The 144,179-nt window shown below is 36.4% G+C and overlaps 5 protein-coding genes, 1 non-coding gene and 1 pseudogene across 6 annotated transcripts; 6 read left to right on the top strand and 1 right to left on the bottom strand.

Moving 5' to 3' along the window:
* The first annotated feature begins 28,546 nt into the window (after window positions 1–28,546).
* LOC145766423 (uncharacterized) lies at window positions 28,547–33,378 on the top strand. The gene is made up of 7 exons (XM_082578134.1): window positions 28,547–28,586; window positions 29,661–29,770; window positions 30,307–30,423; window positions 30,776–30,947; window positions 31,518–31,676; window positions 32,021–32,098; window positions 32,694–33,378. The coding sequence occupies exons 1-7, from the start codon at window positions 28,547–28,549 to the stop codon at window positions 32,777–32,779; spliced, it is 762 nt and encodes a 253-aa protein (XP_082434260.1). The 3' UTR covers window positions 32,780–33,378.
* A 468-nt stretch (window positions 33,379–33,846) lies between these two features.
* On the top strand, window positions 33,847–35,245 carry LOC145766415 (protein FAM200A-like; annotated as a pseudogene).
* Window positions 35,246–38,793: 3,548 nt separating this feature from the next.
* LOC145781287 (alpha-amylase B-like) lies at window positions 38,794–54,972 on the top strand. The gene is made up of 14 exons (XM_082593065.1): window positions 38,794–38,974; window positions 39,721–39,830; window positions 40,317–40,402; window positions 41,491–41,627; window positions 42,208–42,268; window positions 45,293–45,481; window positions 46,823–46,917; window positions 47,472–47,601; window positions 47,781–47,856; window positions 49,274–49,404; window positions 49,661–49,840; window positions 50,033–50,182; window positions 50,420–50,604; window positions 54,783–54,972. The coding sequence occupies exons 1-14, from the start codon at window positions 38,807–38,809 to the stop codon at window positions 54,900–54,902; spliced, it is 1,818 nt and encodes a 605-aa protein (XP_082449191.1). The 5' UTR covers window positions 38,794–38,806; the 3' UTR covers window positions 54,903–54,972.
* Window positions 54,973–57,314: 2,342 nt separating this feature from the next.
* LOC145781296 (alpha-amylase B-like) lies at window positions 57,315–79,575 on the top strand. The gene is made up of 14 exons (XM_082593076.1): window positions 57,315–57,488; window positions 57,859–57,968; window positions 58,457–58,542; window positions 62,259–62,395; window positions 64,135–64,195; window positions 64,341–64,529; window positions 70,214–70,308; window positions 71,055–71,184; window positions 72,473–72,548; window positions 74,629–74,759; window positions 75,599–75,781; window positions 76,749–76,898; window positions 77,053–77,234; window positions 77,779–79,575. The coding sequence occupies exons 1-14, from the start codon at window positions 57,321–57,323 to the stop codon at window positions 77,896–77,898; spliced, it is 1,818 nt and encodes a 605-aa protein (XP_082449202.1). The 5' UTR covers window positions 57,315–57,320; the 3' UTR covers window positions 77,899–79,575.
* On the bottom strand, window positions 69,091–69,194 carry LOC145785307 (U6 spliceosomal RNA). The gene has a single exon (XR_014291156.1). It is a non-coding gene; the product is annotated as a U6 spliceosomal RNA (small nuclear RNA).
* A 6,895-nt stretch (window positions 79,576–86,470) lies between the features above and the next one.
* On the top strand, window positions 86,471–104,451 carry LOC145781316 (alpha-amylase B-like). Its single transcript, XM_082593095.1, has 14 exons — window positions 86,471–86,654; window positions 86,980–87,089; window positions 87,604–87,683; window positions 88,242–88,378; window positions 88,710–88,770; window positions 88,923–89,111; window positions 91,173–91,267; window positions 92,238–92,367; window positions 92,699–92,774; window positions 95,301–95,431; window positions 96,218–96,397; window positions 98,542–98,667; window positions 103,367–103,542; window positions 104,082–104,451. The coding sequence occupies exons 1-14, from the start codon at window positions 86,487–86,489 to the stop codon at window positions 104,199–104,201; spliced, it is 1,779 nt and encodes a 592-aa protein (XP_082449221.1). The 5' UTR covers window positions 86,471–86,486; the 3' UTR covers window positions 104,202–104,451.
* Window positions 104,452–110,788: 6,337 nt separating this feature from the next.
* Window positions 110,789–127,663, top strand: LOC145781305 (alpha-amylase A-like). Its single transcript, XM_082593086.1, has 14 exons — window positions 110,789–110,973; window positions 111,296–111,405; window positions 111,917–111,999; window positions 113,542–113,678; window positions 114,042–114,102; window positions 114,276–114,464; window positions 118,316–118,410; window positions 118,640–118,769; window positions 119,131–119,206; window positions 121,756–121,886; window positions 123,229–123,411; window positions 124,436–124,561; window positions 125,457–125,638; window positions 126,687–127,663. Exons 1-14 carry the CDS (start codon window positions 110,806–110,808, stop codon window positions 126,804–126,806), a joined length of 1,791 nt encoding a protein of 596 aa, XP_082449212.1. The 5' UTR covers window positions 110,789–110,805; the 3' UTR covers window positions 126,807–127,663.
* Window positions 127,664–144,179: the final 16,516 nt, after the last annotated feature.

Genomic DNA, 144,179 nt, shown 5'->3' with positions numbered 1-144,179 from the left:
GCTGGATATTGTTGTGATACCGCTAGTAAAAAATGAAATATGAGGAATGCAAAGAACGCATGACTTGTGCAATGTCGAATGTAAATGGTACAAGTATTAGTGCAATCACTAGAGGAGGATTATTATACCTTGATGATAAGATTATAAAGATTGTTCAAATAAATTATCTTATTGTGGAGCAACTATCTGCAACTAAATAATTTCTATTCTCAAAGAACCAACAGCAGGTGGTTTTACAAACAACGTTATGTGCTATTTTGGATTGCGATGTTGATTACTTGTCAACAAACACTTGTGAAAATGGTCACAGCGTGTCAACAATAACAAACATGACTTGCTGGGCATTCACAAATTCTTTACTCAATAATTTTTGTCGCAAGGAAAATGATGTAATTGTTCAACAAAGACTGGCAAAGAAACGTGAACTGCAAACTGTTAATTCGTAATCTGCTGTCATTTATATGGCATTTAGTGATTGTGCAATTTATGTAGGCCTACTCTGGTCTGTTTACAATGCTGCCTTTGAATAGGTTAAATATTTTATGTTGTTATTTGAATTTCAAAATCACTTACAATAGCACTAATCATGTGCATGATGTTGATCGCCAACTGTGATAGAATTGTATATAAGTACAACATTTAATGTGTGATAATGCTCTTTTCTCAAATAATAGTTTATAAGAAAATTGTAATGTTTATCAATTGTGCGTATCAATTTTTATTACAGTATTGTGGCATTTGGTGTTTGAATACAACAATTATTTGTTTATTGTTGCATGATTTTTGACAGCATGTTGATTAATCATTAAATTTTAAATGAGATCTGACTTTCATTTGTAATTGTGATTCATGTTTCAATACAATAGCATTGTGTATGCTATCACTTGATCTAGTGTATTTGTTTGCGTGCGTGGAACTATGGTCATGAATATTTAAAATAAAAAAAAGTGTTGATTTGTGGTACCTACAGTTGCTTACAGACACAGGGGTCACAATGATTTCTTACATTCGTGTGACATTAAGACACAGATTGCTGGTTTACTACAATAAAACACAGTGAAGCAAGCTTAAAAGCCATTGCAGAACTCTATTCACCATACGCGCTTCGCTGACAATCTGAACTACTCGTGATGACGTCACAAGTTTTGCCTTTTTCATGAAAGGGCCTTCTTACTCGAGAAGGTATTGATATGAGTCGATAAAAGAGAGAGCATAAGTAAAAAGCAAGGTTTGGTTTCTAATTTGAAAATAACTCTCTGTTTGAACATCAACAATCATGCAGCAACCTAACTGATCGAACTCATGAAATTATTCTTCATAGAACTGCTACCGAAATTTAAAATTTGTTCTATGAAATGTGCTGCTGAAAGCTACTATCCTCTTCAAAGGGAAAACTTTGCTTGTGAAAAGCAAAAGGCATAATGTAACATCAACTGGAAACAAGATATGCAATTTTTTTTACAAAAAAAACGCATTGGAATAAACCTACAACAAACTATTGTTTAAACATATTGAAATAAACCTACAACTTCCTTAATAATTCGCAGTTTTCAAAATATTATACATTACGGGACTGGTACTTCAAGTCTATTGTTACTGAGCTGCAATAAGTCAGATCTTTTTTTATAAATCAATAAACCTTGTTCAAGATTGCCAACAAAACAATGTCTCCGTCACAAACACAAATAGTAAAATTAAGAAAACTTCAGCACAAAGCAGACTATATGAAGCACTATAAAAGCCCAAAGAAAATATTTTTTTTTATAAAAATAAACACAAAAAATAATATGGAATTTGTTAATAAAAACCATCTAATTTATTCAATGTGATGCCATAAAAACTTGAAACCATCTTGAACTTAACAGTATGTGACCGCAGAAGTCAAACCCATCGCAACGAGTTTGGATCGAGTTTGTAACTTAATTTCAGAGATAGAATGCAAAACTGTTCAAGCTATTTATCAAGAGTGTGTGAAACGAAAATTGTTAAGAATATTCAGACAAGTAAAAAAGCTGTTATGCACTTTTTTATTCTCCTTATTTTATTGCTTTGTGGTGATGTGAGACTGTTTGATTGACCGACGAATTTAATCCTCCATTCACTGCGTTGACATTAACTGACATTGATTAAACGACATTCACTGCGTTGTATTTAGTTACGATAAGTCCTACACCATTATGCAAGGGTTTTCACTGTCGGTCTTCACGGCGTTCGGTCAACGTTACGCTACGCAAGTACAACCAAGCTAAAGGGTGCACAAAATGATGCGCGACAAGCTGACATGTGGGCCCACAAATAGTGCATTACAACTGTTTAGGCTGAAAATCAATTACATCAAAAAGTTGCTTTCAGAATCAGTGGGGAATTCTCGCTCCCCCCTGAAATCAGCTTAGGTCAGTGAAAAATCAATGCCAATGCAAGTGAGTGTGTCATCATGTTAATTCTAAACCGTATATTTGAAAAATCACAAAGTGACAACAGCCATTAAAGCGTAAAAGTACTGTATTCAAATTTTATTACATACGCATTACGCATGATCAACTAACACCAATCAAAATGGCAAATTACAACGATGTTGTTGTTATATGTATATGAGTGATAGCCATATACCATTCCATTAACAAATTTAGACATTTATTATTTAACGGTACGGTATACACAAGAAAAGTCTAAATACATGCACCCAACAAACATGAAATAAAATAAAGTTAACGTTTTGCATATAATATAATATAGTCATTCATATAAGCTGGAAATGATTGAAGACAATCAAAAGAGTAAAAACAATAAATTGCCAACAATTGATTCATGGTGTTTTAAAATAACACATCCATTCATGTCATAAGACAAGGGAATTTATTCTGAAACAGGAACATCATATCTATTCGTGATAATTACATAAAGCGTTTGCTTGAAAGGTATGGCACTTACCATTTTGTGGTACAGTAAGTCTTTAATGTTCAAGCAGCATCAACTATCTTAGCTGAATTTTCTTCAAAAACTTGACTCTTCAACAAGATTAAACAAACAAATAAATCTAAACAGCTCAGCAAGTTCAGTTGACTATAACTTTTTATGTGTTAAGCTAAAGAATCTAGCATAAAACAAATTACAAATAGTCAAAGGTTAGCAATGAGGCCTATATTTAAACATAAAGACTTTTATACAGAAATTATTTTTGTCATTATCATCAATGATGCACTTTGCACAGTGCGTGTTTACAGAACTTTGCAAAACTGTTAGGCTGCTTGGCAACCCAGTGCTCTTGCACAAGACGCCCTGTTGGTCAACCGGAAAAAATGATGACGTCACACATATTGGAATAGACTATTATGAAAGAGGAAGAGCGGGGTGGAAATGCACTGAAACACACCGGAAAGAAATTGTCTCCCATTTATTGATTTGTTGTTCAATTTCAACAAATTTGCTATCGTAGGAAAGCACAAGCATAGATCTAACCAACTAAGTTAATACCAAGTCCCAAAATACTACTAGCTCCATCTAGTGGTCACCTAAACTTGACCATCAAAACTTCAACCAAAACTTCACCAAAATTTCATTTTAAATGATAAACAATCTAAATCAAATCCAATTAAAAGAACATGTTACTGTGTATTGAAGTACTAACTTTCATTTTGATATCTTATTTAATATGCGAGCAATCGTTGTTCGAAGACAGCCCCCCAACGAAGCTTTTGCCCAATGCATTTCAATGACGAATCGATCGTCTTTCAGTTCACGCCCTATGTGATCACGATAATTAATTGTCTCCCATTTATTCATTTCTTGCTCAATTTCAACAGATTTGCTATCGTTGAAAAGCACAAGCATAGATCTAACCAACTAAGTTAATATCAAGTCCCAAAATACTTCTAGCTTCATCTAGTGGCCACCTAAACTTGACCAAATTCAAACCATTATCAAAAGTTTATTTGCAATGATAAAAACATTTTAACGACAACCAATTAAAAGAACATATTACTGTTTATTGAAGGGCTAACTTTCATTTTTATATCTTATTCAATATGCGAGCAATCGTTGTTCGAAGACAGCCCCCCAACGAAGCTTTTGCCCAATGCATTTCAATGGCGAATCGATCGTCTTTCAGTTCACGCCCTGCGTGTTCACGATAATTAATTGTCTCCCATTTATTCATTTCTTGCTCAATTGCAACAGATTTGCTATCGTTGAAAAGCACAGGCATAGATCTAACCAACTAAGTTAATATCAAGTCCCAAAATACTACTAGCTCCATCTAGTGGCCACCTAAACTTGACCAAATGCAAACCATCACCAAAACTTCATTTTAAATGATAAACAATCTAAATCAAATCCAATTAAAAGAACATGTCACTGTTTATTGAAGGGCTAACCTTCATTTTTATATCTTATTTAATATAGGAGCAATCGTTGTTCGAAGACAGCCCCCCAACGAAGCTTTTTCCCAATGCATTTCAATGGCGAATCGATCGTCTTTCAGTTCACGCCCTGCGTGTTCACGATAATTAATTGTCTCCCATTTGTTCATTTCTTGCTCAATTTCAACAGATTTGCTATCGTTGAAAAGCACAAGCATATATCTAACTAACTAAGTTAATATCAAGTCCCAAAATACTACTAGCTCCATCTAGTGGCCACCTAAACTTGACCAAATTCAAACCATTATCAAAAGTTTATTTGCAATGATAAAAACATTTAACGACAACCAATTAAAAGAACATATTACTGTTTATTGAAGTGTTAACTTTCATTTTTATATCTTATTTAATATGCGAGCAATCGTTGTTCGAAGACAGCCCCCCAACGAAGCTTTTGCCCAATGCATTTCAATGGCGAATCGATCGTCTTTCAGTTCACGCCCTGCGTGTTCACGATAATTAATTGTCTCCCATTTATTCATTTCTTGCTCAATTTCAACAGATTTGCTATCGTTGAAAAGCACAAGCATATATCTAACTAACTAAGTTAATATCAAGTCCCAAAATACTACTAGCTCCATCTAGTGGCCACCTAAACTTGACCAAATTCAAACCATTATCAAAAGTTTATTTGCAATGATAAAAACATTTAACGACAACCAATTAAAAGAACATATTACTGTTTATTGAAGTGTTAACTTTCATTTTTATATCTTATTTAATATGCGAGCAATCGTTGTTCGAAGACAGCCCCCCAACGAAGCTTTTGCCCAATGCATTTCAATGGCGAATCGATCGTCTTTCAGTTCACGCCCTGCGTGATCACGATAATTAATTGTCTCCCATTTATTCATTTCTTGCTCAATTTCAACAGATTTGCTATCGTTGAAAAGCACAAGCATAGATCTAACCAACTAAGTTAATATCAAGTCCCAAAATACTACTAGCTCCATCTAGTGGCCACCTAAACTTGACCAAATGCAAACCATCACCAAAACTTCATTTTAAATGATAAACAATCTAAATCAAATCCAATTAAAAGAACATGTCACTGTTTATTGAGGGGCTAACTTTCATTTTTATATCTTATTTAATTCTTATTTAATATGCGAGCAATCGTTGTTCGAAGACAGCCCCCCAACGAAGCTTTTTCCCAATGCATTTCAATGGCGAATCGATCGTCTTTCAGTTCACGCCCTGCGTGTTCACGATAATTAATTGTCTCCCATTTATTCATTTCTTGCTCAATTTCAACAGATTTGCTATCGTTGAAAAGCACAAGCATAGATCTAACCAACTAAGTTAATATCAAGTCCCAAAATACTACTAGCTCCATCTAGTGGCCACCTAAACTTGACCAAATGCAAACCATCACCAAAACTTCATTTTAAATGATAAACAATCTAAATCAAATCCAATTGAAAGAACATGTCACTGTTTATTGAAGGGCTAACCTTCATTTTTATATCTTATTTAATATAGGAGCAATAAAAACATTTAACGACAACCAATTAAAAGAACATATTACTGTTTATTGAAGGGCTAACTTTCATTTTTATATCTTATTTAATATGCGAGCAATCGTTGTTCGAAGACAGCCCCCCAACGAAGCTTTTGCCCAATGCATTTCAATGGCGAATCGATCGTCTTTCAGTTCACGCCCTGCGTGTTCACGATAATTAATTGTCTCCCATTTATTCATTTCTTGCTCAATTTCAACAGATTTGCTATCGTTGAAAAGCACAAGCATATATCTAACTAACTAAGTTAATATCAAGTCCCAAAATACTACTAGCTCCATCTAGTGGCCACCTAAACTTGACCAAATTCAAACCATTATCAAAAGTTTATTTGCAATGATAAAAACATTTAACGACAACCAATTAAAAGAACATATTACTGTTTATTGAAGTGTTAACTTTCATTTTTATATCTTATTTAATATGCGAGCAATCGTTGTTCGAAGACAGCCCCCCAACGAAGCTTTTGCCCAATGCATTTCAATGGCGAATCGATCGTCTTTCAGTTCACGCCCTGCGTGATCACGATAATTAATTGTCTCCCATTTATTCATTTCTTGCTCAATTTCAACAGATTTGCTATCGTTGAAAAGCACAAGCATAGATCTAACCAACTAAGTTAATATCAAGTCCCAAAATACTACTAGCTCCATCTAGTGGTCACCTAAACTTGACCAAATGCAAACCATCACCAAAACTTCATTTTAAATGATAAACAATCTAAATCAAATCCAATTAAAAGAACATGTCACTGTTTATTGAGGGGCTAACTTTCATTTTTATATCTTATTTAATTCTTATTTAATATGCGAGCAATCGTTGTTCGAAGACAGCCCCCCAACGAAGCTTTTTCCCAATGCATTTCAATGGCGAATCGATCGTCTTTCAGTTCACGCCCTGCGTGTTCACGATAATTAATTGTCTCCCATTTATTCATTTCTTGCTCAATTTCAACAGATTTGCTATCGTTGAAAAGCACAAGCATAGATCTAACCAACTAAGTTAATATCAAGTCCCAAAATACTACTAGCTCCATCTAGTGGCCACCTAAACTTGACCAAATGCAAACCATCACCAAAACTTCATTTTAAATGATAAACAATCTAAATCAAATCCAATTGAAAGAACATGTCACTGTTTATTGAAGGGCTAACCTTCATTTTTATATCTTATTTAATATAGGAGCAATAAAAACATTTAACGACAACCAATTAAAAGAACATATTACTGTTTATTGGAGGGCTAACTTTCATTTTTATATCTTATTTAATATGCGAGCAATCGTTGTTCGAAGACAGCCCCCCCACGAAGCTTTTGCCCAATGCATTTCAATGGCGAATCGATCGTCTTTCAGTTCACGCCCTGCTTGTTCACGATAATTAATTGTCTCCCATTTATTCATTTCTTGCTCAATTTCAACAGATTTGCTATCGTTGAAAAGCACAAGCATATATCTAACCAACTAAGTTAATATCAAGTCCCAAAATACTACTAGCTCCATCTAGTGGCCACCTAAACTTGACCAAATTCAAACCATTATCAAAAGTTTATTTGCAATGATAAAAACATTTAACGACAACCAATTAAAAGAACATATTACTGTTAATTGAAGGGCTAACTTTCATTTTTATATCTTATTTAATATGCGAGCAATCGTTGTTCGAAGACAGCCCCCCAACGAAGCTTTTGCCCAATGCATTTCAATGGCGAATCGATCGTCTTTCAGTTCACGCCCTGCGTGTTCACGATAATTAATTGTCTCCCATTTATTCATTTCTTGCTCAATTTCAACAGATTTGCTATCGTTGAAAAGCACAAGCATATATCTAACCAACTAAGTTAATATCAAGTCCCAAAATACTACTAGCTCCATCTAGTGGCTACCTAAACTTGACCAAATGCAAACCATCACCAAAACTTCATTTTAAATGATAAACAATCTAAATCAAATCCAATTAAAAGAACATGTTACTGTTTATTGAAGTGCTAACTTTCATTTTTATATCTTATTGAATATGCGCGCAATCGTTGTTCGAAGACAGCCCCCCCCAACGAAGCTTTTGCCCAATGCATTTCAATGGCGAATCGATCGTCTTTCAGTTCACGCCCTGCGTGATCACGATAATTAATTGTCTCCCATTTATTCATTTCTTGCTTAATTTCAACAGATTTGCTATCGTTGAAAAGCACAAGCATATATATAACCAACTAAGTTAATATCAAGTCCCAAAAAGCTACTAGCTCCATCTAGTGGCCACCTAAACTTGACCAAATTCAAACCATCACCAAAACTTCATTTTAAATGATAAACAATCTAAATCAAATCCAATTAAAAGAACATGTCACTGTTTATTGAAGGGCTAACCTTCATTTTTATATCTTATTTAATATATGAGCAATCGTTGTTCGGAGACAGCCCCCCAACGAAGCTTTTTCCCAATGCATTTCAATGGCGAATCGATCGTCTTTCAGTTCACGCCCTGCTTGTTCACGATAATTAATTGTCTCCCATTTATTCATTTCTTGCTCAATTTCAACAGATTTGCTATCGTTGAAAAGCACAAGTATAGATCTAACCAACTAAGTTAATATCAAATCCCAAAATATTAATAGCTCCATCTAGTGGCCAAACAAACTTGACCAAATTCAAACCATTATCAAAAGTTTATTTGCAATGATAAAAACATTTAACGACAACCAATTAAAAGAACATATTACTGTTTATTGAAGGGTTAACTTTCATTTTTATATCTTATTTAATATGCGAGCAATCGTTGTTCGAAGACAGCCCCCCAACGAAGCTTTTTCCCAATGCATTTCAATGGCGAATCGATCGTCTTTCAGTTCACGCCCTGCTTGTTCACGATAATTAATTGTCTCCCATTTATTCATTTCTTGCTCAATTTCAACAGATTTGCTATCGTTGAAAAGCACAAGTATAGATCTAACCAACTAAGTTAATATCAAGTCCCAAAATACTACTAGCTCCATCTAGTGGCCACCTAAACTTGACCAAATTCAAACCATTATCAAAAGTTTATTTGCAATGATAAAAACATTTAACGACAACCAATTAAAAGAACATGTTACTGTTTATTGAAGTGCTAACTTTCATTTTTATATCTTATTGAGTATGCGCGCAATCGTTGTTCGAAGACAGCCCCCCAACGAAGCTTTTGCCCAATGCATTTCAATGGCGAATCGATCGTCTTTCAGTTCACGCCCTGCGTGATCACGATAATTAATTGTCTCCCATTTATTCATTTCTTGCTTAATTTCAACAGATTTGCTATCGTTGAAAAGCACAAGCATATATCTAACCAACTAAGTTAATATCAAGTCCCAAAATACTACTAGCTCCATCTAGTGGCCACCTAAACTTGACCAAATGCAAACCATCACCAAAACTTCATTTTAAATGATAAACAATCTAAATCAAATCCAATTAAAAGAACATGTCACTGTTTATTGAAGGGCTAACCTTCATTTTTATATCTTATTTAATATATGAGCAATCGTTGTTCGAAGACAGCCCCCCAACGAAGCTTTTTCCCAATGCATTTCAATGGCTAATCGATCGTCTTTCAGTTCACGCCCTGCTTGTTCACGATAATTAATTGTCTCCCATTTATTCATTTCTTGCTCAATTTCAACAGATTTGCTATCGTTGAAAAGCACAAGTATAGATCTAACCAACTAAGTTAATATCAAGTCCCAAAATATTACTAGCTCCATCTAGTGGCCACCTAAACTTGACCAAATTTAAACCATTATCAAAAGTTTATTTGCAATGATAAAAACATTTAACGACAACCAATTAAAAGAACATATTACTGTTTATTGAAGGGCTAACTTTCATTTTTATATCTTATTTAATATGCGAGCAATCGTTGTTCGAAGACAGCCCCCCAACGAAGCTTTTTCCCAATGCATTTCAATGGCGAATCGATCGTCTTTCAGTTCACGCCCTGCGTGTTCACGATAATTAATTGTCTCCCATTTATTCATTTCTTGCTCAATTTCAACAGATTTGCTATCGTTGAAAAGCACAAGTATAGATCTAACCAACTAAGTTAATATCAAATCCCAAAATATTACTAGCTCCATCTAGTGGCCACCTAAACTTGACCAAATTCAAACCATTATCAAAAATTTATTTGCAATGATAAAAACATTAAACGACAACCATTTAAAAGAATATGTTACTGTTTATTGAAGCGCAAAATTTTATTTTTATACCTCATTGAATATATGAGCAATCGTTGTTCGAAGACAGCCTCCCAACGAAGCTTTTGCACAATGCATTTCAATGACGAATCGATCGTCTTTTTGGATTCGCATTGCCTGTTCACGATAATTAATTGTCTCCCATTTATATTGAAAAAATGCTAAAGTCATAGAAAGGATTAGGATCAGGCACACAAATAGCCTAATTGGTGGTGTAATGGCTTGTCCAAATCAAGTAATGTAACAAACACTGATAAATAGGAAAGCGATGTGTGCTCTAGAGCGGTGTAGAACTTTGATCTTTTGTGAGGTCGTGGAAGAATTCTTGTCACTCGGCCCGCAGTCGACATCAACTGGAAAAGTTCGGTTGAGGAAGCAAGTGATGTCAGCTCCAAGTGCAGGAACCAGAAAATTGTTCCAATTTGGATGGAGAAACTTCTGCAAATATTAAAAAGAAACAACAACCAGCGATACAGTGGGTGCGGATACTTATGTTTTGTTCAATGCTTAGCCAAATAATTTTTTCACAACACATAGGCTAAGCCGAATAAACCTAGGCTTAAATATGGATCAAAGGTAAGTAACGAAACCGTAATGAAATGACTTGGGCTTGCATTCTCGTGTTCTTTCATAACCACATGAAGTCATTTTCCCAAAGGCATCCGTGTGTGTAAACAAAATGATTCATAGGTCCAAACCTTAAACGTTGACACACAAAAATCATGTTACAAACGTAACTTTTATTAAGTTAAAAAAATAATTTTGTTTCATGCGACATTGCACTTTTGTTAGCCTAGTTTGTTTGTAATAGAATAAACATCACAAAGTATGTGGGCAGCAACTCTTTTTTATCATTAGGTAGCCCTGAAAAGGGCTGTTTTTTGGCAAATGGACGATGTGGCGGCTACAGTAATGGGTAGGACTCCCTTATGGCGCGGAGAACTTCCGGAAAATGTCGTCCCCGTGGAAACTGATGTCGCCACATAAATTCATCAAGATACCCAGGTATCATGTGTCTTGTGGTGCCACCCATTCTTTTAAATTTCCGTTTACAATTCAACCACAGGTTTTCAATGTGGTTCGTATGAACCCCTGTGGCCGAAACATAATGATGGTGATGGTTGACCGTTTGGTGGCGATATCCAAGATCTAAAAACATACGAAAGCAACTTTAAATAAATTTCAGCGTAAAATGCTTGCTGCAATGGTTTCCAAATAGAAATAACAAAAACATGTTAAATTGGTAAATTTATTTTTAATGGATGCATAATTTTTTTGACATGAGCCATCGTGCTTTTTGAAAAGGAGCTGTGCAATTAAGTGGCGAGGTCAGTTGATTGTTTTTTCTGCTCCCAAAGTAACTTTAAATCAGTGTTTCTCAACCTTTTTTGGCCCAAAGCCCCCTTTATGAACTGGCAAAATTTTACCGCCTCCCAACAAAAACGATTAATTATGAAAAGCGAATATAAAACAATAAATATTATTTATTCTACAAAAAGTGCTCAATGCCAAGCAAAAAGACAAGCAGAGCGATATAATTATATCAAATATAGTTACCAGTCTCTAAAACCCTTACAGCCTGTTTTACCCTAAAAAGGGGATCATCAGAAGGTCCTTATTCAAATAGAATTATATTTCTATTAGAATAAGGACCTTTTGATGATCCCCTTTTAGGGTGAAACAGGCTGTAAGGGTTTTAGAGACTAGTAACTATATTTGATGAAAAGCAATATATGTTTGCGAGCATGAAAATAGTATAGGCCTACTGGTAGTCAGTGTGAACCTTGGGCTTGGTGAGAAAGTGTCAGTTTCTTTACATCCGGTGTAAAGCCAGTGAGAAACATTCGAAGATCACCTCTTATGGATATGTCAAGTGGGATTCGCTGTTTGGTATGTAGCAGAACAACATGAATCCCTTTTCCACCAGGTATGAGGTAGGAAATGCTACCACGTAGATACGTGCTCTTTGACAAAATCGTTACGCTGGGCGGTAGATGGGTTAAACCAAAATGCACCCTAGTAATCAAAACGCCCCCTTAATCCGAAGTGATCATACCGCCCCCCTGCAAAATCAAAAACGCCCCCTGGGGGGCGGTACCGCCCACGTTGAGAACCACTGCTTTAAATGGTTAACTGTTGTTAACAGTTTCTACACTATGAATAAGTTGTATCAAGTGGGACTTGGCATGACAGTTTAAGCCATATGGTTGGGTCTGATGCTATCACAACAGAAAAGTACACATTGTACTGTGATATGTCTTCAGACAAGCTAAACACAAACTGGTGGTTGAATGACCAATGGGACTGTGCAAGCAATCAATTTTGGGACATATTCTTAGGTTATTTTAAGGCTGAAAGGAATTTTTTTCACTTAAAAAGTATTTTTCGCTAGGGATGTAGATAAGAGCTACTGCTTTATTTTTGTACAATCTTGAAAAGCCTTATTACACTAGACTTTGCTATAGATCATGGCAAAAGTATATACCTTTTTAGATTTCAATTCATTGAACCTTTAAAGTGTCTTATTTTATCATGTCTGAAAAGAAAAGCGGGTCTATTTATTGATGAAAACCATGAAACAAATTCTGCTTCTTCTCTTGAGTCTCTTTCATTCCATCATACCCTTGACAATCAATTGATGTATTTAGCAAAGTGTCCCCTGGCACATAGACCCTTGTCCCATTGATCATGTATGTAAGCAACCTATGGGACAGTTGTCTGACACTTTTGAATGATGAAAAAAAAACGATAAAGAATATTAGCCTACAGTCATCACTGTTTTGATTTCATGTTATGAAACAATGACTAAACTTTGCAATAAAATTGCTTTAGTTCATGATTTGCTTTAAAATAACGTTTTATTAGAAATAATGTCATATTCGTCCCATAGGTGCCACATCTCCCCTACATATTTTTACTCTCAGTACACCTAGTCTACACAAATGTTTAATCTACATGCATTTTATGTACTTCAGTTGCTTTGTTTGCTTTGTAATCCAAGCTCAAGCATATTACGACGAAAAATGCTGCATTGGTAACAGTTCAAGTTTAGGTGGCCACTAGATGAAGCTAGTAGTATTTTGGGATTTGGTATTAACTTAGTTGGTTAGATCTATGCTTGTGCTTTTCAACGGTAACAAATCTGTTGAAATTGAGCAAGAAATGAATAAATGGGAGACAATTAATTATCGTGAACAAGCAGGGCGTGAACTGAAAGACGATCGATTCGCCATTGAAATGCATTGGGAAAAAGCTTCGTTGGGGGGCTGTCTTCGAACAACGATTGCTCATATATTCAATAAGATATAAAAATGAAGGTTAGCCCTTCAATAAACAGTAATATGTTCTTTTAATTGGTTGTCGTTAAATGTTTTTATCATTGCAAATAAACTTTTGATAATGGTTTGAATTTGGTCAAGTTTAGGTGGCCACTAGATGAAGCTAGTAGTATTTTGGGACTTGATATTAACTTAGTTGGTTAGATCTATACTTGTGCTTTTCAACGATAGCAAATCTGTTGAAATTGAGCAAGAAATGAATAAATGGGAGACAATTAATTATCGTGAACACGCAGGGCGTGAACTGAAAGACGATCGATTCGCCATTGAAATGCATTGGGAAAAAGCTTCGTTGGGGGGCTGTCTTCGAACAACGATTGCTCATATATTCGATAAGATATAAAAATAAAGGTTAGCCCTTCAATAAGCAGTGACATGGTCTTTTAATTGGATTTGATTGAGATTGTTTATCATTTAAAATGAAGTTTTGGTGATGGTTTGCATTTGGTCAAGTTTAGGTGGCCACTAGATGGAGTTAGTAGTTTTTTGGGACTTGATATTAACTTAGTTGGTTAGATCTATGCTTGTGCTTTTCAACGGTAGCAAATCTGTTGAAATTGAGCAAGAAATGAATAAATGGGAGACAATTAATTATCGTGAACACGCAGGGCGTGAACTGAAAGACGATCGATTCGCCATTGAAATGCATAGGGAAAAAGCTTCGTTGGGAGGCTGTTTTCGAACAACGATTACTCCTATATTAAATAAGATATAAAAATGAAGGTTAGCCCTTCAATAAACAGTGACATGTTCTTTCAATTGGATTTGATTTAGATTGTTTATCATTTAAAATGAAGTTTTGGTGATGGTTTGCATTTGGTCAAGTTTAGGTGGCCACTAGATGGAGCTAGTAGTATTTTGGGACTTGATATTAACTTAGTTGGTTAGATATATGCTTGTGCTTTTCAACGATAGCAAATCTGTTGAAATTGAGCAAGAAATGAATAAATGGGAGACAATTAATTATCGTGAACACGCAGGGCGTGAACTGAAAGACGATCGATTCGCCATTGAAATGCATTGGGAAAAAGCTTCGTTGGGGGGCTGTCTTCGAACAACGATTGCTCCTATATTAAATAAGATATAAAAATGAAGGTTAGCCCTTCAATAAACAGTGACATGTTCTTTTAATTGGATTTGATTTAGATTGTTTATCATTTAAAATGAAGTTTTGGTGATGGTTTGCATTTGGTCAAGTTTAGGTGGCCACTAGATGGAGCTAGTAGTATTTTGGGACTTGATATTAACTTAGTTGGTTAGATCTATGCCTGTGCTTTTCAACGATAGCAAATCTGTTGCAATTGAGCAAGAAATAAATAAATGGGAGACAATTAATTATCGTGAACACGCAGGGCGTGAACTGAAAGACGATCGATTCGCCATTGAAATGCATTGGGCAAAAGCTTCGTTGGGGGGCTGTCTTCGAACAACGATTGCTCGCATATTGAATAAGATATAAAAATGAAAGTTAGCCCTTCAATAAACAGTAATATGTTCTTTTAATTGGTTGTCGTTAAAATGTTTTTATCATTGCAAATAAACTTTTGATAATGGTTTGAATTTGGTCAAGTTTAGGTGGCCACTAGATGAAGCTAGAAGTATTTTGGGACTTGGTATTAACTTAGTTAGTTAGATCTATGCTTCTGCTTTTCAACGATAGCAAATCTGTTGAAATTGAGCAAGAAATGAATAAATGGGAGACAATTAATTATCGTGATTGGGCAAAAGCTTCGTTGGGGGGCTGTCTTCGAACAACGATTGCTCGCATATTAAATAAGATATAAAAATGAAAGTTAATACTTCAATACACAGTAACATGTTCTTTTAATTGGATTTGATTTAGATTGTTTATGATTTAAAATGAAGTTTTGGTGAAGTTTTGGTTGAAGTTTTGATGGTCAAGTTTAGGTGACCACTAGATGGAGCTAGTAGTATTTTGGGACTTGGTATTAACTTAGTTGGTTAGATCTATGCTTGTGCTTTCCAACGATAGCAAATTTGTTGAAATTGAACAACAAATCAATAAATGGGAGACAATTTCTTTCCGGTGTGTTTCAGTGCATTTCCACCCCGCTCTTCCTCTTTCATAATAGTCTATTCCAATATGTGTGACGTCATCATTTTTTCCGGTTGACCAACAGGGCGTCTTGTGCAAGAGCACCGGCAACCCCATGTCATTTCAGATGCTAAACTTACGACTATATTTATGGCAATGAGTGCTATTGTTGTGATCAAAAAGCATTGTTTCATAGTAGGTGTTGCCAAGGGTTTCTGCTCTCTGACCAGGACTGCAAAAATTTCCCCAATCACAAGTTTTTGTCTTCAACATTTTCTCAAACTAGGGTAGAATTCCTCATCAGGCAACACTAGTGCTGTAAATATAACTTAATGTTAACCCACACCAACAACCCATAGCCTACTCCCTAGTACAAACTTCTATTTACACTGCTGATACAAGTATATCTAAAGGGGACACAAAGGCTTTAATTACATCTGACATTGGCACCGATAATAGTATAAGAAATTTTGTTATCATGGTTACTAGTTAATTCAAGTACCCGTAGGGGAGCTGGTTTACAAGCTCCCCTCTTGGTTAAAAAGGCGAAACGTCACGGAGGAGGTATCCACCAAAAAAATAGTAGAAAAGTGGGGTGAAATCAGTCAATCATGACGATAAAAAACATTTAAGTGTCCGCATTCAGTAAATTAGTTGTGATTTGCTTGTTTCTGCTTCAATTGAACCAGCCCTGCAAAGCAGAAGATCTCACCTATGCAAAGCAATGTAACACAGGCCCGAAAAACACCACATATCTCCTTAGAAAAAAGTTAAACTTGACCAAGTTTAACTATTTATCCGAAGAATAGGATAAATGTACTTCTAAAGATACCAGCATTTAATCAAGAACATATCTCTGTCGTTTCTGCTTCGATTTTTACAATTGAACCATTGCTGGAAAGCACAATCTAGCACAATCTAAAGAACATATCTCTGTCTATTTACAAGCAAAAGTTGAGGTTGATAGCTTTTTCCTCCATCCCCGGGTTTGATCCACATACGAAGTGAAGTTTCTGCTCGTCATTGAAGACTTTACCTGCGTAGGCTACTATTCCATCCACTGGGTTCATCTGAACACAATTATAGCCTCTCTTGCATTTCCGTCCTCTTAAACCAAATCTTTGTCATCTGGCATAGCCTAAGCCAGAGGTCATTTAATCATAATCTTGGTGTAGGCTATATTGAAGTGCCGCACGTAGCTTCGATTTCGGAATTAAACGTAAATTTCAAAGTGAAATGATTTGTATATTGTAAAAAAAGGTGTAAGAAAACAACACAGTGAAATAAAACAAGCACGCAAAATGGAAGGATACAAAATAGAATCCAACAATAAATACAAGAACAGGCAGAGACCATCATGAAACACATTTCGTATAGGTTTGCGACAATATTGCATCAAGCATAAAAAATAACCTTACATTACATGTTATCTCGCCAAGAAAACAGAGAACAACCTTATATGATGCAGCTGCTATACTTCGCTGCACTTTCCCAAACAAATTTCGAAAAAGCACACCCACTTGCCCGGCGTTTTTGCAAACGATACAAAAACGAAAATTGTTTTAACAAAGTTGTTGCACTCAATAGACCGATCCATCGCCTAGCAACGTTCAGCCAATCAGAGCGCATGAGAGCAAGCTATCTTCGCTTGCCAACTATGCAGCATTGATTTTATGCAGTTTCTGTCACATTTATGCTGTGATTTCTTAGTAGAAGTAGAATTTTCTTCTGCGGTACTTGCAGGTTTGACAGCAAATACCTATTTGAGATGTCTTAAAAAACTTAAAACCGGAAACCTGCTGCAAATAGTGCTTTGTAAGACACGATTTAACTGGGTTATTAGAGCCATAGCCATGCAGTGTTATCAATGTTTTTAATAGCTGATCATATTTTTATAGAAGAAGTTACATAGCCTGGATGGTATGCTGTGCTCTGATTCCATCAGCTGGAATTGGGTCTGGATGAATGTCAGAAGGTTTTCCATCCACAAAATGCTAAAATTGGTAACACTTCATGTATTTATTGTATTTTAATACATTGCAAAACCACCACCACAAATAAACATTAAAATCAGTTTATCAGTAGGCCTACTCCCCAGCAGAGCTAATAGATTGTTTAGGCAATTGATGCAATGCAGCATTGTAAGACGGTTTCTGTTTTGATAAGATCGCAAACAATTTCAGATTCTAGATAGTATAGTTACCACCTACCTTTGAACAAACGTATGAATGAAGTTTAATTCTTGACACGTTTAGCTGTAGCCAGTGGCGTACGCAGAGGGGGGCCATTGGGCCATGCCCCCCCCCCCTTAAAAATGTTTTAGTAGTTAACGACGTAGATTAAGGCATTTAATATGTTTTGCATTGCTCTGTCAAAGCAATTACTGTAACAATGTTGTTTTATAGACTAAGCCAATACGAAATACATGGCCCAATCCACCTACCCCACTCCAGGTATGCCAATGTAGCATAGTGTTCTGTAAGCCTATTGCAGTGATCAGTGAGAGAGAAATGGATATAGTCTAAACTAAAACCATACTGGGATATCATGAAGACGTCTGGGATATCAATGGCCAGTGGCATAGCCAAGGGGGGGGGGGGGGTACAACCCCACTTGGCACGCGTGTGACGTCACGATATTGAGAATGATGCTTTCAGTCTCTTTATGCTTGGGAATGATGCTTTCAGTCTAAAAAAAAATAGCCTAATTTTAAACAAAACTGCATTAAAAGAGCGAGTTTTGCCAATACCAAACATCTCAGCCAGGAATTAACAACAAGAAAACATAGAGACTTAGCTTTATTTCCGAAAAATGCCGAAGAAAACATGATCTTATCCTTTTGCTATGCCACCTGACAGCACCATTTTACAGGAATATTCATACCCACATTTTTGTTGAAAATGCTCTCAAAATGCACCAAATTCAAAGTAATTTTTCAAAATTTTCTGGGAGAGGCCCCCCAGACTCCCGCCGCTGGGTGTCGTCTTGAGCGAAAGCGCCGTCGGGCTTCGCCCGCCGGTCGTCAAAACCCCCCTTTCAAAATTCCTGGCTACGCTACTCTCAATGGCCCCTCCCTTGAGAAAATCCTGCGTACGCCACTGGCTGTAGCCTACATGAAGCCGACCACATGCTTTGATCCAACATAAACAGTCTTCCAATCTTATTTTTGGTTTAGGAAAGCAAATGAAAGTGATATCTTTGAATTTCTCTGGATATTTGTCATCAAAATTGCAAGTGCCATAACTAAATCTCTTATTTACCACCACGAAAACAGCATAAATGTGACAGAAACTGCACAGAACAAATGCTACATAGTTGGCAAGCGAAGATAGCTTGCTCTCATGCGCTCTGATTGGCTCAACGTTGCTAGGCGATGGATCGGTCTATTCGTTGCACTCAAACTAATGCAAGATTTTTAGTTAATATTACAAAATACTTATAATTGTTATTCTGACCTTTTGAGAGGTTAAAAATTTAATTGTTTTTCAAAACAAAATGAAATAAAATTTAAATGACATATTGGCAACCCTTGTCACAACTGGCACGCAGTAACTTTTGGACTGCTACATCGTATACAAAGTTTCGCGCTAAACAAGTGGATAGGCTTCCGCGATCGCTCGTAAGATTTGTGGGAAATATTGATAGCGGGTCCACTGGCGCCGCCATATGAACTCATCTAAGTATCCTGGGATCACCTCCCTTTTAGTTCCATTCATGCGTTTGAATTTTCGCTTACAGTTCAGCCACAGGTTTTCTACGTGGTTCGTGTGAACACCTGTGGCTGAAACATACTCCAGACTGTGGTTTACGGCCCTATGGATGAACCCAAGATCTGAAAAAAACGAAAGCGAAATCAATCATCTCAAAAGTAAAGTACGAGGAATATAGTTACCGGTACCCTTAGTGGTTTCTTCCAGGGCTGTGGAGTCTGGCGAGATATGAACCACTCCGACTCCTCAGTTTATAACCGCCGACTCCGACTCCACGGCCCTGGATTTTTCTACCAATTCATTCTTATATCTGCAACGTGTTAGGCTATGCTCTTTTGTTGAATTGCTTCTTTACACAATTTTGGTCATAAATTGAAATAGCTAGGCTACATCATGCACTCACTTGATAAATTGCTGTACGCCCTCCATTCATCAGAATGGATTTCCGTCCCCGGAGCGATGCGACGCAAAATATCGGCTTCTAATGTGGCGCGATCTCGCCGTGGCACCCAGGATATGAAACATTCCCTAATTATAATAAAGTAATACAAATGAAGCCACTTTAGTCAGATTATTCGCTTTTTCATTCGTGAACGTGTCGGTCTGTCGGAGACAAAAAGAAAGGTTGCTTACATGTTATGCCACATAGCCTACCATTATCGACTCGCAATCAGCGGCAAAACTGTAACTTAGCAACTTACAACTAATTTAATAAAGACATATAATGATCGCAGACCGGGGGAGACTTGTATATACTTGCTTCGATTCGGAAATGCAACGAGTCATCGGGCGCTATTTTCTTGTGTTTGAAGCCCGGTTGCTCGCTTTGTGAAAAAGCTATCAACCTCAACTTTTGCATGTAAATAAACAGAGATATGTTCTTTAGATTAGCGTTGATTAAATGCTGGTATCTTTAAAAATAGTTGTGGGATAAATGGTTAAAGTCGGTCAAGTTCAACTCTTTACCTAAGAAATATTTTTTACTTTTAGAGTCTGGCTCACCTTCATTTGGATAAACAATAGCTTCTGCTTTCCAGCAATGGTTCAATTGTTAAAATCGAAGCAGAAACAAGCAACTTACAACTAATTTAATAAAGACAGAATAATGATTGCAGACCGAGGGAGACTTGTATACTTGCTTCGATTCGGAAATGCAACGAGTCATCGGGCGCTATTTGCTTGTGTTTGAAGCCCGGTTGCTCGCTTTGTGAAAAAGCTATCAACCTCAACTTTTGCTTGTAAATAGACAGAGATATGTTCTTTAAATTAGCGTTGATTAAATGCTGGCATCTTTGAAGGTATTTTTCGTATAAATAGTTAAAGTCGGTCAAGTTCAACTTTTTACCTAGGAAATATTTTTAACTTTTAGGGTCTGGCTTAGCTTTATTTTGGTAGACGATAGCTTCTGCTTTCCAGCAATGGTTCAATTGTAAAAATCAAAGCAGAAACAAGCAACTTACAACTAATTTAATAAAGCCATATAATGATCGCAGACCGGGGGAGACTTGTATACTTGCTTCGATTCGGAAATGCAACGAGTCATCGGGCGCTATTTGCTTGTGTTTGAAGCCCGGTTGCTCGCTTTGTGAAAAAGCTATCAAGCTTCGGATAAATAGTTAAACTTTTGCTTAAAATAGACAGAGATATGTTCTTTAAATTAGCGTTTATTAAATGCTGGTATCTTTGAAGAAATTTTTAGTATAGTTAAACTCGGTCAAGTTATTCTTCGGATAAATAGTTAAACTTGGTCAAGTTTAACTCTTTTCTAAGGAGATATGTGGTGTTTTTCGGGCCTGTGTTACATTGCTTTACATAGGTGAGATCTTCTGCTTTGCAGGGCTGGTTCAATTGTAAAAATTGAAGCAGAAACAAGCAAATCACAACTAATTTACTAAAGGCGGACACTTGCATGCTTTTTATCGTCATGATTGACTGATTTCACCCCACTTTTCTACTATTTTTTTTGTGGATACCTCCTCCGTGACGTGTCGCCTTTTTAACCAAGGGGGGAGCTTCAATCAATCATCAATCATTTTATTTTTCGTCATTAACGCGTCCGGGACGAAAACGATACTAACTACAAAAATCGATATAAACCTACCAGCACGTTAACGAACGGGAAAAGATGGCGAAACCTTGAAAGGTTTAAAACGTGCCTGAATGAAAAATTATTTAGTAGGCTATATATCAGTAGTTAGCACGGCCACAAAACCCAAAAAAAACAAACACCAAAGAATAAAACAAAAACAGAGAAGCACACATGTAGTATTGAATGACAGCCTATATGTATAAGCTTGTAAACCAACTCCCCCGTAGGTATACTTGCTTTACATCGAGCCTACTGCAAAGCTTTTGTTAAGAAAAACAGCTTACTGGTAAATTTTTAACTGTCTTTATAAACAAGTAGGCTATTCTTTAAACATGCTCTACATAACATTTGCAAACTGTTTTCTTTAGCTGACTGTACAAGCTGCGCTGCAAAACTTCCTGCAATCTAAAAAGAACTGCATGTTTAACGCGCTACAAAGTACAAACTACCGCCCTGGCAGTGTCGTGAAAATGAGACAATCACTGAGAGCCTTCCTATTAGATATTCCTGTGCTGATCACTGAACAGGGATGGTGCTGATATTACACAAAGTATATCATACGCCCATCAAAAGATAGATCTGTCAACAAGTAAACCGCAAATTCCAAAAAAAAGTTAAAAGTTCTCATGGGATATATCTCAGTTTAATCAACTTTGCTCTGTTGACACAAGCATATTGGCTAAATTAAGCTGAACGCTGGAGCATCCGAGCAATTCAGGGTTGCCAGACTGAAATTTGAAAAAAAGGCCAAACTCACCAAAAAAAAGGCCAAATTGAAGCCAAATAGGTAGAAAAAAGGCCAAAAATAATCCAAACTCAAACAAGATAAAATAAGCATTGTAAGTCGTGTTTCAATGTGCCAGAATTCGAGCTTGGATTTGTTCTTGTTGAATATCAGCATTTAGAAGTAGAGATGCCAGACTATGAAAAGGTCTTAAAGCCAAAATAATACAAAAAGTTTGGTTTTTGGTTTTGAATCTTTATCCTCGGACTGACAAAGCTTTGACAGGTTATTTCTGGTAGTTTCGCATACTTGTAGAAGCTTTTGACGCAGGGTCGGTTACCGAGATTGACAGAGTTAAATTTCCGATTGTTGAAGTGTTGTTGCTGGGGAATTATTCCATCCATGGGGAAGGGAAGGTAATTTGATACACTTTTAATATTTTTGCCTGTTAACTGAAAATTACGCGACACAAACTATTGATTTTAAGCTGAAATGAAAGTCTGATCCCTTACACACTTTTTAAAAACATTTTCACTTTTCTATTTTTGTTACTTTTTTTTTAATTGAAATTTTAAAAACGTCACTCAAATGTATCAATTTACCTTCCACGGAAGGTAAATTGATACACCCGGAAGGTAATTTGATACAGTAAAACTAATACAGAAATCCCCTTTGACAGCAAAGCAATAAATGAAAATTTAAAATGTGGTTGGCGTGCTTGGGTGCAAGGATGACTATTGAGGCCTATGTGTGCGGCGAAGCTTCTGCAGCGGAATGGACATGGGAAGGATCATTGGCTGGAGTTCTTATTCAAGGGGGGTGCTTCGCGCTTTTCTCATTTTTTGAAAGCATATAGCGTGTAGACCTACGAAAGCCCATATAATAGTTGTTTCCCAAAGTAGCAGGTCTTGTTAATGAAGAATAACTTATTTAAATCAACTAGATCTATAACAGCATTTATTACAGTCACAAAAAGAATTTAATATACTGTATCAATTTACCTTCTCTACATGTATCAATTTACCTTTTTCAAAAAAATTTATAAAATTCTGATTTTTGTATGCTTGGATGCACATTGCAGAAAAAACGTGACATGCCCTTGAAGCCTTATCAATGAACTGTCAAATGAGTTAGGTTTCATCTTTCAGGAACTTTTCTTTAATTTTCCAGACGAAAATAATCATGAGTTAAAAATTTTACAAAAATACTCAAAAAACACACTTTTACAATTTTATGCCATAAAAGCACGAGTTAGCTGCATGGTGCAATTTTTGTAGGCATTATTTTCACAGATCTTCCACCTAATGACAATGTTTTTGACTAATATTTTTTGTACATTTCTGTAGGGGGGGTGTATCAAATTACCTTCCGTATCAAATTACCTTCCCTTCCCCTAGGTACCGCTGAATGCAGAGCAGTCCTTAAAATGCGTTGCTCAAGCGCACACCCCAAGAGTCGAATCGGCGCCGCTTGATCTTGAAGATTCTTCGTTCACGAAGTGACGCGCTAACCAACTGAGCTATCGGGGCAAACTTTAATAAAAAGCCAAACAAGGAAAATATTAGATAAAAATAGCCAAATGGATATTTACCTGTTTCTATCAAAGTAATGTCTATAATATTCATATTTCCTGATATCTTATGACTTGTAGCGGATTTTGATAAATTGTAGCAAAAATATTTCTGAAATTAGCCCGAAAAATAACAAGTACAAAAGATCTGTAGCGGATGAGTTTAAATCCGCTACAATGGAGAGATCTGGCACCACTGGGTGGCTTAGAAGTGGATGCAGTCTGCTGACTCGGCGCCAGCGTCACATTACGAGTATCAAACAAGTGTAGAACATGTCTTGAACAATGGTGAATATGGTTTTCATCTGGTAAGGTTACAATATATGAGAAATATTGATTATTATGCATTTTGAAGAATAAATTTGAAAAAGGCCAAATTTAAAGCCAAATCTAGAAAAAGGCCAAATGTATAATTTTTAAGGCCAACAGATTTTAAAAAAGGCCAAATTCGAGAAATGAGCATGGATGATGGTAACAACTAGAACATCACACAATTAAGGCGAAAGAGAAAATTGAAAAAAGAAAACTAATCGGGAAAAAATAATGGTTTGCGAAAATGTTTTTTTGGAGCTAAAAGTAACTACTTTCAATTCTCTCATTTTCGCAAACCATCATTTTTTCCCGATTAGTTTTCTTTTTTCAATTTTCCCTTTCGCCTTAGTTGTGTGATGTTCTAGTCGTTCCCATGGATGATGGAGAATCTGTTGCCAAAAAAAAAGATCGCAAAGCAGCAGGTTGCCAGGTTATTTTGTAAAACCAAACTTTTAAGGTTTAAAACGTGCCTGAATAGTAACTCATGTAGCTATGTCCGTTGCTATGTCTGTAGTTAGCAAGGCCACAAACCCCAAAAAACAAACAGCAAAAACCAAAACAAAGAGAAGCACACATGTGTAGTAAGAAATGACAGCCTAATGAAAAATGTTGTGCATTGAATTTACCAGTTCCAATATTGATGGAGATCCAGAGATGTACGTATACGCCGCAAATTCTACGCCGTAGACTTGTGGCGTAGACTTTTTGTTTACGCTAACGCTTACGGCCTAACTCAATCCAGGTCGGGCCTGCGTGAGTGGTTCAAAGCCTCTATAAGTAGGCTATGCTAAACTTCTAGACTTAGGCCTAAGCTTTCAATGAAGCTTGCTTTCTCAGTCCGAGGATAAAATTTCCCACAAATAATCTATAACAACTGAGCAACTGCTCAATTAAAAATCTTTACGTAAGATTCTAAGGTAGACCTACTGTGAGAAGTCAGAAGAAACTTTGAGAAGAAGAATTCCACATTGAGAAATTGCAAAACATCTTAATTTTTCAAGATTTTAGCCTAGTGTGACAAATGAGGTCTTTGGAAATTTATGAATCATGGTTGTTCATCATGTTTCCAATAGACTATAGCCTACAGTCTATGGTTCAACCTTCTTTGAAGCATCCGCTCAACACAAAGCGAAATACTTTTTCCACCTATTTAGCTTGTGACAATCCTATTTCATTTCATGAATTAATCTAATGAGGATCTTCGAGTCTGAGAAACTTTTTTAAAAGTAAATACAGTCGGCCTAGTAACCTAACTGGTAACCGAATAGCATAAATTAAGTGCTAATTAAATTAATATTTAGGCTATGATAGCCCTCTTAGTATCTTATATTCTTAGGCTAGCTCATGGCCACCTAAAGATACGGCCTGATTTGTCACATTTTGCAGAAATTTCCAGGTTTTTCTAACTTTGGGCAAACGTTTAAATAAATTTTTCTAAAATTTAGATTTTTACGCTTTCTCTATTCTTTTCCCCAGATGACACAATAGGTTTTAACATCTTCACATGTTGAAAAACAAAGAAAATTTGATTTCGAAGATTTTAATCAGACTGTTAATTTTCCAATAACAGTCTCATTTTGTGTTTTTCAACTTACTTTTTCTTATTTGCTACTGCTTCCCCATTGCAACAAAAAAGTTTTATGTCATTAGGAAACCGCAAAAAGTAAAAACATCTCAAAAAATGTCAGTCAAGCACTAGCAGTAGCTGTAATCAAAATCTGCAAAATGTGACAAATCAGGCCACATCTCCAGGTGGCCATGGCTAGCTACAAAAACAAGATAGAGTCTAGCTAGATTCAAGCATGAAAGTAAAAATTTTTACGCTAACATATATTTCCGAATCGCATTTATTCAGTCTCGGCGGGTGCCGAAGCAGAAGTGCTGATTTCATCCTTTGCTGCGACCAACGTTAGTGTTTCATAGGTTGTTGGGCTGTAGTGTAGGCTAGAGATACGTTGTGTTATCGGTTAGGCTAAACCATTTTGTGAAAAAAGTTACTACTTAGCTTTATGCAGTTGTACTGTAGGTATATGTGAAAATGAATTATCCAAATATTTTATTATTTATATTAGTATGTTCGTGTTCCGTTTTATATGGTAAGTTTTTGTTCATTTGTTTATTTATTTGTAGATGCTAACGAAGCCTACATTTACTTGTACATAACGGTTAAGTTTTAAACTGAAATCAGGAATTCAATGAAAGAAAAACATGTTTCCAGGTCAACGTTTGTGTGTGTTGGCTAATGGTTTTACACTGCAGAGCTTACTACTAATTATGTATAAATAGTAAGTTTGTAGCCTATAGTCAGTCATAGCCTACTTGAACTGCTTTGACAGTAATCAAAGGGGCCTCCGGAAAAAACAAGGTTGAGAACCATTGCTCTATATTATAGTCTGTGGTACACTCATTGCTCAAGAAACTTGCATTTGCATTGAAGACAATGCGTTGTTGAATTAAAATAACTTGACCTACCCCTATAGTTTATCAAGACTTTAATGATCACTTGGCGTAGGCTACGGTAGAACGAAGAAGAGGAAATTGTAGCCTAACTACTGTAAAAAGCAGCATTTAAACGTGTATGGTTATGAAGAGAATATAGCTTAGCAACTACAGTGTAACCTACAGTAATCCCAAGGAAAATGCGATATGTATAACGTATAGTGCAAAGCAGGCTATGCAAGTCATCAATTATGTAAGCACAAACCACTTCAAGAGGAAATTGAAAATCGTTTTTGTGGTTTACGTTTCATTTAAAAACGACAAATCTACGTAAAGCAATTACATTTAGGTTTGTTAGCCATCTGAAGTAGGCTGTAGATGTAGATCTACCAGCAGTTGGATAGGCCTACGAAACCGAAATAAACAGTGTAGCCTACTTGACTTTGCAATTTTAAGCAACTTGGGTACCGTACAATTGATGTTGGCCATGTTGCTTTTGGCTACATATTTATGGAAAGCTACGGTAGCTCAGAAGTTCTGCGTTTGACTCAAGATCAAGCAGCGCTGGTTCGGCTCTCGGGATGTGCGCTTGAGCAACGCATTTTCAGGACTGCTTACCATTCAGCGACACCTTATGGATGAAAAAATTCACCGGAAAATAATACTTCAACAACATGCGGAAACTTCACCCTGTTAATCTCGGTGACCAGGCCTGCGTCTGTGGTCCGAAGCCTTTATACGTATGCGAAACTGCAGGATTAAGCTCTCCAAAAAGCTTTCCCAGACCCCAGTCCAAGGATAAAGATCAAATCAATCAAATCAAAAGGAAGTGGAGAACGCAAAGCTGGTCATTCCACAAGGCTTTGAAATGATGTAAAAATTGCAACATTTTTGACTGGGTTAAAACTTAAATACACAAACAAGTTTAATCACTGCTGTAAGATCTATCTCACCAAAACGATTTTTCAGTTTCCATGTTGATCTGACATTCATTCAACATCATCGACTGATTTAGTATATTGCACACAATTTAGAAGCAATCTAGAATTGGAAGAATGCTCAATGCCGTTAAGCATTTGGGAACATACAATAATTTCAAATTAAAGAACTGGACACCAATTTGAAATTCAGTGCAATGACAATATTGCAAAAATATAAGCAAATGAAAATCATTTGTTTCTGATACATGCAAAGACATATGTAGGCCTTTATCAAAAAATTTGCACACATGTTTCTGTTTCAATAACAAAATATTGAGAAGGCTTACGCCATGCTGTAGGCCTAAATACAACAGATTTTCAGTAGCGATCCAGGGAGCACTTGCTCATTTGTCTCCTCACGGCCTACTAGAACACGGCCAAATATGTTGCTATTTGAGGAAATTTCTAAGAGTCTGAATTGTTGCAATCATAGCTATGACAAACCTATCATCTTCCCATTTCCAAAGTAAGTAAAATGAGCAATATTTGCATCTAGACATATTTTTGGCTTGTTTTTCCAGAGATTAGATATGTATGTTAAGCACAACTTATGCAATAATAATGTAAAATATGTAAAATTTTCCAACTAGTCTCATCATACAGTCGTTAGGTTCTTTGTATAGCAGGATTTTTTGCCAATAGCCACATTTTACTTGCAAAATTAAACTTGGTGGAAAACAAAACGAACTAAAATTTAAATTAGCACATCAAATGAACCGCTTACAACATAGAAATCACAAAAAATCCTTCATATTTTGAATGGAACATGCAATTTCACCAAAAGCGACACACCAAACGATACTACCTCCAGGTTGCAGTTGGAAAATCTTAAATATTTTACATTGTTATTGCATAGGTTGTGCTTAACATACATACCTAATCTCCGGTTAAACAAGCCAAACATATGTCTAGGTACAAATAATGCTTATTTTACTTACTTCTGGAAATAGGAAGTTCACAGGTTTGTCATAGCTATAATTGTAACAATTCAGACTCTTAGAAATTTCCTCAAATAGCAACATATTTGGCCGTGTTCTAGTAGGCCGTGGTCTCCTTAAAAACAAATTCGGAAAGGAAGCAATATTTATTTTGCATTCAGCAAATCACAATCGTCTGCGCTTTGTTGCCCCAGAAAATGTTTTTCCAGAATCATTACTGAAACTATGACTCTTTTTAACGTCATCAGGTTGCAAGAGAAAGCTGGTAAATGTATATGTGACCAACTTTTAGAACAAAAAACTAATATACGTTAAAAATCCTTGATAAATGTTAACATCGATTTGTCGTGCTAGGCTCAAAATCAAAGCATCTGTTACATTTTCAGAGAAGGAAACATTTTACTCAACTTTTTACAAAAATTCGCAATATTGATGCAATTTTTCATTAAATTCAAGACCACAAAAGTTAATCAAAAGAAATGCAAAAACAAACCTTTTACAGTAGCCTAAATAAGAGATCATTTTCAAGCAAAGGGCAAACATTGTAAGTGATTAAAAGTGGAAACAGTGAAAATAATATTTTTCTATTGTACTTGCTCGATTGTGTGTAAATAGGTGCGGTAAATGAATTAAAAGATGTTTTTATTTAGGTGTAACAAACCACAGTAGTTGTCTTGCAGTATGAATATTGAAAAGTTTGGGTTTCCATCAGGAATATTATCCTTTTTAACAGTGGTTTCAACGTTTATCTGATAAATGCGAAAGTAAAAGCAGAAACATCAAAATTGTTTTTGTTGCTTCACTGACATTTCGCACGCGAAACTCTTGTATGTTTCTGTTTTAACTATCGCATTCATCAAATGAACGTTGCAGCTATTGCTAAAAAAGTCTTACATGCAGGTTTTTATGTTTACATTAATTTTTTAAAGCTTCTAGCCTATAACTTACGTAAATGCAATATAACCATCTCACAATTAAAAGTGAAACTTAGCACACGTTAATTTTGTTAATTAATAAAGTAAAGAAAGTGCGTGCAGTTGCATGGTAGTAGGAAACTTAAATATTACAGTATGGGTAGAGAGGTAACTTTTTCAAGCCATAAACAGACACAACTCAGCAACAACACTACATTTAACCCTAACCCTCACATTTAACCCTAACCCAGAACTTAAATATTGGTAGCTGAAGACAACATACATTACAAAATATAACACAATATAAAAAAGTCCTGCAAAGTAATTTTTGTCCCGAATTCCTATTTCGTGTTCTACAAGTGTTAAATATGTAAATACATGGCGATATTACGCTCAAGGTCTTCTTTATTCTTGTCAATATCCAGGTCGACGACACGGAAGCGACATTATGCAACGTCCTAATGACGTCATTGGAACAGCTTGTGGCGAAGAAGTCAAAATGACGTGCGTGGCAAAAGCGCGTAGCAATACAAAGGTAAGAGTTACTCAGACAACTAATGTAGTCAATCGTTTTTTACATTGATTTAACGTCTGGTCACTGATGATGTTTGTATATTTATTGAGTCACTTGTGTTTTCTGCAAGTAAGTGCATAGCACAAGAAACTTTTAGGTCTTCTTTCGAGCAGTAAAGAAACATCGCTTATGATGTAATGTCAACTACCTGTTAGGCTCAACTCAACATACAAACGTAATGCACCCAACAAGAGCTCTACCCCACTTTTTGTTTAAGCTACACTGATAATTTTTACTTACCTTGATTACTTATTTATATTTTATAAGGTTACAGTCAAGCAATCTTATATAATGCGGTATATAAAAAGTTTACATCCAAAGCGAATTTTGCAAGTTTTATTAAAAAAAAAAGATAGCTTTGGATCACAGCAGAAACATTGTTTAATAATGTTATAAAAAAAAAACATGGTCAATGTATAGTAGTAATAAAGTTGTTGTAAATCTTTATTCAAACCTAATTCTACCAAAATACAATCACCATACGCTCTATATTTCAGGATAAGCAAACTCCTCCTGACGTAGAATGGTGGTGGCGAAGTCCAGGATCCGTTACGACATCTTCTGAAAAGATAATTGAGCTGGAGAGAGAAGGAAGAATTTCCATACATGTTGAGGTAGTTTATAAACTGTAGATAAAATGAAGATGTGAAAGTACCAGACACAAGAGCAAAATGTCTGCTAAAAAGCAAAAAAATTATTAGTTTTATGGAGAAAATTTCGTAAAAATATCGAGTGTTAAAATTCGAAGTATTTAATTCTTTTCAACATTTAGGTAAATTTGTAAATCTACGACTTGTATTTAAAGCCAGAACTTTCAACTATGTAACTCAAACGCTTTTACATAAGCAATGTTTTTTTTAAATGTTTTTTCTTAACATATATTTTGATGTTATTTGGGCTCATTTGCGTAGCTTCAGCCCTGCCATCAGCCCTGCCAATTCTTTATAAAATTATCACTTTGCACAGGAATTTGTCGTTGTTCGAAGCACCCTCGTAGTGAAAGATCTCCAGCCTGATGACGAAGGAATTTATCAGTGCAGGGCCAGTAAAAGTCCTCAGAGATTCAAGCCAGGAGTGAACGTATATCAGCACTGGAAAATAGAAGAGGCTCCCATCAGTGATTTGCAATGCAGCAAAGGTGGTGTGCTAAAGTACACTAATGCTGATTAAGTCGTTTTTGGAAACTGTTGAAATAAAACTTAAAGCTTTTGTTGTTGTACTATCCAAAAGTAATGCTCATTGTTTATTGCAAATAATTTAGAAAAAATAATGGTAGCAGTAAACGACAACTATTATTTTAATTTTTAACTATGCGCATTGTGAAAGCAGGCTACCGTACCTTCAAAATGCATAGTGTTACATTAAATTGATGTGTATTATTCTTCACCACAGGAAATTTAAATTTCCAGAGAAAACCGTCTGGCCATTTGATCAATTTTTTTAGATATGCCCACTTGCTTTTAATGACGTTGAATTATTTATTTATGTGTCACATTCTTTCAGTCAATTCATGTTTTAAGTGACTCAATCAGCAAATAACTTTACTCTAAAGGACTTTGTGAGGTAATCAGCAAATATTTTTCAGATATTTTCTGTCTTAATAATAACCAGTATTCATTATAGGTTACGTACTCATTAGAAACAAATACAGATCGTCAATAACCAAACTTTGTTGCATTTACCAGTTATGTAGTCGATGTCTTTACAGATTTGACTGGTTCATCAATTACTCACGTCATTCCGACAGAGACCAACAATACCACCAAGCTAGAAGATATTATTTTATCAACGATACTATCGTCACGTATGACTTTGTCAAAATCGATACCAGTAAAAGCCTTCACACGAGAAAACTCACCGAGTGGATGTAAGATGAACTGCAAGAACAGTAAATTATGAAAGTTTTTTTTGAAGACCATTTTTGTGCTTACCAGATAAATTTCATGAAACAAAACTACAACATCTTTGAATCCTGCTGAACACCGTATTAATGCTGAGAATTAACCTATTTCAAACTTTACAAGACAAAAGAAAACTGTTCCATTTTGTTTTATGCTCGTTTCGAAATTGTTGAGATGAGGCAATTTTTGTGGTAAAGCAACCTATTGCAGTCTACAGAATGTTTAGAATAAAAAAATTAGTAGTTCGTTTTTCTTGTTTTTGGTGAATTTGTTATCACTTTCATTATTTCTGATTTTAATTTTTGCTCAGCAACGTCATCTCGCGGAACACAAAATAGGTTACCTCGCTCTGCTACAGTCTCATTTTCAACTTTCACCAAAGCATCAGGTAAGGTAGAATAATAATCAATGCATAAAAACTAATCTTGAAAGTTAATGTAAGTACTAGGTGTGTCAATAGATCCACCAACAACTTGGTATTATTGTATACGATTGATTGAAATATAATCGCCACTTAGCTATTTTGAAACAAAAGTTTTGCACAAAGTCATTTGCTTCGGTAATATGAACTTTCTCTTGTCGGTTGCATACCCTAGTAGTAAGAGCTCTGGCTCAGCCCCCAAAGGACATCAGTTCAACACGTACAAGAGCATGTTGCTATGTTTTTGGCAGTACACTTAAAAGCATACCTGAAGATGGACACGAAGATATGCTTCCATAACTTTTCATCTACGGTCCACTTAAGTTAATCCACATCTTCAACTACCGGGAATAAGCCTAGATATGAAAAAAAACTCTTTTAAAAGTTTCTAATCTGCTTGGAAAAATTTCTAAGCCTTAAGTATTTAGTCTTTCCCTTTGTTTGCTATGCAATTTTAATTACAATTCGTTGTTAAACTTGGTTATCCTACTTGTTCCATTAACGTATCTATAGTTATTTCACATACTTGTGACAGTAGCTGTTTTGAGATATTTACGTTTAGGTATATCAACGCATCAAAACAGTTGTACTGCTGGTGTATGGTTCGCAACAGTTCTATGTATATTGCTTTGTCTGGTGACTGGATGAGATGCTGCTTCACCAGACTGAATCGCCCAGGAGAAAAGCATCGATGAATGTAGACTATTGTGATCTCGTCATTTTGATTACCACGATACTCATGTTTTCTACAACCGATTCAATGATGAAAGTTGGCGTAAACTGTTTTATTTAGACGTTTTACATGTGATTGTTGTTTATCGCATTTGGTTAACCCACTTTGTCATCGCAAAATATTGTTAATCCTAAAGAATATTTTGTCACTAAGTGTGATTTACCATTCCTACATGAAATTTATATCGTGAAGATTTTCTCGTTGTTATGTATTAAAACGTTTATGACAAAAGCAAGAAGGAGGCTAAAATAAAAGAAACTATTACCCTAAATCAGTGGTTCCCAAACTGTGGGCCATGGCCCACTAGTGGGCCACGAAGACGGTTTCAGTGAGCCACAGAGTTATTTGTAATTGAACTTATACTGTTCCTGTATTGTTAACAATTTCTAGATTTTTTACCGAAAAATTTTAACTGCCATTCTTAAAACTGTCTGCCACGGGGAGGAATTGTTACGTAACAATGAGTTTTTAAGCTTGCATGTGCCAGAAATCGTACTTAAAAACAAGCGTTCTTTATGTCGTGGACTGATAGCTGTGAGGTGCAGAGCGAAGAAGAGATTGAATAAAAATTTGCAAATCGAGACATGCTAAACTAAATTACTAAATACTAAATTATTCAATGGCAAACAAGAGAAAGTATGATGATAGTTACGTTAAATTTGGATTTACTTCGTTAAATGATCATGGAGTCGAAAAGGGACTGTGCGTACTATGCTACCGCGTCTTAAGCAATGAGTCATTGAGACCGAGTAAATTGAGAAATCACCTGGAAAAAAATCATCCTGAGTTGAAGAATAAGAGCATTGAGTATTTTAAACGACTAGAATCTAGCTGTAAACGTCAACGACTTGACAAAACTGGAAACTTTCAACAAACTGATCAGAAACTTACAGAAGCATCTTTCGTTGTTAGCCAAATTATAGCTAAGCAGAAAAAAGCTCATAATATCGCTGAAACTGTTGTTAAACCGTCTGCACTGGCCATGACGAGAATTGTCCTGGGTGATAAACATGAGAAAAGTCTCAAAGCTATTCCTTTATCCAATAACACAGTAAAGAGACGAATTGCAGCAATGTCAGAAGACATTAAGAAACAAGTAATAACTGAAATAAATAAATCTGCTTTTGGTCTATTCGCCATCCAGCTGGATGAGTCTGTCGATGTATCTTCAGTTTCTCAACTTATGGTTTTCGTTCGCTATGCAGTTGACACCTCTGTAAAGGAAGAATTACTCTTCTGCTGTGCTTTGAACACCAGCACAAAAGCATCAGATGTAATGGAAAAAAGTCAACCATTTTTTTAATGAAAACGGAATATCCTGGGACAATCTGTGTGGCGTGTGCACTGACGGTGCACCTGCGATGCTTGGTTCCAAAAGTGGATTTAAGGCACTTGTGCAAAGAAAGGCTACTGGCGTTATGTTTACTCATTGCTTCATTCACCGGGAAGCTCTGGCTTCTAAAACTTTACCAAGTGGTCTCCAAGGTGTGCTTAACGTTACTATTAAAATAGTAAATTTTGTGAAGAGCAGCGCTTTGCACACTCGTCTATTCAGAAAACTTTGTGAAGACATGGAATCTGATAATAAAAACCTTTTGTTTTACACAAAAGTTCGGTGGCTCTCTAAAGGGAACGTTTTATGCAGAGTGTTTGAGCTCCGCGATGAGTTGGAAATCTATTTAACTGATGTAAAACCTGAGTTAGCATTTCACTTTACCAATGTAAAATTTATTGCTTGTTTGGCATACTTGGTAGATATTTTTCATTCTTTAAACACCCTTAACCTGAAAATGCAAGGAAAAGAAAAAAACATTATTCAGAACATGGACTTGATCAATGCGTTTGTTGAAAAATTGGCAAACTGGAGACGAAAAGCTCAAAACGGCAATTTTGCCTGGTTTAATAACCTGTCTGATATTTACGAGTTAAACGATGAACTAAAGACCAATATTGTTCAACATCTGAAAGAGCTGGAAAGCGAATTCAAGTCATATTTTCCTGAAGTTAGTGCTGATGACCTATCACTTGCAAGAAATCCGTTTCGACTTTCCCCTGAAAATGTGGAAGATGAATTACAAGACCAATTGATTGAATTGAAAAACGACTCCAGTTGCCGAGATCTATTCGAAACTTTGCCACTCACGGAATTCTGGCTAAGCATGGCATCATCATATCCAGAAATAAGCAAAACCGTACTTAAACAGTTATTGCCTTTCACTTCTACATGGTTATGTGAATCTGCCTTTTCAGCGCTAGTATGTATGAAGTCCAAGCAACGCAACCGCCTTGAAGTTGAACATGACATTCGCTGTGCTCTTTCGACAACTGAGCCAAGAATTTCTAAGCTTGTTGCTAAAGCGCAAGAGCACCCTTCCCATTAAAAAATAAATTGCAAAAAGCTATTTTGTTTGTTTTTGTGTTACATGTCATATAGTACAGTAATTAGGTAGTAGAACTTGGCCGATTAGCGTAGTGGTAAGAAACATCGCTATCTGTGCTGGAGGTCTGGGCTTCGATCCTCGGGCCAGTCAAATCAGGCACAGCGTCGCCACTTAGAAAATTGCTAGAGCCTACAGTGCTCGCCCATATACAAGTGTATAAAATATTTTGGGTGGGCCACGAACTTTTTTTAAATCAAAATTTAGGCCACGGAGTAAAAAAGTTTGGGAACCACTGCCCTAAATTAATCAATTCAATATGAAAGTATTGCCATACATGGCATGAACAGTATATTTTCTTATTCTAATAGAATGAATTCGAATGGATTTATTTCAATAAAAAAAGTTTGAACACTGGTGAAGCCATGCCACCACACACGTGAGACGAAAGCTCTATGCATAAATTGAGTTCAGTAATTTAGTGTGCTATATTTTTTTTGATTCATTTATATCACGTTATGCGTGATCATGGAATTCGAAAGATATTGTGTGTGAAAAATGTTTGACAAAATTTTTTTGGACAAGCACAAGAAAGCTTATTAAAGTTGTATTTAGTGGTTTTTGTCGCTATCAGCCATTTAAAAAAATAACTGTTTAACACAAATTTTCGTTTTAGCTCTAGCAAATAGGAATGTGGAATGAAATCGAAAATATCCAACACTTAAAAAATACACAATATCCCACATTGTTAAAAACCTCATTAGGACATACTAATAATCTTTTAACTCCCCAACTTTTGTTGATTTCATGAGAAGGTCCAGCTGTTCCGCTTATGCAACATCTCGTTTACATTGGACGTGGAGTCAGTTGGATGTTTGTTCATATTGATGTTTAACTAGTTTTGCTCAATGCAGCCTGCACCCAATTCTTATTTCACTTAACAATTATTAAGGGATTTGTAGTTGCACTGGGTGTATGCAACTTGCAACCTTTCTGCTGCAAAATACAGTAGCCATCGTGACAAATACTTCACAGGTACAACGTACAGTATTTGCATGAAAATTTGCGGAAATAAACTTTTTAAGAAAAGCTGCAAATATATTTAGTTATTATTGATTGAATAAACAATGATTTTATTATGTTAATATGATCTTATGTTATACGAAGATCATCATGTCCTTATCATCTTAGCTGACAACACATGCTCGTTTTCCCATCTCTATAAATAGTCGAAGCGAATTATATATATTTGCAAGGTTAAGATTAATTCCTTGTTTTTGCGTTTATCAAATTTGACTGCAAAGAGACCGCTGTATGTAGCAAAAAAGAAAATGTTACTTCACAAGAGGTAGAGTATTAGGCTATCATAGATACGGTGTCGTTGGACTTGGGAATTGGTTCAATTCCAAACTGAAGGCAAAAATCAGTCACCTGCCAAATTGTTTAAGTGGGCCATAGTCACGCTAAGGCCAAGCACACACACTCGGTCAGCTACATATATGGTCCACTGCGGTCCAGCAAGGGTGCAGCTTCAATGAAGCCAATTGCACCGAGCTGTTTAGTGCTTTCTATAGGCTATCACAGCGGCCATGTAGGTCTCCTGGCTTGAAAATAAAGTTCGTTGCAGGAAACTTTACGTGTAATGACTTTGTAAACGAAAGTACGAAACCGTCTAGCAGAGACGGTTTATTTCTTGATTGACATATTTGAGGCTTGCAATCAGATTTTTATTCAATGGCATGCTCTCTATGAAATACAAGATGGAAAGCAGATTTGGACATGGCATAAAAGTTCGAACAAAAAGGTTGCTTGTGCAGAATAAAAGGATCCGGCCCTTTTCTTCTAAATTGTTGCGCAAATACACGCTGCACAGTCTTATTTGACTGTGTTCTAGCATACTCTAGTACAAAAAATGTTTTTTTACGCTATTGTATGGAATTTTTACATAACGAAAACATAAACGCCTGAAAAGATAACGCCTTACAATGAAAAGATAAAATTTTATGTCGTATCTGCAGATAGCCTACTGTTAAAATTTGAGATCGTATAAACGATAATTGGCAAAGTTGCAAGACTGTACAATGATGTCAAACTTTTTAAACACCCTATACTATTTACTGTACATAGGCCTAATGGCAAAAGCAAACTAAAAGACACCAAATTTACATACAACTGCAACCTTCAAAACTGTCTGTGGTTAGCCTTTGCTACTTTTCATCTAGCCTACTACTCGACATCTTCGTTTTACAAACGAAACAATTTCATGCATACTGCTGTTTGTTTGTTGAGCTTTGGGCTCTTTTCCTGAACTAACGGTTAAAGACGTTTTGAATCGCAATCAACTGTCGAATTTTTGAAGGGTTTCTCCTTGCTGTTCGAACGCAATTTTCTCAGCCGCAGAGAGCTGGTGGTTTTTCTCACGATACTGTAGCCAGAATGTTGAGCGGTTGCGAACGACGACCGAGAAGTAGTCTACCCTAAATCAACTCCTCTGCTGAGTGCCAAGAAGAAATGAGGTTTTTTACCGTTTTTAAAAGTCTTTGATATGACCCGAGGGGAAATCAAACTCACGTCTACCGACGCAGAGGTCGGCACTCAAACTACTAGGCCATTGAGCCTTTTGCGTGGTGCTGTTGATAGAAGTGGTTATGATATATTTACAGATCTCAAGTTTGGGAAATCCAAGAAATTCTTTTGCTTCAGAAAGAAAGTTAGTCCTTCCAAAACTACACGTTTGGTTTCACATTTAGGCCTAAGATTTTTCATTTATTGCCATATAAATTATATCACCAGCCCGAAAGGTAGGTAGAGCATTTTGTCCGGGAAAGAGAACGTACTCGTAGTTGCGTTGTACAGCAGAGTTCACTTTTTAGTGCAACAGTGCCATGAGGGTTTACTTTTTACCGCCATTGAAGTAGGTTGCTGTACTTGTTGTTTGTCATTCATCTTTGCACAGTGAAGCTTTCTGGTACTCACCAAGAAGTGATTAACAAAACGAATCTTGTCACGACCTTGCTTCAGCAGACGCTTTCTCGGTCCAGGAGTCAGCACTTCTTTAGTCAACATTTAACCATTCATTCAACGACACCAACCTCATAAATACTTCTCATAAATACGCCTTTCACGTTGATTTCTACCCGACGCTAATTAAACCACACTTTTGTCTTACTCATCAGAACACATTAACAAGAAAAATAAGGCAAAGAAAGACAGTTCCATAAAAGTGAGGGAGAAAAGATGTGATCAAGCTTGAAAGCGATTCTAATTTGTAAACGATAATGCATTGCTTTTATGCTTAAGGATCTCCGAATAGTCAACCCCACCGAATTGGTCTACCCAAACAATATCATTGTCGCTTGCTTGAATTTTGTCTCATCAAATATTTTCATCATAATTATATGCAATACAGTATATTCTATTGCTGAAGACTTGCAGTTTTTGCAATAGAGATAATTTGCTATAGATTAATATGAAATAATTTCTAAATGCACAAAGCAATATAAAATAATATTTGCATTTCACTAATAACAATATTTCTTTTCAAGGTAGGATATTTTTTACAACATGCACGTGGTTATTTTTTTAGCGTTGTTTGGTTCAGCGCTTGCACAGTGGGAACCTAATTTTGCTTCAGGAAGAGCAGGCATTGTTCATCTCTTTGAATGGCACTGGGACACCATTGCGGATGAATGTGAAACGTTTCTCGGACCGAATATGTTTGCAGGTGTTCAGGTGTGTAACTTTAAAAAAAAACTCACTGGACCTATGTCGATATTAGGTTACTATTTATCAGTGCCTAAAACATTTCATTTTTGTTTCTATTTTTTAAACTACGTTTCTTATCATTTACGTCAAAGCTAAAATATCATTGTTTGTTTGGGCTCTTCTACAGTTTAGAGTCTTTAGACTGCTTAACATCAACGTAAATTTGGTGTACGCTACTTAAAATCCCCTGTTACGTTATCTTGTATAAACAGTAACAAATAATATGATTGGAGTTGGTTGGTTTTTGAATCTTCATCCTCGGACTGACACAGCCTTGATAGGTTATTACTGGTAGTTTCGCATACTTGTAGAGGCTTTTGACTCAGGGCCGGTTACCGAGATTAGCAGAGTGAAGTTTTCTGATTGTTTTTGCCGGGGAATTATTCCATTCACTAGGTGTCGCTGAATGGAGAGCAGTCCTGAAATGCGTTGCTCAAACACACATCCGGAAAGTCGAATCAACTCCGCATGATCTTGAGCCGGGCGCGTAACAAAAATGCTCCCTAAACATACTTTTTTGTGTATTTGAAACGAAATTAAATACGCAATTTTAAAATGATTTTGAAAGATTGCTCGTTTCAAATAGCTACACAACGCTGACAAACAAATCTATCTATTCTATATCCATACCTTATGTCAGGCAAAGTGTTCACATCAAAGTGTGCATAATCGTGGTTTTCTCACAATTAAATCATATTTTACAACTCCGCTAGGTGTCACCACCCAATGAAAATCGCATCATTGACGGTCGACCTTGGTGGGAAAGATACCAACCGATCTCGTACATCGTTGGAACTCGATCGGGAGACAGATCTTCATTCGAGTAAATCACTTTCGATCGGCTTGGTGGCTTGTTTCGTTGTCATACATCCAAAGCAGATTCACAATAGTTTGCAAAGAGACTCGTAATTGACAAGGAAATTGTTTCAATACAAAATTAATAAATGAAATCCAAAAATTAGTAAACTAAGGCTACGGTAATGGACATTTTTTTTAATAAGTTTTACAATGAAAAAAGTAAAAAATAGCTAGAACTTAGTCGGAGCTTTGAACGTGACTGCAATTTTTAATCAATTTTTAATTTTTAATCCAAAGCTTAGTTTAATATCAAGCTTTAAAAAAATATTTGACTTTATGAAAAGATATATTTTTTATGAAGTTGTATAGATTATAACTGTCATAATTTCATTTGAGTGACCCTTTTTTGTCAACCCTGTAGTAAGAATACGTTTAAAATGTTATTTGCATTGGACGACACACGCAATATGGAGATTCTTGATTCACTACTTTATTATGAAAATCATTTTAGGAACATGGTGGACAGGTGCAATGCTGTAGGAGTCCGTATCTACGTGGATGCTGTCATCAATCACATGTGTGGAGATGGTGGTTCAGGTAAAGAAAGTGTATGTGCATTTAATTAAAAAGGGCCGTCAAAAATTAGGATTAAACTTGTTGTCATTTGAAATGCCAATTGTACTCGGCCTAAATTAGTTTCTCAATGGCCCGGCGGATTGTTAGGAACACCCCAGTACCCCAAAGTTTTACAAAAGTTTATAAAGGCTTACATATATTACTGTAATATCTGTATTAATATGTCTTTTGAAATGGGAAGAAGGCTGCCAGTGCTTTAAAAATTAGATTTTAGTATCATTATAAAAAAAATTGTCTGAAACGTATAAAACAGAGCAAACACTTCCTTTGAAAAGACAATAACCTGTAAAATCTTTGAAACACTAAAATAATGAAATCTTGTTTTGTCAGAATACAGTTTGATCAAGTTTTAGCTAAGTGTAAATAAGGGCTCTTGTCCAAAGTTATTTGAAAAATAAGTTCTTTGATTGAGTAATTTGAACATCAATTTCAACATCTAATTGTAAAAGGTTGCCAACTGCTATATTACAATTTTAAGTATGCTAAGTAGAAAACTTTGTGTACTGAATACTTTTTTGTAAAAACCAGCAGAAGTACTATTAGTGCTCTCTCATAAACTGAAATGCAATAAGCCAATAACCAATCAAAGTTGATTCCAAAGAAATGCAACAGGCTTAACATAAATGTATGATATAAGTTACTTACAACAACAGACATATTTAGCCTACAGCATTTGTATAGATGTTAAACAATAAGTGCTATTAATACTACAAAAAATGCTCAATGCCAAGCAAAAAGCCAAGCAGAGCGAATCACATCAAACAAAGTTATTCTTTTCTACACCTCTACAGCCTGTGTCACCCTAAAAGGGAGATCATCAAAATGTCCTTATTTAAAAAGAATATATTCTATTTGAATAAGAAATTATAGAATCTATTCTATTTAAATAATTCTATTGGAATAGGGACCTTCTGATGATCTCCCTTTTAGGGTGAAACAGGCTGTGTAGAGGTGTAGAGAATAATAACTAGGCCTACTGTATATTTGATGTACAGTATAAATTTTGACATATTCCAGCCAGTTTCATAATTTCTTACTTATTGTTGTAGGCACTGGAACTGCTGGCAGCTATTTTGATACAAACTCACGAGACTTTGCCGGTGTTCCGTATTCAGGCCTTGACTTTAACGACGGAAATTGTAATAGTGCATCTGGAAATATTGAAAACTATCAAGATGCCAATCAGGTGAATTTTTAAGCTACAGCTTAGTCTCAAAATCAGATCTATTTTACATTGATTTAACATCAGAAAACGTTTAATCAATGCAAAAATGGACACGTGTTAGCTGTGATTCGGCCGATACCAATTTCTTTCTTTAAACTGGTTATATGAGTAACAATCGTTTGATGTAAGGTAGCCATTTTGAAGAATATCCGGCTTTAGTGACATTAATTAATTTATTGCTGAAAAAACTAAACTTATATATCTTCTAATTGTGAATGTTTATTCGAAAAACAATTTTTTTGTATTTATGCATACTTATAAATGCTTGGGCTACTGACAAAAAGACCAAGCCTTGAAAATGAAGCTACGCGGTTGTTATTCCCTCAAGCAATTTTATTCATGAGTGCCGCAAATGAGCAGGTTGCTCATGCAGAAAATGAAACCTTCACCGCTGGATCTTGTCGTTTTCTAATTTGAAAAAGTTGAAGTCCCATCTGTTGAAGATATCTAAATGGAATAGGTTTAACTTTATTGTGGATTAAATACTGTTTTTGAAAGATTGTTCACAATTTATCAAGTAGAATATATATACCGCTAACAGGTGCGTAATTGCAAATTGGTCGGGTTGCTGGATCTCAATCAAGGATCGGATTATGTTCGAGGTGGGATATATTTTTGTCGTATTATGCCTTTGGTTTAAGATTTACACTAAATAAATAAGAGAGCGAGATATAAAGAAAACCAATCTTTAAGCTCACACCTTAGTTATTCCAGTGTCCTGCCAAAGACACATGCTCATGAGTTGTGACAAACCGGCGCCTTTCGAGCGCGTGTTTGGGCTCTCACCACCATTCAACTGACGTAAACCTACGTTACTTTAAATGATGATGAACAGCAGTCTAGTCATCTTTAAATCATATACTGTAGTGTGAGTGTCGTCAAAATAAAGTTATTAGTTGATGTTTGTAAAACGAGTATTAACATGTCTCAACAAAACGTCCAGGCAAAAGTAAATGCGTTTAAATCCTGTTTGTTGCTTAGTTTCATATACTTTGAAAGTTTTAGCTTCAAACATTTGAGGAGATATTGGCAAACAGCCATAATTTTCTTTTAGGAATTTGTTTTCGTTGAGAGTTTGTTTAATTCACAGCTATTTTTTATTATTATAAATCTTATTGTTTCTCGCAGTAGTTGCAACGTTCATCTGATGAAATTGAAAGTAAAAGCAATAACAAACAGGTTGATATATTGCTTCACTGACGTTCGCGCAACATGACAATGCGCATCCTCAGACCGAATAACATACAAAATACAAATTTACAAAGGTATATACTGCAGTGAGGTTGAAGGCAAAGTAACCGCTCACACATCTTTGGCTGACTTTTAAAATAATGTGTGTTTCATTTTTCTTGCCCTCAACCGCACTGCAGCATACGAGTATAACTTTGCAAATTTTATATGTTATTCGCTCTGAGGATGCGCATTGTCATGGTGCGCAAAACGTCAGTGAAGCAATACATCAACCTGTTTGTTGCTGCTTTTACTTCCACTTTCATCAGATGAAAGTTGCAACTAGTGCTAGAAACGATAATTGTTCTGATGAACACCCGAACTTCTCAGCATTCATAAATCTTGTTGTTTAGCAGAATTTTTGGTCTTTGTTTCAACGAAAGCAGGTTTAGTAGTAGTAGTTCAGTTTTAATCCGGTGATGACCCCGTTACCAAGGGTGGCCGGATTCACCTCTAAGTGCCGCAATCGTCTTCACACCCTGCCTCCACATCGATCTGTCTAACGCGTTCTCTCTTGTCAAGCTCACCTTGCTGCTTTCCTCTTCAACTTGCCTTTTCCACATTTTCTTGAGTCTTCCTTGTTTTCTACGACCTTCCACTGGTAACTCCAGCGCTCTTCTCAAAACATCATCTTCATCCCTTCTCAAAACATGCCCATCCCACCTTACTCCATTCGCTTTCGCCAACTTATCAACATTCTCATTCAACCCAAAAAAGTTCATTAGTTCTTCCGTATTTTTTTTGTCCATCAGCTTCACACCACATATTGCTCTCACCATCGCTCTCTCAGTTCGTCTTAAAATCGCCAATTCGTTTTCCTGTAAGCACCATGTCTCACTTCCGTATAGCATTGCAGATCTCACACAACTAGTATAAATTCTTCCTCTCATTTTCAACGGAAATCTTCTACCACATAACAACTCTCGACAATCTCTGAATTTCACCCAACTAAACCTTACTCTTGCAGTCACTGCCGCTTCACAACCACCACTGGCATTCAATCTATCTCCTACCATTCCTTTTTCAATCTTCTTGCATCTTTCACATTCAAAATCATCTCCGGATCTGCATGCCACTCTCTTCATCTTTGCACATCTTCCATGCACCCACTTCCTGCATTTGGTACCCTTAACAGAATTTGCCATCACTCTTCTTCCACATACACCACATGGGTCAATTTTGTTCATTGTGATTTCCCCTTCCGTTCCACTTATTACGACTTTTGTCTTTTTGATATTTACACGCATATCTTTACATTGAGGCGACTCCTTCCACTTTTCAAATTTCTTTCTCAGATCTTTCATTGTGTCACTCAACAAAACCAAATCATCCGCGTATAGTATCTCCATCAATGAATTTTCTCTTACACATTCGGTAATCACATCAATCACAATGGCAAAAATTAGAGGAGAGAGGACAGAACCCTGGTGTACAGTACACCCACCTTTACCGAAAACTCGTCTGAGAGGGCAGATCCAACTCGAACTCTTGTCCTTGCACCATCATAAAGACTCATTGTTGCTTGCACGAGTGCCTCTGGTATTTCTTTTTTTCTTATTGCCCATTCCATCACTCTTCTTAGAACTCTATCAAATGCCTTTTCCATGTCCACGAAGCACATGTACAAGTTCTTTCCCTTGTCCCGATATTCCTCTTGCAACCTCCTCAAAATAAAAATAGCATCTGTGGTTCCTTTCCCAGGCATAAATCCACACTGCATCTCGTCCAGCTTCACCACAGATTTTATTCTATTCTCCAACATCCTTTTCCACTACCTTCATTGCATGCTCCAACAGTTTTATTTCTCTATATGACCCACAATCTATTACATCACCTTTTCCCTTGAAGATGGGTATCACCACACTCGTTTTCCATTCATTTGGCATTCCTTTTAATATTTATCTTTTTGCTTGGAAGCAAGTGACGGAGACAATGTAGGCGACTTTAGATCAATACGCTTTAGATGTGTTTAAAATTTGGATTATGGCCTTAAACCAGTGTTTTAACAGTTAAAATTAGTCAACATGACTGACTAAACTGATTAGAAATTATGCGTAACAATACTGTATACGCCAAATTAACTTAAACTGTATATATGCTGATTTGCATCAAAATTGTCAGCAGCGACCCCATCTGATGCTACATTTATCTCACTGTTTAATTTCTTGACCATGTCATGCTACTTCTAATAAGCATTTACTACAATACCTCTATTTTTCTCGGTGAGATTTCGAACAACAATTTAACCATATGTCTGGTTAAAAATGTTTTTTTCGAATTGTTTTGTTGGATATCAATATCTTTAGCAAATTTTTTTTTTGAATTATGCTAAATTTCAGCTAACGTAAAACCGATAGCGGATCAAATTCATTTATTTATATTTATTTTTGCTTTAGGAAAAATTATCGCTTTCATGAATGATATGATTTCGATGGGAGTGGCCGGATTTAGAGTGGATGCTTGCAAGCACATGTGGCCAGGCGATTTGGACGCCATTTTCTCATCTTTAAGCGATCTTTCTACTTCCAAAGGATTTTCAGGCGGAAGCAGGCCATTTATATTCCAGGAAGTTATTGATCAAGGAGGTAAATATACAACATAAATCACCTTTTGTTACGCTGGAATGTAATGCTGCTGTAGACAGCTTATGTCGTTGACCTCGTGGTCTTTCGCTGTCATCCTGGTACTATCACCACATTCAAGTATTCATTTATGTATCTACTATTAACTTATTTATACGTGCTGTATAGTACTAAACCAAATAAAAAAGAATCTGGATCTTAATGCTATTTTATGAAACAGTAAACTTTTATTCAATCATACAAATTCAAACGTTTTGTCTGTATCATCATTAGTCCTACTTCGTTTTTTCTTCTTGGAGAGAGTTGGAAGTAATGCACCATTCTATATACCGTCAAGCAGTTTTGGCAGCATTTTTATAATTTAAGTTTGTCTATTTTGCGTAGTGTTTGATGTTCAAGTCATGTTGAGTCCGCATCTCCTTCATCCATTTATCTTCCCTTTTAGTGTATTATTGATCTTGTAACGAATTTTTATGTATTCTGTGTCTAAAATATGTCAATGTTTTTTTTTTAGTATTATTTTGTAACCGTATTTTGTTGGAATTGAATTAGAATATTTCTTTATCATTAATGACCGTTTACTTTTAAGGAAGTTTTTTAGCATTCTTCTGTAGACGATAAGTCCAAGACTCAAAAGCAAATTTTTATTTTTCCACCGATAACAATATTGTCCCTTTTGTAGCAGATGTAATCCTTAAAATTTCTAACTGTCTTGGAATTTTCGTGATCACAACTTCAATACATATCGGGTTTTATGAAATCAACACGAAGGCTAAAAGTGAAAGGTCCTAATGCACACACCTAGGCACTCAATCATTGTCACAAAACAAAATTATTTTTTTACTATCACTCACAGTCTCACACTGCGCAATGATACTGCTGTAGTGGTTCAAAAGAGACAATCGTAGCTAAGTTGTGTTGGATATTGTAAGAAGGCAAAGTTGCTTGCATATGGTGGGGCATAAAGTCTGAAGATCCGTAGCTATATGATTTTTTGGCAGGCCGTTGGCTTTTGACCTCTGACTTATAGGCAGTGATGTTAATTTCACTTGTTAATTAAACCCAGTTTTTCGTTAATAATGGTCTATTTGTCTACCATTTCCATGTTCTGTTTCCTAAACGGATAAGTTTTATCACATGCCTTGCCTATCTTCTAACTTAGTAGATAACCTGGGAAATAATCAATTTGTTTAATACCATTGAAGCGGTAGCCTGTTAGTGTAGATGCTGTAGTTGCATTTAAATACGGTAGGCCTAGTAGTTAAAAAACACACAATTTAATTCATACTGCTTTTATTTAATAATTGCAGTACAGTAGATCAAGTACATTTTTTTTTCCTTTAGGAGAACCAGTTAAAGCTAGTCAATACTACTACATTGGTCGTGTAACTGAGTTTAACTATGGAATCAACTTGGGGAACAACAAAAATAGCCTTCAAGTAAGATTGTAAAACTATTAAGGGTAAGAATTAATGCTTCGATTTGCAACCAAAGAATAAAAATATGTAGCTTACCGTATGGCTAGTAGGCTACTTTGTGAATCAATATGACGTGTGATATTCTCTGTTTTTTTTTTAATGTTTACTTCAGATTTTTGCGTTTGTTTTACTGCCAGCAGTCACATTTCCTTTAGACATGCGGGCTAATACAAATCGATATTTCAGTTGGAGGGCCACGGGACTAGCCTAATGCACACTAATTAACTACCCAGACCAGTTTTGGCCACACGCATGTGAAGTTTTTTAAATTTGAATGAAGTTCTTTTGTCACTTTGAGAAGCTTTCTGTTTGTCTAAAACTCTGCATTATGTGTGATTGCTATACGCATAATAACGCATGATTTTAATACGCGTGATTTAATAGAGCTGCACAACAGAAATAATAGCTACCTGAAGGTGATCTCTTGGTTAGTATATCGTGTTTGTGCAGTTGGTTATAGTTCAGCTTTTTCAACTTTGAAAAGTAATTATAACTGTGTAACCTTGCATGCGTAGAATTTGGGAAATTTTGGAGAAGCTTGGGGAATGATGCCGGATGGCAACGCTCTTGTCTTCATCAACAACCATGACAATCAGAGAGGACACGGTGGAGGAGGAAACATCGTCACCTTTGATGATCCTTACGGTACAAACAATTATTTGCTTTATGAAAGCATTGTGTTGTGAATTTTGTTTAGCTTATATTATCATATATTACTAAAAGATCTAAAAACTTAAAAGTATAACAAATAGTCATCGAATGACTTTAATAAACAGTTTGATGGCACAAGAAACTATAGGTTTTTAGCTCTTCTCTGTTTGCAGACCTAAAAATCTTGACGGCTTACATGATGGCTTGGCCATATGGTGTTCCTAGAGTAATGTCCAGTTATTACTTCAGGTAAGCAAACTATAGCTCGCTATCAAAAAACGACACTAAAATTCAAAGCTCACTGTTTGAAATAGTAAATTCTTTAAATAAAATAATTGATTACATTTCACCAATTTCACGATGGTTCCACCTTTAATAAACAACGATCTTTAAACTTCGATTCATTTGCAAAAAAGTGGCCTACAACTTCGTAGCCAAGTCGTGTCTGCAAAACCTTCTCCAGCAGCGAACCATTCAACGGTTTCAAAAAACAACAAGACTGTGCCATTTATTTTTATTTTTTAATGTGAAACGAAAAAGCACCATTGTGTTTTAAAATGAAACTGGTGGAGTTGAATGACAGTGACTAGCTTTAAAAGAAGCTTGAAGACGGAGTTAATGTTTTGAAAACTCAAAGTAAACAGTTTAATTTCAAAGATTACAAAACCTTGAAGAAAAAAATCACGTTTTTGTTTCATCGGTATACTTTCGAGTGCAAGGCAGAGTTTCGAAAAATTATGTAGGCATTTGAAGACCTAGACTAGGCTATTACTTAACTCTAAAGTTAAACAACAACCTGGATGACTCCGATTGTGACAATGAGCCATTGCTGATAAAAAGCCAAGCGATCTTCCGATCATCATCAATCGTCATCTCCGTTTGCACCAGATTTCGCATCAACATGGGCGTTTGTGCAAACTTTGCTGATACCGAATTTTGATCTTTTAGTGTGGCCGAACAGTTTTAGAACTTTTGATTTTATTGTTGCTGCAATTAGATGTAGCTTTGTCATTGTCAATGGATCTTATATTTTGATGTGGTCAAGTAGCCTTTGCTGGTCATCTTCTGATATTACAAGCTTATTTGCTTGCATTCCTAGCAGTGGGAAAAATTGAGCGATGTTCTGTAAACTGTGTTGGAAAATAAAATTACACAAGAAGTTTGCTGTTATATTAGATCCACCTATCCTTTTAGGCATTAGGAAATGGAAAGTTATCCGGCAAATAATATTATTTCAGGAAGCAAATTTTGTAGGAAATAAGTGAACTCAATAGCAACCGTTAGTAGTAAGCAAAGTATAATTACAATACACTAACAGATTAACAAAATAATAAATTCTAACGAATTTGGCAAGAACTTTTGGCCTCATCAGGATAGTTTTTTCTAATACATCCAAACGAAAAGACGTTTGATTTTATTATGTTGTTAGTCTGTTAGTGTATTGTATTTGTTTTGAATAATGCTATTCAATCCTATTAAGTTATTGTCAGACATCTGTTTATGATATTGTAAAGTTACTTTTCTCCCAAAGCTATAGTAAGTCTAATTAATATGATGAGACGACAATAACAAAACCTTGTGTAGCCTACTCTTGAATTAACAACTCTGGAAAAAACTGGTTGTTCAAATGTATTTCTGAAGTTTACCCATTTTATTTGTGTTGAAGCAATTCCGATGAAGGACCACCGCCAAATCAACGAAGCGTGAATGCTGATGGAAGTTGTGGAAATGGATGGGTCTGCGAACATCGCTGGAGACAAATCAAGAACATGGCAGCCTTTGCAGCAGCAGCGGCAGGTCTAGAGCTCTCATGCAAATTTAACAAAGGGCAATGTTTTGTTGCTTGTAATACAAATTGTATCAGGAATGTGATCTGAATAGACATAAACAAGAAAAAAAAGCCTATTTTGTAAATTCGCCTCTTTGCTGAGATCTAGTTATTGTAGTAAGCTATAAAGTGTATGTGTTAAAACTAAGTGTAAGCCAAACTTGGAGTTTAGGTTATCACTAAGAAGAGTTTACAAAAATAATATTTCATTCTTTGTTTGTACAGGTCAACCAGTGTCTAATTGGAGAGGAGAGAATAACCAAATAGCTTTCTCTCGCGGAAATAAAGCTTTCCTCGCCATAAACAATGCCGGCTATACCATGAGTGGCTCCTTCGCCACCAGCATGCCATCGGGAGATTATTGTGATGTCATTCACGGCGACTTTGTTAACAACGCTTGCACTGGTAAGTGTGAATGACGAAAGAATAAACAAAGCTTTTTGTCTTTGCAATTTAAGAAAGCTTTTCATAATAATCTGGAATATGAGCTTTTTGTAATCACAAGAGCTTTTCGTGATGAATGACTTGCTTTCCGCTTTACTGTAAGAAAGAAAAGCCATAAATGACCAGAGCTATTTTTTTTTAATTCCTTGCCAGGTTCTTGCATCTCTGTTGATGGAAATGGAAATGCTAACATTAACATCAGTCCTAGCGAAGATCCATTCATCGCTATTCACGTGAATGCGCCATGTAATTGCCCATCTGGTGATTGCGGCCCTTCAGGAACTGTAGCTCCACCCACTGGAGGTTTGAAAATTATTGCGTTCGATAGTTTGCAACCAAACTAGGACTTAGTTAGTCTACGGGTTTGTCTTTTTTGTATGTTCTACATAAAAATGTGCATCAATTAGTAGGCAGATTTATGATTTTGTAAAGATATCACTTTTAACTGCCTTATCACATTCTCTGGGTGCTTTTCGGTTGTTGCATCACGACAACAATTATTGTAAAAGCAGATAAACAACCAGTTATTTCTTTTATTAGGAGAAGAATGTACCAGCTGCCTCAGCTGTTCAAGTAAAGTTGACTGCGGACAATTGGGAACCACTCAATCTGAATGTGAAAGTACAGGTTGTCTCTGGTGCCCAGCTAGCTCTGGTAGCAGTGATCCTTGGTGCATTTACCGAAGTAGCACAACAACTGACGGATCTCCATCCTGTACTGTTGATGTAAGCTTAAACATGATAACATAGTTACACGCTAATGACTAGTTTTTAATGGTGGTTAACAATGTTTCTTAAGTTTGTTTGGTTTCTAATTCTTTCAGCAGTTTTTTGCTTTGCCGCATTAAACTCATGATACTTAATCAATTTACTGTCATGTGCTCTTCGCATTGATTGTAGATATAGTATATCAATAACATAAGTTCTGTTAAAAGTGCTTTGCAGAATTACTACTTTTCGACGCATTAGCTTGAGAAACCGTAGCATGACTAAGGTCATTATGACCAATTGGTTTACACCCAAGTGCGACAAAGAAGCCGGATATGTGTGTAAAAAAAGTGTTAAATATATGTTACACTTTCCACTTGTTTCTTACTTTCAAAGTCGCGTTGCAAGTCATAAAGGTCGCAAATGATTTTTGTGCTGACAAAAATGTCATTTGAAGCCCCTGGATTAAATTTGATAGCCGAAGCAAAAAGAGAGACGTAAGCTAACAGATCTTTTTTGTGCATTTCAAGTTTTAAGTTGTAAAAAGTATAGACATACATTACGTGTTCACTTGAAACAGTTTTCAACACTAAGAGGATACCAAAATTAGTCAACCTCAGACAATAGTCTGTGTCGGAACTTCAAAACCTTTTCAAATCTCAAGTTTGCAAAAAGATAGAAAACGTCAGTATAAAGCTTCAAAGTTAAAATACAAAACTAATGCAATTTACTGTAAATAATAGTAATGATAAGTGACTGAACAAATAACTGCAATACGCACTGATCTAAGTACACACACAGCTGATGAACAGATACCAAAGGCGTTAACATTTTGTTATAACGTATACTAGAGTGTAATCACGACGCTGTATTTATACCTTTCCTAAGTAAAGAATCACTTGTATATGGAAAAAAATTATCGAAACTTTTAACACTAGTAGCTTTTTTTGCTAAAATATTCCGTTCCTCAGTCTCTTCGTTCTAACGGTGTCTATAAATTCACTTGTTGGTGTGAAACGAACCTGACATACATAGGTATGTCCACAAGACATATGGCTACAAGAGCAAAGGAACACCTAAATTTGGCAGATATCAGCAAACACAGTGCAATCCAACCCGATAGATCAGTTGGTTAGCGCGTGACTTCGTGAACGAGGAAGCTTCAAGATCAAGCGGCGATGGTTCGACTCTCGGGTTGTGCGCTTGAGCAACGCACGTTAAGGACTGCTTTCCAGTCAGTGGCACCTCATGGATGGAATAATTCCCCGGTAACAAGACTTAAACAATCGGAAACTTCACTTTGTCAATCTCGGTGACCGACCCTGCGTCAAAAGCAGTGGCGTAGCTAGGGAATGTGCCGAAATGTGCCGCCCGGGGCGGATTCAGATTTTGCCGCCCCTTCAAGAAAAAGCATGTGAAAATGACATAAGTTTTTTTATCAGATTATAATGAAAATCAAAATCGTAGTATGAAAGTGCCACCCCCAGACGTGCCGCCCGGGGCGGTCCGCCCCCCCCCCCCCCCCCTAGCTACGCCACTGGTCAAAAGCCTCTACAAGTATAAGAAACTACCAGGAATGACCTATCAAGGCTTTGTCAGTCCGAGGATAAAAATTCAAAACCAAATCAAACCAATTAAAGACCGCATATATGACAGCAGTATCTTTTGTGACGTCAAATTTACATCAGATTTGTTTGGAATATTTTAAAACTGTCAAACAGAATTTGAAACCAAAATTCACGATACACTTCAAATAAACCAACGCAAACCTCAACTCTAGAAGCAGTTATTCGCTGGAGGGACATCTGTTTACTGAATTTATGTTAGACTACGTTTGCTTCTAGTCGTGTGATAACACTTGAATATGCGTTTCCCGGCAGACGAGTGTAGCAAGAAATGACAGCGAGAGACACGTGTTTTGCTGAGGCTGTTCCATGAGGCTGGGCTCATCGGTGAGTCGTCAGGTTGTGCTGACGCCAGGAAGATCGCTCCTTCTCTACTCTAGTATACGTCAAAACAAAATGTTAACACCTTTGGTATCTGTTTTGCAGTTGTGTGTGTACTTAGCCCAGTGCGTATTTCAGTTATTGGTTCAGTCACTTATCATTACCATTAGGCTAATACAATTTACAAGCCCATAGGCTGATATCGTATTTAGAGAAAAATTCATCAAGGAAAAGGGTACTTTTCCCTAAATAAAGCGTTGTTCCCAATTTTCCACAAAAAGTAGTTATAAGTGGACACAAACACATTTTATCTTAAAGTAGGCTATACAGATTTGACAGCTGAATTGACCATTAAAATATACAAATCAACAAGTTTACTGGTCTCTTCTTTGCAAAGGATCAAAAACCTAATAGGCTACTACCCTTTTTAACTCTGTCCTTAGTCTAAACGTAACAAAAACCAAAAAAAAAAATCATTTTAAAAACACAAAAAGTTGATATCTATCCAATGCCTCAATCAAAATGAAAATCCGTACCAATGATCGATTAAAATTGATAAGCCGTGTAGCTTTACTCAATGTTACAAAACTTAAAAAAACAAACAATCAATTGAAGCGTAACTTCAAGTGGCACTGGTTTCAGTGTAAATTTATTCAATGTGTATTTATAATCACTAGTCAGTGATCTTCGAATGAAGAAAGTGCATGATTACTTTGATTAGCCTAAAGTGAAACATATTAATGTTTAAACTGCAGTGATTGTTTACAGAAAGTACGTTTAAATGCATGAGATGGCATAAATATCACAAAGTGGTGCATTTTTTAATTATTTGTTTGTGGAAGGCATGCGTACGTGAGACGGCACGGATGTGAAAAACTTATTGCTTCCTTTTTAAAAAAATTTCTTTATAAAAAAGGAAGTTGACTGTTTGTTTGGTATTCATTTTATTATTATTTTACCGGTTTCGTACACTTTAGCCCACTTTGAATCTAATAAAAAAAAAAATATATAGAAAAAGTAGTTGAAATGCTCAACCACTGTAAGGTTACCGAATTTGATGAGTGGTTTTTTAAGAGTTTAAGTTTTGAAATGTTAGTAGTACAAAAAATGGCTTCAAATATTCATATTGCTCCTAAATCATGTTTGTTTGTGACACGTATGCCAGTGAAAAGTTTACTTCTGCTGTTTTTTGTTTGAAAAAAAATTCTGCTATTGTTTTTAGTTTTTTATGAAAGCCGTTTTCTTAATGTTATCTCAAAATCAACCAAAGTATGACTCGGTCCTTTTTAAATTATCAAAAATTTGAAATTTGTATCAGCATATATCAAAAATGTGAAAAATGCAATGGGTTACCCCAAAGCGAAAACATCGCTCACTCAGTCATATTTAAGTTAACAATTAAATTAGACCATTTTAGTGTTAATACACGTATGATATGAACTGTAAAGTATACAGTATCTTATACATTATAAGAAAATGTGAGGACACTTCAGAAGGAATTACAAAAATCCACTGCTATCTGGGAACCATGAAACGGAATGCAAACGAAAGTTTGCGCTGATTTTGTTGCACAAATATTAAGAAAAACAGCCAGCAGAATAATTGCAGCTTTTCTCACTACTTTCAAATATCCAAATCCCCAAAAATAGACAAATAATAGTCATATTCCGAAGTATCACTTCATTTGAGCTACAACCTATCCACTTTCCTTTAATTAATATGCAAAAGCTACTCAATGCTTTGTCAAGAAATAGATCATTGACATTCCGTCGTTAGCAAAGAGTGTTTTAGACCTCCCTTAAGTTTTTTTTTACAAAATCTATTACAACCTTGGTCTTAATTTGATAAATATAGTCAAACACAAAACGCGTGTTTTACAAATTGTACTAATCCGACACAAAGAAAAGCTAAAGCGACCAAAACAGGTTAATCTTTATCAAAGATTTTAAGAGGTAATCCCCCTACACCACATCCCCTACAAGCCTGATAACTTTTTAGGATCTCAATTGTTACATTGTTTGTTTGTTCTTTCAGAGTTTTTGCTAGGAAATATGAGCTCGCCAGTTTCTTTTTCTAGTTTCCTGCTGTTAGCGCTTATTATTCTTATCTGGCCGGGTGAAGTCTCTTTTAGATTATTTCAATGTATAATTAATAAAATTAATGTGTTTGTGAGATAATACGTAAAAACAAGTAAAAAGCTTTTCTCAACCAACAACAAAAATAATGATAACAATACACATTTCCTTTCAGGATTTCTCAAAGCAAGATTGCGGCTACATGGGTATCGATCAAGCGCAATGCCAAAACGAAGGCTGTTGTTGGGCTGAATCCAACACATCTGGCACACCATGGTGTTTCTACCCAGCATAAACTTCTGACAAATAGCTGAAAATATGTAATCGTACAGTAATGCAGTAAAACTTAAAGTGACAAAATACAAATAATTTGATGAAGCAAGGATTTATGCCTTATACCTTATCAGAGCAGGTCTACAATAAAATACAAGGACGATATGAAAGAAGTTGTTTACCAGTATAGCAGGCCTGCGTAAGGAGTAATGAGTATAGTCTGTGATTGATGGAACAAATTCTTGAAAACATAAACAACTCAAGAGGACATGAATCTACCGCGTAAGCTACGTAGTGCTTCGTTTGCATTCTTATGCATTTGACAAGTTAGAGTAGTGGGCACAATGTTTTCGTGTTTAAATTAAGAGGCAAAAATCTTTGCGAGTGAAATCATCCAAGTCAATTCAATTATTTAAATTGTATTAATAAAGTGTTCACAATCGTACATGAAAATTTAAAGTTTGTAGACTAGGCCTTTTGTCGACAGTTCCACAATGCGGTAAAAAAAACTTTTATCAAAACTAACTTCTGAAATCTGCTCAATCCTATTCAGCACAGTTAAAAAATAAAATATGTAGTGTTACACGAAAGACATACAGGTTATAGTTCGGTTGTCAGGGTTCGCCAAAGTTCAGTAGCTGACACGAATGGGTGCCGAGATTTCAATCGAAAGAAGTGCTCGCTTGGAGGACCGTGGACGTTAAAGCTGAGGAGATAGTGTTACTCCAGTGTTTTTGATCCAGATCAAAAAGTGACTTTGCTATGAAATTTGTGCTTGAAATGTTCTTGTTCTTAAAAATCAAAATTTTTTCTTTGCTATGAAAATCAGCGGTCTGAACTAAAGTGTGATATTTTTTTCAAAATATAATTTATTTTTGTTTGGGGAAATAATAATACAAATTTATAATACAAATTAATTCTAAAAAAATACACTGCAAGGAGAATAGTAGACAGCTTATCAAAGTTTAAGAGCCCTACTTTTATCGTTTGTTTTTTATAGCAAGTATGGACCAACCTCTAATATGACAATAGCAAGATTGACCTGAGCTTCCATCACCTATCAAATTACTGGAGACTTGAAACCATGTTTAAAACCGTAAAATTCTCAGTGTCATGAATAATTTTTATTGGTATTGTCAAATAGCTTTAGTTTTTCAAACCTTTTAATATACTTAAAGTAGGCTACATTTGGAAATTTATACGCAAGGTGCTTTCAAAACCTGTTAACTTCTGAACTGCAATAAATAACTTTTGCCAATTAGGCCTACTTAGATCAAATGTTATGCAAAACTAAAATTTTTTCCGCGAAGGATTCTATTTACTGTAACACAACAGTCTTTCATTTGCGTGTCATCACAAGAAGCGACAACCAATAAAAAATGATCACAAAATCCTAATGAAGCCTACTATATATAACATTTGGTTCATTTCATCATTTGCTTTCAGGTTTCCTCGTTTTGAGTTATGCTTTGGTAAAAGTCAAAACAATGAGGCAGTACGACTACTGCATTTCAAACACACTTTTCGTTGGAACATGATACATGGCAGTGGTCGGCTCACAGGCCACAGTCCAATGGCTCACTAGCAAGGTAGGCCTACCAAAATTTCCGGTTAGAAAATCGGTTCCTGCCTGTATCTTACGTTAGTGTGCACATCAGTCATACTCCATAGTCCCGCTGCCAAAGAAAGCAATCAAAGTGAAACACAGATTGAGAAAAGTTTTTTTTCGTCCATGCTTTTAGTTTACTTTCAGTTAGCCACGCACACAAAAACGCGTTTGCTTCTTAAAGGTTCAGTTTGTTGAGCTTTTCAAGTAAATATGTGTCGCTAAATTAGTAAGATAAACATCAAAAGCACCAAGCAATATCATAAACCAACAAACAAAAGGAAGCGGATGCTCGGTAAGAAGTGTTTATACTTTATGTGTGTGCTTTTACACGTATCATATCAATGTTGATTTAACTCTTTTTTTTTTATTGAATTTTGCCTATATAAAGAAGTATTCAAACTTTTTTCGCTGCATGCCCCAATAAAGCAGTAGCTCATCGAGACGCGCATCTCACTGCGTTGTGTTGAAGTGTAATGAATACAACGGATAGATGGTTGTCCTTTTTCTTTCAAGATGAAATAAGGACAAAGTGACAAAGCAATGCCATCTGACACAAGACTATGTTTTGAAGTGTTTACAATGCAGTAGCGAAAGTTTTTTGTTGAAAATTAGCTTGATTGTAACCCTCGGAACAATAGCCTACGATAAAGTTTAAACTCACTTTCAAGTTAGTTCTTAAAAATTATTCTACTTGTATTTCATCTTTATCTTTAAAATAAACTTGACCTTCTATATAAAACATGCATTCTTTTGTAGTATTAATAACCACTTATCGTAAAACATACTTCTATTGATCTACATTTTAACAGAAAAAATATATTTTAATACAACATGCACGTGATTATTTTCTTAGCGTTGTTTGGTTCAGCGCTTGCACAGTGGGAACCTAATTTTGCTCCAGGAAGAGCTGGCATTGTTCATCTCTTTGAATGGCACTGGGACACCATTGCGGATGAATGTGAAACGTTTCTCGGACCGAACATGTTTGCAGGTGTTCAGGTAGGCTATGTAACTTTGAAAAAACAGACTAAATTTTAGTTGCAACTCACTGTCGGCAAAAAATGTTAATTCTATCTATAAATTAAAAACACCTGTAGAACTTAGTTACTCTTTTTCAATTTCCATATTTTCTTGCCTGTGCATGTAAATTCATACTTTCACGTCAATCCATAAGAAAATCTTCAACCCTACTTCTACCATGGGGTCTGATAGACCCCAAACGCACTTCTACCGTGTGATTACTCCTTTACTGTAGTACCGACATGGAATCCCAGCGGTAAAAACAACAAGACAACTTTTTTTGTTAAAATTAAGGTTTGAATGAGTTATAAATTAACGCCGTTTAGAATGTTTGGAAAAATTCTTGCAGATATCACCACCAAACGAAAACCGTATCGTCAATGGTCGACCTTGGTGGGAAAGATACCAACCGGTCTCGTACATTGTTGGAACTCGATCAGGAAACAGATCTTCATTCCAGTAAGTAAACATTTATCAAGGTTACCAAGGCAGTGGGTTTATCAAAAATATTGACAAAAAATGAGCTAGTTGTGCTTGTAACGTGATGTATTTTGGTTGGGGAGCACAGAAAGATAACACATGAACAAGTAACACGTGTGCATCTCAATTTGTGCATGCTTTGTAGTGAGTAGCCTAGTAGAAACTAAAACAAATTGATATTATAAATTTATGCTTATCCATACTTTGTTGGCCTATAGCCTGGTTGGTCGAAAAGAAGATATCAAAGATATTGTGAAATATCAATGTTGAATCTTTAGTTGAGTTTGTTTTAACATTCTGCTGTCGTAGCCTATAACTTATAGTCAACAGCTTAAAAGGCAACACTGTAAACCAGTTAAAAACCTATGTTTACCGTTTAAAGTCATTGTTTAAATTTCTTTAAAGCGTTTATGTTGAAGAACAAATGCCTGGCTACCGTTTTTCATTGATCACTTCTTGTATCGTAGGAACATGGTGGACAGGTGCAATGCTGTAGGAGTCCACATTTATGTGGATGCTGTCATCAATCACATGTGTGGAGACAATGGTTCAGGTAAAGACAGTGTAAATTTTATCAGCTTGTCAATTTTACACATATCTTACAAGTTGCAAATACACAAACAACAAAATAATTAACAAAAAACATTGAATATGTTATTAACTTATTACTAAAATTCGCATCCTTGAGAACGTCAACAAAAGAAAAATAAGAAACGATTTTACATTCGAACTAGTTGTTTTGTGCAGTGCAAACGCATAAACAAATGTCTACAAGCTGAAAGCGTTTTCAAATCTCTCTTACCGATGAATACCGATTACCTTACTACCAGTGACATAATAGGCTATAACCAGTACTGGTCTTAGGGCAGTGCCGGTGTTTGGGGTGTGCGAACCGTGCGATCGCACAGGGCCCGCAAATTAGGGGGCCCGCAATTTACTCAGACAATGCAGTAATTTTGTCATTTCCAATGGAAAAATTCAACAAAGGAATTAGCAACAAGAAAACATAGAGACTCAACAGGTGCAACCTATTTCGTTCCCTGAACATTTCGTACACTGAAAAGATCGAGAAAAAAAGCAACAGAGCCAAAGTCGCTAATCGGAGTTGCCGCAAACATTTCAAAATTTCTCTCGATCTTTTCAGGGGACGAAATAGGTTGAAATTTGATTTTGTTACTCCGATTTCAGGGTACGAAATAGGGCTACGAATTTTTCAGGGGACGAAATAGGTTGCATCCAGACTCAACATAGAGACATATAGCTTTATTTCCAAAAAATGCCAAAGAAAGCATGATATTATCCTTTTGCTATGCCACCGGACAGCATCACTTTACAGTAATATTCATACCCAAATTTTTGTTGAACATGCTCACAGAATGCCTCAAATCCAAAGTAATTTTTCAAAATTTTCTAGGGGAAGCCCCCCAGACTCCCCGCCGCTGGGTGTCGCTTTTGGCAATCACGCCGTCAGGCTTCGCCTGCCGACTGTCAAACCACCCCCCATCCCGTTTTAAAATACCTAGCTACGCTACTGAATTGGATCATCGTCATTGGGGCCCGCAAAGCATATTTCGCACAGGGCCCGAAATACCCTAAGACCGGCACTGCTTAGGGTGTTTCGGGCCCTGTGCAGAATATGCTTTGCGGGCCCCAATGACAATGATCCAATTCAATAGCGTAGCTAGGTATTTTGAAAGGGGAGAAGGGGAGGGTTTGACGGTCGTCGGGGGGTCTGGGAGGTCTCCCCTAAAAAATTTTGAATTTATTGAAGTTTGAATTTAGAAAATTTTCAATTACTTTGAATTTGGTGCATTCTGAGAGCATGTTCAACAAAAATTTGGGTATGAATATTAGCCTACTGTAAAATGGTGCTGTCCGGTGGCATAGCAAAAGGATAAAATCATGTTTTCTTTGGCATTTTTCGGAAATAAAGCTGAGTCTCTATGTTTTCTTGTTGCTGAGGAATAACAATGACATTTTTTAGTACTGGAAGTAACATGTATTTAAATACAGTTGCCACAACATTGAAAGTTTTGGTTTCTGTTGTTACTGAGCAATGTTAAACATTTGGCACATGGCGTTTTGAAAGAAAAAAAACTGGGCCCCTCAATATTACATTTTAAAAATTACATGCATAGGGCGTAATAATGATAGTTTAATACTGGATGTAACATGCATTTAAACTTTCACAAGCCCTTTAAATGTTCAGTTTTAAAACTACATATAGCCTATATGGCTAGGGCTACCATACGTCCTCTTTTAAGAGGATTTGTTCTCTTTTTTCAAGAAAAATGAACTGTCTACCGAGGACACTAAAAAATGCTCAAATGTCCTCTATTTTGACAGTTTGGGTTTTCTTGCTTATATTTTCAACGGGATTATATTGCTTGATGACGTTTCAGCGACAGCTTGTAGGCTATTTGTTTTCTAAACATTTTGTATAGGCTACCAATGTAACATGCTGATTTATGAAATCTAAAAGAAATTGGCGTATTTAATGGAACTGTTGTTGAACGTTCATTGCCTGGTTCACTATAAGATATTAAACGACATTTTAAAGGCCATGCTCACACTTTCACAAAAAATATTCTTTTACTTAGCCTACATACGTTTTAAGTTGATACAACGCTTGTAGACATTGTTGATTACCAACTCAGTTTGGTTCGTTTGTTACTTGAAACAAATCGAAACGAATGTCTATAAGTGCAATGTGTACAACACCTAACTTCCAGCAAAAGAAATCGTGGAATGGATAGGCCTACAGCTTTGCAAGGAAAGGAACAAATTTTTAGTTCACTTCGTTTTTTACATCTTAGCAGTTATGTGCACTGTGCAGCCTACTGTTTTGATCATATATCTTGCAGTAATTTAACAATTTCGTTAAGGCTGACTATTCCTTGTTGAAAAAAGTTAGGCTGAGGCTTGGCTACCTGGAGGTCGTGCCTGATTTGTCACATGTTGCAGATTTTTGCGATCATGGCTGTCTGACTGAAACTATTAGGTATTTTTTTCACTTTTTGCTGACTCTTAATAATATAAAATCATTTGTTTTCTTACGAAAGCACTAAAAATGAGAAAAAATAAGTTAAACGTTCAGTCAGTATGTTTTCTTGTATTTTTTCGGTAACTTTTGCTGCGTAGGCCTATAGGCTACTATAATGATCTAAAATGATGTAAACGGTTCTTCAGGCGTAAAATTCTACTTGCTGGCGAAACGTGTCCTCTTTTTTGGCGATGAAAATATGGTAGGCCTATATATGGCATAATAGCGATGGTTTTGTATTGAAAGTAACATGTGTTCTATTTTAATGCAATTGCCACAAAACAAAACTATGTTGTCAAAGTGCAATGTTAACTATTAAGCACATGGTGAAATGTCGTGGGTGGCCTAAAAGCGTATAAGCTTGTAAAGGTGACACGACAATCTCAGCACTTGCCTCACCTTAAAGCCGCAACTGACTTCAAAGATACCGGGACTTGCTTGTGAATCGAATTGAATTTTTTCCATTGGAAATGACAAAAATGACTGCATTTTCTGATTAAATTGCGGGCTCCAAATTTGCGGGCCCTGTGCGATTGCACGGTTTGAACACCCCAAAGACCGGCACTGATAACTTATAACAAAGCATATAGTCTGGAATTTAGACCTAAGTATTAGCCTAATCACATAGCTTAACAAAATGTGACAAAAATGTAAACAAGTAGGAAGTAGCCTAGATGGTTTCCGATTTCTTAGGCTTCTTCTGAAAATGCAAATATTTCAAACATCTTATGACAACATGAGAAACTTTTCAGATTTGTGACGAACTATACATTCCACTAGAGTTCGACTCTCGGGGTGTGCGCTTGAGCAACGCACGTTAAGGACTGCTCTCCATTCAGCGGCACCTAGTAAATGAAACAATTCCCCGGCAACAAGACTTCAACAATCTGAAGACTTCACTCTGCCAATCTCGATAACCGGCCTTGCGTCAAAAGCCTCTACAAGAATGCGAAACTACCAGGAATAACCAATCAAGGCTTTGTCAGACCGAGGATAAAGATTCAAAACCAAACCAATCAACCACCAGAAAAAGCGTTGGCGGCTTCGAATGGCGTTGGAAGAGTGCATAACAATTATGCAAATTTGTAAAAAAAAGTGTTACTACGTGAAACCTGACATTGTAAATGTGGAATGTAAAAAAAGTTCTAATCAGGAAATGCTTTACAGTATTTTAGCAGCAATTTCAAATTAAAGTTTTTTGCATCACGGTTATCATAATTTTACAGGCATTGGAACAGCTGGCAGTTTTTTTAACGCAACTGCAGAAGTGTTTGAAGCTGTCCCTTATTCTTCTCTTGACTTTAATGATGCCAAATGCCACAGTACGTGGGGGGGTATTGAAAATTATCACGATCCCAATCAGGTAAGGTTGTGTACTCACAATGCTTATAAGAGGGGGTACGGAGGGTACGACGTACACTTGAGGGCCCAGGCCTGTGTTTGTTGGGGGGCCCAAAATTGTGATTTTATAGTTTACGCGCAAAAATGTTTAGATAAAACCATTCTGAACGATTAAATTCAAACATAAAAGTTGTTATTCTTTAGTCCTGGGGGGCTCGTAATGTAGCAAAAGGCCCCGGAAAGGTAATTGAGTGCATTGCGAGAAAAGTAGGGGCCCAAAGTGGTGATTTAATGCTTTACATGCAAAAATATTCTGTTAAAAGAAACCTAAATTAAATCATAAAAGTTGGTTATTCTCCTGTCCAAGGGGGGAGGGGGGACATAGTGCAGCAAAAGCATGTTTGAGCAAAACCGGAGCAAAAAGCCCGGGTGTTTTTTGTGTTTTTTAAAAATTATTTGTAAAAAGTACTTTCACGCTTATTTCACTTCAAAATGAATTTCGGAGTTGGAGCAGGAGCTGGAGAATACTTTCGGAGCAGGAGCGGAGCCGGAGTCAACAAAAGTGACTTCTCTCGTTCACCTCTGCTAGGCATGAATGCAAAAGTTAATGAATAAAGGTTATTAGTCAGATGATTAATTTGATTTAAATGTTTTAACAAGATGTTATGTTTGAGCCTTGGTAGAGAGCTTGACTTGTACCAGATAGGCTACATGTAACACTCAGTAACGTTAACGGACATAACATTTTTTTTTTAAATACACAAAGAAACAAGAAAAAAAACTACTAAATCCAACGTTTTCGACACCACATAGTGTCCTCATCAGGAACATTATAGGCTACATCTAAGAGAAATAAATGAATCAATTTGAGAATTTTACAAATGTAGCGGTGGGATGGCGCAAGCGGTGGGATGGCGCAGCGGATAAGGAGCTCGCTTTCCAATCATGCAATCCTGGTTCGACTCCCGGCTTAAGCTGGTTGTTGAAAAACACCGCTCACCTCTACCCAGGGTGTAACAAATTGGGTGGGCGTAGTTGCTGAAGGAAAGGCGGCTGAGAGAAAGGAACTGGCCACCCTACTCTCGTTAATGCCGAAGGCTTAGTCTAATGAGAACCTTATCTTCTCGTTCCCCGAGGCTTGGATCAAGTATGGGACTCACCTTTACATTAAAGCTGTACAAGCGACACCTTTCAACAGCACCATCAACAATTGACACACGAATTCAATGCAGGATACACAAATTGGCGAGGGACAGATCACATGATATGCACAACACAAAATAATAGTTTTATTGCAGCCTGATACTATTATTGCGCACAGATGTCCAATTCTGCTGTAAAATGTAGTACGGTAGCCTATGGTGTGCCATACGCCTAAGCAAACGTCACGCGTTTTGCCCAAGACAAAGAGGGCCGGTAGTGAAAGGGGGGCCCGGAATGACTCTTCGTACCCCTAGTGAAAATTTCTCTCAGAAGCCCTGTGTACTCATGGTGCAGGTCAATGCAAAGGCACATTTTTAGCTGTGACTGTTCAATGGCTTGCTTATTTCAATGTGAGTCGAAATGTAATCCAAATCACACTTCATTTCTAACACGTGTTAATTTTTTTTAAGTCATTGTTATAATTAAATCTATTTTTGCAGTCAAAAACAACTTTTTTACAATTTTTAGCCTATTTTTTATCATTCAATTTACTGTTTATTTCATACAAGTGAACTGACATGTTACATAAGCTATAGGCTAATACGTTGTTTCTCACAGGTACGAAATTGCAAACTAGTATCGTTGTTGGATCTCAAGCTTGAATCAAAATATGTTCGAGGTAAAATAATTAGTTATTAAATCATGTCGAAGTTTATAGAAGAAATGTCGATCTGAGACAAAAACATAATGAACAAGCTACTTGTAAACTAAATATATTTTTTTTGCTCATTTAGGTTTAGTTTTATGGGTATTATCTATTTTAGGAAAAATTGTCGAATTCATGGATGATATGACCTCAATGGGAGTGGCCGGATTTAGAGTGGACGCTTGCAAGCATATGTGGCCAGGCGACTTGGAAGCCATTTTCTCGTCTTTAAGCGATCTCTCAACTGACAAAGGATTTTCAAATGGAAGCAGGCCATTTATATTCCAAGAAGTTATCGATCAAGGAGGTAATGTTATAGCGTAGAGCATTTACGTTTCTTATCCTGAGGTCCAAAAACTCCTTGCTGGTCTATTGTAAGTAGCAGAGAGGTTGCTGAATGCATTGTTTTAGAAAAAACTTGTTAATAAATTTCCTAACTTTACGTGAACAACCCCAATGAACAACAAAGTTAAGTTTATTTAAGCCTCACCTTGGTTTTACCAGCAGAAGCCCACCTTGGTTTACCTGTCGATACGTGAACTAAAATTCTTTGTCAAAATGTTAAAATAGTAGTGGGCGTTGTGTACTTTCGTGATTTTTTTTTTTGTGTTCAAAGTGATTTTTTGCTTAAGTTACTTTTGGAAACATTGATAGATGAAGCAAAATGGGTTTTAGTTTTTTGGCCTCCTGAGGAAGAGGCTAGGCGCCCCAATTTCAATCTGGTCTCAAATTATTTTATGGTGTATTTCGACGTCAAAATTAGGTTTGCACTCGCTGAATAAAACTTTTTATTTAATGTGAAATGTAGTTAAAACAAAAAAGGAAATTTTTAATACTTATGCAATTTTCTTAATTTCTCTCAAAAACTGTGGAAATGTACAATTATGTTGTTTGTCAATAAATATAATGAATATAGATTTTAAAATCACATTATTTTATATATATGCCATTGTTAGGAGTATTTTAGCACAAAAATATTGTTTTGTTGGGGTAGAATGAGGCAGAGAGGCCTACTAGTACACTAAGTTTTTTCACTATAGACAATATTGCTTTGCGAAACGCAAAATGCACCATATGTGTAGTCTGGGGTACTGGGGTAGTCTATAGAAAAATATAACAAGACAGCATAGAAAAGCCCTGGCAAACTACATTTGTCCAGTAAGGAGGGGGGCAAGAATTTGTAACAGAACAATCTTGGACAGAAAGTTGCAGCTGAACAAATTCACTTCCTATCATTGCCTCTGTATTACGCAAGTAGTTATTATCCATGACCAACAACGTCTTCTTCGTCGTGTGAGTCTCTGGGATCAACAAAGTAGTTTAAGCACACATTATTTGAAACAAACAAAAGCATAATCTGTGACGTAGCTAGACAGAGAATTTTACAGGGCATAAGCAACTGTTGGCGTTGGGAGGCAAACACTTTAATATTTGAAATAAAACTTGTTTGAAAATATACCTACTGAATGCAGCCAAACATTTATTAACCCTATCTGTAGCGACAGGGGCTTTATGAGGACGCCCCATTCTAGTAGTGAAATATTTCTCAGAAGGAGATATGCTAGAAATGTGAAATTTCTTGACTTTTAGTTTTTATTCTTTGCGAATTTTCTAAACCTACTCTGGTCATTTTTATACGTTCCTGTCCTTCACAATAAGCATTTCGTCTCAGGTGGCTAGACATTGCAGTCTGCAGTTATAATTTAATGTCTGCAGTTATAATTTAATGTAAGTGCATCAAACCCAAACATTCAAAAATGAAAGGAATAAAATGCCTCATGTACATCGTGAATTGAGACTGAATTAATAGCAAAAAAGTAGCTTCAATCGTCACTAGATCTCTATGTAATAATCAATCAATTGTTTCGAATTATCTTACGCTGCCTTCGCCTTGTAACGCTGTTCTTGTCCGCTGGGATCAACCTCGCTCTGCTTTCAACGCATTCATCAACACGATCCCCTGATCAACTCGATGCAGCCTCAAAATTTCCACTCCAATTTTATACTTTTTACCGGTAATGTAGCCTATCAGTGCCTCTGGTTTCGATCGCTAGCCTCCCCGACCCAGCTGGGCGAGCCTGCCTCAACGTCTGGCTAGTGCACAATCTGCACATCTGTGCTCGGCGAATCAAAGCTTAGGCCTACTCTTCTTCAGTGAGTACTTATTACACTCCCACCTATATATTTTTTGTTTACAGTATATTGATTAATCGAGCCTCTGCTCCAGATTTTTATTTGAAATTTTGTCTGCCACTAGAGCCAAATTATCCTTAAATGGTTCGACTCTCTTCCTCGTGGTAGACCCCAGTTTTATCCGCTCTGCCTACGGGCAGACCGGATATAAGAGTCAAAAGTACCTGCGCCGAGGTCGCGTGAAGGAGACGTGAGCACCACCCGGCGGTCAATTACTGCCGGTTCCAGCGTCCACACGAGGCGGGTCGCCCGGCCATTCGCAGGTCATCTTTCTGGGCTATGCAGAAAGAGCCTGTCTCCCTGGCCCGCTCCGCCATTCTAAATTTACGGACTGGTCATGTAGTGTTTTCGATCCACACTCTCCCTCCACAGGTACCTCGACTCCCCAACCTGACCCCCGCGACCTAAGCTGGTGGACTTACCTCCGGGTGCATCGTCACCCCTAAATCACGCCGCTCCCCACCGCCGCGGGGTGTGGCAGGCCGGTTTCTTAAAGTCTTCGACCTGGCTATGTTAGTTTGTGCTCTTCTCGCTGTGTCAATCTTTTGCACCCGTGCGTTGCTGATGCGAATAAAACAGTTGAACAACAATACAAATGTTAGTGCAATTACTTTGAAATGTCAAAACGGACAAAAATGCCTTATATTTATGAGCAAAAGTAATTTTTTGTTTACTTTAGCATTTCTTTATGTTCAAAAATTTCAGTTTTGAAGCTATTTTTAGGAAAGTAGAATATAAACCGACTTTCTGACATGTTTTCATCTCAAACACTTTATTCTAATAAATTTGTTGGGTAAAAGTTAAATTTTTATACGTAAAATAGGCCTACACATGGCTATTATCTTGTAAAATATTTTGGCTGTGTGATTTTCATAGCTCCCGTTATTAACGATTAATTAGCACGGGGCTAAGATAGCGCGTGACGTGATTTCCGCGTACGAAAACAGCCCGTATTAAGATAGAGTTAAACGTCATTTAACATGTAATACAATGTTATTAAAACCCACTTCGAGAGAGACCAAGATTAAATTTGAGGAGAGAAGCGATTGCTCTCTTAAGCCCCCATGGCTACGTCCCTGAAAGTTATTGCATTTCAATTTTCTAAAAAAAACAAAAAAAAAGCAGAGTAAAGTTGCACCACAGATCAGTGTTACAACTAGTCAAAATCATCTTGACCTTTTTGCGTTTCAGTTCCAAACAGATTAGGTACATTTGTATATTTAATTGTTACAATGATCTTTTAAACACCCACACATCTCAATGCAGGAAAACGTTGATAGAGAAGCAAATACATTTGCGAAGGCTCCTTTCGTGCAACCACACATCACCAAGCTTAATATTATTACTTCCAAGGTAGAGGCTTTAAGCAGTGAATATGTATTCTAATAGGAAAGGAGTTGCCAGCAATAGTCAGTCGGGGAAAGAAGAAATGTTGGACTTTCAATTAATTTTCTCCATATTATGGTCAAGGAAACAGAATGGAGATCCTATCAACCTTGTTGAAAGACTGATCGAAGCCAGCGGATGCCAAACGATTTGGCTACACTGGCGGCGGAGACAGTTACAATAATAATAATAACTGGGATCGCCAAATGTGCAATAAAAAATAATGATTTGTGGGGAAAAGGTTTTCACTTTCTGCATCACGATTAGAAACAAGAACCAGTCGACCTCTTTCACTTTTGTTTGACCCTTAGATTCATACAATGAACAGACGAAGCATTCTAACTGCACGCACATTTTTTTCTGTTAAATTTAAACAACCCAGAGCATTGAAAAATAATAATCAAGATTTTGTTTTCGCCCATTGCGACAATATACAGTACACCGCAATCACAGATGCGATACAACAAACAACAGAAAGCAGTAAAGAGACATATTAGTCTTCGAATCAGCTGCTCCCATTATTTTGGCATGCCACTAAGTGTCTTTGCGGAAGCACAGCCGCGTGTTCTGGAGTGGTGTCGAATCCACTTCTTATTGCGTAGACGTCCTCACCACTAAGCTACGCAGCCAACAGGCACGAAGATCTTTTTGTCAGAGTTCATGAATATCTCCATATGCCATCTCTTGCTTTTTTAGCTCACTTTCCTGTCATGTCACTTCCTGTAAATGCGTGAAAGCCAATCATTGCTGTTGAGCAGGGGTCACCAAATGGCGGCCGCCACGCTGTATCGCTGCGGCCCGCGGAAAGTATCAGCGTACGAGTATAACCAAAAATACTTTTCTTGAGGAGTTAAAGAGCACGAAGGCAAAAAATACTTTCCGGGAAGCATATTTTCACTTTGCATACGATTCCACCGACCGACCAATCAGATTATAGTTCTAGGTGGGGGTTGCTTTAAAGCAATTGGTTAAAGTTATTCCAATGCGATGTCCAGCCACACTGTCCCAGTGGTTGATTAAAACGCCTGATTTCTAATTTCGAAATTGTCTGTGAGTATAGGGTTGCTTATTTTAAGTTTGCAAATGTCATGTAAACACTAGTGTGCGTTTCATCGTTACTGTGTTTCACGAGCAGTGTTCTCTTTATGCAAGTTTTTGTTGGAAAATTAGGTCGGTGTGCCAACTAAATTTATAATAAATTGGCAAAATATTATATATAAATTTAAAAATTTTTTCTGATTGTTTTATGAAAATATTTAGCTTAGTACTGCAAAACGCTTTTTTTTTTAAGAAATATGGAACGCTTCACGATTTTGCGTGTCATCCTTGCGCAGGGCCATGCTAATTTTCTCTGTATCGTTCCAATTTTACAATATGTTAATTGCAAGATATCTTTTGCAAAGCGAAGTAACAACACCACTCTTGCTTGGCGATGAATATTCTGATGAAACCGCTCGCCTCGCTATAAGTGCACAAAACAAGTGACCTCGTTTATTAGGCATTGTTAAAAAAGTCAAAAGTGTTGTAAAAGGAGCTTGGCCTGGCAGTAGCGTTGTTCGATTAATTTTGTTGCTGCGGTATTGTAACATAAATATGAACAACATGTAACGCTGAATACTGGGTACGAAATGCGTTCTTTTCTAGCATAAAAGTCAACCTACCTAACATTTTATTAGTGCGGCCCGCCACAGCTCTCCTTAGTGCCAAAGTGGCCCGCGCATGCAAAAAAGGTTGGTGACCCCTGCTGTTGAGTATGGTTCACGGATCGAGTGCATGGAAAAAAGCTTAGACAGATATTTTGACATGTTGCATATGAGAAATTGTGATCTTTAATTGATCCAATGTGCAACATGTCAAAACAATGTTTCTATTAAGCAATTTGAGATTATGTCTAGGAGTAGGTCTGAGTATCAAACCAAAATTTTAGAAGCCCTGCAAATAAAACGCAATCATCTACCTTTAAGCAGACAATTGTATGCTTGCGGCTCGTCTTTTTAGCTCTGTGCATTTTAAATTAGTTTATTGCACCTTGCCTATCTGCACATACCATATCATGCGATCTGTGTAACGCCATTTAATGCCGTGACCTTTGAGATTCTCGTGTTTATTGTTGAGTGTTGAGATCGTTAGAAGCACTGTACAGTTTTTAGCTTGTTTCCTGTTGATAAATTTAATATTTAAGCTAACCATTGTATTTTGTTTAGGTGTAAATAGAATTACTTTATTATTATTCCTGAAGAGGACATCATGTGATGTCTAAAACGTTCAAAATTTGTTTCAATGTAGTTTTTTTCCATAAATTTTGTAATTAACTCAAATTTGTTAAATCTGATTAAGTTACTTGTTTTCGTATGCCTATGGTTCAATAATACAAACTCTTTACCAAGGCTCTATTTTATAATTGTGTTTTAGGAGAACCAATTACAGCTAGCGAATACTTCAAACTTGGTCGTGTAACAGAATTCAAGTATGGGCTCAACTTGGGAAATAACAAAGACAAGATTCATGTAAGATTACCGAAAAAGATAACAACATCTTGTGGAGCATAATTTTGTTATTTCTTAACAATATTTTATTTTTATGAACAAATGTCTACAAAATTAACTTAATAAGTAAACAAAATCAGTTAGGTTCGGATATTTGTAGGCTATAATTTATTGATAAAGCTTTCTCTACCGTAAAGGCGGCTTCTTCAGTATCTGGAAAATCACAAAAATTGGGCTACTTATTTGAAACTTAGATGTTTTTCTGAATTCCATTAGACGTTTCGGTTGGCATGGAAGGGTTATCAGTTACGAAGGCTAATCTTCTAGAGCGCCTATATCTCCACGTTACCGACAATTCTAATTTTTAAGGGCAAAGGTTTACAAGATCCAAATTACCCGACCATTCTGGCATTTATTTGTGCTTACGATATTACATAAACTATTTTTCGTTGTTATTTAAATTTGCTATAACAGCTAAACACTAATGTAACCTATATCAAAATAAGCTACTGCTAAAGTGTTGGTAAGTTCCATGCATTATTATAATTATCAGAACTGCTGTGACCACGAGATCCTACAAACAGTATAGGTTAGTCACCTTACATGTAACTTATAGGCTACAAACTATAAATTAAGATAGACTGCTGTAATTCTGTACTTTAATTAAATTTATTATTAAAAACAAACAAGGTATACAATTATACATACTTGAGTTTTCATTTCACTACATCGCGTCAATATAGTTACCAACCGTGTTGAATGCGCAGTACTTACAAAGCTTCGGAGAGGCTTGGGGAATGATGCCAGATGGCAATGCTCTTGTCTTTATCAACAACCATGACAATCAGAGAGGACACGGTGGAGGAGACACCATCGTTACCTTTAAAGACTTTTACAGTATAGTTACTGTTGATTTTCCAACCTATTTGATAACTTAGTATTTTTAAAATTAAGCAATGTCTTTAAAGACCAACAATTGCTGTTTTATGACGAAAGAAGAATTTTGGAAATTATCGATATGTCTTAAATAAAATGAAAACAACGTAGCACTAGACTTTCTTATGTTCATATGCGATTACATATTATCAGTTCAGTTCAGTTTGTTTTTATTTCTGACCATCACAACGAAAAAACAATATATGACAAACATAGCAGAGGTCTAGAAAAGGTAGAAGCGACAAAACGCGGACGTTATAACTAGGGCCATTTTTATTTTGACCTAAAAAAAAAAATTTGACTTTATTTTTATCAAATTTTGGCTTTATTTTGACCTAACGAAATTGCTTGTTTGTAGAGGGCACATCAGTTCTTCCTTGAATTGATACCAGTTACCCAAACATAATATTTTGTCGATTTCAGACCCAAACGTAATATTTTGCTGAAAAGTCAAGGTGTTTTTATGGATTATAAAAAGCGCGTCGTGTTTTTGGCGATGAGAAAATCTCGACAAATCTGTAACTTTTGCTGAAGACGAATTAGCTTGCTTAGGCATTTTTGTATTACAGAATGTCAGTAAGCTATTCCTAAAATCCAAACTGTTGATCTTCGAAAAAACACGTCTGTTGAAGAGGTGTGTTATAAAAATTATTCAAATAGGCTACGTAACAACGAATAAACATTAAGGGACAACTTGTGATAAATGTTATTGTTGATCTATTAGTGGGCATTGTGACATATTTCCTGCTTTTATGGATTGATATGATTTAAATGTGTCGCAGTTCCTGATTTACGATGCTTCCAGGAGGATTTTGACAAAAATTACTCTCAAGAAACACAAACAGTCTGTCAAAAGCCATAATTTGACAAATTTGACCTTATTGAAAATTTTGACTTTGTTGTGAATTTTGACTTTATTTTGACTTATAAACTTCTTAGAAACAGTCCCCTAGGTGCTGAAAACAACTTTATTCTTTGATTTGTGGATAAACGAGGTCCTTAAAAATTTTTGACTTTATTGACTTTTGCGGGTCCTAGTTATAACTCAAATGATTCCAAAGCAGGATAATCAGTTTAAAATATGGCCCGGTCGCAACACCTTACTATGAGTAACTACAGAGAGTCGCATAGTTTTCCATTTCTTACTCTTAAAATGGCGAAAGTAGTTTCTAAAACTTTTCCATTCTTGTAGAAAACATCACCTTTCAGTCAAGCTGACTTGCAATTTTGAACTTTTATTTAATTGCAGATCTGAAGATTCTGACTGCTTTTATGATGGCTTGGCCATATGGTGTTCGTAGAATTATGTCCAGCTATTATTTCAGGTAAGCTTTTCTTGTCACACAAACAAACGCTTAATCCTTGGTGTTATAGGCAGTGGCCTACGATTGAACAAGATTATGGACTTCATATAAAAAAAAGTTTTTTTTGTGAAATTATGGATTTTACAGTATTTTTCTTTCTAACTTTTCATGCCTGTTTAAGGCTTTGGCGTTCATGCGTAGTTCTTTGTGAATGTTCGGTTAAGAAACTGTGTAATTCAATATCTGGTTAACAAGTTAGTTTTATCGTTTTTAGCACTAGTTGCTACGTTCATCTGATGAAATTGAAAGTAAAATTAACAACAAACAAGATGGTTTATTGCTTCACTGACGTTTCGCGCACCATGACAATGCGCATCCTCAGAGCGAATAACATACAAAATAAAATTTCATCAGGTTATATACTGCAGTGCGATTGAAGGCAAGAAAAAACAAAACACGCAACATTTTAAAAATTGGCCAATGATGTGTGAGCGGTTACTTTCCACGTTAAGTTACGTAAAAGTTTCCAACAATAGACATAAAAATTCGAAGCGGTGACGACCAACAGAAAAAGTGCGATTGAAGGCAAGAGAAATAGATCACAATGTTTTAAAGATTGGCTAATGATGTGCGGTACTTTCGACGTTAAATTACGTAAAAACTTCCAACAATAAACATAAATTCGAAGCACTGAAGACCACTAGAAATTCGAGACACAATTAGATTGCAATAACTTGATTGCAATAATTTAGATTGAAGTTATTGTAATCTAATTTTGTCTCGAATTTCTAGTGGTCTTCAGTGCTTCGAATTTATGTCTATTGTTGGAAGTTTTTACGTAACTTAACGTGGAAAGTAACCGCTCACACATCATTGGCCAATTTTTAAAATATTGCGTGTTTTATTTTTTCTTGCCTTCAATCGCACTGCAGTATATAACCTGGTGAAATTTTATTTTGTATGTTATTCCCTCTGAGGATGCGCATTGTCATGGTGCGCGAAACGTCAGTGAAGCAATAACCCATCTTGTTTGTTGTTAATTTTACTTTCAATTTCATCAGATGAACGTAGCAACTAGTGCTAGAAACGATAATTGTCCTGATGAACACCCAAACTTTTCAGTATTCAAGTTAGTTTTATGTTTGATTAATTATGATCTTTAGCTTTCGTAAGTTAACGTCTACAAACAATTTATGCTTTAATAAAAAGCTCTTGATTTGTTTACAATGGGTCCAGTGATGTACGTATACGCCGCAAAATCTACGCCGTAGACTTGCGGCGTATTCTTTTTGTTTACGCTAACTCTTACGGCCATATTTTTTTGGATAGTGGTCGCTTGAGGCTACGCAGTAAAGTTTTCGCGGTTTTTTTAGCGTATAGCGTCAACGCATAGCCTACTTTTTAATGTCTTTTTTTCGCTACAACGCGCCAATACCTTCCAGCGCTGCAGTTGAAAGAATATTTTCAATGGGCAAAGACATATTGGAACCAAAACGCAGCAAAATGTCAGATGAACACTTTCAGATGCTTGTGTTTCTTCGTGGAAATTCAAAATAAAACTTGTTTGTTTCGAGTGGTTTATACCGTGTAAATATTTGGCACCTAACAAACAAAAATGAGTTTACGCTAGTGTATGCGCTGACGCCGCCAACTTTTTTTACAAGTCACGTTGACGCATACGGCGTATGGTTTTTCGAACGTTTGCGTTTACGCTGATGGCGTCAATATTTTTAGTATGCGTGTACATTACTGACAATGGCACTATAATAAAAGTTAGATCCTCAACTATGGTGTACCTTTGCACAAACATCGAAGCATTGTCCATACCTCAAGTAAGCTATGCTGCATTTGCATTAACCTTGTACTGTACATCCAAAGAGAACATGTCAGTTTTATTGCTATTTCATATTGCTTCTTTCCAGTGTTTTAGGAAATCATAACATTAAAACAGTGTAACTACTGCAGTAGGCTACAAATAGAAGTAGAAGCTTCTCGGTTACTGAACAGAGTGGTATTTTAGGGATAGTAACTTACAAATTCTACATCTTTAAATAATTCAAACGCATCTCTGAAGCTTATTCATTTCGTTTGTGCGTTTCAGCCACTCCGATGATGGACCACCACCAAATCAACGAAGCGTGAATGCTGACGGGAGCTGTGGAAATGGCTGGGTCTGCGAACATCGCTGGAGACAAATCAAGAACATGGCAGCCTTTGCAGCAGCAGCGACAGGTCTATATATTTCGTTGGTAAAAATTTTTATAGGATCAACATTTTAATTTTCGTAGTTTTTTCTTTTTGATGTGCAAACCATTCTTCTACAGTCCCAACGTCGCAGGACTTTGCCAACCTCAAGGCAGTGGCGGCAATTCGTGCTCCACAGATGTTGAAGCTGATGATGTGACTTGTGGACTGTTGTTGCCAATCTCCCTTGCAGTTGCTTGTAAATGATAAAAGAAACACGTGTGATATACGAGCAACGTCAATATTTACGCACAAACGTTGCTTTAGGCTTGCCTTACTAGCTGAAAGTTATTATTCGGCTGTTTTCTATCTGTAAGGTAAATTGAAATCGTTTTGTCTTGCATAAAAAACTTTTAAAGTAGAAAAGCTGCATAAAAACTGTAATGAACCAAATGTAGACAACAGAAGACAAGAAGCAACTGCAAAAACACATATTTTGACTTAGGCATAGATTTTGATTGATAGATGGAATCTTTATCCTAGGACTAGAAAAGCTTCTCTGAGAGCTTAATCCTGGCAGTTTCGCATACTTATAGATGTAGAAGCTTTGAACCAGTGACTCAGGCCTGGTCACCGAGATTGCCAAAGTGAAGTTTCTGATTGTTGAAGTGTTGTTGGCAGGAAATTATTCCATCCATTAGGTGCTGCTAAAACGAGAGCTGTTCTTAGTATGCGCTGCTTAAGCGCATACCCCGAGAGTTAAAGTTATTGAACTGATGTTATTTTACAGTAATACTGTAATAGCAATGTTGTTACTGAAGTAAACACAGAATGTCATCACCATGTATTCCACAACAATAAAGTCACACTTTGCATTACACTTTCAGGTCAGCCAGTGTCTAATTGGAGATCACCACAAAACAATCAAATAGCTTTCTCTCGCGGAAATAAAGCTTTCCTTGCCATAAACAAAGCCGGGAGCGTAATGAGAGGCGCTTACGCCACTGGCATGCCTTCGGGAGCCTACTGTGATGTCATAGAGGGCAATTTTGATGACAAAACTTGTACTGGTAAGCTTGAACAACGGATAAGCTAATCCAATTGTCTCTGGTTTTTCTGGGTTGTAGCCTACATCAAAGGTGAAATTGAAATGTATTTAAGAGTGAGATGCTAATCCCAGTAAGCAAATCAGTTTTCTGTTACATTGATTCAACGTCTGCAGACCTTGAATGAATGTAAAAGAAGACTGACTTGCTGGTTGGGAGACCGCATTTTTTTCAGCAAATGTTATATTTTTAACGCAAAACAAAAGCAAAACGAGTCCAGCTTCTAGAACTTGCTTGGCACAATGAGAGCATTTTCCTCCCTTGTATGCTATGTCCCTGACGGCATCAACTTCTACAGGGTGTTTTCATATCACTTCTGTAATCTAAGCACAATTAGGCCTACCATTGATAACGAGTAAAAAAATTGTAGGCTAGTAGGCTATGCTACAAGCTTAGCATGATGTACTTGACTGAAACTTCATTTAGGCTATCGCTAATGTTCACTTTGCATGTTTAGATCATTTTGTAACACTTGGAAAGTATTCTTCAAAAACACCAAAAAATGCCCTGCCTAAGCAAAGCATTCGTATAACAAAAATATTAATTGGAGTTGAATTGATGTTGCGCTGTGAATGTATTATACCCAAAACGGTCCAAAAGCGAGCCGAGCACATAAAAAGGATTTGATCCACATTCTTCACTGTCTTACATTACATCCGCCTAGTCTAAAGAATTTTTCACCAAAAAGACCCGAACATGCAGCAAGAGCCCAGAGATTTAAATTTACGCTTTGGTTCAAATTGGAGACTACGATGTTAACACTTTTTCATATTGCTTTTGCTAAGTCCATTGCTTTTGGTATCCTGCCTGTGTCTTTGCATTTGAAACAGACAACACCGTTATAGTCTATCACTGTTTACATGCTGTGTGCATCTTTGTATCACAAATAAAGTTACGATATCCTCGATCATTATTTTTTTTGTCTTGCCAGGTTCTTGCATCTCTGTTGATGAAAATGGATACGCTAACATTAACATCAGTCCAAGCGAAGATCCATTCATTGCTATCCATGTGAACGCGCCATGTAATTGCCCATCTGGTGATTGCAGCTCGTCAGGAATTGTAGCTTCTCAAACTGGAGGTTTAAAAATTTTATGCTTTGTGCAACAAACAACTTTGTGTTGGTGACCAGGTTGAACACCTAGTTATGTGAATTATACTTTGTTTTATTTCTTAAATTATTTTAATAAAATTTATATCTGTATGGTGGATTGATGAATCGGCATATCTTTTAGGAGAATGCAGTAGCTGTCTCAGCTGCACAAAGAAAGTTGACTGTGGACAAGTGGGGACTACTCAGTCGCAATGTGAAAGTTCAGGTTGTCTGTGGTGCCCAGATCACTCTGGTGGTGATGATCCATGGTGCATTTATAAAAGTGGCTCAACAGCTGACGGGTCTGCATCTTGTTCAGTTAATGTAAGCTAAACATGATATTATATTGTGTGACTATAGTTTTTCAAGCTTTGAAGTAACGAAACCGCATTCAACCATTTTTGCCAAAACTGCAACGAATGGGTTTTAAGCCTCCCTAAAATGAAACTATAAAATATTATTTTTAACCGAGAAGACTTTCATTTCACTTTTATGGTCAAAAATGTAATTAAATTGAACTGAGCTTGTCATTATAATCATTAATCACACTCAGCATCTTTCATGCCTTAAAAGGGGTGGAAGACTTCAGATGAGGTACTGTTCTGATTTTTACTTATTAATAGGCCATTAGCCTGTTTTTCCGACGCTATTGTGCATATGTGGTTTCATAAATTGGTAAGAATGTTCTGGCTGTAGCTTATGGAAGAAAATATTTTGAGCATGAAGAAAATTAAGTACCTGCAGTATTCAAGAAAATATCTAATCTCTACATGTTAAGGAAACAAAAGTAGCTATAGCTACTGTGTATTTGATTAAAACTTTCACACGAAGACCTACAACTGACAAGACGACTGAAATTTCTTTTCAGGATTCCTCAAAGCAAGATTGCGGCTACATTGGAAGTGACAAAGAAAGCTGCGAAAACTCGGGCTGCTGTTGGGCTGAATCGACATCGTCTGGCATACCATGGTGTTTCTATCCCGCATAATCTGCTGTCGGATGTTTGAAGTTGAAAATATGGATGTAATCTAGAGAAATAAAACTGTAGCCTGACAACGTTACAAGCATCACTAAATTACTTCACAGTGTAGATTCAAACGATCTGTTATAGCCTAATGCTGCGGGTTCTTTTTGGCAATATTAAATTACACTGGCTTTCGGAACACAGTTCCCTAGTCATGTGCTATGACGAATGGTGTTGAAGTCACTGAGTGGTTCTTTAAAGTGGCTCTTTGGTTAAGCTTGAGGCTGCCGGCTGTTGAGTTTCTGTGCTGTTAGGCGTTATTGCTGTGAGGTTTTGTTGGATCAGTTGATTAGTAGATTAGGTGACGTAGTTCTTCCCTTTCGGCGCGGTTGTTGATTTTAGGATTTTGTCTGCTTATGAATATGGCCTCTTTGAAACGTAATTGTACCGCGTCATTTTCTCTTGCAATAATTTTAAATTCAAAGTCTGCGTGGCATTGTTGTTGGTGATCAAATACCGAACTTTTATCCGAGCTGGGATGTTCTTTGAGGCGGGAGTAGAGTGGGCGGATCGTGCTGCCTATGTAGCTTTCCCTGCATTTTTTGCATATAATCTTATAGACACAGTTCTTGGTGTTGCACATGTCGTCGTTCCGTAGTTGGCAGTTTTGCAGCCGGCAGGGTTCGGGTTTTTATGGTTTTTTAAGTGCGCTTTGGAGGGTTCGGGAGCGCCGAAAGAGGCGGACTGGTAAGTCCAGGTCTTTGAAGACTTTTTTTATTTTACAGTCCGCGTCGTCGCTCATATAAGGAAATTCGAAATGTATTGGGTTGTATGGTGTCTGAGGGGATGGTTGTTTGCTTTGTCGGTGTCGTCGCCGTCTGGGTGGTTGTTTAAGGAAATCTTTGGGGTATCCGTTTTCCCTGATTGTCTTTTCGAATTCAGTCAGGTGTGGTGCTGCTTTATTGGGTGAAGAACATCTATCCCTTCTTTTCTGTATTTCGTTTAAGATTATGGTCTTTTTAGTGCTTGTGGGTAGGGCTGAGTCGAGGTGTGGGAACATTTCAAAGAACATCTTGGAACTCAAAGAACATCTCAGCTCGGATAAAAGTTCGGCATTTGATCACCAACAACAATGCCACACAGACTTTGAATTTAAAATTATTGCAAGAGAAAATGACGCGGTACAATTACGTTTCAAAGAGGCCATATTCATAAGCAGACAAAATCCTAAAATGAACAACCGCGCCGAAAGGGAAGAACTACGTCACCTAATCTACTAATCAACTGATCCAACAAAACTTCACAGCAATAACGCCTAACAGCACAGAAACTCAACAGCCGGCAGCCTCAAGCTAAATCAAAGAGCCACTTTAAAGAACCACTCACTGACTTCAACACCATTCGTCATAGCACATGACTAGGGAACTGTGTTCCGAAAGCTAGTGTAATTTGATATTGCCAAAAAGAACCCGCAGCATTAGGCTATAACAGATCGTTTGAATCTACACTGTGAAGTAAGCAACGATCATGCTGCTAAAAGCGAAGCTCATTCAACTACATCACTAAATTAATTTAAACCTAATTTTATTGTACTTTAGTTGATTAATTTCTTTATTTTTTGTCAACACGATATATATTTTGTTGTATTTCGTTTCATGCTTAGCACCAGTTTTCAATACAAAATTGTGTTTTGTGTCTCCAAAATAAGAGACGTGACGATGTGTAGGCCAGTCATAGAAAGTGTCAGCGCCAACGTTTATCTTCAAAGCAAAAACGTAACGAATGTAAACAACAAAATCTGCGAGTCCGGGGAATAAAGGCAAGGCCATCAGGGAATACGTGCTCAAGGCAGATCTTAACGGGCCTGGGGACTTGTGCACTTTCACTACACGGAGGGTGGTGGTAAACTGCTCTGGAATGAAGTTTCCTACATACCCTTGAGCGTAATTAGAGACCAGAGGGTTGTGTTATCTAGATCACAGAAAACTGTCAAGACAACAGTTCAAATATTTACTTTTATGTTATATAGTGTACAGTAGATTGTTCTTCATGTAATAACAAAGGATAGAACTACTGCATACAATGATCACAATAATAAAAATTCCGATCAGAAATGACAGCATAAACCCATTCTTACGCACGATATCCAATCCACATAATTGCACTCACCACAAACAATGCATTGGTAGCCTATGCAAAAGCAGATCTTACTTTTGCAAATATTCTTTTTGTTTTCTTCCTTATGCGGGTAACTTAGTAGCTGCCTGTTTTTGCATGAAAACGGTGAAGCTTGTGGCGAATTGATTAAAACTGTTGAACTGCTTGATTTCTTTTTTTTTTCGTAAAAAAACTTTAGTAGAAGACTTATTTCTTGCACAGTGACTAAATATTTGTCTTAGTCTCCATTGCTCTTTGGCAGATCTGTATTGTTACAGACAGTATTGCCATGAGAGCAAACCTCAGATGATAATTCATTTCATTAAAAAAGCATGATTTGGATGGGCAAGCTTATGAGTAGGATGCTTTTTCAATGACAGAGTCTGGTAGTGGCTGATTTGCATCATTAAACTAGGCTACAATGGTGATGATTGTAACAAAATATCAATATCGCCGGTGTTTTAATTATCAAAAGGCCTTTCTGTGACTGCAGCAGGAGCAAATTTTTAATGCAGGGCACAAAAAAAACTGGTCCAATACACATTGCTGTTTGGTCTACATTACATTACACATTCCTACATATACATAGGCTTATTATTTTTTTTAACTATGATAGTCCGTCCGTTAACTCAGTGGTTAAGCGCCCGAATCAAGATCACGGGGCGCTGGTTCGGTATTCGGGGTGTACGCTTGAGCAACGCATTTCAAGTATGCTCTACATTCAGCGGCACCTAGTGGATGGAATAATTACCCGACAGCAACACTTTAACAACAGTCGCAAAACTTCACTCTGTCAATCTTGGTAACCTGCCTTGCGTAAAAGTCTCTACAAGTATGCAAAACTACCACGTATAACTTATCAAAGGCTTTGTCAGTCAGAGGATAAAGACTCAAAACCAAACCAACCAATCAACTATGAAACTAAGTTAGAATCTTTTTTATATTGCTCCACTTCATCCTTCGTCACATAGCAGTCCACCAGCACAATGTAAGACTGTAGACTATTGGTTGAAGCTGGCATACAATCGCTTATCTCAATTCGTCACAAAACTAGATAAACTTAAAAGAGGTAGCACGTTTCTCAATCAATTAAATTTTCCCTAGGCTATCAATTATGCCATATGCCGAAATCCTCACGTTATTCGAGCTATAGCTTGTACCCACCTTCCTTTAATTGATGTACAAGCTACTCAAAACTTTGTCAAAAAGTAAATCATTGACATCCCGTTATCAAAAAATGCTTTTAAACCAACCTACTGTATAACTAAATTTATATTCCGCTTGTCTGGAAGTCTGGCCTTTATTGGATAAATATGGTCAAAGTCCGCTCCTATAGCTCAGGTTGTTAAGCGCCCGACTTCATGAACGTAGAAACTTCAAGATTAATCGGCGCTGGTAGGTGAGCGCTTGAGCAACGCATTCCAATGACTGCTCTCAATTTAGCTGCACTTAGTGGAGGGAATAATTCACAGACGACAATCGGTAACTTCACTCTGTCAATCTCGGTGACTGGCCTACGTGAGTGGTTCAAAGTCTCGATAAGTTTGCAAAACCGCCAGAATTAAGCTGTCAAAGAAGTTTTCTCGGTCCAAGAATAAAAATTCAATTAGTCAATCAAACACAAAGTTTTCGTCATAAACAAACAGCATCAATTGGCCACAAAATAAGTAAAAGCGACTAAAAGAGGTTAAATTATACGCCACATACAAGCTTCTTTGATTTTTCCGATTCGGATTAAAATTTGCTACGTCTCAGGGACCCCAAAGTTGATTTATACTATAAATTCCTGATGTGTATATGGTTATAATTCTTGTCTGGCTGGATGAAGTAGCCTCGGTTTCTAACCGAACAGTTCTTCCCCGCGGAGGAATTTATGAATTCATGCGAAAAATTTTAACTGCAAAAGCATGTTTGTTTTCAAATTTACATTGGCTGTATGAAATAATTGCTTCACTTTATAGTATTCAACAAAGTTTGTGCAGTATACTGTGGAGTGAAGTAATAAATTGATGAAACAAGAAGTGATAATATGAGAATTAGTTGAAAATTGTCAATTGCGTACATTTTTCATCGATGCTATTTTGTGCCCGACTTGTGTAAAACAGACTCCTATTATGATGACCTTGTACATTGACATTTCTGAATTTATTTTGTTGTATCCCAATTTATGTGCGACAGTGGAAGATTCTTATTTACCGTATGTAGTCTAGACAGGAAGGAAATCTTTGCATCCAACTTGAAGAAAGGCACTAAGTGTCCTGTGTCATACAACATGCCGATAATGGGCGTTAAATTGACTTACTGATGTAGCCTAGAGACGCTCTTTATTCTCAGATGCTCGACAGAACAGTCAACTTAACAATCGCTTTTCTGCTGATATTTTTGTCCAGGCTTGCTTTTTTGATAAGGAGGATGATGACTGATGAAGTGTTTCATACTAACAACATATTTTTATCGCAAACAAGGAAAATTTTCTCTCCGAAAAAGACAAATATTAAAGATTTCTTTTACAATGCTATGTTCATTTAATACACGCTATACTGAAAAGTTAAGATTTTTATCCGAAAAATTACCTTTTCTAGCAATAGTTGCAACGTTCATGTGATGAAAGTGAAAGAAAAAAATGAACAAGATAATTATTGCTTCACAGACATTTCGCGCATCATGACAATGTACAACTTCAGAGCTAATAACATACAAATGCGCTCTGAGGAAGCGCATTGTCATAGTGCGCGAAACGTCAGTGAAGTAATAAATCTACTTGTTTGTCTTTGCTGTTACTTTCGCTTTCAATACAGTGGCGTAGCCAGAAAATATTTTTGGGGGAGGCCAAATATTTGATGAATTGAAGAGAACAACAAAGTGTTTGATTTAAGCCATCGCCACTTGATGTGCAGTGGCGTATTCTGGTGGGTTGAGCAAGGGAAGCAATGAAAGTGGTGGGGGGTTAGAGCGTGCCGAAGGCACGCGTATTCTAGGGGGTTCCGGGGGCATGCTCCCCCGGACAATTTTTGAAAAATTACACTCAAATAATGGATTATAGCGCTTTCTGGAAACACTTTTAGGGTAATATTTGTATGAAGTTTATTAGCAGATAAACAGCTATTAACTTATTAAAGGTAGCTCTTACACACGAACGGGCAAAAACTGCGGCTAAAATTAGAGAACACCAAAAACTCAGCTACACAAAAACTCAATAACTACACAAAAACCCAACAGAGTAAGCCATTCTGAAATTGCTTCCACAAATTAGTTCAAAGAAACATAAATCGCGTAAACTTTGCGCAATTTACGATTTGCAAATTTATTGGTGTCTTCTGTGTTTAAAACAAGTCCTGGGGGGTGTTAATAGCCAGATGTATTGGAAAACGTTATAAATTTTTACAAATGTTATTACATTTTCAACAAAGGGCTAAACAAAAAATGAACATTGAACACAGTCATTTTGTTTCAAGAAAATATGTGTCGTTAATATCACAGGTTACACATAGAAGCAGCATCGATAAAACAACACACAAAAGGGAAGCGGCTGCTCAACAAGAAGAGTTTATACTTTAATGCAGGGGTTCCAAACCTGGGGGCCATGGCCCCCTAGTGGGCCATGAGCCTTTTTCAAGGTAGCCATGGAAAAATTTAAAAAATAATAATTTTTTTAATTTATCATCTCTAAGTCCACTCCAACGCTATATAACAAAAGAAATAAATTAAAATGTAATAAAAATACTAGTACACTTTGCCCAAATCTTCATGAAATGGTCTTTAACTCCCGGTTGTTTCAAAAATAATAATATAAGATTTCTATGTAAAGTTGTAAACAGTTGCGTCTGCTGTGAGACTAATAAAAACAAGTTCAATCATCACATTAACTGCATATGTATTAACTAATTAATGTACCATCATGTTTATTGTGTGTTGTATTTACAGCATTTTATCGTTCTAACTACCGGTTACTGTATAAACAAGTTTTTTAATTAAAATGACGCTTCTTAATTTTTTCAAAAGGTTGAAAAAAATAGGGGGGGGGGCATTGATTTTTCAAAAATTTCAAAAAGGGTCACGGTGTAAAAAAGGTTGAGAACCCCTGCTTTAATGTGTGCTTTTTTTCACGTATCCTAACAATGTTAGTTTAACTCTTTTTTTTAATTGGTCTATATAACTAAGATGTTTAGTAGCTTCTTCGCAATATGCTCTGATGAAGCGCATCAGTAGCCCATCTAACTGTGTGTGCATCTCAATGCGTAATGTGGAAGTGCATTGAATACAACCGATAGATAGTTGTCATTTCTTTCTCAAGACAAGATAAGGATAAAGTTTCAAAAAATGTCATCTGACACAAAACTATATATTTAAGTGTTTACAATTTAGTAACGAAAGTTTTGTAAAAACAATAGCTTCATTGTATTCACTTTTAGGTCAATCCTTAAAAACTTGATTGTACTTGTGTTTCATTTTTATATTTAAAATCGTCTTGAATTTTTATATGAAATATGTAATAAATAAATAAATACTATATATTATTTATATACACCTACCCAGTGGCGTAGCTAGGGAATGTGCCGCCCGGGGCAGATTCAGATTTTGCCGCCCCTTCAAGAAAAAGCATGTGAAAATGAAATGCGTTTTTTTTATCAGCACTACTTTGAATTTGCTGCATTCTGAGCGCATTTTTAACAAAAATGTGGGTATGAATATTCCTGTAAAATGGTGCTGTCCGGTGGCATAGCACAAGAATAAGATCATGTTTTCTTCGGCATTTTTCGAAAATAAAGCTGAAGTCTTTATGTTTTCTTGTTGCTAATTCCTGACTGAGATATTTGAATGTTTGGTATAGGCAAAACTAGCTCTTTTAATGCAGTTTCGTTTAAAATTAGGCAAACTTTTTTTTAGAGACATATAGGTTGATTGCTTTTTTTTGCGAGATTATTACAGTTTTATTATTTATTAATTTTCTCCTTAGTTGATCCAAAAAACGATCTTATTCCGGTAAGTCACTAACTTTTATGTTTTAAAGTTAACCCGAAGTTTAAAAAATGTAACGTCATAGACGTCATATATCTTAATGAGTGTCAAACAAAAAGCTTTGAGACAAAGAAGTTACTTTATTTCTGATATATCAAGTTTTGTATAACGAATCACTAGAATCGGGCATAGTCTATAAAAGGTTAGTGCAATTTTTCACAGCTGTAGATATTGCGGTGTTTCCATCGACTGCACGAGTTAGCTCCCTGGAGTTAGCTGCATACTGAACAGTTGTAGAGCGGTCACACCCTGCTATATGAAAGGTCATTCGAATTATAAAGCATTTGACACACAAGTTCTTACTCATTTTAAAAGATAAAGCACCAGAATTGCTTTAACATGTCGAGTTAGTAAAATCATGCTTACAGCTAACAGCTATGAAGAATTCATCACACAAGCAATAAGAATACAAAAAATCATTGATACTGATCAAACTAAAGGGAAAAAGGAAGTCGACGAACCTTTTCACACATCTTGTTAAATGACATCCTCAACAGTTGGGACCAATTTTCTATACAGATTAAGCAAAGATTCCATTTAATCGGTTTTCAGAGGTTGAATTTCTTAAATAAGTTTAAGTCTTCGAAGAGCAGAAAAAGATCTTCCATTGGTGCAAGTGGTAGGCTAACTGGAAGAGTAGCCAGAATGCGGAGTAAAATATTAATGTTTGGAAACGTTGACTGCGGGCAAAATGGCAATGCACTTACAGCACTTTTTGGCAAGCTGGTTTGGGAAGAATTGAAAAGACATCAATACCACATATACGCAGTTCAGATATAATAGCAAGGGCGTTTATACAAGGCAGATCTGCTTCGTAAAATTCAAAGAGTGATTCAGTTTTCTCCATTTAGTTTTTCTCAAAAGGGGGGGTTGAAACCCCCAACCCTCTCTCCCCCTTGGCTACGCCACTGACCACTATAATTTAGTAATATACTGAATGCAAAAGCACAAAAACTGCTGCAGAATTAAAATAATCAATTTTAACCTTTTACAAGGCTACCCAAATTTGAAGAGCATGTTTCCGCCTCTGCTTAATAAAGGCTATAGTAGGAATTTTGTAACGTATTAAAAACATAACGGCAGAAAAATTCATGAAAATTTGAAATGTTTTTAGATGTTTTAAGATGTTTTGAAGGTTGCCATTCTGTTTGCTTTTATTTTTCGTGTACTTTTGCATTATCAAAAAAAAAAAACGTCCTGTCTGAAAGTGCCGCCCCCCAGACGTGCCGCCCGGGGCGGTCCGCCCCCCCCCCCCCTCCCCTAGCTACGCCACTGCACCTACCCTTCATCGAACTGAGAAATAGATTAGCTTACCGTGAAATCAAAAGAGGCGGGAGTTGTAAATGCATAATTTGCATAAAATAAAACATTTGTGGATAAGCATTTTTTCTTTTAATTAACTACTTTTAAAAAGGAAAATTATATTTTAATACAACATGCATATGATTATTTTCGTGGCGCTGATTGGTTCAGCGCTTGCACAGTGGGAACCTAATTTTGCTTCAGGAAGAGCAGGCATTGTTCATCTCTTTGAATGGCACTGGGACACCATTGCGAATGAATGTGAAACGTTTCTCGGACCGAATATGTTTGCAGGTGTTCAGGTGTGTAACTTTGAAAAAACAGACGAACGTATAAAGAGAGACTTATTGTCGGCAGAAAACGTTTATTTTTTTTAAATCATAGACAATGTTATACTTTAATCTCATTTTCAACTTTTTAAATTTTCTTGCCTGTGCAAGTGGGCTAAAATTCAAGCACTTATGCAAAATAAACAAATCAACAAACAAGAAAATATTTAACCGTCTCGAAAAAAAAACGCTCAGCCGTAAAAACAAAAAATGAAACTTTTACTTGATGTGTTTAATTTAAAGTTTAGAGAAGTTATTTCGTTAACACAGTTTAGATTGTTTTGAACATTATTTTCAGATATCACCACCAAACGAAAACCGTATCGTCAACGGTCGTCCTTGGTATGAAAGATACCAACCGGTCTCGTACATTGTTGGGACGCGATCAGGAGACAGATCTTCATTCCAGTAAGTAAACATTTATTAAGGTTGCCAAGCCAGTGGGTTTATCGAAAATATTGACTAAAAATGAGCTAATTCTGCTTGTAATGTGATGCATTTTGACTGGGAGCATAGAAAAATAACACATGAACAAGTAAAACGCGTGCATCTCAATTTGTGGATGCTTTTATAGTGAGTAGCAGAATTTATAAAACATTGACACCGGTAATATAATAATTTATGCCTGTCCGTGCTTTGTAGGCCTATAGCCTGGTTGGTCGAAAAGAAGAAAATAAAAGCATAGAAAATCAACTGGATTGATTGTGAAATATCAGTGTTGAATGCTTAGTTATGTTGGTTTTAACTTTCTGCTGTCGTAGCCTGTATACAGTCAACAGCTTAGAAGGCAACACTGTAAATCTGTTGAAAACCTATTAATATGTTTACCGTTCAAAGTCATTGTTTAAGTTTCTTTAAAGCGTTTATGTTGAAGAACAAATGCCTGGCTACCGTTTTTCATTGATCACTTCTTGTATCGTAGGAACATGGTGGATAGGTGCAATGCTGTAGGAGTCCACATTTATGTGGATGCTGTCATCAATCACATGTGTGGAGATAGTGGTTCAGGTAAAAACAATGTAAATTTTATCAGCTTGTCAATCTTACTTATATCTTACAAGTTGCAAATACACAAACAACAAAATAACTAACAAAAAACATTGAATAAGTGATATGTTATTATTAAAATTCGCATCCTTGAGAACGTCAACATAAGAGAAATAAGAAACGATTTTACATTCGAACTAGTTGTTTTGTGCAGTGCAAACGCATAAACAAATGTTTACTAGCTGAAAGCGTTTTCAAATCTCTCTTACCGATGAATACCGATTACCTTACTACCAGTGACATAATATAACACAGCCTATAGTCTGGAATTTAGAACTAAGTAGGCTATTAGCCTAAATACATAGCTTTAAAAAAAATGTGACAAAAATGTAAACAAGCAGATGGTTTCCAATTTCTTGGATTTTTTCTGAAAATGTAAATATTAAGTATTCATCTTATGACAATCTAAAAAAAAAACAGTCAAAAAAGTCCTAATCAGGAAAATGCTTCACAGTATTTCAGCAGCAAGTGCAAAATAAAGTTTTTTGCATCACGGTTCTCATAATTTTACAGGCATTGGAACAGCTGGCAGTTTTTTTAACGCAACTGCAGAAGTGTTTGAAGCTGTCCCTTATTCTTCTCTTGACTTTAATGATGCCAAATGCCATACTGGGTCTGGAGGTATTGAAAATTATCAAGATCCCAATCAGGTATTGTTGTGTAGGTCATTTCAAAGGCATGTTTTTAGCTGGTTGTGATAATAAACCCAAACGATAAGAGCAACACTAACTGTTCAATGGCTTGCTTATTTCAGTGTGAATCGAAATGTAATCTCAATCACACTTTATTTCAAACTCGTGCTAATTTTTTAAAGTTATTGTTATAATTAAATCTGATTTATTCTATTTTTGCAGTCAAGAACAACTTTTACAATTTTTAGCCAATTTTTTTTCTTGTTTCGTTCACTCAAATTACTGTTTATTTCATACAAGTGAACTGACATGTTACATAAGCTATAGGCTAATACGTTGTTTCTCACAGGTACGAAATTGCAAACTAGTATCGCTATTGGATCTCAAGCTTGAATCAAAGTATGTTCGAGGTAAAATAATAATTAATTATCAAATCAAATCATGTTGAAGTTTTTAGAAGAAATGCCCATCGGAGACAAAAAACATATGGACAAGTGACTTGAAAACTAAATATATTTTTTATCTCATTTAGGTTTAGTTTTGTGGCTATTATGTATTTTAGGAAAAATTATCGCTTTCATGAATGATATGACCTCAATGGGAGTGGCCGGATTTAGAGTGGACGCTTGCAAGCACATGTGGCCAGGCGACTTGGACGCCATTTTCTCGTCTTTAAGCGATCTCTCAACTGACAAAGGATTTTCAAATGGAAGCAGGCCATTTATATTCCAAGAAGTTATCGATCAAGGAGGTATTTTATACTATAGAGCATTTATGTTTCTTATCCTGAGGTCCATAAACTCCTTGCTGGTCTATTGTAGCCTAAGTAGCAGAGAAGTTACTGAATGCATTGTTTTAGTAAAACTTGTTAATAAATTTCCCAAGTTTACGTCGAACCCTAATGAACAACTTGCATTGATTTTTTTTAATATGCAAAGTTGTTTCTACAATAACTGATCACCAAGTACAAAGCTAAGTTTATTTAAGTGCCACCTTGGTTTTACCAATAGCAGCCCACCTTGGTTTAACTGTCAATACGTGAACTAAAATTCTTTATCGAAATGTCAAAATAGTAGTGGGCGTTGGGTACTGTCGTGTTTTTTTGTGTTAAAAGTGATTTTTTGCCGTAATTACCTAAACAAGGATAGATGAAAAAAATGTGCTTTAGATTTTTGGCTCCCTGAGGAAGAGGTCAGGGGCCCGAATTTCAGTCTGGTTTCAAATTATTTTATGACGTACTTCGACTCTAAAATTATTTTGCATTTGTTGAATGAAACTTTTTGCTTCATGTGAAATGTAGTTAAAACAAACAATTTTTTTTTAAATATTATTGCAATTTTTTTAATTTTACCTAATAACAGATGAAGATGTAAAAGCATATTTGTCTGTCGATAAATACACACTGAAAATAGATTTTGAAATCACATTGTTTTATATATATGCCATTATTAGGAGTATTTTAGTACAAAAATATTGTTTTGTTGAGGTAAAATGAGGCAGAGAGTCCTACCGGTACTTTAAGTTTTTTCGCTACATTGACAATATTGCTTTGCGAAACGCAAAATGCACCATATGTGTAGTCTGGGGTTATGAAAAAATATAACAAGACAGCATATAAGAAAGGCCCTGGTAAACTACATTTTTCCAGTAAGGAGGAAGGGCAAGAATTTTGTAACAGAACAATCTTGTACAGAAGATTGCAGCTGAACAAATTCACTATCATTGCCCCTGCACTACGCAAGTAGTTATTACCGATGTCCAACAAATTCTTCTTCGTCGTGTGAGCCTCGGGGATGACCAAAGTAGTTTAATTACACATTATTTGAAGCAAACAACGGCATTAAAACCCATTTCGAGAAAGAGGCCAAGATTAAATTGGGGTGGGGGGGGGTTTGCTGTCCTAACCCCCATGGCTACGTCCCTGGAAATAATTGCATTACAATTTTGTAAAAAAGAAAGAAAAAAAGCTGCATCACGCAGTAGCACTGATTAATTATTATTATCATTTACAACTAATCAAAATCATCTTGCGTTTCAGTTTCAAACAGATTAGGTACATGTATCTGTTTAATTGATACAATGATCTTATAAACACTCACACATCTCAATGCAGGAAACGTTGTTAGAAAAGTAAATACACTTGCGAAGGCTCCTTTCTTGCAACCGCACTTTACCAAGTTTAATATTATTACTTCCAAGGTATAGAGGCTTTAAGCAGTGAATATGTATTCTAGTAGGAAAGGAGCTGCCAGCTATAGTCAGTCGGGGAAGGAAGAAATGTTTGACTGTCAATTAATTTTCCCCATATTATGGTCAAGGAAATGGGACCGCCAAATGTGCATAACAAATAATGAGTTGTGGGGAGAAGGTTTTCACTTTCTGCATCACGATTAAAAACAAGAACCAGTGTGCTTAGAACATGTGCCATCTCTTGCTTTTTAGCTCACTTTCCTGTCATGTCACTTCCTGTAAATGCGTGAAAGCCAATCAATGCTGTTGAGTGTGGTTCACGGATCGAGTGCATGGAAAAAGCTAAAACAGATATTTTGACATGTTGCATATGAGAAATTGTGATCTTTAACTGATCCAATGTGCAACATGTCAAAACAATGTTTCTATTAATCAATTTGAGATTATGTCCAGGAGTAGGTCTGAGTATCAAACCAAGATTTTAGAAGCCCTGCGAATAAAACGCAATCATCCACCTTTAAGTAGACAATTGTATGCTTGCGGCTTGTCTTTACTTGGCATCGTATGCCTATGGCTCAACAATACAAACTCTCTACCAAAGCTCTATTTTATTGTGCTTTAGGAGAAGCGATAACAGCTAGCGAATACTTCAAGCTTGGTCGTGTAACAGAATTCAAGTATGGACTCAACTTGGGAAATAACAAAGATAATATTCATGTAAGATTACCAAAAAAGATAACAACATCTTGTGGAACACATTTTTTATTAAGCTACTTAACAATATTTTATTTTTATGATCAAATGTCTACAATGTAAGTAAATATTAATCATCATCATCATTTTCAGCCTGTGAGAGCCCACTGCAGAGCGTAAGCCTTCCCCTTTTCATGCCAATTTATATGATCCTGTGCTAGTTGGTACCAATTGGTTGTATTGCATTGTTTGTCAATGTCGTCCCTCCATCTCACTTTTGGTTTTCCTTTCTTTCTTTTGGTTTCTCGTGGTGTCTATGTTGTTAATTTTTTAGTCCATCTATTGTATTAGTCCAAATATTAATAAGTAAATAAAATCAGTCAGGTTCGGATATTTGTATAATTTATTGATAAAGCTTTCACTACCGTAAAGGCGGCTTTCTCAGTATCTGGAAAAGCACAAAAATTAGGCTACTTATTTGAAAGTTAGATGTTTTTCTGAATTCAGACTTTTCTGTTGGCATGGAAAGGTTATCAGTTACAAAAGCTAATCTTCTAGACTCTAGAGCGCCTGTATCTCCACGTTACCGACGATTCTAATTTTTAAGGGCAAGAGTTTACAAGAACCGAATTACCCGACCATTCTGTCATTTATTTTTGCTTACGATATTACATAAACTATTTTTCGTTGTAATTCAAGTTTGCTATAATAACTAAACACTAATGTATATCAAAATAAGCTACTGCTAATAAAGTGTTGGTAAGTTTCATGCATTATTATAATTATAAGAACTGCTGTGACCACGAGATCCTACAAACAGTAGGCTGGTCACCTTACATGTAGGCTATGACCTATAAATTAAGATAGCCTGCTGTAATTATGTACTTTAAATAAATTTATTATTAAAAACAAACAAGGTATACAATTATACATACTTGAGTTTTCATTTCACTTCATCGCGTCAATATAGTTACCAACCGTGTTGAATGCGCAGTCTTTACAAAGCTTTGGAGAGGCTTGGGGAATGATGCCAGATGGCAATGCTCTAGTCTTCATCAACAACCATGACAATCAGAGAGGACACGGTGGAGGAGGAAACATCGTTACCTTTAAAGACTTTTACAGTATTGTTGCTGTTTATTTTCCAACCTATTAGACAACTGAGTATTTTTAAAATTAAGCAATGTCTTTAAAGACCAACAATTGCTGTTTTATGACGAAAGAAGAATTTTGGAAATTATCTATATGTCTTAAATAAAATGAAACCATCGTAGCACTAGGCTTTCTTATGTTCATATGCGATTACATATTATTAGTAACTACAGAGAGTCGCATAGTTTTCCATTTCTTACTCTTAAAATGACGAAAGTAGTATCTAAAACTTTTCCATTGTTGTAGAAAACATCACTATTTAGTCAAGCTGACTTGCAATTTTCAACTTCTATTTCATTGCAGATCTGAAGATTCTGACTGCTTTTATGATGGCTTGGCCATATGGTGTTCCTAGAATTATGTCCAGCTATTATTTCAGGTAAGTTTTTCTTGTCACACAAACAAACGCTTAATCCCTGGTGCTGTAGGCAGTAGCCTACGGTTAACAGGGCCAGGGGAAGTCCAGGGAGTATTTTTGACTGGTACCTGGGATGGTACAAATGGGCCCGTAACCTTTCCAAATGGTTCATGAACTCAAAGAAACCTCCAAGTATTTTTTGGATATAACAGCTTTTTCTTAGAAATGTCCAGAGCTGTTTTCGAGGGTATACGGCGGTATAAGCAGTATACTCTCTGCTTTTTCAAGCAACTATAGTACATATATCCTCTGGTTTTCTAAAGAGAGTGCCTATGCTGTTCTTTCTGATTCTTGACAACTACTAACTAACTACTTAACCGTTTGAGGACCAATAGTACACGGGTGTACCATGAACTTAATTCCGTCGTCCAATTTTTATAATTCATGTTGTGGTAGAATCATGGTAGAATAAAGATTAGTATTTTGCAAGTTGTGTATTATTTATCATGTTGGCAAATCTGACAGTATACCCTGTACTTTTTTACGAATGCAGCACAGGAAATGTCTTTGAAGTTGATTTGGGGCCTTCGGATTTCATTGATACCGGGCCAAAGTTACTATCTTAACGGCCCTGGTTTTAGACCAATTGATGGAAAATCAAAACATGATGACATCATTTTGAGTAATCTTATTTTCTTTCAACACTTAAATCATACAAATCAACAAGATCATGGACTTCAAACAAAACAAAAAAATTGTGAAATTTTAGATTTTACAGTATTTTTTTTTCTAACTTATCATACCTGTTCAAGGTTTTGGCGTTCATGCACAGTTCTTTGTGAATGTTCGGTTAAGAAATTGTGTAATTCAATATCTCGTTAACAAGTTAGTTTTATGTTTGATTAATTATGATCTTTAGTTTTCGTAAGTTTACTTTTACAAACAATTTATGCTTTAATAAAAAGCTCTTGATTTGTTTTCAATGGCACTATAATAAAAGTTAGATCCTTAACCCTATCTGTAGCGACACGGGGTTTTATGAAGACGCCCCACTCCAGTAGTGAAATATTTCACAGAAGGAAGTATACTAGAAATGTAAAATTTCTTGACTTTTAGTTTTTATTCTTTGCAAATTTTCTAAACCTAAACTGGTAATTTTTCTACCTTCCTCCCCTTCACAATAAGCATTTCGTCTCAGGTGGCTAGACATTTTCGTGCAATGCTAGATATATATAATTATGTTAATGCAATATAAATGTTAGTGCAATTACTTTAAAAGGTAAAAACGCCCAAAAATGGCTTATATTTATGAGCAAAAGTATTTTTTTGTTTAGTTTAGTATTACTTTATGTTATAATTCAAAAAATTCAATTTTGAAGCTATTTTCGGAAAATTAGATTAAAAACCGACTATCTGACGTTTGTTCATCTCAAACAATTTATTTCAATAAATTTATTGGGTAAAAATTTAATTTCTATACTCACAATACACAGGGCTATTATCTTGTAAAATATTTTGGCTCTTTGATTTTCATAGCTTCCATTATTAGCGGTTAATTAGAACGGGGCTAAGATAGCGCGTGACGTGCTCTCCACGTACGAAAACAACTCGTATTAAGATAAGGTTGACTAATGATTATGGTGTACCTTTGTGCAAACGTCGAAGCATTGTCCATACCTCAAGTCGGCTATGCTGCATTGGCATTAACCTTGTACTGCATATCCATACATCCAAAGAGAACTTGTCAGTTTTATTGCTAATTTTCATATTGCTTCTTTCCAGCGCTTTAACCCTATCTTAATACGACACGGGGTTTTATGAGGACGCCCCACTCTATTAGTGAAATATTTCACAGAAGGAATAATGCTAGAAATGTGAAATTTCTTGACTTTTAATTTTTATTATTTGCGAATTTTGTAAACCTGAACTGGTCATTTTTCTACCTTCCTGCCCTTCACAATAAGCATTTCGTCTCAGGTGACTAGACATTTTCGTTCAATGGTAGTTCTATAAATGTTAATGTTAGTGCAATATAAATGTTAGTGCAATTACTTTGAAGTATAGAAACGTCCAAAACTGCCTTGTATTAATGAGCAAAAGTAATTTTTGGTTTAGTTTAGATATATTTCAAAAATTCAATTTTGAAGCTATTTTCGAGAAATTAGCATAAAAACCGACTTTCTGACGTTTTTTCATCTCAAACACTTTATTTCAATAAATTTGTTGGGTAAAAATTTAATTTCTATACGCACAATGCATATGGCTATTACCTTGTAAAATATTTTGGCTCTGTGATTTTCATAGCTCCCGTTATTAGCGATTAATTAGCACGGGGCTAAGATAGCCCATGTCGTGCTTTCCGCGTACGAAAACAGCTCGTATCAAGATAGGGTTAAGAAACTACGACAAGTCGACTGCTACAAGTAGAAGCAAAAACCTTTCGGCTACTGAACAGTGTGGTATTTTAGGGATAGCAACTTACAAATTCTACATCTTTAAATAATTCAAACGCATCTCTGAAGATTGAATTTCATTTGTGCGTTTCAGCCACTCTGATGAAGGACCACCACCAAATCAACGAAGCGTGAATGCTGACGGAAGTTGTGGAAATGGATGGGTCTGCGAACATCGCTGGAGACAAATCAAGAACATGGCAGCCTTTGCAGCAGCAGCGACAGGTCTACATATTTCGTTTGATACAAAGTTTAACGGATCTTTTTAATTGTTTGTATTTTTTTCTTTTTGATGTGCAAACCATTCTTCTACAGTCCCAACGTCGCAGAACTTTGCCAACCTCGAGGCAGTGGCGGCAATTCGTGCGCCACAGGTGTTGAAGCTGATAATGTGATTTGTGGTCTGTTGTTGCCAATCTGTTCCCTTGCAGTTGCTTGTAAATGATAAAAAAACACGTGTGATTAACAAGCAACGTCAATGTTTACGCACAATCGTTGCTTTAGGCTCACCTTACTAGCTGAAAGTTCTTATTCGGCTGTTTTCTATCTGTAAGGTAAATTGAAATCTGTAAAGGATGTTGATGAACCAAATGTAGACAACAGAAGCAACTACAAGAACTCATCTAGTTTGGACTTAATTAGACATGGAGTTTGATTGATAGATGGAATCTTTATCCTAGGACTAGAAAAGCTTCTCTGAGAGCTTAATCCTGACAGTTTCGCATACTTATAGATGTAGAAGCTTTGAACCAGTGACTCAAGCCTGGTCACCGTGATTGACAAAGTGAAGTTTCTGATTAATTATAGAAGTGTTGTTGGCGGGAAATTATTCCATCCATTAGGTGCTGCTAAAACGAGAGCTGTTCTAAGTAGGCCTATGCATTGCTCAGGCGCACACCCCGAGAGTCAAAGTTATTGAAGTGATGTTGTTTTAATAGCAATGTTGTTACTGCAGTGTAAGAACAAAATGTTATCACCATGTATCCCACAACAATTAAATCACATTTTCAGGTCAGCCAGTGTCTAACTGGAGATCACATTACAATCAAATAGCTTTCTCTCGCGGAAATAAAGCTTTCCTTGCCATAAATAAAGCCGGGAGCGTAATGAGAGGCGCTTACGCCACTGGCATGCCTTCGGGAGCCTACTGTGATGTCATTCAAGGCAATTTTGATGACAACATGTGTACTGGTAAGCTTGAACAACGGATAAGCTAATCCAATTGTCTCTGGTTTTATTGGGTTGTAGCCTACATCAAAGATGAAATGTATTTAAGAGTGAGATGCTAATCCCAGTAAGCAAATCAGTTTTCTGTTACATTGATTCAACGTCTGCAGACCTTGAATAAATGTAAAAGAAGACTGACTTGCTGGTTGGAAGACCGCATTTTTTTCAACAAATGTCATATTTTTAACACAAAACAAAAGCAAAACGAGTCCAGTTTCTAGAACTTGCTTGGCACAGTGGGAGCATTTTCCTCCCTTGTATGCTACGTCCCTGAAGACATCAACTTCTACAGTATGTCCTCATATCACTTCTGTAAGCTAAGCATAATTAGGCCTACCATTGATAACGTGTAAAAAAAGTGTAGGCTAGTATGCTACAAGCTTTGCATGATGTACTTTACTAAAACTTCATTTAGGCTATCGCTGATTTTCATTTTGTATGTTTAGACCATTTTGTAACATTTGGAAAGATTCTTCAAAAACACCAAAAAATGGCCTGCCTAAGAAAAGCATTCGATATAACAAAAATATTAATTGGAGTTGAATTGATGTTGCGCTCAGGCCCGGATTTAGAAGGGGCAGGGGGTGCAGGTTCCCCGGGCCCCCCTTTTGAAGGGCCCCACGACTTGGAAAAATGTGATTTTGTGTTATTGTTTTTTTTTCTTTCAGCCTTAGACGTTTCTGCAAACTGCTGTGCAGTGAAGTGCTGGATTAATGCTACTGTAGACGTAGAGGTGGTTTTTCGCGCGAAAATTTTTTGCTCGGGAGCCCCCCGGTCTAATAGTGCCCCGGGCCCCCCATAAGCTAAATCTGGCCCTGGTTGCGCTGTCAATGTATTATACGCAAAACGGTCCAAAAGCGAGCCGAGCACTCATAAAAAGGATTTGATCCATGTTCTTCAATGTCTTATATTACATCCGCCTAGTCTAAAGAATTTTTACCAGAAAGACCAGAACATGGAGTCAGAGGTTTAAATTTACACTTTGGTTCAAATTGGAGACTACGATGTTAACACTTTTTCATATTGCTTTTGCTAAGTCCATTGCGTTTGGTATCCTGCCTGCGTCATTGCATTTGAAACAGACAACACCGTTATAGTCTATCACTGTATCACTTTTATAAACTTTGGATGAGCGGTTGACATGGGATAGTCATATTATTAATCTTAGAAAGCAGCTTGCAAAGGTCTGCGGCATAGCATTTAAGTTGAGGTACATTGCCCCTTTAGCCTAACAATATTACAAACTTTATATTATGCTTTGTTTCAATCCAAGATCCAATACTCGATTATAAATTGGGGAAGAGCAAACTCTACATTGCTTGCTCCACTACAAGTGTTACAAAACAAGTTCATTCGATCCTGCTTATTTTTGCCGAGGTCAACAAGTACAACTGTTTTTTATCACCAATTTAACGTGCTCAGAATTGACGATATTATTAAATTAGAGACTGCAAAATTTATGTACAAATATGTGCACAAAATGCTGCCCCGGGCCTTTGCTGATTGCTTTATTTTTGTAAACGAAATTCACCATCATAAAACCCGTCAGAACCAAAAGAATGATTTATATTTGCCTTCTACAACGTCAAACTCTGGTAAGAAGATGTTATGTTTTAATAGAGTGAAACTATGGAATCAAGTACCAAAAGAAATAAAAGAAAAGTCTTATAATGTTTTTAAATTTAAATTGAAATGTTTATTAAAGAATTTGTACAATGATCACTCCTGAAACGTATCATCTGCTTATTTCTCTACACAGTTTTTTTTTATGTTGCCCTGTGTTATTCCATTGTTAATGTATTATGTAAAGTGCTGGTATTGTGCTATATATTAGGCTATATATGTGTTAATGTTCTTAATTTTGGGTCTTTTGTTTAAATGTTTGGGTGGCAGCTGACTTTGGTGACCCTTTGGTCTTTCGCTGCCATCCTTGTTGTGCAAATTATTTTGTGTTCATTGTGTTTTTGCTTTTTGTGTCGTTCTTTTTCGCCAACAAAACAAAAAATAAACTGAACTGAACTTTACAGCATTTAAATCTCGTGCATCTTTGTATCACAAATAAAGTTACGATATCATCCATCATTAATTCTTTTTTCTGCCTTTAACAGGTTCTTGCATCACAGTTGATGAAAATGGATACGCTAACATTAACATCAGTCCAAGCGATGATCCATTCGTCGCTATTCACGTGAACGCGCCATGCAATTGCCCATCTGGTGATTGCAGCACTTCAGGTAACATTGCTCCTTCAAACGATTAAGCTTTCAAAATTTTCATGCAAAAACCACGCAAGGAACGGCGTCTTGCCGCTCAACTATCAGCTCAGTGGCCGAGGGATAATCACCTTTGGCTCTTCGGTTATTGCCCATCTGGTGAATGCGGCCCTTCAGGAACTGTAGCTCCACCAACTGGAGGTTTAAAATTTTTATGCTTTAGCTGTCGCTTTATAAAATATCGATGAGTTTGATTCACAGCAATAAGTCTGTTTTGGCCTTGGACCAAGTCTCGTCTGACAGAAAATGGAATGGCATGAATTGGGTAGAAATGGAAAGCAGATTTTGGGATAAAAGATGGAAAATGTCAAAGATGAAATGGGATAGAAGATTTAAGTGATGGGGTAAAAAGACAGTCTTCCATCATTCCATACCACTTCCATCATGAACTTGCGAACACGTTCTTGATACATACAAATATGTAAAAGTTGGTTTTCGGTTCGTACTGAACCACCAAAGCGTTGTTGTCGGGACGGTTGTTTGAGAACAACAAGTTGACACCATTTACATCTCGTAAGTAATATAGCTTGACTTCAGTGCACTACATCGCTCTTGAATGACCTCATTTGATTACCATCTGAACAATCAATCAAGCAGTCTGGAAAACAATATGCAGAACGCTTTGAAAACCAAAGCTACACCGTGGAGGCACTGAAAAAACAACAACATGCGATTATCTGCATAATCGATAGAAGAGAAAGTAAACTTGCCCCACAATGAACTCCAAACGCATTCAGGCCGGAAATTACCGCAAAAATTGAACACACGGAAACAGCTGCTTCCACAAGTCCACAAACAAATGTAGTCTATACTTGGAGCATGACTTGGAGGCATCGAAAAAAAAAACAGTTACTGAGTCAGATACAGGGATACCAGACTTGTTTAGAAATCCCTGGCCGGATGCCTCTGATATTTTACAAAAATTGACAAAGTACGAAAAAGAGCTACTCTTTTACATTCCATTTCGCTACATTTCCTCCACAACAAGTGTTGAAGTGGCACCGACACAAAACCACATATAGGTTTACAGTAGATCTTCTTGTTTTAACTTCTAATACCAAACGGTGAGCCTACTTAATCCATAAAAAATAGCTCTGTTAAATTTTTAGCTTAAATTTAGCCTATAGCCCGTGGGCTTACTTGTGCCTTATACAATGAAAAAGTCACAAAATCGCAGATGGAAGATGGAATGGAAGATTAGTGTGATGGAATGGAAATGGGATCAATAAAAATTTCAGGATGGAAAGTGAAAAAAAAACGTTTTTCATTCCATATACCCGTCGCTAGGAACGGTTTCTTGCCGCTCAATTTCGTGCTGGTGACCAGGTTGAACTCCTCGTTATGTGAATTATATTTTGTTTTGTTTCTTAACCCTTTGCTTTTCAACGTTTTTTTGGAAGTTAACTGCTCAAGGGGGGGCCGTTTTTGGATCAAATTCAATCAGCTGTTACGTGTTATCCACTGATGCTATTTCAACAGAAGTTGCACTGGTGTGAAAGCAAATCATTTGTCTATAAGTTTGAAAAGTCATTATTTTAAAATTTTATATGTTAAACTTGATATTTCAATTTTTGCAAAGGTACCCAAAAACGACAATTTTGATTTAACTTGCCGCTACTTAATTACCGTGCTAATCCGATTTCATACAAACTTCTAAATAACAAAGAGCTCGATCGAACGCACGAAGTGTGTGTGCGGTGTGCCGAATCATTGTATTGATTAGAATTTACGACTTGCGAGCAAATCTTATTGTAAGCTACTCACTGATTCTAAAATAGTTACAATCAGAGTAACATTGTTACACGAATTTGAAAAAAAAAAAAATTGCGTTTGTTGTCTTACATTTTTATCCTAAATTAATGCATTCCGAAACTCATGGCTAGCTTCTAGTTTTATGGAACCAAATTTCTCATAAGTAACACCTTAGCCTGCTTGAATAGCTGTTTACATTTTCGTTTGTGTATTTTAGGTCTACAATTGAGTTTGTAGTATGAATATTTTTAGTAGAGATAAGACAATTGAACAAGTTGTTGAAATTATCTGAAATTTCTAAGTTCAAATTAGGTGCTTTTGAAATTGTGGATTTGTGTCAAGTCGCATCACAAATATCATGCAGGCCACATCATAAGTCATTTCGCTTACGGGTGTATATAAACATGACTCATAAATTATATCAACAAAAAATACAGCATTTACATCAACAAAGCTAAGTTCGAAGCTCACTTTTTATTGAAGATTGTGTCAATCAATTTGAAAATACATTTTTAGTCCGCCATAGCGTCGAAATAATGCAACAGCGAATTGAGGAACATGCGTGAACAAAGGAAATGTGAAATAACCCACAGTCAGCAAATCTACATAAATTTAACGTTTACAAATGTTGAATCAATGTAAAAGGACTGGATTGCTGACTGGGTTCTTATTGTTTGAAGCACTAAAAATACGCGTAAAGGCGACAACATCAGCAAGGCAGTGATTATGTTTCTGGCCAAAAAAAAAATAACTTTTGACTTCAAAGATAAAAATAATTATAACGAAGCTTCAAAGTTTGTCGTAAAACATTTTACAGAGATACAATAAACATAATCATTTTGTGCCAGATTGTGAGAAGACTTCCTAGATTCTTTCCAACCATTTGCATGATTGCAAATTATTTTCTATAACTTTATATTGCTAAAAGATGGCTTCTTTGTTGAAACAACGTGGCTACAATTCTATAAAAAATTCTTAGGCCTACTACATTGAAGTAATGAAATTTTTTTTGTGATTTTGCTGATGACGTTTTGCAATATCCGAGAAGAAAAAATAATAATGATGATTTATTTTACAAGACCGTGGTTTGCAAGTGATTCACAAAAAATTGTTGGGGGAAAATTTACTATTAGACGTAAAACGTTTGTAAAAGAAAATTGTCGGTTTACGTATTTATAATGTTTATTGCGCTGTTATCGAATTATAAACTGCCTGTAGGCTATTGTCTACCTTTGTGGTTGCCGGCCAGCTTAGAGCAGCATGCAAACTAAGCGTTTATGGTATTTGCATCGTGTTATGATTCTCGAAAATTTCCCACAAGGTCTTTATTTTTATCGTGATGTTTTGTGCCTCTTCTGTCCTAAACTTGAAGTTATTGTGCAGCACAATCCACATCGGTTTTTAGACTCAGTCTTCATTGAAAATCTTTTGTGTGGTGCATCATTTCAAGTAGTGTCTTCCCCTAAACTGTTACACAAATCGCCCAGAACCAGGTTGATTATTATGTATCTTACAGCAGTTGAGAGCCCGTTATTGTATGTGTGGAATTATTACTGTAGATGTCTGACTAAATTCATGCCAAAGTCGAGCAAATTCTGCTTTCGGGATCCTTGCCGTTATTTACGGTATTTTTTGTTGATAAGTTTAGGCAGCATTTTTCCAAGATAAATGAAGACATCGGTGTTGTTCGTCACTTAGATTTAGTTTTCTCAGCATTGTTTATTCATTCTTTGATCCACTAGTTTGTCCCACTTTTGGTATAATCGGATCGTTTATAAATGGCGGGTCTTCACAATAGCCGGCCTCTTATACATTGGCGCAACGTATTCAGATGTTGAATCAATGATGAAGAAAGCTGATTTGTTGTTTGTCTTATGTGACGCCAAACTTTATGCCTCGTCTACAGTACAAAATATTTTGTAATGTACATTGTGTACATTGTACATTTTGTTTGTAGGCCTACATTACAAAATATTTTGTAATGTAGATGAGGCATTATCATCTTTATTTTGCGCTCTTTGGAACAAAACACAGTGCACTGTGAAACAAAAATACAGGACATAACAACAAGTAGGCGACATAAAGCAGTGAAGGGACGCCATCGAGTTAGCTGCTACGTATAAATGGAGCCTATCTCATAATTTTGAGTGTATCTCACAATTACTGTTTGCATAAACGCTATTTCTCCGGCTTCTCCCAATATCATTTGCAGTGATACATTTCCTCAATTGCAAGTTTTGTCAATGAGAGCATTTCCATAGAAAGTTTATTTCGAAACCAGGTTTTCGTGTCTTTATCCAAGAGAAGATTTCTTATTGTAACGTTTTTTATTCGTCAATGAATATTATCTGCTTGAAACAACTGTTTTGAATAGTTTGTGGCCTACATAGCCTACTATTTTGATCGTGGATTGCTATTCTTCTTTGTAGAGCTGATAACGCAAAAACGTTTGCTATTATTGTTTCTAATTAGCTTTGCGATCACTGGCTTTTCTTTGTAGCATAAGAAATAACGCGCTTTGTATTATTGAGGTCAAACCAAACAAAAGAAAGCAAGAGGATGCTTCTCTCTGCTCGCGCATATCGATGCACGAAGCAATTATGAGCTTATGGCTTGTCATCGCAATGTAATCCATTTCACGCTTTGCTGGAAGTTAGCTAGAAATAGCAAAAATTCACCAAAATCTTTAATTTACAAGAAAACTACACAACTTTTAGCATCAAATTTAATATCATCAGATCCGCCTGGCAATTTTAGGAAAAGTCAAGAAAAACCAAGTGCATGGCGTTACTGTGCTTTAAATAATTAAAGGAAATATGAGGGGGGGGCCAAATCTGGCCTCCCTTTGAGGAGCAAAGTGTTAAATTGTTTTATTAAAATTTATTGCTGAATTATCTTACCTTTCTAGAAGAATGCAGTAGCTGTCTCAGCTGCACAAAAAAAGTTGACTGTGGACAATTGGGGACTACTCAGTCGCAATGTGAAAGTTCAGGTTGTCTCTGGTGCCCAGATCACTCTGGTGGTAATGATCCGTGGTGCATTTATAAAAGTGACTCAACAGCTGACGGATCTTGTTCAGTTAATGTAAGCTAAAGTTAAACATGATATTATATTGTGTGACTGTAGTTTTTGAAGCTTTGAAGTAACTAAACTGAATTCAAGCCGTATCCACTTTTGCCAAAACAGCAACGAATGGGTTTTAAGCCTCCCTAAAATGAAACTATAAAATATTATTTTCAACCGAAAAGACTTTCATTTTACTTTTATGGTCAAAAATGTAATTAAATTTAACTGAGCTCGTCATTATAATCACACTCAGCATCTTTCATGCCTTGAAAGGGGTGGAAGACTTCATAGTAGCCTACTGTTTTGATTTTTACTTAACAATAGGCCATTAACCTGTTTTCCCGACGCTATTGTACAATGTGCACATGGGGTTTCATAAATTGGTAAGAATGTTCTGGCTGTAACAAAGATTTTGAGCATGAAGAAAATTAAGTGCCTGCAGTATTCAAGAAAATAGCAAGTCAAGTCAAGGAAACAAAAATAGCTATACTGTGTATTTCATTAAAATTTTCACACGAAGACCTACAACTGACAAGACGACCGGAATTTCTTTTTAGGATTCCTCAAAGCAAGATTGCGGCTACATTGGAAGTGACAAAGAAAGCTGCGAAAACTCGGGCTGCTGTTGGGCTGAATCGACATCGTCTGGCATACCATGGTGTTTCTATCCCGCATAATCTGCTGTCGGATGTTTGAAGTTGAAAATATGGATGTAACCTAGAGAAATAAAACTGTAGCCTGACAACGTTGCAAGCATCACTAAATTAATATAAACCTAATTTTATGATACTTTAGTTAATTAATTTCTTTATTTTTTCTCAACACGATATATATTTTGTTGTATTTCGTTTCATGCTTCGTAGCCTACCAATTTTCAATACAAAATTGTGTTTTGTGTTTCCAAAATAAGAGACGTGACGATATGAAGGCCAGTCATCGATTATTATAGAAAGTGTCAACGTCAACGTTTATCTTCAAAGCAAAAATGTAACGAATGTAAACCGCAAAATCTACGAGTCCAGTTTTCAAGGGCAAAAAGGCAATGCCAGCAGGGAATATCGGCTCAAGGCAGATCTTAACGGGCCTTGGGGACTTGTGCGCTATCACTAGACGGAGTCGGAGGGTGGTGGTAAACTGCTCTGGAAAGAAGTTTCCAGAGATTCCTTGGTGTTGTGGTGTTTTCACTCACCACAAAGCAAATACTTCCTTTGCGACAAGGCGGGATGCCTTGATGCGGTCCTTCATCTTGTAGGCTCCGTTCTGCATTAGCTGCGAAGCGACCGGCACTATCAGAAACGGGACACAGACGAGAGGGTTTGCTGAATGCCCTGTGAGGCTGGTGATGATGATTCATGCTTTGCTACTTTAGTGTGAGAAGTCGATGATTTTGAGAGTTTCGTTGCTTCCAGCCATTCAAGTAACCTGGTGGCAGCGGTGCTAGAAGCAGTAGCCCACCAGGTGTCATAGCATTTCAATAGAAGCGATAGAAATGTCTTACATTTGTAGCCTTAGAACGGTATACAGCTTGTTTGGATTTGTGGATTAATGTGAAATCTGTGCCGACTGCCAGTTTTTGTGCCCATCAATGTCAGTCTAGCACAGGGTTGTGTGATGCATCTAGTGAAAGGGAAAAATGCTGATGGAGAAATTGTTGCTGGAAGAAGCCAACTACTCAAGTGCATAAAGACAAGCAAAATTTCAACATGCAATATCTACACCACAAAATACGACACTTTAGATGAAATATATGAAACTGTCCGTGCATAAAAACTGTATCTTGGTGTGGTCACTATATTCAAGAACACCGTATTTTCCACGCTGGCATTAGAATATGCTACATTTAGTGCGATATATAATAATTTATTTGCATCAGACAAAGCTGTCCATATCCAAAACAAAACAACAAAATAATACACAAACTGCAAATGCACAAATAACGAACAACAACAACGAAATAACATCAAAAAATAACAAAATAATACACAAACTGCAAATGCACAAAATCTCAATAAATAGGCTATCTACTGTTACAAGTTTACAGACAATGGTACGGTAGCGTTACAAGTTAGAAGAACTGAAAGTATTGAGAACGATAAAAACAATCAGATGACATGGCAGCCATCAAAACTAGTTAATAGCATACATAGAATTATTATAATGAAGACGGTAATTTGATATACGATGGCAATCAGACCTCATCAGGGAGGCAACAATAGAGTTAGACGATACTTCGCATCTTCCAACAAAAGAAAAAACATATTTACGAAGTAATGCATCAAATGTTATGATGTTACACAAGACTTGATGTTCACGTACGCTATACGTACGTAATATAAACTGTCAATCTTACCACATCATCTTCCCAAATAATTAGAATTTCCATTGATCATATCACAGTCTAAATAAGATTGAATTAAATTCAAATTCTATGAACACGCATGAAAAATAAAATGGTACCAGTAACGGCACCGGTCAAGCATTGTTTAGTGAATATATACTTGCACTTTGCAGTAAAGTGATTCTAGCCTTCTAGGACTAGGTATACTTACGATTTTTTGGAGGTTTTTAAATGCAAAAAGTTATCTTCATAAAGCGGTTGGTTCATAACCTAACTTGAAGATTAGTCGTAATATCGGCCGAATATATGCTCATTTGGGGAAAATGTTGCAAAAAAAACAAAAACAAATGCACTTCCGGTCAATTGACTGGTATGATAGTTCCAGGGTTAACCAATGCTCAGAAAGTCGAAAAAGTTAACAAATTTATGTAACAAGAACGGAGCTTCGATTAGATTTACTGAGCAATCTTGCAGCTCTGATTATGAGTATAATTACAGACCTACACTTTTTAATCTTTCATGAGTCCAAGTTTTGTTTCTGTGAAATACAATTTGGTTACCATGGTTCTCGGTTTCGTTTAACGAACAGTTATTTCATAAAAAATATTTTAAACCCCCGAAAAAACTTTCTGCGTTGCCTAAGCCACTCATTCAAAAAAGTATTTTTTGAATGTTTGAGAAGTAGCCTATTCAGCCTACTTTATCTTCGTGACTACGCTGCAGGCTAATTTCAATAAATAATTAGTGTTTCAAAACTAGTGTGCGGATTCAGGAAAATCAATAATCTCTGGTCAAATTAAGCATATATCTTCATTTTTATCTTTTATTTGTCTTTTTCGTGTTGTAGGTACATGTTGTATTATTACTGAAAAAATGCATAAAAAGCATTATTGCAAATAGGTCAATTAGGAAGGTGAAGATAGCCAGGGTTTATTAAAAATGCGTTGATTGGAGAATGGGTAAATTTTCGAATGTTACAGACCAAAAATTGCAGAAAAGTAACTTTTCATGTGAAGTTAAATATTTATGCTTCTGGAGTGCTCACTCGATCAAATAAATCAAGCTACACGGCCTACACCACATATTATTTAGCAAAGAAATTGGTCAAAGAAAGAAGGAGTTTTCCAAAAATAGGAATCGTTGTTCATTTGTGCCTTTCCTTGAGAGATCAAATACTTGGAACAACAATTTCCAACTTCTTCTTTGGTCTAAACCAGGGGTGGGGAACCTTTTTAGTATTGCGGGCCACATAAAATGAGAAATAACACAGGCGGGCCACTAAAAATTTCGAAATTTTATTTACAGATAAAAAATGTAGCGAAGTAGACAATGATTTATTTCACTTTCACAGCTAGTGGGATGGCTGAAAAATTCTATTTTTGCTGAATCGTGTGATGTCTGCTGACACGGAAGATGTTGCAACTCTTATCTGCATCTCTTCGTTTTTATCAGTCAGTCTGAAGCGAAACCGACTTTTTGTTAGATTAAATTTGGAAAAAAACTGCTCGCAACGGTAGGTGCTTCCAAACAGAGACACATATTGCAAAGCATGTTTCCGCATGACTGGAAAATCATCAGCATTTATGTAGCGTTGATAAAAGTTGAGCAGTGGAATGTTTTGGTACATCGCTTTCAACGTACCGTCACTCTGGAGCTCTACTATTTCATGTTGGAAGTTACTAGGAACATCAGTTGCAACCACATTGAAAGGAGAGGCAATAATATCTAACTCCGTTTCTTTACTCTTTATGTTCAAAAATCATATGGCAGGAATATTATTGTATGAGCAGGGTCACCGAGAGAATAATTTAGACCCGGTACGGCGGTACCAATGAGATCCTTGGGCCCGCAAATCAAAACACTTCTAAGAAAAACGCATTATATCCACACAATATTTTGGGTAAAGAAATTTTGACGCGGGCCACATGGAACAGTCACGCGGGCCGCATTCGGCCCGCATGCCGCAGATTCCCCACCCCTGGTCTAAACGAAATGAAAACAAAAAAGATATTTTTAAAAAACTTAAAGTTTGTAACTGTACAATATTCCTGTCGTAAGTAATTAGCCTTCGACTGAGCACGTTCTTGGCAATGTTCGGGTAAAAGTCCATATAGGAATAGCCTACTGTGTACTGTGTAGCTTTCTTCAATGTTTCTACAGTATTCAAAACTTTTTAACAACCAAGAAATTATAACTGGAGATTGACTTTCTGTACAATTATGATGAAGCTGTGTTGATGTTTTTTAACAACAATGTTATTGTTTACGGAAGGTATTTTCAAACACATGAAATGATATATGTGTCTGAATGTGGTGCAATTTTTTAATTGTTTGTTTGCGGAAGGCATTTTTTAATGCGTGAGTTGGCACGGATGTGAAGAATTTATTGCTTCCTTTTTAACTAATCTTCTTCTTAGAAAATAAAGGTAATTGTTTTTGTTTGATGTTTATGTTGGTATTGTGTTACCATATTCATAAAATTTACTTTACTTTATATCTCATCTTCATCTATTTTGCTTCAAAGAAGCCTGGTCTTTATCCTGAAACATCAGGGTCGACCAGTTTCCTGTAGACTCCTCCATCTCTCTCTATTGTTAGCATCTTCAATTTCAAGTTTTTTTTCTTCATGTCATCTTTCAAGGTGTCATCTCACGTTTTTTAGTCTTCCTTTTCTCATTTTTCCTATCACTACCTTATTCCAGACACGCTTTGTTAAATCGCTTTCATCTATTCGATTCAAAACCAAACCAACCAACTGTGCAACAAGAATCTTTATATCTGCTCCACTTCACCCTTAATCTCAAAGCAGTCCACCAGCATAACGTAAGACTGTAGGCTATTGGTTGAAGCTAGCATACATTCGCTTTTCTCAAGTCGTCACAAAACTAAATGAACTTAAAAGGTAGCACAAATTTAATAAAGCTACCCTCTTCTTCTTCAATTGCTTTACTAGAACCAGACATCGACGACCTCAGATAAATAATTAGAGCAAATATCTTATTATATGTTGCATGGACGATTGTTTCTGTCTTGTCGTTAAATTGTTTCAGATGAGTTGGTCATTGTCTGCCAGATGCTACCACGTTTCCCAATCAACTGAATTTTCACTAGGTTATTAAATATGCCATATGCTTTCCTCACTTTATTCGAGCTATAGCTTATACCCTATAGCTTTATACCTTTAAATAGAAAAAAAGAGAACAGAAAATAAAACTGTTTACATTCGGCCTTGGACGAGGAGAGACGAACAGACACAAGAGAAAATAAAAATTAGAACGTATACAATTTGGATGACTGCTAAAATGTGATAATTTGTAACCTCATATTGTTTCGTTATTCTGTAATGTTTAAATTCACTTTTGTTATAGACCTACAATATTATATGAACACTTTCTGATAACTAAAAATTATGATTCCAGTAATAATTGTGTGGAAATATTTTAATGAAGTCAGATTAGTTAGAATATCCATCAGGTAGACAGAATTTCATTAGACAACCAATTAACATTTAAAATTCTCAATAAACCACCTTTACACATAAAATAACTATGACACAATTGAAACAGGATACATGGCAGTGATCACTTGAATGGCTCACAGTCAAGTGACCCACTAGTGAAGTGCCAGAATTCACTGTGAATTATCCGTTCTTGCCTATGATCATGCATTATTTTAGGATATACACCACTGTTACACCAGTCATCGATCAGAGTGAACTACAGATTGATAAAAGTTTAATTTTGTATGTCGTACATTTTTTATTTTGCAATAATTAGTAGCCTAGCATACAGAATCTAGTTTAGTTGTATAAACACAGTAATTTTGTTTCAAGAAAATATGTGTCGTTATTATCACAGGATACACGTCGAAGCAGCACCGATAACACAACAAACAAAAGGAAGCGGCTGCTCAACAAGAAGAGTTTATACTTTAATGTGTGCTTTTTTTCACGTAGGCCTATCTGAACAATGCTAGTTTAACTCTTTTTTTAATTTGTCTATATAACCAAGGTATTTAGCTGTTTCTTCGCAATATGCTCTGATGAAGCGCATCAGTAGCCCATCTTACAGTGGTTGCATCTCAATGCGTAATGTGGAAGTGCATTGAATACAACCGATAGATAGTTGTCATATTTTTCTCAAGACGAGATAAGGATAAAGTTACAAAAAATGTCATCTGTCACAAAACTGTATATTTTAAGTGTTTACAATTCAGTAACGAAAGTTTTGTTAAAAAAAAAAATAGCTTGATTGTGACTTACAGAGCAATATCATAAAGTTTAAATTCACTTTTCAGCTTTTTTTAAGATATAACTTTAAAAGTTTTTTTTTTTCTGTCTCATGTGAAAACACAAGAATCCACTTTTAGGTTAATCCTTAAAAAACTTCATTGTACTTGTATTACTTCATATTTCATCTTTATCTGTAAAATAGTCTTGAATTTTTATATGAAATATATAACTAATAGAGAAATAAAACAAAGTAACTTCAGCGGGTTTAACATGATGTATTACATACAAATATAACATGTTATATTTTTGTATGTTATGTTTGTGCATGTAATGTACAAATATGTATTTGTGTATGTAATGCAGGGGCGCAACAAAGTACATTATTACTCGAATCCATTTCATTACTCAGTGCCAAGCAGGAATGAGATTTAGTTCCATTTTTAAAAAGTCTTTTGTATGACTCGACGACGTATCGAACTCATGCCTACCGATTCAAAGGCGGACGCACTAACCACTAAGCCACCGAGCCGGTTGTTTATATTATTTATACACACCTAGCCTTCACCGAACTGAGAAGTAGATTAGCTTATCGTAAAATCAAAAGAGGCGGGAGTTGTAAATGCATAATTTGCATAAAATAAAACATTTGTGGATAAGCATTTTTTTTTTTAATTAACTACTTTTAAAAAGGAAAATTATATTTTAAATACAACATGCACGTGGTTATTTTCGTGGCGCTGATTGGTTCAGCTCTGGGGCAATGGGACCCTAATTTTGCTCCAGGAAGAGCTGGCATTGTTCATCTCTTTGAATGGCACTGGGACACCATTGCGAATGAATGTGAAACGTTTCTCGGACCGAATATGTTTGCAGGTGTTCAGGTGTGTAACTTTGAAAAAACAGACGAACGTATAAAGAGAAACTTATTGTCGGCAGTAAACGTTTATTCATTTTTTTAATTGTAGACAATGTTATACTTTAATCTCATTTTCAACTTTTCAAATTTTCTTGCCTGTTCATGCAAAATTTAAGAACTTACGCAAAATAAACAAATCAACAAACTAAAAAATATTTAAGCGTCTCGAAAAAACAACGCTCAGCTGTAAAAACGAAAAATGAAACTTTTACTTGATGTGTTTAATTTAAAGTTTAGATAAGTTATTTAGTTAACACAGTTTAGATTGTTTTGAACATTTTTTTCAGATATCACCACCAAACGAAAACCGTATAGTTGAGGGTCGGCCTTGGTGGGAAAGATACCAACCGGTGTCGTACATTGTTGGAACTCGATCAGGAGACAGATCTTCATTCCAGTAAGTAACCAATTACAAAGCCCGTTGCGGTTTGTAGCAGAAATATTGACTAAAAATGAGCTATCTCTATTTTTTTATTGTGATATATTTTGGCTGGAGAGCGTAGAAATGTAACAATTATAACACATGATCAAGTAAAAACGCGTGTGCATGCCAAAATGTGCAATGTGCATGCTTATCCGTAGTGGGTAGCAGAAATTAAAAGGACATTACAATAATTTATGCTAATCCGTGCTTTGTTTTTCCTGATTGGTCAACAAAGCAAAACAGTGTAAAAAAAAACTTTCATCCGTCGTAAAGCACCAGTTGGTAAATCTTTAGTTTGTTTTGGCTTTTCCTTGTCCAATAGGCTATGTAGACAGCAGCTCAGTATACTGTAAATCAGTCAATAACTTATGTTTACCGTTTAAATTTATTGTTTAAATTTCTTTAAAATGTTTATGTTGAAGAACAAATGCCTGGCTACCGTTTTTCATTAATCGATTCCAGTATCTGAATATTACTTTTATAGGAGCATGGTGGACAGGTGCAATGCTGTAGGAGTCCGCATTTATGTGGATGCTGTCATCAACCACATGTGCAGAGGTGGTTCAGGTAAAAAAACATCTATATTAGTCAGCTTGTCAATCTTACTCATATATTACAATTGAAAATGCACAAACAACAAAATAACACACAAAAATATATTTAGTACGTTTTGAACTTGGCATCCTTGAGAAATTCAAAAGGAGAGAAATAAAAACTGTTCGATAATAATCGAATTAATTTTGTGTAGCGCAAATGTGTAAGCAAAATATATGTTAGTGAGAAGCTTTTATAAATTTATCTCACCATGAATAGCCTACTGATTAGCCTATCACCGATGAAGCCACCAAAAATTCTGCAGCCTAATCGCAAATTTAGACCAAGCAAATTAGAGCAAAAACAAGTAGTGACCTAATCACGTAGCCTTACAAACAAAAGATGTGACAAAAATATAAACAAATATCTGGTTGTCGGTTTTTTGAACTTTAATTGAAAATACCATCATTAATTCATTTGTCATAACAAAAACAAGATCATACGAAAGAAATACAGAGAGAGCTACATGGGCAGCACGATGCGCCCACTCCACTCCCACCTGAGCTCAGATAAAACTTTGGTCTTTTTTTTCTTTGATCATCTTTGATCGTCAACAACAGTGCCTCGCCGACTTAAATTTTACAATCATTGCCAGAGAAAACGACGCGGTACAATTGCGCTTCAAAGAGGCCATTTTCATAAGTAGGCTAGACAGAGTCCAATCCAGACAACAAATCGGTCATTGTTACATTGATTTTGCATGTAAAAATGGCCGATTTTGCTATCTGGGAAAACTCAACAATCGTGCCGAAAGGGAAGTCACCTAATCTTAATCAACTAATTCAACAAGATTTCACAGCAATAACGCCTAACAACACAGAAACTCAACAGACAGCAGCCTCAAGCCAAACAAAAGAGCCGCATAAAACAACCAACTTGCTGCCTTCAACACCATTTGTCATAGCTCCAGCTCAGTGGCCGAGTGGTTTCGCCTTCGGCTCTGGTGCTGGTAGATCTGAGATCGATTCCAGGTCGGGTCAAACCGAAGACTTTAAAAACGGTACCGATTGTGTTCTTTCTTGTGTAACGCAGTAAGAACGAGTCGGGTAATAATGTGATAACATCGTAAAACCAGATATAAAATTAAATATGAGCCCTGTCGCTAAAAGACCTTAGCTGTTGTAGAGCGACAATAAATAAAACCATGACATTATTATTATTATTATTTGTCATAGCACATGACCAGGAAACTGTGTTTCGAAAGCTAGTGCAATTCGCTATTACCACAGCTAACTCGCAGCACCAGACTAAACCAGATCGTTAATATCTACATTGTGTAGTAACAAAAAAAGTCAGTATATTCGTAACGTATAATATACTGCATCGGAAGAAGTGTGGGCTGCTCGGTGGCGTTAGTAGAATGCTTAAAATTATGCAGGTCGTGTAAAGAATGTTTGTACGGTAACCGTAAAGCCCAAAATTGAAAACGTGAAATGTAATAAGCCCTAATCGCGATATGTGTCACGGTATTTCACACACCTACTTTTTTGCATCACAGTTTTCATGACTTTACAGGCATTGGAACAGCTGGTAGTTTTTTCAATACAAAATCAGAAGTGTTTGAAGGAGTCCCATATTCTTCTCTTGACTTTAATGATGGTAGATGCCATACTGCGTCTGGAGATATTGAAAATTATCAAGACCCCAATCAGGTATGAATGTGCAAGTTTTTTCAAAGGCAAGTTCTTATCTGGTTGCGTTAATAGGGTCAAAGAGTATAAGAGCAACACTAACTACTAGTATTTATTGGTATGTTATTTATTTAAGTGTGAGCCAAAAAGTTAGTAGGCTAAGTATTCCAATCACACTTCGTATAAAACACGTGTAATTTTTTTAAATATTCCTAATTTAATTTTAAACGTTTAAAAATATTTTCATTCTCTTTTTGCTGTCGAGAGGAACTTTTACTAGTATTGATAAATTTTTTGATCTTGTTGTATTCGTTCAGATTATATTGTGTATTTAATTAAAGCGAATTATATGTTACATACGATATGATACCTTGTTTGTCTCAGGTACGAAATTGCAGACTACAACAGCTGCTGGATCTCAACCATGGATCACAATATGTGCGAGGTAAGACAATTACTCATCAAGTTAAGTGGTGTCGAAATTTTCAGAATAAATATCGATTTCAGCCGAAAAACATGTGGACAAGTGACTTGAAAACTAGATTGAGTTTATTACGATAGGTGTAGAATAGATAGGTCAAGAGGTACAACTACTTTGAATTTATTTTTCCATTTTAGGAAAGATTGTCGAATTCATGGATGATATGACCTCAATGGGAGTGGCCGGATTCAGAGTGGACGCTTGCAAGCATATGTGGCCAGGCGACTTGGAAGCCATGTTCTCGTCTCTACGCAATCTCTCAACTGACAAAGGATTTTCAGCCGGAAGCAGACCATTTATATTCCAAGAAGTTATTGATCAAGGAGGTACATTATACTATAAAGCATTCGTAGTTATTACTCTGAGTCCATGGATTTCTTGATTGTCTACTGTAGGTTAGAAGAAAAGAGATTGCTACTGCAATTTTTGCAATTGTAATTGTAAATGCAATTGTAATTGTAATTTTTTGCAATTGTAATTGTAATTGTAAATGCAATTTCTTTTTAAGGAACAGTAGATTACCAAAGTTTAAGCATCCAAAATAACACTGTGTAATATGGCAACATATTACTTAGGGATACTTTTTGAAGCTTAAGAGTCTGCAGGCTTTATAGCATGCACTTTTGGAAGTAGGCTACATATGCTTTACAAGCACTGCATGAAAAGGGTTGCTTTGTTGATTGATTTGATTTTAATCCTCGGACTGGGAAAGCTTCTTTGAGAGCTTGATCTTAGCAGTTTTGCATACATGTAGATTGTAGAAGCTTTGAACCACTGACGTAGGCCCGTGTCACCGAGATTGACAGAGTGAAGTTTCCACTTGTTGCTAAAGTGTTGTTGCAGAAAAATTATTTCATCTACTTGGTGCTCTGAACGGAGGGCAGTCCTGATATGTGTTGCTCAAGCGCACACCACGAGAGCCGAACCAGCCCCGCTTGACCTTAAGTCTGACGCCATAATTAATTAATTAAGCAAACTAAGCAGCTGCTGCACGGGGACTCACTACGCCAAAGAAGAAAAACAAAAACAGTGCGATTGTTTTCGGCCATGCATGATCCAGCCTTTAGCTACCAAGTATTTGAAAGATTGATGAACTGTACATCTAATATGAACAATGCAAGAAAAGTAATGACGAAAATAGAAACAAAAGTACAACAAATGATGATTTTATCAAAAATATGCAACAGATATCAGTATTTTCTGACAAAATACTGAACCCCTCTAGCTGCTACTAAATTTATCACCTTATGCATGTAACCTACTTGTTATGCAATTTATTCTCCAGCAACAACTTTCAGAAGCATTCATTTGTATTCTGTATCATCACTGAACAAACGTTTAAGCAAACCTAGCAGTTATCCGTGATTGGACGTTGTTTTTTAATTAAATACATTACAGACATACAAAACAAAGTAACTTCAATGGGTTTATTACATGCATATCTTATCTTTATCACACAAAAAATACTACATATCTGAAATAAACTTTTAAATGATTTACACACGTACTTGTGTCCTTATCGGGAACTACATTACCTTTGCAATAGTAAGAATTAGAAGATAAATTTGACAAATTCGACTATGCACAATAACTGCAAATACTAGTACTCCGAACTGAACTGCACAAACTCAACAAGTGGTACAAGAATAATTACGAGTAAATATATGTACCAGCAGGGCTGGATTTCAGCCGGAACGGTCCGGAACGCCACTCCGGAAGCTCGATCAAAAAGTTGACTTGTCCGAAACGGCGCTCCGGAGGCTCAAATATTTTATGCTCTCATTATTTTATGCTCTTATTACGCTTTGCCCTGTTCAGAGTAGCGTTAAGATGGTGTTTGTAATTTGTATCCTTCATCTGATCCGTTATTGTGCAACCTTGAGGCAGCTTGTTCAGGCAGACTTTGGGAAAAAATTCCCAGAGTCTTCAAAATTTGATAACGTCACTAAAATCCATTTCAATTTCATCGAGCGAGTGTGAGCGCGGGTTTTAACAAAAGAACCTCGTACTGACATCTGACCGTGCTTCTCTACACACTGTAACTGTTTCAAGTTTACTCTTTATACGAATGGTCGGTTGGGCGGTTCTCTACTGAGAAAGTTTTCACCAGCGAAGTAGGTTATGTTGGATACTACTTGCGCCGGGGACGCGACTCGACAATAGAAACCCGAAATCGCCAAAGGTCTTATGGTTTTGAATACGATGGTCTTGAAAAATCGTGGAACTTGTGACTTTTTGTGTTATTGTTTCACTAAAATACGAATATTTGCATTGAACAACGTTATATCATCTATAGCAGTGGTTTTTAACCAGGGTTCCGCGGAACCCTAAGGTTCCGCTAGTAAGTCTAGGGGTTCCGCCAGTTTACATTCAAATCCGAGAGTCTATTTTATTATTAGCCTATTACTGTATATGCATATTGTTTAAATATAATCAAATATTGATTAGGGTTACCACTATTAATAAATTTGCTACACTTTAACACGTTCGCTGCGATCCCGAATTTTTGTTGTTTTCTTGTGGTGCGATTACCTTTAACTTTCTGCTTTCCGCCAAATTTCGTCGACATGTTTTCTTTGCTTCAAGGAGTTCTTATTAATCAAAAGATGTTTTTTGAATAAGGCAATTAAATTATTAAACAGGGTTCCTCGAGCTTTTAGAGTGTTTCATTGGGTTACGTTCCACCAAAAAGGTTGAAAACCATTGATCTATATAGACTATGATGCGGTACTTACTTTAGCAACGCTTTAAAGACGTAGGCTACATCAAGTGTGTTGTTTCAATGTCTTATAAGGGCATATTTCTGAATCTCTTCTACGGCACCTACCGCATTTGGAAAGTAAAAAACTAACATTCCGGAAGCTAATCTTCTGGAAATCCACCACTGTGTACCAGATTGCACAATCAGGGCCGTTGAAAGGATAACTTTTGAGCTGGTACCAAACAGATCATTGGGCCCCAAATCCAGAAAACGGCACTGCCGTACATCTAAAGAATACTTGGTGGTTTCTTCATGTTCGGAGGCCTCTTTGGAATGGTTATGGAAACATCATCTCGGGCTCTGGTCCAAAAGTACTCCATGGACCCATCTGTTAACACTATTAAGCATAATGCATCAATGAATTATGAATCTGAGTAGTAGTAGCCTAGCAGTAGTTTCGTTTGGCGTTTTCACACTTGAAACTTGTCTTTCAGCCAGTTTTTAAATATGTTTTCGCATTGGTAAACTGTGTTGAAACCACCGGATAGTGCAGTCCATGGACAGTTTAAAATCAATTGATCAACGGTTTGCCTGCTTCTTTCGCAATTTGAACAGATTGGTGTGTTTTGATGGCCCCATCGACTAAGAGTGGTAGCAGGTCGGGCATGACCGGGTAAAATTGTATTATAACTGATCCATTCAATTCTGTTATATGTCAAGAAACCTGGGAGGGGTAACATTAGATCGTCGGTAATGTCTCCACCCTATGGTCAAAATTTTTGTTCAATAGCCTATTGTTTCCATTTATGATTTAGATTCTTGGTTGTTTGGTTGAAAAAGGAATGAAGTGATTTTAGTCAGTGAGTGTTCGGTTTTTATTGGATTATGTTTTGTAATGGTGAGTTGTTCCAAGTATTGCCAGCTTCTTGAAGTTTTCAATTTCTTCTCTTAAATGTGGTGGAGAAATTCAGTTCATTGTGGGTAGCCATTGTATTGGGGTCAATTTGAGCCATCCGGTGATTGTTCGCAGTTTTCAGTAAGATGTCACACCGGCAGAAATTTTGCAGATAATTGTATTAAGTTCAAAAAGTTGCTGTTAGAAACAAGTGTTTTTATTGAAAGGAAATGAAAAAAATTTATTAAATATAATAAAAGCAAAGCGTAACCAAGACAAAGAGCTTTATGTTAAAAAAATATATTTCACAACAAATTTTATCATACTGCAATTCTGTTCTTTATTACTCTTGGAATAATTGCCAAATCTTTTTGTTTCAAATTCACAACGAAACCAAACTTCTTATAAGAACAAGACGAACGGTTTTATGTCAGAAAAACAAAATATTTTGAATTTTTGAAACATTTTCATATCCAACAAGCTCTACACTCAACACAAGTCACAAGTCACAGATGACACAAGGTGACAACACAAGTGACAGGTCACTTTTCCTTAAAAAATATTTTGTAATTGTGCTTTAGGAGAACCGATAACAGCTAGTCAATACTTCAAAATTGGTCGTGTAACAGAATTCAAGTATGGACTCAACTTGGGAAATAATAAAGATAAGATTCAAGTAAGATTACGAAACAAAAAATATCTTGTGCAATATTTTTGAGAACATTTCAAAATTTGTTTAACATTTTAACACTTTTTCATGAAAGTGAATTAGTGTTAACAAAATATATGTAAGTCGTTCTTTGGAAGGTAGAAAGCATTTTCTGAATTCAAAGCCTGTGACTTGCAAAAGTTTCAACTTTACCATATAATCACGTCATCATTGACCAACCATGTTAAATGCGCAGTACTTATATAACTTTGGACAAGCATGGGGGATGATGCCGGATGGCAATGCTGTTGTCTTCATCAACAACCACGACAACCAGAGAGGACACGGTGGAGGAGGAGGAATTGTCACGTTTGAGGACTTTTACAGTAGACCTATAGCATTTTTTTCAACATAGGCTATTTGACTACTGAGTGATCCTAAAATCGAACGATGTCTTCAAAGACAAACACTAGCTGTTTCATAATATAAATAATAATTTCTGTAAATTTTATATGTGTCTTGGTAAATAGGATGAAAAATCTATGTAGTAGCCTACAAGGCTTATTTATTTTCATATGCGATTACAACAGAAAGTAGAGTAGTTGTTTATTTCTTACTCTTCAAATGAAGAAAGTCACTTTCAAAATCGAATGCACTTTATTTGGGTTGAATTTTACTTTGCTTTCGTAGAAAACATCAATTTCTGCTTAAGCGGAGTTGCGATTTTCAGCTTTTATTTCATCGCAGATCTGAAAATTCTGACTGCTTTTATGATGGCTTGGCCATATGGTGTTCCTAGAATTATGTCTAGCTATCATTTCAGGTAAGTTTTTCATGTCACAAGAACAAACGCTTAATTCCTATAGTATTATGATTAAGCCAACAGATTGGAAATTGAAACATGATGACTGACATCAAATTGAGTTATGTTATTAATATTTAATAAGGCATGATGAAGGCATGATTGCAAATAAATTATAAGTAATTATTTGTATCCCTTCATCCCTATCAAAACTGATGAAAAAATGAACAATGAAGAAGTTCACAGATCAACAAGATTTTGGACTTGATAGAAATAGGTTGCGCTTTTAGGTGAAATTTTGGATGTTACAGACTACAGTAGGCTATAATTTTCTTTTTAAACTATGTCTGTTTTAGGCTTTGGCGTTCATGCAGGATTTAAATTAGGAACTTTTATAATTCGATACCTGGTGAACTTGTTAATTCTATATTTCATAAATTATGGCCTTTGTTTTTCATTAGTCTACTTTTACAAGCAATATAAGTAGTATAGAAAGTATGATCCAACAAGTAAATGTAATAACCCAAAGTAATAATCTGCAATGGGACAATATTGTGTGCACATTTTTATGGATCCAGAATATTTTTTTTGGGACGATATTGTGAGCATATTTTTTTCAAGCCCCCGCACATTGGACATTTGAACTTCCTGCGCATTGTGAGCTGATTTTTTTGGGACAATATTGTGTGCACATTTTTTCACGTCCTCACACATTGGACATTTGAACTTCCTCCGCATTGTGAGAGGATTTTTTTTGGGACAATATTGTGAGCATATTTTTCTCGATTTATCATTTGTTGATCGCATGACATCACTCTACCTTTTTTTACTCTGATGTTTGTATATAAACACGAAAGAAATACTTGCTAAAATACATGCAGAAAAATGTCGTATCATGAGCTTAAAAGAATGTCTTATGAAAAGCTTCAGCGTGTGATGAGAGGGGATGATGATCTTCAAAAAGGTTTTTTCCCTCAACACTTCAAACCGATTGATAGTGATGATGAAGATAGCGAAAATGAACCCGACAGCCCAAGGTATATTATCCCTCTAGATAGCTCAACCCCTAAAGGTCAAGGTGCTTTTGAAAGGTTCGAACTATCCGATCGCGAAAGATGCATTCCACCTCTACCCACCCTCTTTGATCCCTTCTTAGCCCCTTCTCCAATATTTAATGTGGACGAAAGTGCTGAAGAAGCTGATTCGATTCCTCTTCAAGAAAACATCGAAGTCCCCCTTCAAACCGGTGATGAATGGGATACAAGGAGATGTGAGCATCGAGGATGTGACGCCCAATGCCTCTGCGAGATTTTTGACTTGTTTGAGGAGGTTGAAACTCCACCTCAATCCTCACCAGATTTGTTTAGTGATGAATTTCGTTAATTAATCGTGTCAATAAATAACTAAAATTAAGCAATTTCACAATTACGAAAACAATCAAACTCACTTGTGAAACCTATGCTCATGCCGATTTCTTGACACTACTTGCGAAAACGTCTTTGCACAAAACCTACAAGCAAAACGAATGCTTCTATGTTTTCGCATATGCAACCATCTTCCAGTCTTTGACTTGAATTGGGCATGACATATTTCACAATTATACATTTTCTATGTTTTTCTTATCAACCTGAAAAAATATTCAGCTCATAATCGAAATAGTAGACATAACTTCCTGCTAGTTCAAACAGTACTTTTCATAACTCGACTGGCTCCTCAAGCATAAACCTCATAAACTTTGGTGCGAACTCTGACTAGCCTGCAGTTAAAGCTATTGAGGATAACAATGTGACGTCATGAGCAAGTATTTCTTTCGTGTTTATACACAAACATCAGAGTAAAAAAAAAGTAGAGTGATGTCATGCGATTAACAAATGATAAATCGAGAAAAATATGCTCACAATATTGTCCCAAAAAAATCCGCTCACAATGCGCAGTAAGTTCAAATGTCCAATGTGCGAGGGCTTGAAAAAAATATGCTCATAATATCGTCCCAAAAAAAATATTCTGGATCCATAAAAATGTGCACACAATATTGTCCCATTGCAGATTATTACTTTGGGTTATTACATTTACTTGTTGGATCATACTTTCTATACTACTAATATATGCCATAACAAAAAGTTCTTGATTTTTTTTTCAATTGCAATTTTATTTTTTTATTTTAATTTCAACTGCAATAAAACTTAGATCCTTAGCTTTTGTCTATCGTTCTGCAAACATCGAAGTATTATCCATACCCTACCCTAAGTAAGCTATGCTGTATTTGTATTAACCCTGTATAGGCCTACGTCCATAAATCCGAATTAAGGAACTAGCCATTTTCATTGCTGGTTCATATTGCTTCTTCGTAGCCTTCTGCATTATAAGGTTATCAAGGCAATAACATCATTCAAGTGTTGACATTTTACGACCACAACATTAACAAACAACTACACAGATAGAAGCAAGAAGTACTTTTCTGCTACTGAATGGAGTGATATTTTTACGTATAGTAGCCTACAAATTCTACATCTAAATATTTTAAAAGCATTTCTGAAGCTTAGTCTATCTAATTTATTTGTGTGTTTCAGCAACACCGATGCAGGGCCACCACCAAATCAACGAAGCGTGAATGCTGATGGGAGTTGTGGAAATGGCTGGGTCTGCGAACATCGCTGGAGACAAATCAAGAATATGGCAGCCTTCGCAGCAGCAGCGGCAGGTTAACAGCTTTCGTTTAATGCTAATGTTAACGGATCAACTTTTTTTAATAGTTTTTACTTTTTTTTATTGTGTAAATAATCCTTCTTCAAGGATCGACATAGTTGTTGAAGCTGTTGGAACTTAGGCGGGCGGCGTAGATGTCGCCCGCCAGAGTTTATTGCCCATAGTTGGTGGAATTCGGGCGACATTGATGTTAAAGCTGATAGAGTGACTTGCGGTTTGCTTATGCCTATCTGCCTCCATTATGCGAGCTAGCTAAAAACCGAGACTCATGAAAATAGATAATTAATCCATGTTAATGCGCAATTTGCTGTAAGAGAAGATGGCGATTGAATATATCTGCCTCCTTGCAGTTGCTTGCTAATTCTTCTTTTTGCGTTTGAGAGAATTTCTCTCGTTGGACACCGCGGCCGAGGGTTTATCCTTTTATCACCCCGGGTGGCCTGTGAGTTGCGGTCTCTGATTGTTGTCATTCGCTGCATAAATTTGAATTACCAGGACTCACCACGAGGAGATTGGCAACATGAGTCCCTGCTTGCCAATGATAACAAGATACGTGTGTGATATAGGGCCTAAGTGCAATACTAATACTCGCGTACAATCGATGATTTAATCTTGCCGTACTGCCTCAATGTTATTATTGTTATTTTAGCCCGAGTAGCGGTGGCGGGTAGCGCGCTACTTTTAAAGTCGCGGATGCCCATTTTTGGTTATTTGTTTGGTTTCCATTTGTAACGTAAATTAAAATCGATTTTGGTTTGCATAAAAAGCCTGCAAAGTAAAAAAGCTGCATAAAAACTTTAAAAGATGTTCATGAACCAAATTTAGGCAACGAAAACAATTACAACAACCTATTCATTTAAACTTAATTAGGTATGGTCCGTATGGAGATATTTAACTGATGCTAACTTAAACGACGTTTAACTGGTATTATTTTAAAAGCGTAACGGCGGAATGGCACAGCGGTAGGATTTGGCTTTCCAATAATGCAAACCTGGTTCGACACCCGGCTTAAGCTGGTTGTTGATAAATACTATACTCACTTCCATCCTGGGTGTAATAAATGGGATAGGCGTAATTGTGGAAGGAAAACCGACTTAATGAAGGAAACTGCTTTCGTCAATGCCGAAAGATTAGTGTGATGAGATTCTTATCTTCTCGAAGATCAGCGACTGAGTGTGGGATCACCCCATAGTAAAAGCAATGCTGCTGCAGTACGTATAACACTATAGTTATTGTTATTTCACTATAGTTATAACAATGTAGTTATAGTTATTGTTAAAATATTATCACTATGCATTGTACAAAAATAAAATCGCATTTTTACATTCCATTTTCAGGTCAGCCTGTGTCTAATTGGAGATCACCGCAAAACAATCAAATAGCTTTCTCTCGCGGAAATAAAGCTTTCCTTGCCATAAATAAAGCCGGGGTCGTTATGAGAGGCGCTTACGCCACAAGCATGCCTTCGGGAGCGTATTGTAATGTCATTGGGGGCAATTTTGATAACAACGCTTGTACAGGTAAGCTAAGCCAATAGCCTCCGGTTTAACTAGTTTTGTAGGTTACATCAGAGGTAGTGACATGTAGGCTAGTTGAGAGTGAGTTATGCTAACCCAGTCAGCAAATCAAGTTTTTTACTTAAAGTTAAATAGGATTGATTATGACTGCTAAAAACGACTATGACAATTGTCTCTGGTTTAGTTACAGTAGGTTATACATTAGAAGTCAAATGTAGTTGTGAATGAGTTATGCTAATCCCAATCAGAGAAACGTTTTCTATTAGATTGATTCAATGTATGCAGACCTTAAATAAATGTCAAGAAAGACTGATTTGCTTGCTAGGAGGCTACATTTTCAAGGCAAAATAAAAGCAAAACAAGTCAAAGTTTTACAAAGAGAGTAGCTTTCTCCCTTGTCTGCTCCGTCCTTATATGTTCTCATATTAATCAAAAAAGCCCAAAATGAAGATAGCCTTCTTAACTCGTGTCCAGCAATGATCAATTATTATTGTTTTTTTAATGTTAACACAATCAGGCCGGCCATTGATACAGCATTAAAATTGTAGCATGCTACAAGCTTTGCATGCTGTTCTTCACTTAAATTGCAATTAGGCTGTCTCTAATTTTACTTTACGTGTAAGGACCATTTGGTTGACGAGTTGCATAACAAACAACTGACTAGAACTCTTGTAAAGTATTCTTCAAAAACACTAAGAGATGCCATGCCTAAGCAAATTAGCCTCCGATATACCAAAAATATTAGGAGTTGAATTGATGCTGCGCTGGGAATCTACCATACGCAAAACGCTTCAAGAGCGAGATCCAATGAAAAGCAGTTGATTCGTATCCTTCACTGACTTACATTATATTAGCCTAGTCTAAAGAAATTTTTATCAGTAAGTCCCCAACATGTCGTCCGAGATTTAAATTTACAGTCTATAGTCCGAATTACTAAACCAAGATGGTCTTGGCATCCTGTGTGTATCTTTGTATCACAAATAAAGTTACATAATCCATCATTGAATTCTTTTTTCTGCTTTAACAGGTTCTTGCATCACAGTTGATGAAAATGAATACGCTAACATTAACATCAGTCCAAGCGATGATCCATTCGTCGCTATTCACGTGAACGCGCCATGCAATTGCCCATCTGGTGATTGCAGCTCTTCAGGTAACGTTGCTCCTTCAAACGATTAAAGCTTTCAAAATTTTCATGCTTAAAACCAACCAAGGAACGGCGTCTTGCCGTTCAACTACCAGCTCAGTGGCCGAGTGGTAATCACCTTCGGTTCTGGTGCTGGCAGATCTGACATTGATTTCAGTTCGGATCAAACCGAAGACTTTAAAATGAGTAGACCTACCGATTGTGTTCTTGCATAAGGCAGTAAGAAAAAGTCGGGTAATAACGTGAAGACATCGTAAACCTGACATAAAATGAAAGATGAGCACTGCCGCTGAAAGATTTTAGCAGTTTGTAGAACGACAATAAACAAAACCATGGCATTGTTACTGCCAATACACTTCGTGCTGGTAACCTTATAGAACTTCTTCTCGTTCATTCATCAGTCGTTATCTCCGCCTGCGGCAGATTGCGCATCAACATGGCTTATTTGCTTCCAAGAGTGGCGATTTTGAGCCAACTCGCCCAGTGTCGTCAAGTGGAGTCCGGTCCATGATTGAATGTTATCTTGCCATCGTTTTGGTTGTCTGCCACGTTTTCTTTTTCCTTCTACTTTGCCTTCTGTGCAAACTTTGCTGATTCCGAATTGTGATCTTTTAGTGTGGCCGAACAGTTTTAAAACTTTTGATTTTATTATTGCTGCAATTGGATGTAGTTTTGTCATAGTTAGAAGATCTTCTATTTTTGTGTGATCAAGTAACCTTTTGTTGGTCATGCTTCTCATGATGTGATTTTGGAAGGTAGTGAGTTTTTTCATTGTTGATTGCTTCTCGTTACCTACGTGTAATAGCCTATAGTTTGTTTTTTTTAACTGTTACAACTAAAATTCATTAGTATAAGCCTACAGTATGATATGGTGGATTGCTGAATTATTTTACCTTTCCAGGAGAATGCAGTAGCTGTCTCAGCTGCACAAAGAAAGTTGACTGTGGACAATTGGAGACCACTCAGTCGCAATGTGAAAGTTCGGGTTGTCTCTGGTGCCCAGATAACTCTGGTGGTGATGATCCGTGGTGCATTTATAAAAGTGGCTCAACAGCTGACGGATCTGCATCTTGTTCAGTTAATGTAAGCTAAACATGATAGCCCTCTATGCCTATAGTTTTTTTAAGATGTGATGTCATGACAATGCAATGAAAGCAATTTTTGTAAAACTTCCAACTTTCTTTGGTTTAGGGTCTCTTTAAAATTAAAGCAATTAGATATAATTTCAACCAACAAGATTTGCTTTTTTTTTATGATCAAAAATACTATAAAATTGATTTATGGTTACACTCAGCCCTCTGCATGCCTTGAAAGAGGTCGATTACCTTTAAGCACAGCTCTGACTTATCAATAGGCTATCAGTCTGTTTTCCTGAAGCTAGTGCAGCGTATCCTACATGGCCAATGGCCACGCAGTATCATCAATTGGTAAAAGCGGTCTGGCTGTTGCCTATGGATGAGAATAATTTGAACATAAAGAAAGGTAGTGCGGTATTTAACACAATCTCTAATCTCTATGTGAAGGAAACAAAAGTAAATTTGATTAAAAGTTTCACGCAAAGACCTACTCGTGGACGACACGGTAATAGCATCTGGACTGGAATCCAAACGCTAGATCCCATCTTGCACGGTCAACAAGATTGTGCCATATCAGCAGTTTTAACGCCAAATTTTAGAAATTTGAGCGTTTTTTAATGCGTTTAGCAGGATACTTTAACTTTGGCTTTTTGATATATTTTTGGCATTTTTTAATTTTTTTTTTCAACATTGTAAATAATTTAAAAAACTCTGTTTTATCAATGCCTATTTACAAAACATCACGTTTGAAAAGGCAATTTTTTTCCGAATCTTCATAATGTTTTTCATAATCTTGCAATTTGGGATGATTTTGTCAACAGCATTATTACTACCATAGCTTAAGATGTTGCGACCATGCCATTTTTAATTTGAAAATGTGTAAAAAAAAAGTCAAGTTTCTAAAATTTGGCGTTAAAACCACCAATCCTGTTTACTATGCAACCCTGTTTGCCGTACAAGATGAGGTCTAGCGTTTGGCTTTCAGTCCAGATGCTACTATAGCGACATCCATGACCTACTATACACCTGGCAAGACGAATGAGATTTATTTTCAGGATTCCTCAAAGCAAGATTGCGGCTACATTGGAAGTGACCAAGAAAGCTGCGAAAACTCGGGCTGCTGTTGGGCTGAATCGACATCGTCTGGCATACCATGGTGTTTCTATCGCGCATAATCAACAAACCGATGATTAAAGTTGAAAACATGTAACCCAAAGAAATAAAACTGTAACAACGTTACAAACATCATTAAATTGCTATACAGTTAAGTTAATGATACATTAGTCAGGCGATTGATTGAAAATATTATAGCTTTGCAGGCTCCAAAATTACCGTCATAGGATGTCTATGTGCAATGTGCATGGCCGTTAGGCGTTAAGTGTAATGATTTGGGTCCGGTATAATTTAGAGTCCTAAAAAACAAAACGTCGTCTCAAAGAAAAATAAATTATCACTTTATCAATGAAAATGGAAGTTTTCCACATAAATGATGGACTTGCCCAAAAAAGACTTGGAATGAATGCAAACGCATTCTGTCCTTAGGATTCAAAAGTAATGCTGTGTGTTTTTTACTGCAAAACATCCAAATCAGCCACCCAAACATCCCAATTTGAAGTCTACAGTCATCCTATGGACGCTCTGTCAAGACTATGCTACTGCTTACGTGACCTATGATAAGCCTAAGTTCAGCCTACTTCAAAGCAATTTGTTGCAATTGTGAGTTTTAAACCATGGTTGCTCCAATACGAAGTTTAGAATGTTTTGTCATTTTCAGGATTGTACATTATTGTAGTTTTGTTGTTCTATTTTACAGGATGATAATATCTATTGAAACTTAAGCGTTTACTACTGTAGCCTACTTTCGCTTTTGTGGGATCCCGACAAAATGTCCAATTCATTCTTGTCAAAACAGGCCCAGGTGTTATACTGAAAGAAAAATTGATTTCATTGTTTTTGCTGAAAACGATATATATTGTGTTGCATTCTGTCTCATGTTTCGCAACAGTTTTTCAATACAGTTTTGTCAAATCTGTCCTGGAGTGAAGTTTCCATAGATTCCTCGGTGTTGTGATGTGTCCACTCGTCAGAGAGCAAGCACGTTCTTTCCTTTGCGACAAGGAGAGATGCCTTCGGTCCTTGAACTTGTAGACCCTGTTCTGCATTATCTGGGAAGCGTCAGCATCATCAGAAACGGGACACTGACGAAGAGGTTCGCTGAACTCCTAGTGAGGTTATTGATCCTCCATGCTTTTTGGCTTGAGTGTGAGGTCGAGCTTTGTTCAAGCTTTTTAGTCCCTGGTCCCCAGTAACCTTAATAGAAACTGATTGGTTTCTTCGGGTTCCATAGGAAGGCAAGATAGTTTGTAGCAGCCCAGTCATCCAGCAGCCTTCTGCGCTGCTTATGTTGTAGCCCCAGTCAGAAAGATGCAGTTGAAGTCGCCAGCATAGAAGCTGGGGGTGGGAAGCATTGAAAGGGACGATTGCAAATTTGAAAGGGGGCTTGTAACCTATATATTACAAATGTTTCAGCCTGAGATGCATAGATCTCCAGTCACACATCATCGCCATCCACTTTTCGTTTTAAGCCTGTAGTCATTGCACTGGCCGAGTACCGCAGTGCGTGCATCCACTCCAATTGTCTTCGTCCAATAGCTCACTTGTTCGACTGAAGAAACCACAAAATTATGCTACGCTTGTTCGACTCCCGAGGTGTGCGTTTGTGCAACGCATTTTAAAAATACTACTGTGTAAGTTATTCAGCTGCTCTTATTGGATGGAGTTATTCACAAACAACAACATTTTAACAATCCGAAACTTCATTCTGTCAAACTTTGGGACCGGGCTTGCGCTATTGATTCAAGCATCTACAAGTCGCCCACTGTATATTTTGTAGCGAGCGTAGAGTATTGTGGTCCAACCGCGGCCCGCTCATAAACACTAAACAGCCGTCAGTGTGAAGATGTCATTCCTGGCCGCAGTAGTGGCGAGGAATGATTGGAGCACATAGCCTACAGTAGTCTCTAATTCTTCATGCGCGAGTATATTTCAATCATTCAACTCTAAGCGGGAAAGGTGTGGTAGGCCTACAGTAAAACATAGTAGGCTACGGTTTCAACAAACTGTGTGACTCACAAGCTTGTGTTTGTGATGAACCTCAACCAGCACAGCACATCATATATCACTGTCCAGTGTTTCGACCTGCATAGCATATAGATCTCACAAATAGTTCCTTCGAGAGAAATCAGGACTGGTCTGGAAACAATACTAAAAATGTGCTAAAAAGAAAACATTTTCTGCAAAAATAAAAACAACGAATTGGTATCATGTTTTGCATCATGTGTCTTGACTGAACTTGACTTACTTTCCTTAGCAATAAATTGAACTCCTTTAAAGTTTCCATTTTAACTGCTTCTTCTTCTTCTTCTGGCTTTATTACCGCTTAAATGGGGTCGCCGGTGCAGATCGAAGTCCTCCACATAACTCTGTCAGCAACATCATCCTCCTTCACTCCCACTATTTCCATATTTTCTTTCATACAATCTCTCCATCTTCTTTTCGGCTTTCGCTTTCTTTAATTAACTTCCAATTGTCTTATTCTTCTTCGACATTCAATCATTCATTCATTTTATTTTTCGTCATTAACGCGTCCGGGACGAAAAAGATACTAATTACAAAAATCGATAGGCTATAGACCTACCAGCACGTTAATGAACGGAAATAGGTGGCAACATCTTGAAAAGTTTAAAACACGCATGAATGGAAAATCATGTAGTAGGCTACAGTATATGTCAGTAGTTAGCACGGCCACAAAACCAAAAAAAAAAAAAATATCAAAAGAGAAAACAAAAACAGAGAGAAGCACACATGTAGTAATGAATGACAGCCTAATGAAAAATGTTGTGGATTGAATTTGCCAGTTCCAATATTGATGTGGATAAGCAGTCATAATAATAATAATAGGATGGAGAAAGAAAAACCGGACATAAAAGAAACCCATCCTCAGGCAAAAGCCTGTTTCGATGTGGCCTAGGAGAGCAGGTGTTGAGCTCTTTCTATGGTCAGACTGCACATCACACATAATCTTTGTCTCTCCTTCGGACGTAACCCAACCATTTTAAGGGTGTCTCTCTCAGCTTGTTTTCCACGTCTCCGACTTGCATTCGTTTTCTGATGATTTCATTTATTACTCTGTTCTGCTTTGTCAAACCCAGAGACCATCGCAATATTAGCCTATAATTTTTGCCACTTGCACTTTCTCTTCTTGTATTTTCGTTAGGGCTAGCGTTTATATCCCATACAATACAAAACTGCAGGTGTTACCATCGTTTTATAAAATTGCCCCATTCAGCTTTTCTGGCATCTTTCCGGCATACATAACTCCTGATTTTTCTTCCACGTTGCCCATTCTGCCTTGCATCTCTTTGTCACAGGTCTGTCTGTCGCTCGTTCCGTTCTCATGAACTGTCGAACCAAGATATTTGAGTTCTGATACTTGTTTCACCGCTTTTCTTTGTAGTTGTATTTGTAAAGCTTCCATTTAGAAAAAATGTCGATATGAAAAAAATTCTTTTAATAAGAAAATCAATAAACATTACTCGACTACACTTGCGGCGAAATCGACATTGTTGCTCACTATTTTGTCTAGAAAAAATTATAGCATATCATCATCATCAACAGTATCATAGCTGATGCGGCCTTTGATGAACTAGATGCTCAGTTCGTAAATTTTTCCAGTGTTCCCTTTGTCGCGCAGTGTCCCAAAGTGTTCTTGGTTGGCTGATTGATGTATTGAAATTGGATATAAATGTTGTTCGTTGTCTGCCACGAGCACGATTCCCGAGAAGGCGGCCGCTTAGACAGAGATTTTCGAAATCTTCTTTTCTGATAATGTGACCGAGAAATTTGAGTTGCCTTTGAGTTATGTTGTTCAATAGTTCCTTATCTTGATGTACCTGGTTTAAAACTTCTGCATTTGTGATGTGATCAGTATATGAAATCCTGAGCATTCTTCTGTAAAACCACATTTCAGCTGCTTCAATGTTACGCCTAGTTTCTGTGTTGAAGGTCCATGTTTCACAACCACACTGGAGAACAGACCACACTAACACTTTGAGAAGTCGCACCTTCAGAAGAATAGAAAGCTTGCGATCCAATAGAATAGGTCGTAGGTCGTAGTCTATTAAAAGCGTCTTTAGCTAGGCCTATTCTAGCATATAGTCATATAGTCATTGCATATAGTCAGGTGTGCAGGTGTGCACACTGCACATATCATATGCCACTTTAACCAGAGTTTAAAAATGTTGAAAAATGCATATAACTTATAGTAGCCTATACTGCTGCATATACCCGCCACTGGTATAGGTGGCTGGGGAATCCTTGACCAGGTGATCTACTTCTCAAATGTTGGATTCTCTGTGTATAGGCACCAAAGCTGCCCAGAGCTCAGTGGCGTAGCAACGCAATATGCCGCCCTTGGATTTTTGCACGAAACGCCGCCCCTACCCCCCTTGACACCGTCGTAAAAGCTAATTAAAATTCCACACGACAGAAGAATTAAAGCAGTTTTGTTTAATATATTTAAAAGTTCAAAATAAAACCACTTCTTACTCAGACAGCTGAAGGATTCTTTGTCTCCTTTAATTACTCTAATCGCTGGCTTGAATGGCCCTTCTTTATTCTGAAACTTTTCGGGCTTTAGTTTGATTCTCAACTCTCATGTTATGAGTTAATGTTTCTGGCCAAATAGTCACATCGTTATGAGAATAATAGATATCATCTGTTTTATCTTGATCTGACAGTGTTTCATTCACAGGCTTTCAATGATCACTTTGTTATTGTTTTGCTCGAGGTATAGCCTACACTTCTTCTTCCGTCTCAATTTGAGGTACCGTAGAGATATACTGTGCGAATCTCTCCTGTTTTTTTAGCATAGGCAATTTTAACGAACTTCGAAATGACTCCTTCATTCTTTTTAGTTCCTCTTCTCTAGCTTTCTTTTTCTTTTTAAAAAATCTTCACTTTCTTTTACTCTCGTCATAGTTAAAAATTAACTTAAAAAAATTGCAACTTAAATCTTGTTCTGGAATCTTTCTGCAGCACATTGGTTAAAAACAATAACCATATTTGCAAATTTGCTGAGTTAAGCTAAGTGATCTATTTCAGACCTGAAACTTTAAACCTTTCACTAATCTAACCCATCTTCACACATGAAGATGGAGGAATCCCCTCTATCTACCACAGACAGATAGTAAAGGTGGCAGTTGACTCGATGACCTCACGGTCTATTCCTGTCTCCTCCCGAAAGTGAAATAAACATTTCGTTTGACCCCAATGAAATGTAGTCCAAAAAACCAATCTCTCATACGAAAGAAGAAGAAGTGAAATAAACTTAAAACTATCTGAACTTAACTACCGTACCAAAGCTAAATTGACTGAGCAATGCTATAGCTTACAAGTTACAACCGACATTCTATCATTACTTCAAAAGCATGAATATCATTAAACCGTCACAAATACCACATGGTGAGGCACAATCTAAAAAGTTGCAAATTAGTTTATAGGCATAGGCTAACTTCTTTAATTTTTTGGCTTCACTTAGATCAATGTTCATCTAGGTCGTTTAAGTCTGAGTCTCTCCGAGAATAAATTAATGTGACTGTCTTTGTTTGTTTAAACTTTAAAACGTTATCACATTTTGCGCCCCTCTAGCAACGTGCCGCCCCTGGATTTATCCACAAGATCCAATGGGTAGTTACGCCACTGCGGCAGAGCTCTCTACCTTTGTAGTGTTGATGATCCTGCAAGCTGTTATTCATTCTTGTCTGTTTGTTGTGTGGAATCCTAAAAGAGCCGATGTTGGGCTAATGATGACGTCTCCTACCTTTGACGAGTCTGCGTGCAAGTAATAGTTCCATTCATGTTGTGAATCGACATTGTTGTAACTGGAAATTTAGTACGGTACAGATGGAGAAAAAAATTGTAAATACACAATACAGGCAATGAAAATAGCTCAACAAAGTATTCAATCCATTCCAGACCTTTTTATAGTGGAGCGTAAACAATTTTTTACTAATTTCAGTGTGCTCAAACCACGTATTCAATTCATAATAATCGTTGAATTTATCTATTAACGTAAAAAACTCTCAAAGCAACAAAAATATTTGATATGAAGACATGCACTGGTTGCCGCAAATGGGGATGTTTCCTGAATTTCTGCCTCATAAGCAAGAAGAGGAAGAACAAACACAAACTGAATCCAAAAGGAATAATGTCACCAAAACGTCACCAGATGAACAAAACAGGATGAAGGTCCATGCTGACCAGAGCCGAGTGAACGCCATCTTGGACTCCCCCCCCCCCCCCCTAAATCTACTAGTGGGTCTCTATGCTTAGTATATTCCCTTAAAAATAGGACCAGACAGTGTTTAGGGCGGAAAACTCTTTCAATCTAGTTTCGAGAGTTTGCTTTTTTGTACCAAAGACAGGATACAACAATACAGCCAGTGATAGGCACTATCGGCGATAATTTATCGGCGATGATTATCGGCGATAAATTTTTATCGCTTATCGTTATCGCTCAATTATTTTTTCAGTTATTGTTTATCGTTATCGCCAAAGGCAATATTTGATTATCGCCGATAATTAATCGCCGATAAATTTTATTTCGGATCAACGCACAAGTGGTAAGACCATGAAAAGTTATGTTTTTACTAGCCACCTAGTTAATGAAACTAAAATTAAAACCAGTTCTTCTTCAGTGCCTGAAGTGTATGTGCACAGGTCGTTGTCAAGGGAGAGGGCACGCCCCCTGCAGCGACGGCCCTGACAACACAATAATTTTTAGAGTTGCAAATTGCAATGCAATGAAATGCATGCAACAAGTCTCTTGTTGTTTTGCTGCAATCGGCAATCGCGAGTGAATTTTACAATTAAAATGTAAGCTCACAGACAGTACAGATTCCTTTGAAGCGAAGCGAAAGAAATTGGCAAGTGGTTTGTGAAAGTGTCGCAATACGAGGCCGCTTTCACATCGGAAACATGGTCTTTCGAGCCACCTCACGATCAACTATTTTATTCTTGTGTTTTCTTTTTTCGTTGGAAGTGTTAGTTTTTAGTAATTGTAGTAAAAAAAAGTAAAATCCCTCTCGTCAAAACATGAAACTTAATGTTTTAAGCGCATTAAATCTTTAGATGAGTAGATTAACTAAAACTGCAAGAACTTACCTTGAGACGTGCGGTTACGTCACAAACTCAGTTTAAAAGACAAAATTCACACACAATAACAACACAAGATCGGTTATAGACTATAAGATCGATTTTTTCTAGCTTGGCGATATAACTTTAATCCAAAAATAATAACCAAATTCGTAAGTGCCATTGAACTTATAAAGTTAACCCATTTGTGCCGAAAGTGAAAGTACTTAAAAAATTTTTCGAAAAATTTAAATATTGCATAATTATGACCTAAAGAACATATCACATTATTTTTTTCCTAATTGTGTTTGTACTTTTTGAGAAAAAAATCGTCCTATATATAAGACGCTAGGCAAATCCGTTATCAAATTTCACAAGTTTCTTGTGCGTAATGCTTGCGTTATTACATTTTACTTATCGCTCAAAGTGATAAATGGGAAATGTCTTGTTCATGTCTTGTCATGTCATTATTGTCATCGAGCATTTTATTGAAATGAAAGTTCAAAAAATATGAAGATGAAAATTAGCAAAGTAACACAATATCACTGAAACAAGTCATTGCGGAATATGATATTGCTTGAAGCATTTGACATGCAGACCGACATCACATTTTTTGCATCTTGTAGTAGTTTTTGCATGACAATAGGCGCATCGAGTTGCGTGGTAAAATTATGCTAAATACAGTATAACCTTTCTCATTTACCTATGCGACCTAGCCTACCTCAATCAAATATTTTTATTCCCACTAATACAGTGCCTATATTGTAAATCTTATCTCAACAACTCAGCGTTTTGCCATTGCTTTAATGAAGGTGTTTACAAAGAAAACAAAAAAAATTATCTGAAATTATCAGTAAATTACGATAATTATGTTATTGTTCTTAAACAAACACGACTAATTTGACAAGCTTGATGGATTTCACAGTATGCACATTTTTACTACCAATAACGTTTAAGATTACTGATAAATTTTCAAGCATTTTGCGTTTTTTTTAAATTTTTTCAATTATTGCTGACTTTGCTGTAAACAGCCCTGCAGAAAGCAAAATACAAAGTTTGGAATTTTTTATGGTATTTTCATTTGATTTAATTATTTTTCCTACTGCACGTAAGCGGCAGTGTAACTCAATTGATAAAAGCATCCAACTGGTATCTGAAGGTATAATTATAAGCACGGCGGTTACCTCAGTGGTTTGATTCTGGATCAAGAAGTTGAAGATTTGATACCTACTGCCGCTGTTGCGATTCTATTCATGCATAACTTACAAAAAGTTTTGTCCCTTTACAGTAGGTATATTATGTTCGATTTTTCGGCATGTTGATGAAAACAGTTCGTGCTGCATGGGATGGGGCAACGCTAATCAAGAAAAATAATTTATCGTTATCGGACATTATCGACGATAATTTATCGCTTATCGTTATCGCTTAACTTTTTTTTGATTTATCGTTTATCGTTATCGCTTTAGGCATGTTTCGTTTATCGATTATCGTTATCGCTTAACTGAAAAATGAGTTATCGCGCCCAACACTGAATACAGCAGGGTTGAACATTATAACAATACAAGTTATTTTTTACAAATTTACAAATAGCTTAAACAGTAGAACATTTTCGACTTAACTTAAGCCCTCATCAGGAATCTGAAAATATTTATAAAAATGCAATAAATTTCAACTTCTTGAAGGTTAGCTAACTGACTATAAGCATCAAGAAATACGCAGCGATTGAAAGCAATAGTGTGGAAACAGACAGAGCGGAAAACTAATTAGGCTACATTAGGAAGAAAAGGCAGCTACAAAGGATAACTACAAAAGAATTTGCACCACAGGGTAAGTGATTGATTGATTGAATCTTTATCCTCGGACTGGGAAAGCTTCTTGCAGAGCTTAATCCTGGCAGTTTCGCATACTTGTAGAGGCTTTGAATCACTGACGCAGGCCCGGTCACCGAGATTGATAGGTCACATCCAGTAAATGTTGATGAGAATGGACACGCTTCCGCAAATAATTGTGTATTTAAATTAAGTTTGTAACGTTTGATTAGAACTTTAAGTGGCTAGAAGCCGAGAGTGGCCCCATAGGCTAGGCTACGACAAAAACATCAAGTAGCTAATAAACGATACAGTTGCACGAAAAGATTATAAGTGTAGATTTTACAATAAATAAAAAGATAACGGCATAATGCCGGCTAAACTAAATGAGGCGCATGTTGGAACAGCTTTAACATGGTAGGGAAGTCAATCCCTTTAAGTGCATAAAGTCTAGAATGGCTGAAAAGGCAGAAGAACCATAGTTAATGGCCTGGAAGGCATGATAGCAAAACGATGTGACCCGTTTAGGCACACTTTTGACGTTTAAGAGTACAGTGGCTGGTCACCTTGGAAAAGATTGGAGCCTTACCAAGTATATATTCCATAGTAAACAATGCTAGCTATTAAAACGAAAATGAGTCATGGAGATTGATCAGGGCCCCCTACTGTGAAGTCCCCTAAAAGCTACAGGGAAGGAGGAACCTCTTCTATGTGCACAGCTGTTCGTGATGATGGCTTATGCCCAAATCCCTCTGGAAGGCATAAGTCTGATGGTAGACTGCTGAATACTAGAAAAAGGGCACTCAAAATAGGAACATGGAATGTAAGAACCCTTTATAAAGCAGGTCGATACGAAAATTTAAAACAAGAGATGTCGGTCATGAACTTTGATTTAATTGGGATAAGGGAAACTAGATGGATAGGTGATGGTAAAGTGACACAAGATAGATTTGTTTTTGTATATTATCGGCAGCAGTGGCCGAGTGGTTAGCGCGTTGGGCTCGCAGTCGAGAGCCTGCATGTTCGACTCCAGCCACCCGCACTTGCTGTTGTTTCTCTGGGCAAGAAACTTTACGATAATTGCCTCTACCCAGTGATCGATTTCGAGTAATGGGTAGTACCAAATTTAAGTCATAAGTAGAGTAGACAACCGGAAACAGACATTGCAGTCGGCTGCAGCGTGGGTCAGGTGTACGTCGGAATGCGTACACCTATGCATAGCGCTCAAGTCCGCTTTCCCGCAATGCAGGATAAAGATAATAAAACAAAAACAAAAAACAATATATTCAGGAGGAGAACAGCATATGTACGGCGTCGGTATGATAATGAAAAAAGAAATTTCTAACTCAGTCATTGGATTTTGGCCAATTTCTAACAGAGTTATGATGATTAAATTGTCTGCAGCACCATTTAATGTCAATATATTACAAATCTATGCACCAACCCAAGAACATACCGATGAAGAGATTGAGTTGTTTTATGAGTCAATAAAGGATGTACTTAAATATACTAAAAGTGGAGAAGTTAACATAGTAATGGGCGATTTTAATGCAATAGTGGGTGACCATTATGAATATCCCACAACTGGTCGTTATGGATTTCGCAATTTAAATGAACGTGAAAGAAGGTTGCTGGAATTTTGTAAACTTAATGATTTAGTAATAGCGAACACTCTTTTTCAACATCCTGCTAGGCGGTTGTATACATTACGGTGGGCCGTTTTTGACTTTTTTTTGAAATTCAAAAACGGCTAGTCATAAAAAGTGGCACATGCATGAAAAAATTACGTGTGCAAAATTTCATCAGTTTGGGGGTGCATCTTCTGCCCCCGCAGGGGTTCAAACTTTCATTTTTTAGAAAAAAAAAGGGAAATTTCACTTTCTCTTTTAACATAATTTTTTTTATAATTTTTCTTCTGGCTAGTTATAAATTGTAAGTGGGATGTACACAGAACTTTCTTATGTAAAGGGATGTTCGAAGCTTAAGGTTTACTGCCCCCGCATCGACGACCAAAATGCTGAATTTTCACCAATTTGAAATGTTATTTTGTCATTGCTCAATAAACAAACTTGTCGCAAAAGGGCGAGATGGTGTTAACGCTGTAGCCTACGCTCATTTATGTTCTGTCCACTAACTTTGCAGGATGATACGAACTGACAAACTATAAGACGTAGTCTTGCTTAAATTAAAAGCAATGGTAGCCTACGTTTGATCAGTTGCAGCTATAAAACGCAATCTATAATTTACTTCAGAATAAAAGCAATATGATCTGCAGGTTCCGTAAATGGAATGTACTGTACAGTTCCACGTGAATTGTTATCATGATTTTGTTTACACAAATTTGTCATTTACAAACCATTAAACGTTCACTTGATAGGCTACTAGAGAACCACATACAAGAGTAAACTTTGTTTGACAGCAATGTAACGATAAAAAAGAACTTGTGTTAACAAAAAAAAAAAAAACGAAATTGTGTCAAAAATACAACAAACAACAAGGTCTTTTAGCCAGTTCCCCAGATTATTGCTCAAATTTAGTTCTGGCTGAAGTCTAATGAATCATAAAATCTTGTTTCGACTGGAACCTAGAAAATTTTTTTCCTTGATTGTAATATTGCTTTAATGTAGGCTACCCATCTCTTTCAACGCTGTCCACCACATGTGATGAGCATCTGTTGTGTATGGCAGAGAAAACGTAGAAAACAACTGTTGTGAAGGCATCTTTGTTTTGATGTGCTCTTTTATCACATTGCTGTCAACACCACGCATCGCTGGGGGTTCCGTAACTGGAATATTTTGCCAGTCTATCATCTCAAAGTAACGTTCGGAACTGAACTGCAATATTGACAGGGTGAATTTTTGCTGACGAGTGCTGTGAGATGATAACATTCTTGAATTGAAAATTCTTCTCCATCCTAGTTCCCTTACATACTCTTTGGTATAAAATATGATTGCAATCAAAATGTTTTCAGGATGGGCATAAAACGCATTCCTCTATAGGCCTATTACTTTGTTGAGGATATTGCGAGCTTTATTCGATAGCTTCTGAGCAGAGTGTAGAATTTTAAAGAAGTGTTTTTGGCCATTAGTGAAATTGCTTTCCTTTATAATGGCAAACCATACTGGAATATAAACATTCATAATATAGTCCACACGTTCCACCAATACAGCTGACGCGTTAGATGCAACATATAAACGTAGAATTCTATTGGCTGTGTTCAACCATCTTGAGTGGTTCATCATACCTGGACTCCTATAGGCTATGTGAAATGAATTGATATATCTCCACTTTTCACTGCTCTGTACATGTGTAGAAGATATTTTTGGTCAGTGCTGAGGTCATTTTCATCAATTTCCATCTCTGGTGCCGGAACTGCTTTATATTTTACAACATCTAGTTGTGTGACAATGGCTAGCTGTTTTATAATGGGCCCAGTGAAGCTATCAGGCCTGCTAGTATTGCCATATCTTTTATAAGATGCCTAAGTGGCAATTCATTAGCCTACTATGGAGTAGGCTAGGCATATTAACCATTGAAGTGGCTTTTGAAAATGATCTTCTAGGAGCTTTATCACGACGCCTTTTTGACCTGTGTTTATTGCGGTTCCATCGCAACCAATTGCCATTACATTATCGTAGCTAATTTTATTGGATCCAAGATATTCAAGAATCCCGGTAGCTATTGACACATTAGATCAGTTGGCTGCAGTAAAATGACCAATGAAATGATAAGTTGGCTCCTCAAGTAAAGTAATGTGTTCTTCAACTGCGAAATGTTTTAGAAGTCGCCTAGCAATTTAATTTTGTTTGATGGTTTAATCTTTTCGGCCATCAAAATATATGCTTTGCAAATTTATGCACATGATAGGCCTACTTTCCATTTGAGTTGTAAACCTCATTTCTTGCTCTTCTCACTTTGCTTTTATCTATGACTGATTGAGATTCGTTATCCGTTACAACTCCCGCATCTTGTAGAAATGATGAAGCAATAAGTGCTGCAGACCTATCTGAAATACCAGTACGATCGCATGATTCAGCAAATACTACTAAACTGGAAGTAACCTTCCTTTTTCTGAGGTTTTCCGAGGCAAAACTGGGTTGATAATCAAAATCTTCGCAGCGTTCTTCATTAGATGACAAAGTTTCTGAGCTTGAATAAGAAGTTAAAGGTTTTTAACCAAAGCGCTATTTGTGCCTGCTCCTGGGTCTTCACGTAAAGAACGGAATTGTTCTGATCTTGCGACTCTCCTCGGAAAACGTTTAAAATTAGATTTTGTGGCCGATTTATTATGTTTATCAATCACCATTATGCGAGTTGTTCTTTGATCAAGAAGGAACTGTTGTTCTGTAACAGGGACACGATTTTCCTACGGGCAAGTACATGGCAGAAAATTGGAACACTTACAGTCTTAGACTACAACAACCGATTTCAAATATTTTTGCTTTGCAGATTCTTTCATTTGGTCCAAATTTTGCTGAAATTTAGGCCTACCGGTACCTCTAGAATTTGACTTCAAAAGGTTATTCATTTTTTTTGTAATTCCTACTGATATTCGTACCTCACTCGTCTCATCCTGCAAAGTTAATGGACAGAACATAAATGAGCGTAGGCTACAGCGTTAACACCATCTCGCCCTTTTGCGACAAGTTTGTTTATTGAGCAATGACAAAATAGCATCTCAAATTGGTGAAAATTCAGCATTTTGGTCGTCGATGCGGGGGCAGTAAACCTTAAGCTTCGAACATGCCTTTACATAAGAAAGTTCTGTGTACATCTCACTTACAATTTATAACTAGCCAGTAGAAAAATTATAAAAAAAATTATGTTAAAAGAGAAAGTGAAATTTCTCATTTTTTTTCAAAAAATTGAAAGTTTGACCCCCCTGTGGGGGCAGAAGATGCACCCCCAAACTGATGAAATTTTGCACACGTAATTTTTTCATGCATGTGCCACTTTTTATGACTAGCCGTTTTTGAATTTCGAAAAAAAGTCAAAAACGGCCCACCCTAGTATACATGGCAAAGTCCAGGTTATCAATTTCAGAATCAAATTGACTATGTTGTGATAAACCAGAGGTTCAGAAATGCAGTAAAACAAGTTAAAACGTATCCAGGATGTGACATAATGTCTGACCACAATCCAGTTGTTATGAAAATCCAAATAAAGCTAAAAAGAGTGAAAAGAACAAATAGGTCAGAACATATGGACATGAACATACTTAAAAATGAACAATATCGAGAGAAATTCAGTATTGCAGTAAACAATAAGTTTGAATTATTACAGCAAACAGAAATTCCTCAAGTAATTACACAAGAAACTATAGATAGAAGTTGGAATGAAATTAAAGAAACCTTAAATGATGCAGCTGCCAACATATTACCATCAAAGAGGAAAAACCTTAAACAGCCTTGGATTACTGAGAAGATACTTGAATTAATGCAACAGAGAAAGAAAAACAAACTCAATAATCACAAGAAATATAAAGCTTTAAATAAGGAAATATCTCAATTATGCAAAGATGCTAAACAAAGATGGTGGGAAAATCAATGCAGTGAAATAGAACATCTAGAAGCATCTCATAAGTCACTTGAATTACACAATAAAGTTAAACAGCTAACATGTTTGAAGAAAGTTGAACAAGCAAACAGCTGCATCATGGATAGTGGAGGAAAAATGTTATTTCAGGAAGAGGATATAAAGAGTAGATGGGAAGAGTATGTAGCAGAATTATATGATGATGATAGAACATGTATGCCTGAAATTACCAACAATGAAGGAGAAGAAATATTGATATCTGAAGTTGAGAAGGCCATTCAAGATCTGAAATGTAATAAAGCTGCAGGAAAGGATAACATTTATCCAGAAATGCTAAAAGCACTCAATAGCATAAGTTTAAAACGCATACACAAATTATGTAATGAAATATATATGACTGGATTTATACCTAAAGAAATGAATGAAACTGTTTTTGTCAGACTACCAAAGAAATCCAAAGCAAAGAACTGCAGTGACTTTAGAACATTAAGTTTGATCAGTCATGTACTGAAAATTTTGTTGAGAATAATTTTATTAAGAAATCGAAAATCTATTGAGAATGAGGTTAGCATGACTCAAAGTAGATTTATAACTGGTAAAGGAACACGAGAGGGTATACTTAACTTCAGAACAATTTGTGAGAGTTACAATGCAGTAAATAAAGATGTATATGCATGTTTTATTGATTATGAGAAAGCATTTGATAGAGTTAACCATGAGAAACTGATTCATTGTTTGTCCAATATTGGTATGAATGGCAAAGACTTACGTTTTATTATCAATTTGTACTGGAATCAAAAAGCATTTATTCGCATGGAAAAAGATTTGTCTAAAGGAATTGATATCAAGCGTGGAGTACGCCAAGGATGTGTACTTTCTCCATGTCTTTTTAATTTATATACAGAAATGATTTTTCGACCCATTGATGACATGAAAGGAGTAAAAGTTGGCGGCTTGAATATAACAAATTTACGCTATGCTGATGATACTGTTCTGTTGGCTGAATCACAAGAAGATCTTCAAAAAATATTGGACAATGTTAACTCAATTGGTAAAGAATTTAATATGAAAATTAACGCTAAAAAGACCAAATCAATGATAATCTCAAAATCACCAGACACTCCAGTACTCCAAATTATAATTGACAATGAAATTATACAAAAAGTAAAATCTTTTTCATATTGTGAAGAAAGGGGCGTTCTTCCCGGCTATCAGCACAAGGCTGAGCACTCACTAGTACAGCGAGTAGTTGCGATTCGCTAACCATAACAGTGTAGCTTCCACGCTAGCCATTCAGACCATCCAATCAACAATATGTTTCTCGGCAGCCGATTTGTAGCAAGAATTGACAGCGATAGACACGTGCGATAGACACATTTTGTGGCTAGAATACGGTGCGATACTGATGAGCCCAGCCTCATGGGCGAAACACGTGTCTATCGCTGTCAATTCTTGCTACAAATCGGCTGCCGAGAAACATCTTTTTCATATCTTGGTCATTTAATAACTGAAGATGTGAGGTGTGACCATGAAATTCTCAGACGGATAGAAATTGCAAGAACTACATTTGGAAAAATGAAAAAGGTTTTAACCAATCAACGTTTAAATTTATCAATTCGTCTCAGGATCTTAAAATGCTATATCTGGTCGACTCTATTATACAATTCTGAAACTTGGACAATGTCACAAAAAATGGAGAAACGGATCGATGCCTTCGAGCTCTGGACATACAGGCAAATGTTAAAAATTTCATGGAAACAAAAGATCACTAACGATGAAGTACTCTCCAAATTCAATTCAAGCCCAATGCTCTTACAAACAGTCAAAAGAAGAAAATTGAAGTATTTCGGACACACAATAAGGCAAAATTCATTACAAAGATCATTAATAGAAGGGAAGATAAACGGTAAAAGAAATAAAAGCTGACCAAGAATGATTTGGACAACAAACATCACAAAATGGACAAAATTAACTTATGAATGTGCAGTACGCACAGCTCATGGTCGAGAACAATGGCGCATTGTATCCAACCCTCCATACGAGGAAGGAACAAAATGATGATGAAAAAGATAACATTTTGTTAACTGGAATATTCAAAAATAAAAGTCATCAATGCGAGGTCCTTTATTCGTTCAGTGCAGCATACCGCTGTGTAGGCGGTGGTTAGGCCCACGGGCTAAACGGCCCTGCAATAAATTTAAAAAAAATTCTAAAAATAGTTAACTTAATAGGCTACTCAGTCAATAAAGTAGGCTACTTTAAGTACAAAATGTATGACTAAACGGAGCGATTGTCCGATCAAAACTTTCTAAAACTGTGCTTTTTACCACTATAAACTCAGCTCGAAAAGTGGTTTGTTTTCCACGTCTCTATTCATTAGTTGATGATGATGATGATGAGCGATCTTTCCAGGCTATGAGCGTAGAGGCTAATGGCGTAGGAGCGATCTTTCCAGGCTAGATTGGAGTGTTTTCATTAGTTGACCGTGGTAAAGGTCTATTAAATCAGATAGCGCATAATAAATTCAACAAACACTGAGACTTTGTGAACGTTTCTCTCTGTGTTGTAGCTGACCTTTTTATGTCTTATTTCTTCGTTAACCTATGCTAAACTTTCCGTTTATAGATGTTTTCGATATCAATTAATCAATCATTTTATTTTTCGTCATTAACCTGTCTGGGGACGAAAAAGACACTAACTACAAAAATCGATATAGACCTACCAGCACGTTAATGAACGGGAAAAGGTGGCAAAACCTTGAAAAGTTTAAAACGTGCCTGAATGGAAAATCATGTAGGCCTAGTAGGCTATATATCAGTAGTTAGTACGGCCACAAAACCCAATAGGCTATTTAATAGGCTATTATGCAGTTACATTGTGCTTGTCCAATTTGCTGCCACTTTTCAGAATTACGCTAGTATATTTTTCTCTTGATTCGCTTACTTGACGACTCTTCAGATGCGTGCCTGGCTGATTCATCATAGAAGTGTACAGGAACGCAGCCACTTTAAC

The sequence above is a fragment of the Aplidium turbinatum genome, chromosome 1, assembly GCF_918807975.1.
Source record: "Aplidium turbinatum chromosome 1, kaAplTurb1.1, whole genome shotgun sequence".
NCBI classification, from domain to species: Eukaryota; Metazoa; Chordata; class Ascidiacea; order Aplousobranchia; family Polyclinidae; genus Aplidium; species Aplidium turbinatum.
Note: the sequence above shows the minus strand (reverse complement) of the source record. Positions and strands in the feature narration are given on the sequence as shown.

What these genes read in the sequence shown, in the direction of transcription:
- LOC145766423 (XM_082578134.1), top strand. Translation starts at nt 28,547, where the DNA reads ATGACTCTTTTTAACGTCATCAGGTTGCAAGAGAAAGCTG. An exon ending in CAGGTTGCAAGAGAAAGCTG is followed by an intron (nt 28,587 to 29,660) that starts GTAAATGTATAT and finishes GTCAATATCCAG; the next exon opens with GTCGACGACACGGAAGCGAC. An exon ending in TGATTTGCAATGCAGCAAAG is followed by an intron (nt 30,948 to 31,517) that starts GTGGTGTGCTAA and finishes ATGTCTTTACAG; the next exon opens with ATTTGACTGGTTCATCAATT.
- LOC145781287 (XM_082593065.1), top strand. Translation starts at nt 38,807, where the DNA reads ATGCACGTGGTTATTTTTTTAGCGTTGTTTGGTTCAGCGCTTGCACAG. An exon ending in TGTAGCTCCACCCACTGGAG is followed by an intron (nt 50,183 to 50,419) that starts GTTTGAAAATTA and finishes TTCTTTTATTAG; the next exon opens with GAGAAGAATGTACCAGCTGC. An exon ending in CTCCATCCTGTACTGTTGAT is followed by an intron (nt 50,605 to 54,782) that starts GTAAGCTTAAAC and finishes ATTTCCTTTCAG; the next exon opens with GATTTCTCAAAGCAAGATTG.
- LOC145781296 (XM_082593076.1), top strand. Translation starts at nt 57,321, where the DNA reads ATGCACGTGATTATTTTCTTAGCGTTGTTTGGTTCAGCGCTTGCACAG. An exon ending in ATTATCACGATCCCAATCAG is followed by an intron (nt 62,396 to 64,134) that starts GTAAGGTTGTGT and finishes TGTTTCTCACAG; the next exon opens with GTACGAAATTGCAAACTAGT. An exon ending in ATAACAAAGACAAGATTCAT is followed by an intron (nt 70,309 to 71,054) that starts GTAAGATTACCG and finishes TTGAATGCGCAG; the next exon opens with TACTTACAAAGCTTCGGAGA.
- LOC145781316 (XM_082593095.1), top strand. Translation starts at nt 86,487, where the DNA reads ATGCATATGATTATTTTCGTGGCGCTGATTGGTTCAGCGCTTGCACAG. An exon ending in GGAGACAGATCTTCATTCCA is followed by an intron (nt 87,090 to 87,603) that starts GTAAGTAAACAT and finishes CTTGTATCGTAG; the next exon opens with GAACATGGTGGATAGGTGCA. An exon ending in AGAAGTTATCGATCAAGGAG is followed by an intron (nt 89,112 to 91,172) that starts GTATTTTATACT and finishes ATTGTGCTTTAG; the next exon opens with GAGAAGCGATAACAGCTAGC.
- LOC145781305 (XM_082593086.1), top strand. Translation starts at nt 110,806, where the DNA reads ATGCACGTGGTTATTTTCGTGGCGCTGATTGGTTCAGCTCTGGGGCAA. An exon ending in CATGTGCAGAGGTGGTTCAG is followed by an intron (nt 112,000 to 113,541) that starts GTAAAAAAACAT and finishes ATGACTTTACAG; the next exon opens with GCATTGGAACAGCTGGTAGT. An exon ending in TGATAACAACGCTTGTACAG is followed by an intron (nt 123,412 to 124,435) that starts GTAAGCTAAGCC and finishes CTGCTTTAACAG; the next exon opens with GTTCTTGCATCACAGTTGAT.